This window comes from Struthio camelus, chromosome 9, assembly GCF_040807025.1.
Source record: "Struthio camelus isolate bStrCam1 chromosome 9, bStrCam1.hap1, whole genome shotgun sequence".
Classification (NCBI taxonomy): Eukaryota; Metazoa; Chordata; class Aves; order Struthioniformes; family Struthionidae; genus Struthio; species Struthio camelus.
Window position 1 is genome coordinate 17,805,646 of NC_090950.1, and position 144,179 is coordinate 17,949,824.

General features: G+C 39.5%; 5 protein-coding genes across 22 annotated transcripts in view; 1 reads left to right on the plus strand and 4 right to left on the minus strand.

Moving 5' to 3' along the window:
• Nucleotides 1-6,020: 6,020 nt before the first annotated feature.
• CPB1 (carboxypeptidase B1) lies at nucleotides 6,021-27,406 on the plus strand. Its single transcript, XM_068955165.1, has 11 exons — nucleotides 6,021-6,174; nucleotides 6,280-6,355; nucleotides 9,094-9,218; nucleotides 11,707-11,806; nucleotides 13,408-13,509; nucleotides 14,278-14,379; nucleotides 16,618-16,728; nucleotides 16,819-16,909; nucleotides 17,536-17,738; nucleotides 25,794-25,878; nucleotides 27,050-27,406. Exons 1-11 carry the CDS (start codon nucleotides 6,104-6,106, stop codon nucleotides 27,235-27,237), a joined length of 1,254 nt encoding a protein of 417 aa, XP_068811266.1. The 5' UTR covers nucleotides 6,021-6,103; the 3' UTR covers nucleotides 27,238-27,406.
• A 14,064-nt stretch (nucleotides 27,407-41,470) lies between these two features.
• NCBP2 (nuclear cap binding protein subunit 2) lies at nucleotides 41,471-45,375 on the minus strand. The gene is made up of 4 exons (XM_068955167.1): nucleotides 45,017-45,375; nucleotides 44,741-44,922; nucleotides 43,875-44,013; nucleotides 41,471-43,260 (listed from the first exon to the last, which is right to left on the minus strand). The coding sequence occupies exons 1-4, from the start codon at nucleotides 45,095-45,097 to the stop codon at nucleotides 43,189-43,191; spliced, it is 474 nt and encodes a 157-aa protein (XP_068811268.1). The 5' UTR covers nucleotides 45,098-45,375; the 3' UTR covers nucleotides 41,471-43,188.
• Nucleotides 45,376-46,836: 1,461 nt separating this feature from the next.
• PIGZ (phosphatidylinositol glycan anchor biosynthesis class Z) lies at nucleotides 46,837-52,436 on the minus strand. Its single transcript, XM_068955181.1, has 2 exons — nucleotides 52,294-52,436; nucleotides 46,837-50,905 (listed from the first exon to the last, which is right to left on the minus strand). Exons 1-2 carry the CDS (start codon nucleotides 52,409-52,411, stop codon nucleotides 49,344-49,346), a joined length of 1,680 nt encoding a protein of 559 aa, XP_068811282.1. The 5' UTR covers nucleotides 52,412-52,436; the 3' UTR covers nucleotides 46,837-49,343.
• A 1,051-nt stretch (nucleotides 52,437-53,487) lies between these two features.
• MELTF (melanotransferrin) lies at nucleotides 53,488-77,905 on the minus strand. Of its 3 annotated transcripts, XM_009688993.2 has the most exons (16): nucleotides 76,114-77,894; nucleotides 73,049-73,203; nucleotides 66,959-67,058; nucleotides 65,420-65,602; nucleotides 64,944-65,100; nucleotides 63,996-64,063; nucleotides 63,135-63,322; nucleotides 62,534-62,714; nucleotides 61,467-61,618; nucleotides 60,994-61,090; nucleotides 59,915-60,109; nucleotides 58,719-58,875; nucleotides 55,689-55,756; nucleotides 55,398-55,585; nucleotides 54,656-54,854; nucleotides 53,488-53,661 (listed from the first exon to the last, which is right to left on the minus strand). In XM_009688993.2, exons 1-16 carry the CDS (start codon nucleotides 76,157-76,159, stop codon nucleotides 53,591-53,593), a joined length of 2,205 nt encoding a protein of 734 aa, XP_009687288.2. In that variant the 5' UTR covers nucleotides 76,160-77,894; the 3' UTR covers nucleotides 53,488-53,590. The 3 variants fall into 3 exon arrangements, with proteins under 3 accessions (XP_009687288.2, XP_068811281.1, XP_068811280.1); XM_068955180.1 differs by having other exon boundaries at nucleotides 53,488-54,854; nucleotides 65,420-66,386; nucleotides 76,114-77,905; XM_068955179.1 differs by having other exon boundaries at nucleotides 53,488-54,854; nucleotides 76,114-77,900.
• Nucleotides 77,906-78,992: 1,087 nt separating this feature from the next.
• The window catches only part of DLG1 (discs large MAGUK scaffold protein 1), a 173,891-nt gene continuing 108,704 nt past the window's right edge, over nucleotides 78,993-144,179 (minus strand). For 6 of the 16 annotated variants that reach the window (XM_068955174.1, XM_068955168.1, XM_009689000.2 and 3 more), the window contains 17 exons: nucleotides 142,803-142,972; nucleotides 141,911-142,047; nucleotides 138,750-138,894; nucleotides 129,463-129,589; nucleotides 126,774-126,930; nucleotides 125,473-125,575; nucleotides 111,586-111,700; nucleotides 104,812-104,988; nucleotides 103,326-103,395; nucleotides 97,965-98,064; nucleotides 94,479-94,520; nucleotides 91,213-91,263; nucleotides 88,495-88,596; nucleotides 88,083-88,255; nucleotides 84,007-84,116; nucleotides 83,524-83,615; nucleotides 78,993-80,694 (listed from right to left, as the gene is read on the minus strand). In XM_068955174.1, coding sequence (XP_068811275.1) covers nucleotides 80,588-80,694; nucleotides 83,524-83,615; nucleotides 84,007-84,116; nucleotides 88,083-88,255; nucleotides 88,495-88,596; nucleotides 91,213-91,263; nucleotides 94,479-94,520; nucleotides 97,965-98,064; nucleotides 103,326-103,395; nucleotides 104,812-104,988; nucleotides 111,586-111,700; nucleotides 125,473-125,575; nucleotides 126,774-126,930; nucleotides 129,463-129,589; nucleotides 138,750-138,894; nucleotides 141,911-142,047; nucleotides 142,803-142,972 — 1,978 coding nt within the window. In that variant the 3' untranslated portion in view covers nucleotides 78,993-80,587. Of the gene's footprint in view, nucleotides 80,695-83,523; nucleotides 83,616-84,006; nucleotides 84,117-88,082; nucleotides 88,256-88,494; nucleotides 88,597-91,212; nucleotides 91,264-92,830; nucleotides 92,867-94,478; nucleotides 94,521-97,227; nucleotides 97,262-97,964; nucleotides 98,065-103,325; nucleotides 103,396-104,811; nucleotides 104,989-111,585; nucleotides 111,701-125,472; nucleotides 125,576-126,773; nucleotides 126,931-129,462; nucleotides 129,590-138,749; nucleotides 138,895-141,910; nucleotides 142,048-142,802; nucleotides 142,973-144,179 lie in introns of all 16 variants that reach the window. The other 10 variants (XM_068955177.1, XM_068955172.1, XM_009689002.2 and 7 more) reach the window with 6 other exon arrangements.

Sequence of the window (144,179 nt, forward strand, 5' to 3'; positions counted from 1 at the left end):
AGAATGTAGCTGTTTCACTTTCTGCTGATTGCTTCCTTTTTTTTCATTTTCAAGGTTTTACAGAAGTATGTGTCCAGCTGAATTAATTTTTAGATACATTCATGAAAATTTGATTGCAGAGAGTTTATTCATGAGATTAGAATATGGCTCCACGATGAAGTTGTTTGCACTGTTTGTTTTTTTTATTTGTTCTGTGAAGTCTACTGGTTACTGAAAAATAATAAACGAATTACTTCTTGAGAAGTCTAGTATTATTTTTAGTCACTGGATTATTTCTGTGAATAAAAGGAACTTTTCATCTGGACAAAAACCACTCCCTCGGTCAGATTGGGTTCCACAGACTTGAACAGCTTGAATTTGATTTCCTGTCATGTTTTCCTTGTGATTCCTCCCAAACAGCTAATACAATTGTTTAAGTCAGACAGGTTCTCCTCTGCATTTGATAGTGGTTTACTTACATATTCACAGAGGAAAAGAGTTCCAAGAGTAATTCACCCAGGTTAATTTGCTACCCCATATTCTTATGTGAACTCTCCCTACGAATTTGTAATTAGTCTTTTTAATAATGCTGCCTAAGTATACATTACTGGTCTAATTAATTGCTTTGGGAAGAGTTTTATGAATATTTGCAATCATTTAAGAACCGTGAGTCTTTTGAAAAGGATCATATTGTTACATTAACACATTAATGTGCAGAATGCCCAATTTATAATAATTGGTCTTTTTGGCTCGGTGTTTTTTACGTGATTTTTTGTTTTTGTTTTTTTTTTCTTTCTATAGTATGACATAGCAAACCTAACTCCAAACCCTGGTGGAAACTAAGAAGAAGGGATATTATTTTACTGATGTTTTAATGTATGTGCTTTGTTGGAGAGGAAGACAGGGAAATAGCTAAAGTTTCACTAATTCCAGTAGAGTTGTACTTTCTTCTGCAGCATGTGAATTTGGCTTATTTCAATAAATGCATAATGGGAAAGGTTTTTCAATTTGATATGGTCTTGTTATTTCTTTTTAAATGATCTCCTTGACCTTTGCCCAGGCCTAACAGCACTTGATCCAGCCTGCCTCTTAGCAAAGGTCACCAGATTTCAGAATCATTCAGAGTTGAAAGTAACTACCCAAATGTCGAGCTTCAAACCTTCGCAAGTCTATGGATCCCAAACAAGAGATACAGGAGAACGGTGATGATGTACATCATCCATGAAGGTCAATACATACAAAAAGCAAAACAGAACAGTACATTACCCAGCAATTTGGAAAAAGATTTTTTAGTTAGGCCAAAGTGAAATCAAGATGCCATGCTCAGTCCACTCCCTTCCTTGACTCATTCTTGCTGATGCTTTTTCATCCATCCTGGACTCGCCAGTTTTGTGTCTTTTGTCTTTACTCCCACTTGCAGTGACCATTCTGTGCTGTTACCTCCAATATAGCATCGCTATCTGGACCACATTTAGCTAGGTGAAATGGAAATTCATGTGTCTGTCTGAATCCTTCTGTTAAACCTGGAGGTGGGTGATTGCACACTGACAGCCCGATTTACCCTTCAACCCCCACAGAGCCCAGCATGGGAAGTGAGGGAGCACGGAGAATGACAATGTGCTAACAACTCCTATTAGATACCCTGGAGAGGCCTCCCGGTGGGCAGATACTCCTGTGCCTCTCTAAGGAATAATTCCAGCACCCGACCCGGCAGCGTCTCCTTCTGGCGTTGCTGGATCTGTTACACCGGTGTCAACAGAGTCCTGATCTACACCCAAACAGGAGTCCCTGCGCCTAACACATACGGGAAGGAGCCGAGCAAGTCGAGAGAACTGGCTGAGTTTAGTAAGAGTGCTGCGTGCTGACTCATAAGAGCGCTGAGTGCATTAGTTACCCTTGCATTTTTCAAATTATGAACTTTTTAGTGCAGGGACTACATCCCTCACTACATACCAAATGCTGATTTCAGTGCCGTAAAGCTTGGGAGGGGAGGGACCTCATGCGTTCTGTATCTTTGAGCTGTCACTGAGTCCTGCCTTGACCCTGCTGGCCTTACAGATGCCAGGGAACAGGCTGAGGTGTGGAAGACCCCCCTCCCCACACACATACATATTTCAGAGGTTTACAGGCTGCCAGTCAATCTTGTACAAAGCAGGAAGACCCATCCCAAAGATAAACTAATTAAGGCAGAAGATGTCCATAGCAAATGGGGTGAGACAAGGCTTTCTAACTGCTTCATTAAATGAACTTTTTCTGTTTGACACTAAACAGCCAGGTTCGCAGTGCTTGGTTTCTGGGAATTCTGGCACTGACAATACCTTTATTTGCTATTTCCATTTTAGCATTTTTAACACTTTTTTCAAGCAAGTAGGAATTTGAACGTACATGGTATATAGAACATCTTCTAGCTAAGAAGCTCAGATACTTTCTAAACGCTAAGCCCTCCATATATTGATCGCATTACGAAGCTGCAATATGTTCAATCTTATTCCTTCTTACCGCAGACCAGTTGTACAAAATATGATACCTACTTCTCAGGAGATGAAAATCCACTGGCTCTACAAAAGAATAGTCATACGTTTTGTGCATTCTCACCTGATGAGTCAATAACAAAAGCAGAAACAGATTCCAAAACCATGAGACCTATCTTTCGCTTTGTATCCTAGATCTCATCACTCCCACTCCTTCCCGTCCTCATCCAGTTCCTGTTCACACATTAAATTGCATCTGCAAATGTGAAAATAAAAGAAGATACCCACACATAGCTACCAAAACTGTAGGATATGGGCATGTCCCAAGGCACTAAGCCTGAAATAGCATTTGATGAATTAAAGGATGCAATATTAATAACACATAAATAGAGAGAAAGTACCAACAAAGCTTGGAGCACATGCTTGATAGCAGATTCTGCTGATCCTGACATCTTTAAAGTAGTCTCAAAGGTCTTCAGAATATATTCAATAGTATCACTCTTCAAAACTGAGATTAGCCAAAGTGCACATATCACTTTAACAAATAAATGATGATAAGAGAGTCCCCATAATTCAAAAACATGTCACTGGTCTAGGACATATGCCAGGGCTTTGCTACATCATGTACATAAGGCATGCTAAGATTTGGGCACTGAGGAGTTTCTCACTGATCTTTTGGAAAATAATAAACATCAAATATAATATTAAGAAGATAATAAATTTGTCAGTCAGTGATTATACGAACTAACAATATTTTGTGACTAAAAGATACTAGGTTTTTTTAAATATAGTTCAACAAACTGATTCAGGAAATCTGTATCTACCGAGAGCTCCTAGAAAAAGAGAAAATATTTACCCTGAGACTGTTGGACTCAGTTGGATAACAAATGGGATGAAAGACTTCATAAGATAAAGGATGCTTGTGAAATGCTAACATTGATATGTATTTTTTCCTTTTATCAGTCTGTGCTTAGCTTTCGTAAGTTTTTTCAAAGTGGAGTACCACAGTATTTCTATTCCTAAAACTGAAATAAGAAATTACTAGGAAAATGAATTTCAGCTAGAATACAGACAATTATTAGCATCAAAAGTTTCTTAGAGCTCATGTCACTAAACACAGGGAATACTCTTTGTGAGTGACAACATCACAGAAGGCTTGATTTTTAGATGATCAAAAAAAGAGAAAACCACAACAAAATTGCAATGGCTGATAGCCACTTTTTTTCAGTTGTGCTCACCACTATGTATTAGATAAAATACATGCCCTGATGGAAATTACTACATACTTTTCTTTTGGGAGTCAGCTGTTTCTTTTTTCTTTTTTGATTAAAAAAATTAAATCTTCATTCTGAATCTTTTAAAAGAGATAGCTAATACTAGTCTCTGCATTCAGTATTAAGTACTAAAGGCCAAGGTTTACTCAGCCGTGGCCAACTGATGTGTTGTTGGCTTGTATTCGGACAATAAAAGGAACAGACGGTTTAACCAAATTTAATTTGCTATTTTGTTTATCCTTATGCTGCCCTGTTATCATACAAATATTGAACATTTATATAATACAGCTGGAAAACAAGACAATATTTAGACCTAGTTTATGAGCTAATCTGACACATAACCATCAATCCTGGAAGCAAAATGAACCATTTTAGTAAGATTCCAGATCATTGTTTTTTCTGGCCTAGTCTGTGATGGAAACAGCAAAGACAGCCATCAGAAATTATAGTATTCTGTAAAACTTGCCAGCTCAGTAGTTGATGGCAGTAATGCTGTGTTAGTGGTTGTTTGGAACAAGGAAAACAAAATCTCCAACTGCATGAAAAGGCACAAGGAATTTCTTAAAAGTAAATTCGAGCATTGAAATCTGGCAGCCTTCTATTTCCGAGATACTTCTCAGTACTCAACAGGGAATGATGACATCTGCAATTTGTTTGATTACTTCTTCTGATCATTTATTCTTTGCAAGTTCTGGGCTTGATCACCTCCACATTATTGTCTCAGAATGTTCATAGGACCAGACCATTTTATCTAATATCATAGATCTCATCATCTTAAAATTAAAACTTCTGAAGACTTTGCAGTATTGCTTTGGCATTCTGTCAGCATAACTCCTGCTGTCGTTCTTCTTAGGAGACTTGACTCTAAATAAGGTTATTGCTGGGCAAGAGCCTGCAGTGCTACAAATTAGGTCATTAATTGTAAAGTAAGTTCAAACCCTATGATTTGGCAAACATAGCTTTTGAATAAATAGGCTCAGTGCAATTCTGGAATCTTCTTTTAGGAGTATATTCATCATAGGTTATACTGTTAAGCATAAACTCCTGCATTTCGGTGCATTTATTAAAAAAAAAAAAAGATTTATAGGATGTTCCGCATATAAGGTGGCTGTAGCTTTGCTGAGTTGATTCCAGAAAATCTCTGCTACCACATTTGTTCTTAAAACAGTCATCAACAATTCCATTTTCTGCACTTCGAAACTGTCGCTGTATCTTTTAATCTGAGATGAATATACTTAATTTTCTAATAATTTTTCACTTATTATATGGTATGCATATATGCAAATTTCTTGCAAAATAGCAGACAGCAGGGTCAAAGAATATTTTCAGGAATATCTGTGTCGGAACCCCTGGAATCTGCCTGGTCACTCAGGCATAGCAGAGGACAGAACTGAGCTCATAAATTTTGTTCTTTATATATCTAGACACTAATATATTTAGGAACTCCCTGTCAAAAATACAGATCACCTCATGAAAAAGCATCAGCTGATATTATATGTTACATTTAATGCCAAGAGCGTGTTAACGAAAAGTAAACAGATGCAAGTGCAGTGAGGCAAACACACTACTGTTTTTTAAATAGCTGAAGCACATGAGAGGCCAAGCTGAAAATATTTGTGCATGACTACGTTTCATTTAATCTTCTTTGCCTGCATATAATGTCCCAAGTAGCGCTTAATTTAAAGGGCATTTAGCTCTGAGCCTTATGTGATTAAATTGGACAATATGCAAGAATCAGTGCATGTACTGATTTATGTGGACTATATGTACAACCCCACTATGACAAGAAATCTCTGCACGCTCAGTTCTACAGAAATTTGGCTTACTCAGGAGTCTGAGTGAAGTGACTGAGCAAAGAACAAGTTCAGTGCCCTTCTTCTCTGTTGGGAGAAAAGTGATAATTCATACATACAAACTGCATTTCCTCTTACTTTGTGAGAGTTTGGCCTAGACCATTCAGGACCAGTGACAACATTGTGTCATTAAGAGGACCAGTCACACAGCAACAACACCTGACAGATATCTGCAACAATAAAGCATTATAAAGTAAAGCTTGTAATTCAGCAAATAAATGATTGCCAAATAAATCATTAAAATTGTTAATCAAAATTCACAAACAACAGAAAAGAACAAACTAAATTCACTTTTTGATATTAAGAGTTTATCCAGTTCAAGTCCAGTATTCCTTAACCACCCTTGAGACTTTCAACTGTTTTCACAGGTGTGGAGTAAAAACACATTATAAATAGCATGCAAATAAAAGAAGGTCATCAGTTGATCAGTGGGTTTTTCTGGTGTATAATCAATAAAGAGCAGTACAAAATACATTATAAAAGTGGCCTAGAAGAACTGAAAGTCCTGCATTTCTTTTAAAAGAAAATGTGGGCGCTTTTGGTTCTTGTAGGAACTGCAGCTGTTTCTGCTCAGCTTCAGGATCTTGCTTTTGATGGGTAAGAACAGACATCAAGTTTATATTTATAAATCTTCCTTTTCAAGAACAAAATCCTTTCAGTTGACCGACCTGTTTCAAATCCCGTCTTTCTCTCCACTTTCAGCCAGAAGGTGTTTCGCGTGATTCCACAGAATGAAGAGCAGGTGGAAATCATCACTGCCCTTGCCAGCAGCATGCAGGTAAAGAACTTGGTTGGGGAAGGGGCTACATTGCATTTGGAAGGAGTATATCTCCTTTTGTTTCACTAATGCCTATCTCAAAAAAAAAACCTGTCACGCTGCTGAATTAAAGCCCCAATCCTGATTCCACTGAAGTCAGTTGGAGTGTTTCTCCAGAAAGAACAGGACAGGGTGATAGAGCCAGAATCAAACAAATACATTCCTAGAAAGAGCAACTAACTCAGTCTGCGTGTCAAAGTGCCTACCGGTTTTTATTACTTGAAGAAATTAATCCCAAATGATACATTCAGTGTGGAGTACTTTCAAGAATGCATTAGGTGAAACATAGCCATTCCAAGTATCAGCACTTTTACCGTTATAGGCAAAACAGTTTTCTCATGTAAATAATCTAAAACTCCATGCTCCCAACAAACTGAACTTTTCTCTAGCCTTTAGTCTCTCTTCTCTCTGACTTTCCTTTAAAGCATTCTTTCTCCCCAGTCAAGCTGCATGTTCCTTAATGGCCTTGATGTAGATATATGATGACACAGTGACATGATAAAAAACAATAAAGACAGCAAATGTGTTTTCAATATTCTCTTAAGCTTTGATGTTGTAAAATAGCTGTTGGTGAAAAAGACACCATTATCTGTAGGATGAAAGGATGGTATTTTAAATGAAGTACAGATGTGGAGGACTATTATCAACAGGCTAGTATAGCATGCTGGAAGAGCATTCTATGGAAAAATATGTTATTGGCATGTTGCTGCCTCCTTATCCTAACTCAGAAAATTAATACACCATGCTTGCTTTTAAGTGTGTACTATAAAGGAATTCAACTGAAGGATTGTTTGTTTTCTTTTTCTTTTAAACAAAGAAAAGATCTCTGTACTACCACTGTTATACAGGGCAGTCAGTCAGGACTGACTTAGTAATATATCCTGGAACAGTCATCTCACTTGAAAAGACATAGTTTGTAGCTATGCCCACCAGCCTCACTTTCCTTTACGTTCATGAGATGAAAGGCTGAGAAGACATTAGGCTGGGAAATCAGCCTTACTTTCAGCCTGTAATACAGACTTTAAACACAGAGGATTAGAAGCCGACTTCAGCAAATATGTGGGAAATGCTAGCTGTACTGTCACTTGTCCACCCTGACCTGAACACCATCCTCTGAAGGCACAGTTTCTTCATACCAACATCAGTGTTCAGAGTTGGTGCAGAGTCCTAAAAGCACTTGTATAAGCAACAGTCTTTCCTAGTTGACTTATGTAAAGTATGTATGTAGTGTCCCTCCGTTACAGAGTTGGGAATCCAGTGCTGTTTAATGCCTGTATGCTAAAACCTCCAATGAAGTGTGTATACAGAATGAAAGAGGTTGTAAAAGATAGTTGTGATTTTTGCACATCATTCAAAAATCTGTAGCTGTTTGGTATGCCATAGTAAAAGAAAAAAATGTGCAGGCTTCGCAGAGCAGACCTGCTCATTAAGAAGTGGTAACACTGACTCTACAACGTTCAAAAACTGCAGTCATCTTTGCATCAAAAAGACTCTTTCACATGAACTTCAGAATATTTTTACTCAGAGCTACCTGCAGTTTGATTTAGGCTGATGCTTGTCTTTTTTTTTTTTTTTTTTTTCCTGTTTTGATTGTAAAATGAAAAGATAACCAACGGTATATCACAGCTGAGATGACAGATTATGATGAAACCACCCTATAAGCAGTATCCCATTTAAGGATGGTATGCTACTTACTATGATCAAGATGTAAAAAAAAGCATTAAAAGAAGGTAGTGAAAAAATGAAAAGGGTTAATTATCTCAATTATCAGGAAAGAAAATTCTGGTTGCTTAAACTGGGAATACCAATTATCATAGTGTATGTAGATAACTGTGCTCCCTGTCTATATTATTATAATCCTAAGGTAATAATTTTATGTTCAGTGCTTAGGTACCAAGGAGAAAGTACATGTAAATATCTTTACTCAGATTAGCAACCTACACATGCAAAGTACACCTTTGCAGATTCAGGCAAAACATATACTCTTTATACGTATATATTCTTGTTACTTAAGCCTGCTAGCAGCTGCTCAGAGGTGGATCTCAATAGCTGTGCAGCACAAGCAGTGCTCTACCCACGCTTATACTGGGCCTGCAACGAACTCAGATACCACATCTATCATCCTTATACACATAACCCTTGCAATGAAATCAAGGAAGTGGACTTTTATTTCTGAGAGTATCCCAAGTCTGGAACCCAAGCACCGATTTTGGCACTGTGCAAGATCAGTGTAGTCCTTATTAAGTAAACGAAAAACTCCAAATTGAAACAGTCCAAAAAACGAGTTAATACTTGGCATTTATACATTATTCCTTGAGTGGACTTACAAACTTTTTGGATCTTACCTTCAAGTCATTGTGTGCTGCTCCCACTTGATGCCTCAGTTAGTTCAAAGTTCATAAGCATGTGCTTCAATGCTTTGAATTGGGACCTCTGTGAAACTGTCACTGCCATCTCCAGAAATGTGCCAAGTAGGTTGCAGGGCCTAACAAAATCTTCTTGATCAATTATTTCCAGTGAAAACTTACGCTGATACTTCTGGCAAGCAAGATCAGGCCAGTCCAGGATGATGGGAATTAAATTTGGTACATTAATCACAATCAACATCACCATCACACATATGTCTGCCTAAAAAATCACAGCCACAGATATGTATATACTTACATATATATATATATATTCATTTGGCCTCCTTTCAGGTTGACTTTTGGCAGCCAGACTCTGTCACACTGGTAAAGCCAAAAATGCAGGTTGACTTCCGAGTTGAAGCTGACAAGTCTTTTGAGGTTGAAAATCTTTTGGCACAAAACAAAATGGAGTATAGGTAAGTGTGTTCTCACTGCTGTATTTTAAACAGAAGGAGATTAAATACTGGGGAAATGTGCTTAATCTTTTTATTGTTGATAGCTCATCTTTCTGTCACAAACTTCCTGCCTCCTGTGGATGCCTCTCCTGGGGTCAGCTTTCCTATGATAGTTCAAACGGAGTATAGCTCCTCTGGTTTCAGGGGGTGAGGTGAAATCTTGATGGTGAGAGGAAACAGGAAGCAAAGATATATTGCCAGGAATTTCCTCTAAGTGAAAGCCCACTGCAGTATGCTGGGGTGGGGTAAAGTGGGACAAGAAACATTTTCCAGTGAAGACAAAACGCAGCAGAGGACTAGAAAGAGCACCAGAATGGTTTGCATGGTAACATCAGGGAACCGAAGCTAGAAAATCACGAGTCTCAAGGGCCAGCATGAGGCTCTCCCCACTGAGTTCTCTAAGCTGGAGAACAATAGCTGGAGGGACAAAATAAACTGGTGACAAAGAGAAGCCAGCTCTCAGGTGAAGGGCCTAGGGAGTGGTGAGATCAGATTCCCAGGACAGCCTTGGGTTTAGATAATTCACATAGCAGATCTGTGGCAGGATTTTCTCCAAAGAGAGCGCTTTTAATTGGCTTAAATATTTCTTAAGTGTAGTATCCAGAAGTAAAAAAGCCCTGGGTTTCTATTACTGAATACAACCACAGCACAAGTGGAGGGACTGGACCACACTGCCACTGCCATTACACGTGCCTGAGAACAGAAGCACTGCAGTGAGCAGCACTGACGGGAGGGTAAGGAGAAGAGAGGAGGACCAGGCAACAGTTCACACTTCATATCTTCCAGTGACTGTGCAACCATTAACCAAGGATGAGGCATTGACTTTGGGCCAGTGTGGGGGAAGGAGCGCTGGCTGTCTTCATCCCTTTTTTAACCTCATCCGAGCATTACAAATTGGCTTGGCCCAGCCTGATTAGCAGACTCCTTCAATGTGTAATGGATATTCTTTCAACATCACCGTACGCAGATACTGAAAGTCAGCGTTACTTGGTCAGATTCTCACGACTTCATCTGACGGACAGAGGGGAGAGCTTTTGGCTCTCAGCCCCATGTTGTGGCCATTAGATCAAACTCCTTTGTCCTACATCACGCAGTTCTCATCAAACATAGCTTTTATGATCTTCTAAACCTAAGGATAATCCATCCCTAAAATTACTGGCCTGAACACAGTGTTAAATGTGTCTGATTTGGATACCACTATGGGGAGGAAGTCGAGAAACATTCTAAAAGAAATTGTTTTCAGTGCTTCCTAAGCCCACATACTGTGCAGGAGTCCAATTTCAGTGGAACTTCCTCTTTGGCAAAGGAGGAGTTACTCTACATGTGCTAATATTTCCTATAATATTCACAGACTCCCTCAGGTCCATGCACAAATCTTTCATTTGCAAAGGCCATAATGTCTATAAGGCGTCCCTGACAAACTTCAGAGGAACGTCCTTGTGACAGCCCAAGCAGTTACAGTTCTTTTGAAGTGCAGCTGCAGTGCCACGACATCATGTCAATGTAGCCATTTGCACTGTTTGTTCTGAAGGCTGGTAGTGCCTCACAGATTGGCCTCCTGCTCCAAATCACAAGTGATCAAGGACATGTCCTGAAATTACGAGTAACTTCTGCAGGAATGTTAAGACAAGCACTGGAAAAACAAGAGAAATTCTTTTTTTTTTTTTTTTTTATAGCCAAGGTTAAAATATAAGTAAAATGGCCTCAAGAACATGCCTGATGATGAGCTGTGTCTTTTGTTTCAGTCTCTGGGAAAGGTTCATGGGAGATTTTCAGACAACGGCATACAGGATGCTGGGGTTATCTTGCCATGGTGCTTTGCTACTTTAATAGCTGATATCATATGCTGTGGAGCAGCTTGGAGGATGGATCACCCCATCTGCAAAAGAGCTATCAAACCACTCCTAAAGTCTGAAAGTGTGTCTTGACGGAGAAGTTGCACCAGGCAAACATCTGTGTGTTGCTCCCCAAGGATGTTATGTTGCTGCAATACAATTGTCCTTCAGGGCCATCTGTTCAAGAGAGGGCTCTTTTCCTCTTGTAGGCAGAGAAGATCTGGCCACACGAGGTCATCGTGAGGAAAAACAGAGCTGATCTTGTATACAGACCTCTTTTTCTACACACACTGTATTTTGGCATTGCCATTCTTCCTAAACCAAATCGTCACCATCCTGAAGGTCTGTTAGTATCAGAGTAAGTAGGCAGATGCTAGTTAAGAGGAATCTATTGCTCCCTCATCATTCTGGCAGCAAGGATGAAGCAGGAAGTAGGTTGAAACTTGAACCTAATATATACTATTTTCAAATGCATAAGCCAAATCCCCCACATTTCACTTCACGATCCTTGTGACCTTAATTCAGGGCAGACCCTGAAATATCTTCCTGGTGCTTGGTCTCCTGCTAGCAAATTCTATGTTTCTCTTCACAATTTTTATGATGCCTTATTGTAGAGTTCTGATTGACAACCTGCAGACTGTGGTGGACGCTCAGTTTGACAGCAAAGTTCGTACTGCTGGTCACAGCTATGAGAAGTACAACAAGTGGGAAACGGTAAGGTCTACAAGTTTTTGACTCAATACTTTATCCTCTGTAGCCAAGATGGCTTCGGATATGCTTCCATCCTTCTTTCCTCTTCCTCTTCTGTTCCAGCCATTAATGTAACTCCTTCTCCAAACTCTTCTTTCTCCTCCATTAGTTTTATGGCTCTTTACAGGGACAATCTGGACAACCCATCCCCCCTACACCAATTTCCTCTTCTTCTGCTCACAGCACTGCAGAGAATCTCTGGTAGAAATTCAGTGACCAGGCTGATGTGCTTGGTTACCAATTTGCTCTCTCCTTTTCCCTCTTTTTCCTATATGTCCTCTGCTAAACAGCTTTTTCACAACTTGATTTTATTCCCTGCCCCAATCCTAACTCTTCTTCATCCACCACAAGCTCTCCCCTATTCTTTTTTCCACAGTCACGCTGATTTTTTCCAATGTGTAACCTTGACAATGTCACCCCACTGCACATCTTTGCAGTGGCTTCCCCTCATCCGTTGCATGACAGTTCTTGTACTTAGAAGTATGAGAATCTCCCTTTCATGTCTTTCCTTGCAAAAATCTTCCATTTTTGTGCTAGTCATTGCTCTACTGACCACCTGTTACATTTTCAAACAGGAACATTTGTATTTCCTCTCTAGGTGGTATTTATAGAAGGCCTACAAGAACTAATCAATTCTCCTCCTCCAGAACTCTCCTAAGAAAAGAAAAAAAAACCTCTCCTTTTCAAGGCTATTTAAAAATAAGAACAAAAGCTCCTTTGACTCTGCTTAGGTTATTGGTGTGCTAAAAACCACTAACACCAATAATGTCAACCACTATTTCTAGTATTCCCTTGCCAGTCTATCTGTATCCGTCTGCTGTCTCTTGCCTTTTTCTTAGATCACAGATCTTTGGGCAGGAAATGCTTTTTTGTGTGAATGTGACCACATTTTTGTGAGCTTCTGAAGGCACATGATGCAAAGGGAATTTGTTCCAATATCAAGATAGCAAATGCTGCTTATACTTCCCTTAACATAGTAACAGGGAAATAGTGAATAGATTGAAGGAGATTTTTCTCTTTTCTGCATTTGGCATTGGTTGCTGTTCCTACAAATTTCTTTCCAGTGCTTCTGTCAACAATTCAAGGATGAAGAGGAGCCATGAAACTGAAAAACATGACAGTATGTAGAAGATTTAAGGAGCTCAATCTACTTAGCTTAACAAGGAAAGCAGTCTTCTTTAAGGGCTGACAAGGTCATCATCTATAAGAACTAAACAGGATCAACATTCAATACTGGAAGGCTTTTTTAATCCAACAACCATACTGGCTAGAAGTTGGATTTAGACAAATTCATATTAGGAAAATCAGGCAATCAGTCACTGGAATAGCTTGATGAGGTCTGTAATGAACCACTATCACTGAAAAAAATTAATTAAGATTGGATATATTTCAAATAATATAGCTTTAGCACAAGCAGGAATTAACTCTTGGAGGTCTATAAACTGTATTAAATATTAGGTCAGGTCAGATGCTCAGAAGGACCTTCTGGCTTGAAGTCTGTGAATTAATTATTCTGAACCTTAGGACAGAGACATCAATAAATTTAACTTCCTTATTATAAACAGATTGCTGCTTGGACTGCTGATATTGCTGCTCAGAACCCAGAACTTGTCTCTCGCAGTGTAATTGGGGAAACATATGAAGGACGGCAAATGTACCTTCTCAAAGTAAGTGCTTTGATTTCTTTGTGCCAGACTGTTTTCTCCTATTAACCTCCATAAGATTACAATGTCTATTAAATCATCACTAACGCTAACATACTAATATAAATTTTGCAGGAAATCAAATATATTTTGTGCACTACTTCTCACCTTCTGATTTAAGATATAAATTAAAAAAGAAAGGCATAATGAATTATGTGGAAGTTCAGACACATAAATTTGACCACACTCCTGTGAGCAACATGAATCATCATCTACCTTTATGTTCTCTCCATATGTTACTTGTAAACCCATTTACTCTAAAAGGATCTATAAATATCAGACTTTCTAGCAATTGGCAACAAACTTGTTTGTATCTTCACCAGATAATTTTTGGCATAACTCTTGTGAATAAATAAGATACCAGGAATTAAATAAAGATGAAAGGATAAAGATTACTTGCCCAAAACTGCATAAGCATTTACTATAATCTAGCATCCTACAAAATGAGATCAATAATTAGAGCCACTCCTGGAAACATATCAACAGTGCAGAATAATCTGTGACCAAATAATCAAAATGCATTAATAAAACCAAAATTATTAGGATTGTGTGGTTTTAGCTGAAACATCAGGGTCAGCTACAGCTGAGAGCAGTCCACAGATTTCCATTTAATCAACAAATGCCATCCTTACCTTAAGTTTCACTTTTTAGGTCAACAATCTGACTGACTCGTTCTGCCGACAAATTATTTTGTTCAGGACCTTTTTTTGTTGTTGCTTTTTTTTTCCATAGGTGGGAAAAAGTGGGATGAATAAGAAGGCCATCTTTATGGATTGTGGTTTCCATGCGAGAGAGTGGATCTCGCCTGCTTTCTGCCAGCGGTTTGTGAAAGAAGTCAGTAAGCTTAATGATGAAAAAATATTTTACAAAATGCAACTATTTCTAAGAGAACCTTAAGTGAGGGTCAAGGGCTGAAGCACCTGCAGACTGACTTTTTTCCTCTAAATACATGCCTGCACGTCCCTTCTCTCACCTCAGATGGTTGGGGCACAACGATTTAAAACACGTCTTAATGGCTGGCCATTTAATCTGAAAAGTTTAAGACTTCTTCAGCCTGTGTAAGAGGTACTGACAACTAAAAGGGTTACTTACACAATGTACAGATTCCTCTTTGCACCTGTAGTCAGATAAAGGTGGTGACAAGCAAACAGATCTAGCAACATTATAAAGCAAGTCATACTCTTTACATAATCATAAGGAGTAAGGAATAAGGCAGCTGAGGGAAACTTCAGAAGGCAATAGATTGTGTGCCAGAAAGGCTCTCTTCCCACAGCTTCAGATCCTGTATTCACGGCAGTCAGACTTGCTCAGTGAGGCAACTGAGAGGATGGAAACCTACTGTCAGTGAAGCAAAGTCAGAGTGCACTAAGGAAACATTACCCAAGAGAGGAGAAAGACTACAGCTGCATCTCTTTGCATTCCACTCAGGAAATAACTGTCCATACACATCCCTTCGGGCTGTCACTTTAGGTCGGACAGAATGGTTTCTAAAGCGTGAAATGATATATTCTAAAAAGACTCACACGTGGTGAAATTAGCTTCACTTCAGGCTGGGACACTTCAGCCCTTGAATGAAACAGTTTTGCTTACTTTCTCTTTTCCTGCTCCTCGCCACCACTACTAAGCAGTTGGGAGTTATTAAATGCTGCAGAGTTGTCTCTACAGGAGAAGAGGTGTATTCCCCCTCAACTTGGCAGCGGGAATCAATCACCTGCACAGAACAGCTCACTGTCTGAGTCTAAAATTGTAAGAATTCCTGCTTAAAGTTTTTTAAAAAACAGAAGCAGCAGCTGGTATGTAAAACCTGAGTAAAGGAAAGCCAAAGTACTTCAGGGAGCCACGCTGGCACAAAAATTGGTGGCAAGCGTAAGCTCTGTCTTCTGAGACAGCCATGCGGTTTTCTGCAAGGGGCAGTGGAAATTGAAAATGACATCTCAGTGGAGTCAATGGGAATGTGATCTCATTATCTCCCAATAAGGCTACAGACAGTATGTGTTATCATTTTTCTCTTAGCAATTCACGTCACTACAGCTGTCATTTTCTCTGTCTGACTGCTTAATTCATGGATGCACCTGACACCAGTGGTGGCTTTGCACAGCGGTTCCAAGTGCAGCTAGGCAGAAGTGCTTTAAAAGCACTGTCCTCTGAGATTCATGTGAAGTTCATCTGAGGTGTCTTCTAGACATGAAAGGCAAAAACTAGAGGAATATGCAAACATTCCCCCCCCCCCCCCGCCCAATAAAACAGGAAGAAGCATCAGTTCTAGTGATCAAAAACCACTTCTGCAGATTCTACACCCAACTTTTCTACTTGTTAGCTAAAGGAGAATAGATACCATTTCTCCATTACATTGCACCCTGTTCTATCCTTTTCGTCTGTATAGGAGTAAAGGAAACACGGGTGCAACGTTCTTCTTAGAGCATATTTCTATAACTATTGAATGCTCACTCGGCCCTGAAAGAAATTTGTGGACAAGCGCACGAAGTGACAGGCCACAAAGAATCAGGACATACAGGTTTATGGCAGGAATTCTTATGGATATTATGCAATGCATGTGTCTAGAAAAGTGTGTAAAAGTGTGTAAGGATGTTCTTTGCAAGTGTTCCCTACAGTTTTGATTGCTGAAGAAACTCCTCTGCACAACAGATATCAGAAATAGGAACAATGATTTTTCTTTTCTCATAAATTAAACCCAAACCTTTAAGGTGACGGGATATAGAGAGAGTATATGTACTTTGCTGTCTCTAAACAAGCTCATAGGTAGAAATCTCTTTCCAGTGATTTATTGTTCTGTTCAAAATCAACACTACTTTACCAGGTAATTTATCTACCAGAATGAGATGGTTTTCTAGCAGCAGCATGGTTTGAATCCATGTAAATCTAGGATTTGTTATTCCTCTGGGTATATGTAATATCACAAGGCTTCCATCTCACATGGTGGAGTGACCAGGATCTCTTTGCACCACCATATTACTTACTTCTTGATCCAGACCCAGGCTGCTCAAAACATACAGGAGATATTTTGTTTTGATTCTATGACAGTGTCAGCTCTGTCGTTTTCTTTCCAACTAGGCTGTTGAGACCTATGGAAAAGACAGTGTCATGACCAAACTTCTCAACAGCTTGGACTTCTACATCCTGCCTGTTCTTAATATTGATGGTTACGTTTACACTTGGACAAATGTAAGTACTTTTTTTATTTCTCAAGAGTATTGCTGACCAAGTCAACTGTTAGAACTTTCTCTTGATATGCACTTAACCATTCTATTTCAGAACCGCATGTGGAGAAAGACACGCTCTAAAAACGCGGGCAGCAGCTGCCTTGGTACTGATCCCAACAGGAATTTTGATGCTGGGTGGTGCAGTAAGTGTCTCCTAACAATGGCTGCAAACTACCATTCAGAGGTACAACAGTCAAGATATTTACCTATGGATTTTCACTGCATGATGGTTCATCTCAAACTCCAGTGAAAACCATCAATATAGTGGTGTGGAGAAGCTTATGTTCAATTTCTTAGGGCAATTTTGGGCAAAAAATAGACTTTGGTTATGAGGGTCATTACTATGGCTACTTCTGTGAACAGTAGAGGTTTTTTTTTTTGATTGGTTTCACTAGGTGGGAGAGGGGTTTCTCTTGACTGGTTGCACTTGGCTGGTTCCTGGGAGCATCCTAGAAACGGGGAGGACATGCAAGGAAAGGATTGTTCAAGTACTGAAGTGAGTCATATGCCAAATGACTTGGATAATACAAGGATTTACATCAATAGTTATGTCCTTCCAAGTATGCCTGCTGTACAGGAAATATTTCCCGAATGCTACATCACACTACCCACTGTCTTAACTTCGCAATAAAATATTCTCTCCCCAGAAATGGCATGTGTGCCAGTAGGATTTCCAAGGCTTATCAATGAAAGTGATTTCACATTACCACCCTCCCACCTACCAATTCCTTTTTCATTAAACATTGATTAAATTTACCCTTCTTTCCAGCTGCTGGGGCCTCAAATAGACCTTGCGATTCCACTTACTGTGGCCGTGCACCTGAGTCTGAAAAGGAGACCAAGGCTTTGGCTGATTTCATTCGTAACCACCTTTCTACCATCAAGGCATACATCACTATTCACTCCTATTCCCAGATGCTTCTGTTTCCTTATTCGTATACTTACAAACACCCAGTGAATTATGAGGAACTGGTGAGTAGAAGCTCTTTGTCATTTTGAAATAATGAAAAGAACAAGTAAAAATCATCACGTGCTATTTAGGTCAGTTTAACCTGAGGCAGTTTCTTGCAAATCTGGAAAAAAATCTCTATTGCCAGTAACTGGAATTACTTTAGTCTTTCACAGCAAGTACAAGAGAATCCATTACAGCTTCAAGATAGTTCAAGCACCGGATAAACTCAAGAGCCTTTTTTAATTTCCACACATAGAATGAATTTGCCCTAAGGACAGGTCTGTCTTCTAGTTATGCTACGCAGAAATCCACTGCTATACTGCACTGCTCCTTCCCAACTCAAGAGGTTGCTGTGTACGGGCCTCCAATACCATACACAGAAACGCTATGGTCTGTAAGTCAAGATCACAGCTTGACAGATAAGTAACAACGATATAGGAGTGACTGAACTAGTATTATCAACAACAGATAGGAATCTCTGTCTAACACTTCCTCTTGAGCCTTAGTTCTCAGTGAAGTAAAATGGTGAAAATCCTACGGAACAGGATGATACAAGTTGAGGTCAATGAGGCAGCTTTTGTCAAAAGTAAAATGGAACCAGCTAGAGATACACAACAGGTGGAAGAAGCTTCAGTTCTGAGACCTTTCTAAACAGGCCTACACTTCAATATCTCTTTTTTTTTTTTATTTTTGGAAGAGGGGAGCATGAATCTGGTGTTTTAAATGACAGTTCTAATGTTTAAATGTTCTAATGCCATTTAAGTAAGATAAAGGCAGCATGGTATACGACTTTTTTTTTAATCCTTAAAAACAGAGGTTAAGTATTATTGAATGCGTTGTGTGTAAAAGTTGTAAACATTTCATAAGGCCAAAAATCAACAATCATAAATAATAAAATGACTTCAGTTCTCTGGCATACTAGCAATTAGAAGCTGTTGGCAGGGAAAACCACATAGCAAAACAAAACAAACAAATCTTGATTCTCTCTCTTTCCTGGATGCTGCCAGAAGTCCAAGGCAGCAACATTAAGTGTGCTGTGAAACCTTGACAGATTTACGAGTGCTCCCAAAAAATGTCATAATTCTGAAGAACAAATGCAAAGTGGGGCCAACAGTGAAGTTTCTTGTTAGATTTTTTTGCATCTTGAAAGAGAGAATGGAATTAAGATTTTGTTTTCTTAATTTATGTTCCAGAAAGTTTTAACTGTAATTATTTCAGGGAACTGTAGTAATTTCTTGCCTTCAGTGTTTAAAAAAGCTTCACATTTCACACAACTGCAGTTCAGTCTAAAGTAATAAATAACACAACCCTTGAGCAGCTTCATTGTCAAGATCACAAAGTTCCCCTGCGTTGGAAATCTGCATGACATTTTGCCCAGTTTTCTGAATCAAGAGCATATGCGATGAAACGTAACTAAAAGTACAGCATGTCTTTCACAGTATTAAATGGAAAAAAGTTTATATTGATAGTTTTTATATTAAAAGAATACAGTAAATGTGCTTTCATAGGTTTTCAATTTTTTTAATTAAAATTTTCCATTAGCACTTTTCCGTTCCAAAATATAATAAAATTTAAAGAATCATCCATATTAATGTTCTATAATTTTAACCAGTAACAAACTCTCCTTTTTTGGCAAGGAGAATAAGTATCCCATTACTCTTCAGGATAAAAAAAATTAATAGCTCAAGAATGCAAGCTATACACGACTCTTCAGCCATTTGATTTCACTTCATGTAAGTTAGTCTTTTCACTGTCACGTTATTCTGTATTTTAAATTGGGTACAATGATCCAAGAGGGAGTTCCATTATTTTCTACTACAAAGCAATCAAAGATCTCACCACTACTGAAAGGTGACCTGATGAGTGATACTCCTGTCCTAATTAAAGGAAAACATTCTCTCTAAACATTCCCTCTACTGGTGATCTCAACAAAAAGACAGCAGGATCCCAGAGATGCTCATCTTCTGCGGTACCTGATTTTAACAAGGGAAGAATTCTTGCCAAAAATTCTTCTTTTGGAGAGCGAGATCACAGTATCATCCAAACAATATTGCCTGTAGTTGGGATAATTAAAAAAAGAGCTCAATCCAAGCCCCAGTGAATTAAATAAAAAGACTGACTTCAATGGGCTCTGGGTCAGGTCCCAAAGTGTAGCTTTTCAGATCACTTCAAATAACTAAAACAAATTCATCTGAGCTGTGACTAAAGAAATTTAAGATTTTCAGTGATTTTCAGTGAGTATTTGAAATGAGACAGCTGCAACAAGAGGCATTATATTGTATGCCAATTACTGTGCTTCATGCTTAAAAGTTCTGTCTAGATTTAGAATTTAGAGAAATGCTGGAGAATTAGAACCTCAAGCACTAGAGAAATTGTTTTGTCAAATAAAAGGATCATAAATCATTCTCTAAATGAAGAAGCAAATTTATAGTGCCGTTATCTTAGATGTTATTTTCACTCTGACAGATCTAATAAATTAAAGGAAATATGGTTGCCACTTACTATCTCTTTCAGTGAGCAATTGGACATCTGGTTAAACAAAACTTCACATGTCTGCTTATCATTAACAACATATTATTCCACTGTATTTAATTAAAGGTAGCTTAATACCATAGGGCTAATGTTACATTCCAGTGTCTGAGACACAGAAGGGCGCAAAAATTGAGATGGAAAACATTAAGTTTGGGGGAAGAAGGAATCTAAAGAAGGCTTGCACCTTCCTTGCCTACAAGCCCAATGAACTGCTCCAAAAAGACTCTTTCTCCAAATAGCCTCAAAAAAAAAATCACCAGAAGGCATAAAATTGTTTCTCTTTCTGGTTTCTCAGGTAGAACAGGGTACTTTAGGAATCCCAGAGATCCTATAGGTATCCATTGCTATAGCAGACTAGAACAACCTCAAAGTTATCAGCATTTACTTTGGGTGGAGGATTAGAGCTATCCCTCAGCCCACCTCCAGGGCTGAGGTTTGAAAGAGATGGCAGAAGTCATGCATGTCCCTTCCTTCTCCTCAGATACAAGAGCAGCTTTGAGAATCTCCACCCTGCAGCACACAAGAATTTTCCCAAAACTTTTCTCCCTGTATACAGGGATTTTCTTTTTCTCTCCTGGGATTTTGTACACAGACTTTCACTGTTATCCAAATAATGCTTGAACAACAATAAAAACACCCAAGACAGAAAAATCTAGGTCAGGAATTTCTCAGAAGTTACACAATAGGCCTGTGATGACTCCCTGAAAGAAATATGTGATCCACTAAAAAAAAAAAAATTACATTTTGCCTGCTTCATAACCTTATGATTTTTTTTTTTTTTTTTTTTTTTTTACACTATACCCTCGAGTGTTACCCTGCACAGAGAATACATACTTGAATCCATCTCCTACAGAGAACAGAAGCATAAGCTCTTCACAAACAAACATTCTTGGCAAGACCAGTATCTCTACACGCCCCAGGAAAATTCTTTTCACCTTTATTTTACTATTCACATTTTCCTCCTCTTGGAATAGAGTCTCTTGTATTTAATAACACTTTTCATAAACAGTGAAGCCCATATTTTTAATTAGGTAATATTTTGGCCTTAGCTTCCTGTGAGGTCACCCTATGTTTTCCTAATTTTCTGCCAAAATAAATCTAGTTTTCTCAGTTCTTGTTTGTATTGTAATTGGCTCTGAACTATGATTTGATAGAGGAAAGTCCATCATGCTGTTCCCTCCTTTCCAGGTTCAATTCATTCTCTCAGTTAAACAATAAACTCAGTGCCAAATATGTTCCTGCAGCCACTTCATTCTCATTGTTAGATTAGCATATTTGTATTATGACTGTTTGACAAGTTACAGAATATTATTAATTCACAACCCAAAATAATTTTCTAGATACAGGATTTCAGTCTGTATTCCCTGAAGGCATACTGCCCACACTGGTTACTATTTAAGATCACTAAAACTCACCTTCCGTACTGGGTTGGTCTATCATTTCATTTCCTCTTCAGCCTTTAAAACAGGACATGAGATAAAGCAGAGACATGCCCAGAGCCTGCGCAGCCTGCAGGGAGAGCAAATTTCAGACATATTGCACAACTGACTACTAGTCTGATTATTTAACCCAATACCTAGGAGCAAAGTCCTTTTGTTCTTGATTTTATTCTTTAAAATGTTGAAGATGTGAGTACCTACAGTAAGGAACTTTTGAACAGCAAAAATTCTATCATCTAAGAGACTCAGACAAGCCAATGCGGAGTTATGGTTGTATCCGTGCTGTTTTCAACTCCTTCCTGATTGTATTACTTGCTACAAGTAAATACTGGTAAAGTCAGCTGGGAAGCACAACAAATTGAAGCAGACAGAAAGACGGTATTTAGAAGTCGCTTCATAACTCCTCCATTGAGTTTGCTGCAACAGATGCCCCACAAGAGTATTGCTCCGTATTGGCAGTCTTACAGTGGTGAAAGGGATGTTTTTAGTAGTAGCTTCTTCCAGACGAAGTTCAAATATGAGCTTAGTCCTGGCTCAAAGACAAGCTCAAGTAGTTGCAAGGCACATTCACCTTAACACCCTCTCATCAGGGATCCACTTCTTAAACAGTCTGTGAGACTGTCGCAGAGAAAGAGGCTTGCAAAAAAGCAGTATTGCTGTTTAGAAGCAGTTATCCTGTTGGCTGGATTCTCTAGACTCTTGGGAGACATACTTAACTATGAGCAACAATAGAATAGGAAACTAAATTACACATCAGTCATGGCCTTTTTTGAGAGGAGTCTGTCTTCACTGGCAACACAAGGAGCCTCAGAAATTTAGCTTCACTAAAGGTGAAGGAAGGTAAATACAGTTTTCAGCCTCAGGCAAATTAGTTTGCAATCCAGAGAGAGAAGAGAGGAAGAGCATGACAGGTCCAGCCAGTGAGTGACCAGGCTTCCCCCGATGCCTGTCAGAGTATCATGGCAAAGGGAGTTGCCTGCACGGGGCAGATGCATAATCAAGGTCCCTGGAGTGTTTCTAAACAGCTGCAATTTGCTGAGACAAATCTAGGCTGATGCCACAAGAACAATGAGGAAGCTGCTCCCAAAAACTCTCTCTTAACAGTCAGAAGATGCTTAGCTGGATAAATTATCTTCCTAGTTCAAACCTCCAGATGTGATGAGAAAGAAGAGGCCAGTAACATGTATATTTTATTAACAGCTAATAACTGAAAATATATGCTTAAAGGGTGCGAATTATGTAAAATAATGGCACCTGAGAACGTGACTGTTGTTTCACTGGCTAGCACACTATGTACACAAGATTAAGCCAAATATTAGTAATTGCCGTGTAAACACAAATGGATTATCAGCACAGGGAATACTACACCTTCTGCAGAAATTACCAGCTCTGTGAGTTCAGCTGCAAGTCAGAAGCTGAAAAGCCATTTCTGCTGCCAGTTACAAGGTACTAATTTGGAGTTACTTCTAGGACTTCAGGATGCCAGTTGGCTCTCTGCTAGTATAACTCTATGCAGAGTTTTCCTCACAAAAGAAGGATTTCTTGACAGTCAAAAACTCCCAAACTATAGACCTAAGGCAGTTACGCACACAGATTTCGAAAATCAGTCAAGAGCAAAGAATATCCTCATGGGTCAAAAAGATAGACATGACCCTCCTTGCAGCTGTATTCCAAATAATATACAGGCATAAGAGTTCAAACTATTTTTCAAAGGGTAAATATCACTTTTTGGAAAAAAATGTTGAGCATTATTTATGTACCTCTACATAAGTCTCCATGTAATTTCTTCTTTAAGGATAGCTTTGGGCTATTTTTTTTTTTAATTTTTATTTTTTTACATTATTCCCCTCATATTTTGCATTTACACTTAGAAGTATTTACTTCCTTTTTATTATTCCTGCTGTTTTATATTGTGAGGAACAGTGACTTTAGTTCCTACAAAGTTGAATTTTGTTTTGGCCTGTAGGTTTTGGACTATAAATATATTCAGAAAGTATTTGGGAGAGAGTCTACAATAAAAGAAGAAATCTGATCTCAAAACTCAGGCCTATTTCATAATGAAGACATAAACAGTCACGCTTTTCACTTTTTGGCGGGGGTCATTTAAGATACCATCTCAGTCCCCAACCTGGAGAGCTTGAGGAAGCTGTTCATTTGGATTCCAGGCCCTTAGCAGCTGGAAATTTCAACTGTTCTCTCCACAAATCTCTTTTTACAACTTCCTGGCCAATAATAAAAATCCCTCAGGTAAAAAGATTTCCTGACATGCACTTTCTGGGATCTGTTCTTCTAAATTTGGCAGAGAAAAGTAACAAATGATTTAAAGCTGTCCTTTGGCATACCCCATTTTCCCCTAAAAGCAACTCTGCTGTTCTGCTGTCCCCAAGATGCAGTTTACTAAACAGAGAACAAATACTAATTATCAGCAGGTCCCGACATGGTATAATAGTATTTTAAGTTTAATTTCCACTTCGCATATATTTGAAAAGAAGCAGCAGCGGTTTGTACATTTAAAAGGGGATTTGCTATTGAGAGCAGATTTTACTCTTAATCTCAGCAACTGATTAAGTATATACATAAACAGATAAAAGATGACTCTGAGGAAAACATGGCATCACTAGCAGATACTAGTCTGCAACCTCTACAATTCCCTCACGATGTGTTAAAAGCTATTATGGATTAAAAAAGAATCAGCTAGTTAGGATTTTTTTTTTTCCAAACGGTGGAGAGAGCTCACTCTCCTCATTGCTATGAGCCCAAGACTGTGAAATGCAGAGTAACCCAACATTCTTCTTACAACCACTCGTATTTGGAAAATAGAGAGGCCAAAAACACAACCCAGCATTCAGCTACAGCCAGTTTTATAGATGTAAGGATGAGCTTCAAATACACTCTGGCCTGCCTTGTTTAAATACTCTTCATATGATAAAATGTGCCCAAATTTCTAGAACCAGCTCCCAGAATTCTGGGCTGTTCAAAATCCAACAGGAATCCTGTATGCATGCATTATTTGGGAATGGGGAATCACGTGCAATCCTGTGATAAACCAGGCTGCCAGCGTTAATGCAAACATATTTCTGTTTGTTTAGAAGCTGAAAAAATATTATCACTAAATTAAGATTTTCTAAACGCATTGCCCAATATACCTTTTTGAGTAATTTGCTAGAACACTTCAAGCTTAAAGACAAATAGGGAATATTTTACAATATCTCAGCTACCGGGAAGTAAGCCAGCACACACCTACAGTGAAAGAAGAGGCTTGAGGAAATTCCTGGAATAGTAAGCCATTCAACTGTAAGCTGTAAAGAAAGATATGACAATCCATTGCTTATTCCTATACTGAACATCTGTTTTCAAAAACCATTCATATTTATCATCTGTTAGTAATAGTTCTTATGTTTTATTACCAACATGCTGTATTACGAAGAACTGGAAAAGCCACATGTTCCAAAGAAAAGTCTGTAATTTTCCTTAATGCAAGCATACAAAGCTTCATAGCACTATTCGTGGGTCTGATCCAACCCTCACTGAAATCAGTGGGAGTAGAATGAGTCCCTCCGTGCACAGGAAATGAGTTGAAATTAATGAGACTACATATGGTTCCAAGGTAATTTATGCTTTTCTGGCTGTTAATATTTCTAAGACCTTAATCTGCTTCCACTGGTATCAATGTTCAGCTTCGCTGACTAAACTGACTCTGCTCTGAATTTATAGCTGCATGCATAGGAGGAAAAGAAAGCCTGTTGTGCATTCACAGTTTAATGTATTAAGTTATCACTATTTTCATAGATTTCTTATTTAGTCTTAGTCTTGCACAAGCTTCTTAAGTGCAGAAACTCCTGTTATTCCTCCCCCTTAACTTTCCAGATTCTACCTCACCAATAAAAGTTGGAGATCATGCTCTTTAGTGACAAACTGTTTTCACAGCAACAGAACAAGCTGTGCATTGTTAGCTACTGACAACCAGATAATTCTGAGATGGACAACAGTTTAAAACTAAAAACTTTTCAAATATGGTTCTTCAACTTATTCGACAATGCATTTGCTTTAATTCACCCATAAAGCTTCTGCAAAGCTGCATTTATCATTTTTCTTTCCCTACAGAATTCCATTGCTCGTGCTGCATCCCAACAGCTGGCTAGTTTGCATAATACCAAATATACATATGGCCCAGGTGCTGAAACAATCTGTAAGTACTGGCCTAAATATACTGACAAACGCTACTAAATGCAATTTTCTAGTGACTGTTGTTACTCTAGCTAAGCAGTCGGCTTCTTTCTTCTGAAGCACTCCCAGAGGTATATATGCAATCTCTTAGTTCTGAAATATGGAATGGTATATACGCCTTAGGGAGCCTAGGGAATGGGTGACCCCCTATAAGGTAAAGGGATGAGCAAAGATTAAACTCTTAAAATATACACAGTTTAAAAATCTTGAGCCTGTTCAACCTGAGATTTTCTACGTTGCCAGAGTCTCCAAGTCAAAGCAACAACACGATGTGAAGTCTAAAGACTGGCTTCAGCTACCCTACCAACACAGCTAATTATTTCTTTGATTTTGCACTATAATCTGAGCAATGTACTGATTACAAGTCAATTCTTGTGCTGTTCTTGGAACTCAGCTGTCATGTTATAGCCTTTGCAATGGTAGCTGCTGAGCTGAGGTTCCCAAATCTAGTTTTCTAGAACTTTTATCTCTCCTATATTTAGGATTTCTTAATTTCCTTAAGCACTCTCTCTACCTCATTCCTCTTTCCTTAAATATATTTTTTAAAACCTTAAAAAACAGCTTATGCCATTTTTTACTGGATTTTTAGCATCACTAAATGTTTTGGTGATGCTTAGCAATTCTGCAGAATCTCTGCTTAGCAAAGGAGACTACTTTCACTGTATCAAAATGCTGGAAAGGGAGTGGACAGTTCTCCCAGAAGAAAAAGATGGAGCTGATATCCCAGGTCTATGGTTCTTCCAGATCTCTATGAATGTCAAAGAGCTAGCCAGCAAGACAGTGTTTGCTTCTGTTACCAACGCTTTCTGAATGAGCGCATGCAAGCATGCCATTTTTCCATTCTCTCTCTGGTACCAGGCTTTTCTCCCATGGTCTCCCCACAATAGTGGCACAAGGGAGTAGTTTATCTTGTTTATATTTGCGTGCATGCATCATCAGCTGGAATAGAGTTCACAAGCGGCCTAAATCACAGAAGCCTTTCCACGAGTAGCAGAAATCAACAATTCATTAAATATTCCTTTTTATCTGTCCTTTCTGTATTTCTCGCTATGTGACTTGACTCTTAAGTGTATCACATTTATGTGATAGCTATACTTTTCCAATTAAGCTTTATTTTCTTTCTTTATCTGCAGATCTTGCTGCAGGGGGCTCTGACGACTGGGCTTACGATCAAGGCATCAAGTACTCTTTCACTTTTGAGCTCAGAGATACTGGTGCATATGGTTTTCTTCTCCCTGAATCTCAGATAAAGCCAACCTGTGAAGAGACTTTACTTGCTATTAAATATATCGCCAATTATGTCCTTGGGCACTTGTATTAGAATGCAGTTCTAAAAACTATTAAAGTTTTATCAAAGATGCCATCCTCTTTTTTCTTGCCTAACAATGGCTTTTTATTTCTGCTTTACTTGGTGCTCTTAGCGATATCCTTAGTTATCATATATAATAATAATAAAAAATAAAACTCAATAAAACTGCTCAATAACACTGTTTGTTGAGAGAAATTATATCATTCATTAAAGCAACTGATATAGTCAAGGGGAAGAAAAGCCAGACAAACCTTGCTGGAAAAGTATGCCTGCTAACACACTTGCCTACTTTTTCAAGATCTGGGTCCTGAAATGCGAGTTTTAAATTACTTCTCTCTACAAAACTTGCCTGAATATTTATTCTTTACATGGAATTGTCTGGGTATTTCATTGCTAATGACTCAAGACATGTTTGAAAAATTACTCCAGTGACTGGATTAAATAGATAAATAAACCTACACTGTTTTGACTGTTTAAAATACATTTTTAAGGGAATAGGTTTCTCACTCCATGAAATTCTGCCATTAGACATTGACTTCACTGCAATTGCATAGATATAGCAAAGAATGTATATTATTTCTGTTACTAAATTAGTATCAGTAAGAAACAAAAATGGTTCTTGACCAACAGGTTAAGCCAGCAAATATACAGTCAGCAAGAAACATCAGAGGATAAGTTCCAAAAAGTGCATGTAGGACCGGCCTTCAGACAACTTGATCTGTTGACTGGATCATCAGCATGGCATTGACAAAAAACAGAGGCTAAAGAAGTAGTGTCGTCTTGTCTACAGAAGTGGTGAGACTAAGTACAGGATTTAATGCTCTCAGTCTTTCCATGGAACTGATTGCCTAAACAGTCAAAACCTACACATTTTAACACTGTTAATATTTGTTGGCATAAAAACCAAATGCATAACATTGCTTCAATATGTGCAGTTTGAAAATTTGAAAGGAAGGTGAATACAGTTACAAGTTAGCATAGAGAATCAGCAAATATATTTTCTACTGTGTAATCAACCATGACGAAATTTAAATTCCAATTAAAAGAAGCTGTATGAAAAGATCAGTGTTTTTAGAAAGCATCCTGTGGGCCAGATTCTTCCCTGCTGCACCTCATTTAGGTCAATGTGATCGTATCTTTGATCCAGGAGATTAATTTACCTTTCAAGTGTGGTGATGTGTTTAAAACTTGCAGTATGAAGACTTTACCTTCCCTTATGAAAAAAAAAAAAACCCGAAGATCTACCGGAAGAGAGAGATTAAATCCCTTTGTTAAGTGGTTATCTCAGTAACGAACACGGAACAGAAGACTAACGTTAAATGAAGCATTTAATTGTAAAGATGAATCTGGGAGATAGAATTGGGGGGGAGGGACACAACCAGTTTCATCTCTAGATTCTAGTAATCTACACAAGAAGCTTAATCAACTTAAGGCTAAGGTTGCTTTAATGATAAAAAATGATCCTTACACAGAGTACCTAGGCAGAGCATTAGCACTTACACAGCCTGAATGCTAAACAGAATCACCCAGCAGTTCGTTGCCTTAATGACAACGGTAAAAAGGAAAAGTTCACATATTTCCGAAATGACTTCAGTTGACATATGTTCGTGTGAACTTTTTCAAAACACACATTGCCAATTCCTTGATCTACTCTTTACTGAAAATTCCTACTTTGGAGGCAAGGTCACCACTAGTCCTATCCAAACTCATTATTTAAGCTGGATATTTATATCTGCTGAATACTGAAGACCAAGTTCTCGTAAAACAAATGAAGTGCTATAAAATATCCTCTGTCTAAGGCCATCTCACTCACCACAGTAGCATCTCTCAAAATATTCTCAGAGTCCTGGTACTTCCTGGAGCCCCACATTTTCCTACTGTCATCAAGAGATGCATAGCAAACAGCCATAAAGACCAAGTTAAGTGATAAATGATTAAATACTTCTTTTGTAAGAAGCTGTGCGGAATTATCCCCTTGTGACCAATTTGCTGTACAGGTAACGTGGGTCTGATTGGGTCACACTGAGTGAGAGTGATAAATAGCCACTCTACACAGCTTTCTCAAGCAGCTGCAGAAAATGTGCTTGACATTTATTAACGCTGTTTAGAGTTTGGCAAATATGGGACATAGTCTGCAGAAAGATGGGAAAAAACCTTGTGTCAACACAGAACCTGGCTGATTGCCCTGCTGTTGCTGGAAGCTCTGACTAGAGACTTCCTCTGGCCATTGGCACTCCTGGAATTAGCACTATATCCAACAGGTCCCTAACTGAGGCACTCAAAACAAGAGGCATCTTGCAGAGGAAAGGCTTCTCCAAGAACCTCACTAAATTCAAAACCATCAGAGGCTCTGAGCCAAGCATTCTCCTCTTTTGCCTCTTCTCCATAGAGGGGGAGTAGAACGATACTCTTGGCACACATAGTACCTTAACATCGCTTCTCTTCAGTCAAAATCCCCCAGGCTTACCCACACTGGTACACTGTGAGATACAAGCCTGAAAAAAAGGAAGGAGCCAAAAGGCATGTGCTTTAGCAACTTACTTGCCTCTGTAAATTGATTCTGAAAAGAAATCACATTTTCTGTGTTCAAAAATAATTTAACATACTTGTTTCCTTTCCCAGGAGGGAATATAGTGTCACCTCTGATGTTCACAGTAAGCTGGGCACCGCCTTCCCTCTCTGTGAATAAGGGTGTTGTTATATCTTTCTGCTTTTAAAAACTCTCCTATGATTTTATTTCTCAGACAAGCACATGCCAAACAGCAGCATATTCCTTTAATTGTTTGAGGAGAAAATGGAAAAATAAAAGTACACAAATTGCAGAAAATAAAACTACTTCCTGTTTAGCCTTAGGCACTCAGATACCTCAGTAACGAGCTCAGTATAAGACTGAGCAGAACACATTAAAACCATACACTGTTGGTTAAAGACGCAGGGATGAGTTTGGCCCAGAATTAACAACTTTTAGTAGAGGTGACAAGGTCCAATTTAAAACTTTTGTATTTCTTAAAGAAAAGAAAGGAACATATCCACTAGCCCACTCCAATTAGCCCAGCAGCAGTCAGATTAAACTAGACCTCAAAGACATGTGACTAATCCAATCTGTTCTTGATCACTGGTGAAACAGAGCCCATGTGTGAAAGTAGCACGTACCAGTAAAAAGAAATGTCATTCTATTTTGAAACCTAAGTGGGGGGAAGGATAATCAACATTACTAATAATAGAACAGGATGCAAACAGAACATACTGGCCAGAGCCAAACATGTCACAAGGGACAGGAAAATAAATCGCTCAGAACATAAAATCTTTTGGCTAGTTTTAACCAAGTACTAACAACAACCTAGAAGTTCTCCTGACTAAAACAATTGCCTAATACTGGAAAATATCGGAGGCCTTAGCTGACTGCAAGGTGAATTGCTAATGCTCAACACCATTCATTTTTAAGAAGATTCTATGCAAGGCTCCGCACAACCAAAAAAACAATTACAAATACAATTTAGGGGCAAGTCTACACTGCAGTCACGGCACCCAGAAAGTCCAGCAACGTTAGGGTTCCCCCAGATAACTTAACACTGTGACCTAATGAGGCAGGCTGTGGCAGTTATTTGTCAATTCCTATATTAACAAAGCCAAATTCCAGTAAGCCAGTGACAAGTAACTTTTCTGTGCCTCTTCTATAGAAGGCACTAGCACTGCTGGCCAAATTACACAGATGCCGAAAAGAACAGCAATTAAAGGTAGTATATAATCTGTGCGACTTGGAACATAGAACAAAGAATACATGGGGAGAATTTTATGTATGAAAGGACATTGTGTTAGCAGGTAAGCTGTTAGGACACAGAAAGAAAACATCCACTGAGCAGAAGCAAAGGTTCAGCCACAAGTCACAGTGCTTCATATTTCAGCATTGTTTTCAGAAACGTAGAAAACCCAACATGCAAAACTGATTGATAACATATTTTCAGAGATATCATTTCAGTTACTTACCTTGAACCAATTCCTCAGTTCTGAAATAGTGCTTACAGAGAAAGAGAAGAGAGGCGGGGAAAGAAATAAAAACCCCATTATACGGGTGACAGAGGTACATTTTGACATTTTTGAAAGGTGGACTTTAACGACTTGAAAGAAAAGTTTCCAGTGTTCTCCTAACTGAATCTCTTGCTTTCTAAAACCAGATAGATACATAAAGGCACAGTAAATATTTTACCAATGTAAAAATGTGAACAGAACCAACCTTACAGAAAATCTGCGGTTTTGATTTTTCTTTAATTGCATAGCATAAACTGAATCTTTATTCTGAACACTATAAGACTATACCACATTTGTATAGCATATAAGCATATTTTTAATCATAACCACAGTTGTGGAGGAAAAAAAATGAAGGAAAAAAAAAAAAAAAAGCTCTGCAGCCCGGACACTCTCCTTTCTAATGCAGAGGGAATGCGAGTTTTCTTAAGAAAGGAAGAATCCATCTAAAGATGGATTATAATCCTTTTTTCCCCTCCCTGCCCAATTCAGGTAAATCAAGGACTGAGATTAATATCTTTAGCTTTTCCTGTTTGATTTCTGCTGGTCCTTTAAATGAGATGACTTGGAATACAGGAGGCTCCTTTGTTAGTTAAGAAGCACATCAAGAAGTTGCCATCTCTCTCATTAAGCTAAATATATTCAAACAGTCAATTCATTTCAGTGCTCCAAAACTCAAAAAGGATTAAGAGCCATTGAAACTGTAAAGACAATGTACTGTCCATATGCAAGGACTCAAAGCAGAGATATCAAATCATTTATAGAGGAGATATCCCATGAACACGGATTACAGTTACAGAGGCCTGACACAGGCAGCACTATGCAAATTCTAGACTCTTTAACACAAAAAACAGGTAAGCGCATACACGAAAACAAATTACAGTGCAGTCCCAACAACTGAGTGAGAGTTAAATACCTGCTTCTGGGATAGATATTTCAGTTTGCTCAACGTTATCAAACAGCTACTGACACATAGTGGTAAGTCAGAAAACTAAACTTCTGTTCTTCGTGATCCACACTCAGCTGTCCAAAAACATATGCTCAAAACTAAACCTATCCTTACTGTTCTGAACTCTGTTTGCTAATTTACTTAAGGCCTCAATACGCTTGTCACTGCATTGGTCCAAAGATAGCTGTGAATTGTGTAGCGAAGCTGACTGACTCTATTCCTCACTGCACTCAGAACAGGTGCAGAACACGGAGTCCTTTACAGCAAAAGGAGAAGAATCAGATAAATGCTGCTTTGGAGAACAGAATTGTACCCCTGTTCCTTACAGGAACGATGCTAGGCTCTTGCATTAAACTTTTCCCTGCAAATCCACAGAAAATAGGGCATTTGCTATAAATAAAGAAATACAAAATATATGCAGCTCAGTCAAGAAAAAGGGAAAAATTCCAAAGATATCTAAGAGTTTTTCTTCAAATCATTTTAAACAAAGCACCCCAGCTTCTGTAGCATACATTGCAACGTTCCCATTCTGCATTTAATCAAACAGACCACAGATACTTAACTTTGGAGTTCCTCAATGAAAGTAGGGATCACATTGCTTTAACATAAAATTAACTCTCAATTACCTGATTTCATGGAGAAAAAAACAAATCAAATATTCATCTTTCTCTGCAATACACTGATAAATTAGGCCATATGAACCAGGAGTGATGGCTGTGGTCCCTACAGTCCCCTGTGCTACTGCTGACATGAGACAGAGAGGCCAGAGTACAGCTCCGTGGCATAATGATCAACCAGGTCAGGTCCGGAAGTGACAGAGCTCACAGCATCTTTGTGTTCCTACCACAATTAGTCCATAACCTAATCAGGCGGCTACAGAAATCAGCATGTGCTTGTAAGTTTTAAAAAATGACACACACAACTGCAAACAAAAAAAATGCTGTGATGCAGCATTAACATCATTGTCAACACAGACATTTTATCACCATCACTTACTAGCATGCTCCCTCTTCTGCCATTGTAAATGCATGACATACTCAAATTATGACACCACAGATACAGCAGTAGATGCTAAAAGGCTGTTGACTTGATTTGATCATGACTTTGTTCATAGGATATATGTGCATAAGAACAATAACCTCACACAGTCAACTTTTAGAAGTGCAAGTGTTCAATGAACTTCGTAGAAATAGTCTAATTGTCAGGCTTACAGTACGTTTAAATTCAGAATGTGGGATGTTTTTTCTACTGTTTTCCTCTTTACAATATTACATGCCTCACATATGACAGCAAATATTCTATTCACCTAATCTCTTACTAGTTTTATGCACAGTAACACCACCAAGGCCTGTGAAGTTACTCTTCAGCCACCCTGGAGTAAATTAATGGAGGAACAGGTCCTTCAGGCAGTATATTCAGCTAATGAGGTCCAGCTTGTTGAAAACGACTGTTACGCCTTTCAGAAACTAAACTATGAACACTGGAAATAACAGTGGAATTTCATCACTTTGCTTTTATTTTTCACATAGCTTTTTTAATTCTTCAATGATTTTTTTTTAATGTGATCAGTAATTGAGCAAATAAATGGTTCAAAATAGAATGCTCTTTCTATATCGTCTTTTAGACGAGTATTCTCACATTTCTTCTCCTATGAATGGAAATACTGTTCATGACATGAAGGCTTCAAGGAACGTGAACAGAACATTTCCTATTCAAACGGAACTAGAATTTCTAATGACACAGAGAAGTTTTACGCTTTCCCTCTTTCAATATGTATCTTAGAATCATGTCTGAAAAAGCAACATATAATCCTTCCAAATGAGGAATACCTTTCCTTCACTTAAAAGAAAGACTGAATAGAAAATGGTGTTTTATTTCTGGCTTTTGTCACTACTATTCCTCTGCAGTTTCAGTCTCTCACATCTCTACTGTAAGTTACGCTGTCACAGACAGCAGTGGTGCCTAAAACATTCAGCAGTAAGAACGTTTAGTCATAACAAATATTTTAAAAGGTATCTGCATATATCTTTTAAAAGGTATATCTGTATACCTATGAAACATATTAAATTCTCCTAGACTGAAACACCTGTAATGAAACCCTCTTCAGGGCTCGAGGTGCCAATCACGCCCACTGGAAAAGGAAAATTGTGAGCTTTGGTATAGCGTCATGGTGCACAGAGAAAAGCATCTTAACCCTCAGGCATTGAAGACAGTCACAATACAGCTGTCTGTATGCTCTGAAGCCTTTACCAGAAATAACACTGATCGTCATTCCAAGGGTGGGATATACATGTCTGTTGTTCTCCTGCACCACACTACGGGACAGACAGAGGCATAAGGAAGCAGATAATGCCTTCTCCAAATACCCAGTAAAAAACAGGCTCTCTCCAGCACTGCTCATCAAACCCAGCAGTCTGAGAATCCGTCACACTTCTGAGCACCCTGAGTCTTTGGTAGGCTTCAAGCATACAAATTTATGTGATGCACCTTCTGTCCTCTCAGAATAGCTCTGGGATCTGGGAATAGTTAATTACCTTCTAAATTTGCCTGAAGTTGCAGCTCTGGTGGATTCTTTCCTAGAAAGACATTAAAATTATCTAGTCATGTCAGTTCTATTCATCTCCATATTGACAGCAACAAATACATTATTTCTTCTGAGGTATGCACTGCTCCTACAGTACTTCAGCCTGTGAAGTACTCAGCTCAACAGGAAAGACAAGTCACAGCATAATGAGAAACAGAATGACTAGTTCATATACATCAAACTGATTTTGTTTCCTAATAAGGAATGAACCAACCATAAATTCATTCCCAGAGCAGCTTCTATCCCCAAAAAAGATCTTAAAACGTTTCTCAAACTTGCAAAGGTGTAAAGGAGAGCAAAATTTGCCTTAGCGTGTGCACTATACAGCTAAAAACGTCCAGACATGAGTGAAAGAACACAAGCAAGAATTTGTACACAGGTGAGCAGACTTCTCGAAAAGGACCTAAAAAAGGAATTGGCTAGATAATAATTGCATTACAAAGGGCCTGCGCTGACCAAGTACTAGGTCTAGATAAGGGATAACTTATCCATATGCAAGAAGAAAATAAGGAGGTAAAGATTTCTTAAACAGCTTTTATATTAGCTAATGGCAGCCAAGGTTCTAAAAGGCAGCTAAAACCTGTACAATGCTTACCAAAGGAACAGCTATCAGAGACAGGCAAGTGATACAAACACTGTTACAAATCAACACCAAACTTCCACTCCCTTCAGAAACCTAGAAACTGAACCATACCTACTAAAACACGTAAGGTAGAAACAGATGAGTTACTTAAATAGACAAATTAAACTCAGCAAAATTAAACGTGCCTCTACTGCCCCATATGTTGGCAGACAGGAGAACAAGTGGGGAACATCTTCCCAAAAAAGAAAAAATGTGTCCTGTTTAATCCATCTGTTCCTTATAGTCCTTTTGCACATAGCTTCTTAGACTTCAGTATCAAGCAGGAGCGCTTTGCAGCGCTTTAAACTCATATTCATATGGACAAATGTTTTGTATTGCAATTTGCAGTTACGTTGACCTTATTCAGTTAATTCTCCCACCTAAATCAATGAAGCTTCCTGGGATGCCAGTACTTTTATCCACAATGATGTCTGTGTTGATTACCTAGATACTAAACGCAAAAGAGGTTACAAAGTAAATATACCGCTCTTTACCCAGACATTCTGGAACCATTAACAGAAATCTTTCCATTTTTAAATATTAATTTCAGCAAAGCGCAACCCTCCCTCGCAACCCAAAACTCCATCATCTGTTAAAACTCTGAAAAGACATCAAGTGCTCAGAGAGCACCATCAAAAGGTGTCAGCATTTCTTCTGCGGAAGCACGATCCTTATGGTGCCTTTAGGCTTCATTGTAGCTACTTGTGCTCTTACTTCTGCCAGCAATTTTGACAGGTAAGATACCCTTTCCTTAACTGAACCTAGATAAAATTGTTCTGATGCTGAGATGTATTAATCATTCCCTCTCTGGGTATTCTGAAGTGCAAAGGTATTTTGTGTAAAGCCTTGAAATAAAAAGCAAGTGAATATCATCAAGTACCTGGTCAGCATTAGAGGTAACAAATTTTACTGAGGAGGGTGCTGCACACGTACCTCTGGATTTAGGATCTGTGTATGCCTTGTTTTTGTCCAATCCAGTGAGATTACTCTAAAGTTATATTGGGTAGAATGAAAGATTTCTTTTTACTGAGGGCTGACAACATGCTCAAGACCAAGCAGTTAGTCCTTTATTCCCAGTGGGTTTGCAGTCCAATTTATAGAGAAATAAGTTTGAGAATGAGCCACGTTCTGTACTTTAGTATTATCCATATAGTTCTCACTCAAGGGGAGAGGCAATTAAGTTCCTGACTTCAGTTCCTGACTTGACTGTGCTCTATAAAATACTGCATCAAAAAAATCCCCCATCACTCAAGTTGGGGTGAGGGGGGGAGGAAGGGTTGGTAAAGCAAAGAAAGTAACTTAAACATTCCCTGTTGAGTTTCCCTATAGCAAGTTTAGACAACACCAAATACCTTGTTAAAGCTGTGAGGGAGGGAACACTGCAGGAAGGAGAGGATGCTGCTTGAAAGTGGTTTTTGACATAATACACAGGTTTCTGAGATGGAATTCAGCTGGAAGTTTAAAAGTAGAAGCTAAAGTGAAGAGCCTTTGGGACCATCCTGGATTTAATGTGCAAAAGCCCCTTCCAGTCCCTGGGGAAACATTTCTCCTCTTTCTGGAATAAATGAATCAGAGGAAAAACAAAATAAAACAAGTCTTCAACCTCCCCCCCCCCCCCCCCAAAAAAAAAAAAACCTTTGCAGTATACAAAATCATGGTTACTACACACAGAACTTTTTGGTTCTACAGTGCGTAGTATGATGAGGAATGCTACATCAAAGCAACCTCAGGGCTATTTTACCTCTTTCTCTTTAGGGTATGTTAGAAGACTTAAATCAATCACTTGTATTCTCAGCAGACTCTTAATACAAGATGGAGTTTCTTCAAGAAATTGAGACGTTGCATTAGCTATATGGTAAAATGACATGCTTTCAGAACACCTTTCTAGAATAACCACTTGGCTTAGCTGATTGCCAAAGATTCACAGAGCACACACATCTTGAAGTGAGACACGGCTTCTCATGACATCTTGTGGTAGTGTGACAAGCTGACAGGGTTTCTGTTCTGTTTTCACAAAAAACAATCAAAGTTCTTGCAAAACGGTGATATTATAGAGAATCAAACACGCACTGAAAAGCACAAGTTTGTAATCAAATTGCAGTGAACAGACTAGCAACTTTTTTCTACTTAAAGCAGAAACATTGTCCATCAAGAAAATATATAAGCATATAAGTATACATATACTGACACAAAGCATAAAGCAATTGGAGCATTATTTTAGACTAATCAAAGCCAGAAAACTGACACAAGTTCATCTTGTTGCAGTTCAAACTGCAAGTGAACTACACCTTTAAGATAGCATGAACTTGTAGTACCTAACACACTCTTACCTACACGGATAAAAGTGAAACAGCGTCTGCTAAAATCGTCTCCTCCTGCAGCTTCTTCCATGTAAGTCAATGGAAAAGTTCACCTTGGAGAGAGGAATTTTAGCTACTGAATACTAAAAAAATTTTGCAAAAAAAGAGATTCAAGGAATTTAAAAATGGAGCATTATATTTTGAAAAGAACAAAAGATGGATTTTAGACCCACACACCCCTCTATAAATTAAAGTCCTGCTCCTACTCCCAACTAGAAAATCAGTATCTCCTTAGATTGGTGCTGCAGGGAAAGATGGAGGGAAAGACGTCATTGTCCAGAAACTTTATTACAAGCAGACTCAATTAGGCTAATTTATGTTGAGAATTATGATGCATGTAATCAGAGAAATACCAAAATAGTAGATTTTATTCCCCATTTGTTTTCAAATGAACTCTTCTGAGAAAGAAAAAAGTCTTTTAATCATAGCTGAAATAACACAAACTGTGGTTCAATATCAACCTTATTTAAAAAAAAAAAAAAAAGAAAAAGAAAAACTCCACCACCACCAATGCAAAACAGAGATGGCACTAATTAAAATAGATACAACTAAAAAGACTAAAGATCTGGTCTTATATATGGACTCATACTCATCCTCGAGACTATGAAGAAAGGTGGTTTTCCCAGTCATTCACTCAGTAATGCTTACCCCAAACACAGTCTGTTTTTGACTGAAAATATTTCAATTTCTCTCTGTGCAGCTTGGCTTCTGACATCCTGACTCAACCCCATACACAACCTCCGGGACAGAGTTAGATTTTCATACCAGAGTAGAAGCAACTGACTTTGTCTAGACCTTCTTGGAGGAGAACAGAATAAAATGCATTCAGTAAAGAGCACTGGAGAGCAAAGAGAAAGCTGTTGGGAGGCCATGAAACTTTCAGCCAGAACTAATGCTCTTAAACACTCAAGAAAGGTTTTTCAAAAGCATCTGTGTCTGTTGTAGGACCCTGAAAGCAAAAAATCCTAAAGCAGAAATAACTCATATTTGACCTTTAAATGTGCAAACATCTACATGTCATTCAGGCTGTGTGCTCTTAGGTTACTGTTTCGGCCAAATTTAGCCACAGCATAAAGGAGTGATAAACAACCAAGACCCTTCAATCTGCAGAGGGATTCACGTGAGAAGCCATTCTAGGGAGTGCTGCTTCGTTAGACCCTCTACACAGCAGGTCTGGGATGACCTTGCCACAAAAATATGAGCAAGCTTAATGTATCCTGATTAAATCCTGGACAGCCCGGAACTCCAAGCTGCTTGCCTTCTCGCCACTCCCATAGCCCTCTTTGAAGGCTGATGCTGCATCCAGTTTCCCGCTCCAGCACCCTTCTAGCCCTTCCTCCCGTCTGAAAGGCATCTGTCCAGAGAACCTGCACTCTCCCACGCACTCTGACTTAACTCTGGAGCACAAGTCATCCCCTGTGTCCTGACCACCATCAAGGCTCTCCCTCCACGTAGGCCACCTATGAGATCTATTCCAACCTGCCAAAAGCACATGACATTCACCCACGTGGATGGCAATATGACATGAGGAAAAAACAATGGTTTTCACATTATTTCTCTGAATGGACTTGGTCCTCCTTCCTCCTGTTGCAGGATGGAAAAGCAGGAAAGCACCTCAGCACAGTCTCAGCAGTGATGGATACACAACACATTCCGTCAGCTCAGAAGACGGTTATTACTCCTCTGGGGATTTGAATAGCAACCCTTCACCTCAGCCCTCTTCCCCCAAAACTAAACTAGTCTCAAATTCACAAGGATACTGAAAGTTTAGAAGATCCTTTTCAGCCTTGAGATAGCTGCCAACCCTTCAAAAAAATGCTAGTCCATTCCTGCTGTTCCAACACCCAGAAAAAAGAGAAAGCACTTCCTGCCTCTTTGGTAAGCAGGAACCAGTACACCCTCATACCCCTGTTCCTTTCCCAGATTGTCACCCCAATCTGATGCTGTCTGATGCACTCACATTTTGACCTCAGCTCTGGTCTTCAATCCCCGATGCTTCCTTCCTCTTAACACACCAAGTCATGACTGCTCTACATACCTGCACGGCAACGTAATTCCTTGCATGTCTTCCTTGGGAAAGGCTCATAGTATTGCTCAGTCTCTGCTGAGCCCCAAAAGATCCACCATGAGCCAGGACTGAGTCTGGGAAGGCAAAAATCCTTAACCAGGCAGCATCACAAACACATGCTGCAGCAGGAAAGAGCTAGGATGCAAACGTAACAGGTACAAACATAGCGGAAGCCACCTTCCACAGTTTTAAGAGGCTGGAAATAAATCAGAAGGGAATCCAAAGACACCTCAATCCATCTAACAGCTGGCTTCTGTAAGAAAGGCAGTTACTCAGTCCTATCCATTCTTCTCCTTTGCATTCCAGGCAGCATGGACCAGCTGTCGTTTGGGGGTATTAGATGATATACAGAGATTAAGGAGGAAGGAGACCTCAGAGCATCTACCTCTTTCCAGATGTAGTGCCTCTGACTTTATGAAACAGTCATTATACATTTTTCCATCTATATTATATAGAGCACCCATGTGGTAGGCTAAGAGATGTCAGACTCTTAGCTAGTTCAGAGGTTGCTTGTCAAGCATACTATTTGAATTTTCTGCTAACAATTACTGAATATATCTAACAGTAATCTTTAATTATATAATTACATACCAGTACCTATCCTGCTGGGGCAATCTCCAGGAACTTCCCCCCTTAGGTTAATCTGTCTCAGATACCGTTACAGAATAATAAACGCGAAGAGGAACGCGGCTTTTTGATGCCTACAGAGGTTTCCTTCGAGACTTACCCCTGGTGTCTGGTTTGCTAGTCTGCAAATTTATACTGAGCTTATTGTTACAATACTAACAGATGAGAGCATTCTTCTCAAGGGACTTACCTCACATTGCTAGTCACCACATTTAACGTTTATTTACCACTAATGATAGCATCACCCAGAACCGAACTGATGTGTATCAGCTCCTGCCTGACCATCTGCTTTATTCAACAAAGGTCACATATTTTAAAAGGAGGTCATTTCGCAAAGGTAATATTGCTCTTTTGCACTGTCTACGGTGCTTGGCTAATCACTCAGGAGGAAGGTTCATTTTCTGTTGTCCTTTAAGCTAGTTCCATGACTTGATCTCAAAAGAGTGTGGCACCAGTAAGTCACCTAATTTCGACAATTCTAGGGATGTGCACATAAATAGAATTTCCTTACTGTTAAAATCAGTTCTAATGACAGTCAGCTTGTCTTTGCTAAGTATGCTATGGGCAAGCAACAAAAAAACGAGTGACCTGTGTGGCTGCTCTTCAGGGGAAACCTTACTATCAACTCCATTACTTGCAAGACATTATTTAATTTGAGGATGACTCCCTTGAAGCACTTACAATGAAAAATAACTTTAAAATTCATTTTCATAACGAAGCACACCTTGAAAACTACTTGTCACACACCAAGGACTTTTACATCCACTTAAATACTAGTAACTAATTTAACTTCTGTTCTGTAATCCAAGAGTAACAGAAGGAAGAGCATTACGCAAACACCTTTCAGCATCTGGTCAAGAACTGAACAACGCTGAATACCTGGTCAAAGCAAAGGAATATTCACTCTTTCCATCTTAAAAGACAATAGAGTAAGGGATGCAGTCAAGAGTCTGAATACAGCTCACTTTTCTCACCAGTTCTCTTAAAAAACAAAACCAAAACCAACCCATTTTACTGTTGTAGCTTTATTTGAAAATGACTTAGGAGTTTTGGTAACAGGCAAGTTTGCATACAAAATCCGATACAGTGGAAATAAACTTCACAGGTTTCCTAGAGCAGATTACGGGCTGTAAACTCATCATCAAATACACTATGTAGAGAAGGGGGAAAAAAAAAAAAAAAAAAAATTTCCTGAAAGTCTTGTCTGCAAACTAAGTGATCCTGAAAATCTAGTTTTACTGTATGTCTATGTGCCAAACAAGCTTGCTAAGTAAGCGAAGTCTTATAGCAAATGTCTTACCTCATGGCATTTCCAACTTCAAGTAACAGTTGTGACAAACGGTATGCAAGAAATATCAAGATTTTCAACAATATCTTCAATGAGGAAAGATCAAGTTTTATATACCTGATATTTTAGAGGTTTTTAAAAAGTCACAGACAATAAAATATGTGGAAAAACTTAATGAATTGCAGTTTCCAAAGAACTCAGAATTCCATTAAAAAAAAAAAAAATCCCCAAAAAACTACAGCAGCTCCATTCAAACTCTATCATTTCAGCAGGCCAATTTCACAGATGATGTGAGCGCAGATTATTTTTCTTATGTCTGCAGTACAATAGAATCTCATCACATGAACTGACAGTGTTAATATGAACCAGAGAAAAAACTATGAAGTCCTGTGATTATTTTACCATTCTACCATTATGTGCTCAGTAGAAAGTAAGGCTCTCAAAAGTCTTTTTTTTTTTTTTTTAATTTTTACCTTTATCTGCAATCAGGTTTCTTAAATAGAAAAGTTTATTTTCAGAACAAACTTTCCCTCTATTTTATATACCTAGTTCCTCAAACATTCCATTCTTGGGGTAACTGTAGAAATCGACTCGATGCCACCTTCATAGGTACAGGGAAGATACCATTCCTCAAACATCAGGGCTGTAGAGAGCTACCAGACAGAAGCAAACTAGTACTATCCAAACTGAGCAAATAACTGGTACTATAACTTATAAACTTGCTGTTCTCTGCATCCCACAAAGCCAAGTGGATAAACAAATGTCATGCAATCCCATTTCACTTTATAGAAGACTTTGAGCGTCTGCTTTCTACTGTGTGCTATGGTTGCTTCTCACTTTATGGTTTCTGAACTCAATCTCTCCTGCAGCTTGCTTTGTTGCGACTTTCACGTATATGCGCTAGTTCCACAAAGGAACTACACCAGTTTACAGGCTGCTAATCCAGTAACCCCAGGAAAATCTGCAACTTCAAGTTTTCCCTAGAAATTGCTCTCCTTCAGGCTTCTTGCCTTTTCCTTTCATCTCTGAAACATATACAAGCCCTCCTCTCTATCCTGTGATACTAACGTAAACAAAATTCAATGACAGTATAATCAAGTTTTCGCCAGTGGAAGAAAGCACCGTAGTGTTAAATCTTTTTTCTGTTTTGAAGAGTTACAGCAGCAGTTAGAGACTAAAGTCTCGTGCATACCAGTGCTTAAAACCCTGCTTCCAAGTCCTCTGTATTAAAGCACTCTCCAATGCTGTGGAGCCTGGTATTGTAACTAGACTTTAAAATGAAAGAGAGATTGAACGCACTAAGTGACCGCAGGAACGCTGATAGTAGTTTCTGTGAATTTCTAGTTACTTAAATTTGCGTGCAACAGACCTACTTCATGGCTCACGACATTTACAGTGCAGCTTTAGTTTTCCTGCGAGGTTGATGAGTCATTCGCTATTCACTGGCACTGAACAGTTTTGCCATAGCCGCCTCTTCCAGCATCATAGTCTTGCCGATATTCATCTCGGACCTTACAAAGGGGGGAAAAAAGGAAAGTCCAGTAAAGACATCAAGAAGAACAATTCCACAAGCACTGTTACACCATCAGAACACATCAGACTACAACCACAGTATGTAAGTGGCTGCAAGTAGCTCACTGACAAAACAGAAGGTGAAGTGCATCATGCAAAATCCTAGAATACAACACAAAGCTAACTTGTGTTTTAATCCGGCCCAGAGGGACTTTTTAAGACAGACAATAGAGGGTGGACACCCCATACTGTAGCAGTAAAAGCAACTGCTATCTGCTCAACTTTAGGCAAGTTAAGCGTTAGCCTTGCGTTCATGACAGCCTTGTATTTTCTGTGACTATTTACAAGCATTATCTCCCTGAGCAGCAAACAAGTTTCTGAAAGTAGATTGAGTTTGGTGGAGGGAAGAAAGAGAAGGAAAACTAAGATTAGCTCTTACTCTTAGTGCATAACATTATCATCGATGAGATCTCTTAGAGATTAATTTATACTGCTGTATGTAACAATAATTCTTAAGTTGCTATTTCCTAAGCTGTTTTAAGTTTGTTCATTCAAAAGCAGAGATTTGGCAAAGTCAGCAGCGTCTTAAGAACCAGACTTTTCAACAACCTACCTGGCCCCCTGATCTTCCACGACCATACTGTCTACCCTCCTTAAATCCTGCATCCCAGTCTGTCCTTATGATCCTGTCATCAAGTCTGGTTCCATTGATGTATCGCATTGCATTCTCAGCATCTCCTCTGGCATAGTACCTTAGAAATATGTTAATGAAAAGAACTGGGCTTCTAATTTCAATACATGAAAAGAATACTTATATCCAACACGCTCCAAAAACAAGTAATTGCTCAAAGCAAGCTCTCACTCAGTCACTTTTCAGAGCAATTGCTTTTACGAAGATACAGGGACTGCAGTAGTGAACAGTTACTGACTGTTAGTGAAAGTGAGTGAACTGCAGGCATCTAAGCATATCAAAAATACATGTCTTTCATCAATTCCTTGTATCATGCTGATGTTTAATAGCGTGAAGATCTATTATCAAAGAAGGAATGGGGAGTCCTATGCTTGCTCTAGTCATGGGGCCAACTTTTGCCATTGCAGTAAGCTCACTGAAATCAACAGCAAAACAGCTTTCAAAGAGACTTACATGTAATGAAGTCAATACTTCACAGGTTTGCAGAATTACCAACAGAAACTTTTCTCGTGTGCCTCCACAGAAACAAAAAAAACACCCTGTTCACTCAAGCCCTGGGAATACGCTTATGCTGTGGGCACAACCATCCAGAAGAGCGTCTGGTTTAGAGGGTCAGAGCAAAAGCAACCTTCTAGAAGGAGCCCCTCTTCCTGGCAGCAGGTGTTTGCCCTCTCTCTCCCAGGACTCCCACAGACGTTTTAGCGACTGAACCGTTTTCTCCCTCCCCGTGGAGGAGGCTGCCCTGACCCCGAGCCCGCACTCCCGCCCGCCAGGCCGCGCAAGGATACTCCACGAAGCAGAAGCCGCAGGCGGTCTTCTTCACTTTGTCCAGCCCCATGATGATCTTCTTCACGTCGCCGCTCTTGCCGAAGAGCTCGTGGATCTGCTCCTCCGTGGTGTAGAAGGACAGGTTCCCCACGTACAGCGTGCAGCTCTTCCTCAGCAGCCGCTCCTGCTCGTACCGCGTGCCCTGCGCGGCAACCCCAACGGCTCCCCAACGGCTCCCCCAACGGCGCCGCCGCCCGCGCACCCCGCGCACCCGCCGCCCGCCCCGCCCCGCTCACCCGGAAGTGCTGGTCCCGGTACTGGCTGAGGTCCGCGTACGAGTCGCTGCGGAGCACGCTCAGCGTCCCCCCCGAGCACATCTTCTCTCCCCGCCGCTTCTCCTTCCTCCCCGCCCTGGTCCGCGGCGGCGCCCGCCCGGTGACGCGCGGCGCCGCGAGGGCAGCCAATAGCGGCGCGGGCGGCTCTCGCGAGAGGTGGGCGGCGCGGCGGGAGCGAGCGAGGGAGGCGGGCGGGCGGGCAGGATGGTGCTGCGGCGGGTGCTGTGGGCGCTGCTCAACGACGCGCGCCTGGTGGAGAAGCTCTCCGAGTCGCGGCCCGTGCGCGCCGCCGCCCGCCTCACCGCCGCCGCCCTCACCCGCGCCCAGCTGGGCAGCCGCCGGGCGGCGCGGGACCTGCTGCGCGGAGAGGGCCTGGCCCGCCGCCTGGCCCGCCTGCGCGACACCTTCCGCCGCGAGCTGGAGGACGGCGCCCGCCAGCGCGGCTGGCCGCGGCCCCCCGGGCGCGGGACGGGCCGCGGGGGCCGCCCCGGCGCCGCCCCCTGAGGCCGGCGCGGCGGCGGCGGCGGCAGCAGCAGCAGCAGCAGCAGCAGCAGGAGGAAGAGGAGCCGGCGCCGCGCAGCCCGCCAGCGAGGAAGGAGGTGAACTGGGCCCGGAGCAGCGTGCGAGCCCGCGGCCAGGAGCCCCGCCGCGCTGCTGTCTTCACGGCCGCACCCCCAGGGGCTGGTTTCCCCGTCCGCGCATGGAAATGTGAAGCGCGCTGCTTTCCGACATGACGGATTTTCATTTCAAAACCGGTTTACGCTTTCCACGCCGCTCGGTAACAGGCCGAAGGTACACTTACACGCCGCTCAGGACACTGGCACGATTGACACTTTCAGTGCGTGATAAAATAACTGAAAATAAAAACGAAATTTCTCGCTGGCGTCCCCTTAAGACTCGCTGGCTGTACAACAGTTATGTTCTACGTTTATGTTGCAACTTTTCATACAAAAAGAGCTCTAAGAACTGTGATGGTGATGGTGCTGGTGGTGGATGGGATAACAGCCCATTTGACAGGTAGGAAAAGAAAAAGCAGAGACTTAGTAGCTATCCTAATGGCACACCTTAAGACAGTGGTAGCAAGAGAGGTTTGCAAAGATACTTTGGTGGTAAAATAGGCCTAAGAATTTGCTTTTGGGGGGAAAAACACCCAAACAGCCATCCTGACTATAAATATGGAAAAAGATGCATCCATCTTATGTGATGCACTAGGCTGGTTTAATTAAGCTGCTGTAGCCAACAACATACCTGAGACTAAAATACTTAGTATCTCCTCTTAGCGTGTTTCACTTTTTAGCCTAGAGGCCTAGGTGCTTAGATAACTGGGGAGGATGGTTTCCACTCTCTGTGTGACATAAGAGGAAAAGCACATCACAGATTATTGCATGTACAGTCTCCAGAACTCCTTGTGTAAGTAAAATTCCCACGAACAATGACTTGAGTGTGCAAGAAATGAAAAAATGGATGTATGGTATAAGCGATAACGAACGAGCTGGTGAGTCAAAAGTGGTGTATTTTAGGTCTTAATTGGCCTTTGAAGTCTAGGTTCTCTTATTGGATCTATCAACAGATTGCCTGTGCAACGGTGTAGAAGCCATCATGCCGTGGGAATGATGCTCCACCATGTTCCTGAAGTTTCAAAAGCTACATTGTGAGGTTCATGAAAACAATTTTCAGATTTTAAAGCTGTTTAAGCACAGCTGAAAACAGTAAAGGACATGGAATACCAGCGGTGACACCAGACTATTGTTCCAACACAGAAGAACACAGAAAAGGAAATTAACTTGAAAATACACTTAGTAAGTATCATAATGTTTTCATAACTTCCACTACTGCATAAGTCATCAATGCAAACATACATGTACTCCTCCTTCCCCTACCCCCTCCAAAAAGCACATACCTGCAACTTGCAGGCCTTTCAACAGTGAGAGATGATTTGGGGTGGACATGTAGGGGAAACTTTTAACATAAAATGCTTTACAAGAGAACAAGAGCTATGTTCATTAAGAGTCTAGATCATATATGTGATTTGGAATATACAGGGACTTCACACAGGGACTTTTCCTGGCTTCCTTTTAGAGCCTGCCATCAAACCGTGGTGTTCTTTGCTCTGCTGAAAAAACTGGCTTGTAAGACCTCACAGTTGTGTGCACGAAGAACTGCAAAAAGCATTACTGCCACTATAAACAGAAAGAATCTGAATATCAGATTCATTTCAAACGGAGAGGCTTGGCCTACAGCGCACATACTGAATTAATGTATGATTCTGTAACATCTCTCTCTATGTCAGGAAATTTTTGAATCCAGAAGTTCATGAAAACTGAACACAAATTGTTAGTTGTGATATACTATTTAGCAGATACAGCACGCTGAACCGTAGCTCAGGGTTTTTTTTGTATCGCAGTTTAAATTCAGACTCCTCTCTACTAGCCAGGATCTGATTTCTCATTCTAACTCGGTTGATTTAATGGTGAGCCCTTACTGAAGAGGGGAGTGTGTTACTCCTCTTAACCGCACTCACTGCCTGCAACATAACCGGTGCGCATCTAACCCCCTAGTAAGCCAGTTCAGTGATTCATCCAGGGCCTCAACAGGCTGGAGAAACGGGCAGACAGGTACCTTCTGAAGTTCAACAAAGGGAAGTGCCAAGTCCTGCACCTAGGGAGGAAGAACCCCATGCACCAGGACAGGACGGGGGCTGAGCTGCTGGAAGAGAGGAACCTGGGGTCCCGGTGGACAGAAGGTTGACTATGAGCCAGCTATGTGCCCTTGTGTCAAAGAAGGCCAACGGTCTCCTGGGGTGCATTAGGGGAGAGTGTTGCCAGCTGGTTGAGGGAGGTGATCCTCCCCCTCTACTCAGCTCAGATGAGGCCGCATCTGGAGTACTGTGTCCATTTCTGGGCTCCCCAGTACAAGAGAGGCACGGCACTGCTGGAGCAAGCCCAGCAAAGGGCAGCTAAGATGACTACGGGGCTGGAACTTCCATCATATGAGGAAAGGCTGAGAGAGCTGGGATTGTTTAGCCTATGAAGAGAGAAGGCTCAGGGAGGGATCTTATTGCTATTTATAAATATCTGAAGGCAGGGTATAAAGAAGGTGGCCCAGACTCTTTTCAGTGGTGCCTAGTGACAGGGTGAGAGACACCGACACCGGGCACAAACTGAAACACAGGAAGTTCTGCCTGAATCTAAGAACAACTTTTTTACTGGGAGGGTGACAGAGCAGTGGAACAGGTTGCCCAGAGAGGTTGCAGACTCTCCATCCTTGGAGATATTCAGAAGTCATCTGGAGACTAGATGATCCGCAGAGGTCCCTTCCAACCTGAACCATTCTGTGATTCTGTGGTCAAAAACACAAAAAGGATCACATCCCCCTAAGTTTTCTGTCTGCTTAGCTCCTTAAACCAGCTCCCTGCAAGGCCAGATGTGCACCACTGATGCTGGTAGGGCCATGAAAAGCAATGAAAACAGTGAGAGGGCAAAATGGAGCGTGACAGGGAAGGACTGCTCCATTTGCAGCAGCTAAGCAATAGGCTTAATACTATCAAACAGCATTCTCCACTTGCTATGTGTAATACAGATGTAATATGTCCACAAGAACGGAACTGTGGCAAGAAACACTCCCTAGGCAAAATAGCACTTGGATGTTAGGATTTATCACAAGTGCCTATGCTGAAGTTTCTTCCATGTTCCAAATCAGAATCTGTTAGATCAACACCAGGGACTTTTCAAGAGAGGGCCACCCAAAAGCCTCATCAGAGAATATTACAATGCTGGTACCTACATTATGATTGCAGTCTGGTCTAATGGCTGAGAGGAGGCTCTGACATTTTAAAAGCCTAAAAGTACAACCACTTGGGGTCAGAGAAACTTTCATCTAGTCCAGTGTCCTCTCTCCAGCAGCTGAGTCAATGCAAATTAACAACAACTACGAAAACACAGCTCACAAACCCTTTAGCAAAGGTTATAAGAAATTCAAAAATATAGCTGCACGGAGAGAACTAAGCTTGAAACAAAATTTTGCTGAGTTCTGACTTCATCATCTTTTATTAGGAAAGTTACACAAGTTCATAAGACTTCACAAGAACTGAATGACCCTCAAATTTTAAACAGGTTCTACCTAGAATTGACTAGACTGACAAATACAAGAGCAAGAAGAAAAAGAATAAAGGGAATAAGGGAAGCTCACAATGCCACTGCCTGTGCTGAATGTGGGTCTGTGAAGAGAAAGGTCTCACAGCACTTTTGGGCAGAGCCAAAGTGAAGGGAATAACTAAAACGTAGTTCTCCTAAAGACTCTGTTGATATCTGTCTAGTTGGAGGATGTATAGTCCTAACTGACTTCTCCAATTTTCACTAAATAGAGAGGATATTTGTGGTGGATCCTCCATTGATAAGTGTGGAAATATTAAAGTCTCATTCTTGAACGACACACCACATTTTGTAATTGTGGCTCTGACTGTACCAGGGACTATAACAAAAAAATGGCAATCATTGCAGGTAAAATTGTTTGTTCGCTGTCCTACTGTTTGGCAGAGGGTTTCTTCTTCAGATCCAGCCATATCAATTACTTCTATATGCGTGTCTCCTTTCTTGATATTGAGCAGAGACCTAGGAGGCATGTAGGTATGAGCAAAGAGTAGAACATAGTGTCCTGGATGGTTTGACAACTCTGGAGAATGCATGACTTGCTCCAAGTGAAACAAGCATGGTATCAGTCCTCCCTGGTGTAAGCATCCAAATAACAAAGCTCCAAGAACATTGAAAATAATAATGACAGGTTTCCATTTCATAGTTCTATTCTGTGAGGCGCTGAACAGGACTAATGGTAAGATGAGAGGAATGAGAAACCGAGGTTCTTGGTGACTGAACAGGGAGAGAAATGCCAAAGGAACCAAGTAAAACAACAATAATATTGGGTTGCCCTCAGAATGCACTAATATCCTAGATGACCCACGGTAATATGACTTGACCTGTGGTAATTGATAGATACATTTCTTTAACATCTTAAAACCATTACTGATGGCCAGAACATGTAGGATCCCGAAGAGCATTATCCCATTGACCAGAAAATGTGTAATTCGTGGGTGACTTCCATGCTGTGCAAGATTATGGGGATTAAGATTATAGCGGAGAAAATTTAAAGGGGTTACTATTATTTTCTGATTTATTTGAGCTATTATATCAAATAGACTGTTCTTTTTAACGCTGTAGAGGTTGTCTAATCCCACGGAGGTAAAATATAAGGTGTCGACCGTTATGAAAAAAATAGCAGTAAAGCATGCATATGGGATAAGCTTCAAAAAGTGGTTTATGACAGTTTTGATGCTCTTTTGAGAGTTAATGTTTAAACCCATCCAATAAAGCAGTGGCATTAGAGCAAACGCCAGAAAAGTTGGCCTGTTGAAAAACCCAGCAACTGTTATAATTCCTATAAGATGGCTTTTTGTAGGCTCCGCTAAGCTGCCATCAGACCTCCCAGAGGAAACCAGTACCATGAGAAGAGCAAACAGAAGTCCTTCAAGTGTATTGGTAAATGTTCTTGTATAAAACACCAGAGTGACATAGGATCCAGCAAGAAGTATCAGCGCTTTCCATGGATCTGCTTCCCAGAAAGGAGCTAACAGGTATACGCTATAGTCAAGTATGAAAGAAAAAATTGTAAAGAGAAGGCGAGGTGATACAAGAAGGGTGTAGCTGTTGATGCAACTTGACCATATGTCCAGCTGCTGCAAACACTTGATCACCCAGTAGGTAAATCCAGATGTCATTAGTGGGAAAACAACTGTTCTGCAAGGAGAGCTGGAACGGAACTCCCAGGGATAATAGACCTGTAGGTTTAAAACATCTCCTATAGAGAGAAGGAGGAAAAAAAGAAAAAAAAAACATACATAATATATTTTATTCGATGACCAATCACATATATTAGGACACAGTTCAGATGAGATGAGAGGCATCATGATGCAGAGCAATCGCTAAACTTCTGAGACTAAGTCAGTCTAAGTCGGACTAAGTCCTGAAATTTTTAGGAGTATATCATTAATCTTTATGAAGCTTCAAGGAAAAAAAAAAAAAAATTCCAGGCACCACTTACTACAGGCTACATGCAACAGAAAGGTAACCATCTAGAATTGCAGATCAGCTACTACATTGTTCACAAGAATCTCTTTTTAATTAACAGGGAGTATAAATGAGACTAGTCAGTTCTTTGAGTTGCTGACTTTCTAAGCAAATCTCTACTTGAAATTTGCAGTGTAGGACTACAGGTATATCTAAAAATGATGTTACGTGGTAGCTATATGGCTACATAGTACAAAGTATGGCTTTACAGTCTTCCTGGAATTTACATTATAAAGGTTGCAAGTGGAAACTGAAGCCCCCAGAACATGTCTGTTGACCCTAGATCTTGGTGTACGTGTACCAGGCAAGCATGCTGGCTACACGTACTGGACAAGTGTGCCAGCTACACGTGGCAGGTAAGCATACTGGGCAATCATACTGGCTATACGTACCAGGGAAGCATACTAGACAAACATACTGGCTGTGTATGCTGGCTATGCATACCGGGAAACATCCCAGCTATGCATGCTGGCTATGCGTCCTGGACAAGCATACTAGCTGTGCATACTAGGTAAGCAAAATGGCTACGTGTACTGGTTTTATGTGCCAGGTAATCATACTGGCTATGCACACCAGCTATGTGCACGAGCTATGTGTACTGACTATACATACCAGGTAAGCAGACCAGGTAAGCAGACCACACAAGTGTACCGGCCATGCATAGCAGGTAAATGTACCAGACAAGCATACTGACTGTACGTACCAGCTATGCATACCAGCCATGTTATTAACTCTGTGTACCAGCTAGGCACACTGGCTGGGGGTGCTGGCTATGCGTACCAGGTAAGCGTACTGGGTAAGAGCTCAGGCTACGTGCATCAGCTATGCATACCCCATAAGTGTACTAGCTATATGTGCCAGCTCCATGCATCAGCTAAGCCTCGCAGACAAGCATACCGACTGTTCACACTGGCTATACGTGCTGGCCAGCTGTTTGTACCAGACAAGCGCGCCGGCTGTACGCGGCGGCTGTAGGCAGCAGACAAGCGCGCCGGCTGTACGCGGCGGCCCCGCCGGCTGTACGGGGCGCAGCGGCCGCCGCTCGGCAGCGCTCCGGCCGCCGCTGGGCCAGGACCCCCCCGACGGCGCCCCGGCCGCCCCGCGCCCGCCCCGCGGTACCTGCCATGACCTCGGGCGCCTGGAAGAACTCGTCGGGGTGGAGGTAGCCGGCCTGCGGCAGCAGGCACCAGCCCACCCGCAGCGCCGCCAGCAGCGCCCACAGCCCCGCCGCCGCCATGGCCGCCGCTGCCCCGCGCCAGGGGGCGCCCGCCGCGCAGCCGCGGCTCCGCGTCCTCCACAGCCACCGAGGCGGCGGCCTAGAGCGGCCCCGCGGGCAGCGGCCTGCGCGGCGCGGCGCGGCGCGGCCCGGCCCGGCAGGGAGCGGCGGCGGCTGGAGAGCCGGCGGGAGGGCGCGGGACGGCGGCGGCCGCGGCCTGGCCGGAGCGGGGCACGGCCACAACCGAGACATTGCGGGGGGGGGGAGGCGGCGGCAGCGCTGCTGCTTCTTCAGCGGTCAGAGTTAGCGCGAGAACGGTTTCCTGCTCTGGCGCTGCGTTACCGCAGCGTTACGTTTACAAAGCGCATTCGCCGTAGAAGGAAAACACAAACGCGAAATTGCTGTTATTCCTGCACGCAGACAGCGTCGCTCCCTGGAAGAAGATAGCTGACGAACGCAGGCACCCAGGAAAGGGACAAGGAAGCCGCAAGCGACGCCGGGGGCCCTCCAAGGCCGCGGTATCGCTCGATGACGGCGGGGGACAGCGACAGGAACAGCCTCCCCTGTCTCGCACAGCCCGAGGCCTGGAGGCGCGTCAGGTCCACCCTGATGCAGACGTGTTTGGCTTATATGGAAAGTAACCTTGCAAGCTAGAAAGGATGCAGATGTGGCAGAAATGCATACACACACACACACACACACACAGGGAGCGGGCAGGTATATCAGCTATGACTCTGCTCAGTAAAATTTAACACAGTTTGTCCTAACGTATACAGGAACTCACTGTACAGGCTTCCACTAACCGCCCAGAGGTGTCATGGAGATGATCTCAGAACCACCAAGCACTACAATTTCTGTATACCGTTGTGGTTATTTGGGCCGTTGCATTGTTGTCACTAGACACACAGCTTTAAAATCTAAAGCTGAAATAGGAGGAGGGCACACGTTTTCTCTTTGCTTTAAAACCCAGGTAACGTTAGAGTAAAGGAAATGAGAAAGGCTGAAAGGTATCGGCAGAGAAGTGAGGGGAGTGTTAACTTCTTGGAAAATTGTGAAAAAAAAAAGAAGTTTAGCTATCAAGCCAGAGTCTGAATAAATCATCTTTTCTTCTCTGTTTATTTGTTATGTTTCATTTATTTACATTATTACTATTTGCTTTTACCAGCTTTTTATTGCATTGAATATCTCTTCATCCCAGGATCATGTGGTGGTAGCCGTAGTCAGGAGGACACTGCCTGTGAGCAGCACGGCAACATTTGTTGTAATTGCAGCTATGGATAAAAATAAAAACTGAATACTACAAGCCAATGGAATGAGAAACAATCAGAAATTAACTACTGTGCTTCACTAATACCAAATGCAAGTTTCATGCACATGCACCCAGATAATCCTATGTAGAAGGAGGACAACCAAATGTTTCTCAATGAAGATTGCATCCAATAAAAAAAATCACAAGGGTAGATGACCTCTCTGAAGCAACCCACAACACTGAAGAGTTAAGTGTGCTGCTTGGAAAGGTCAGCAAGCTCAGTGGATGCACACGTTTGCCTCAGCTCTTTCCTCTGCCAACAGACAGTCCCTCCAAATCTCCTTGGCCTTCCTTTTCCTCCAGTGACTTTAGATATTCCCCCTACTTTCTTCTGCTGGAAGGTGGAGGAGCTTGCTCATGGCAGGAGCTGTATCTTGGACTGCAGGTATTATCTCTTGGTCCACAGCCTGTCCATCCTCTGCACACTTACCTCTGCTGACAGCTGAGCTGAGGGAGAAACTTGCCCACAGCAAGGGAGATAAGCAGGGATGGAAGCAGAGAGAGTCAGAATGTTACCAGCAAGGAGGCCAGACTGGATTCACTAGACAAGATTTCTGATGCAGAAGTTCTTCCACATATCAGAAAGCCAGTATGCACCTAACAGCACCTGGGAATCATCCAGCCCAGGATGAGGTTCCAGTTTTGGAACCATGCTGACACTCTTTTGCTAGCTTCTGCCTCAAGTTCCACCCCATCCACATGAACAGGGAGCTTCCAGCCCCACCGCGCTCCCCTAATGAGCCGATGCTGCAAGCACCTTGCCCTGCAAAGAGGGAGGAAGAGGCGTTCAAATGTGAGCACAGCCCATGTTGTCCCAAACAGCAGCTCATCTGAAGAAAAGGTGGCAGGCTAGAGCTGGCCTGGAAGTTGCCATTTGGACCATGATAGTCCAAGCTTTGTAACTGACATAATAGAAGAGAGATGACAGTAACTACTAATAGGTATCGTCTTACTACCTGCTTGAGAGCACGGTGGTGTTTGCATCCCTTCAAGGGACTCAATATATTCACTCCCCAGCCATTCTGCATATGTCCTTCTCTCTTTTACTGGCACAATCTCAACAGCAGAATCCTTGAAGATCAAGTCTTTTCCTTGAAAAGCTGAAGAATCAAACATTTTGAATCCATTTTCATTGCTGCTATTTCCAAACAAGTCCTGAAAATAATGCAAAACTTTCAGTATTTTGCACGGTTAAGTGCTACATCCCTCTAATACAACATATAAACAATGGAAACTGTTTCGCAGAGGAGTTCATGCACAATTGCAGAATTTGTTCTGTGTTTGATTTTAGAAACTCCAGTGGATTATATACAGAATCCTGTCACTGGCAATTACAAGAACAGCATTTGGGTCTGTGGTCCTTGTTACTCTATAGAAGGAGCTGTACTTTTAAACATGTTAGCGTACTTTATTTTAGATTTTCAGTGCATGCAACTTGGGAAATTAGCTTAGATTCCAGGAAGGTTACAGCTGAAACCAGTGGCTAGGCAAAAACTTTAGGTGGTTTTAATAGGGGAACTACAGGGGTTGTATTTCACCTGTTCCTTTCCACTCCAACAACAGAACTCTGCAGAGTGCACGTGCTGCCAGTCCCATGATGCAGGAGAGACAGTATGGCTGTATGGCTCTGCTGTCTTGATCCTTGGTCTGCATTAGACCATAGTTAACTACCCCATAGGATAAATAGATTATTAATACCTGAGCTTTGTCCAATAGTCCATATACAGCAAAAACGTTGGTATCCGGGTGTACCATAATGGCCTGTGCTGGCACCCGACCCAGGTGACACTCAGCAAACTGAGTGACTTCAGCACGGGCACCATTTAGACACAGTAACTGGAAATCACTGGACTTCAAGTTATGGGCCCAGCTATCGGTATTCTTACCTGAAAGAAGAAACTAGTTACCGTGACTCACTACATGCTTTACAGAAAAACAGTTCAAGAAAAATAACTTGAGTATAATAAAGAGACATGTAAAACTGAATACCATCTGTGTTCTCAAACACTGTCGAGTGCTTCACAAAGGCCACATCCCCAGAGTCCTGTGCCAAGCACCTTTAGGAAATGAGAGAGAGAGTGCAATTCAAAGCATCTTTATTTCAACCACATCTTTGCTAATAACTGATAGGTTTAGAATTCAATTTTTCGTATGTACACTCCTGCAAACAAATGCACTGGACCCTAAGGTAATGGAGTGAAACCAGAAAGAGAAATGAAGCATACTGAAAGGAGAGAAAAACAAATTATTTGCAAGCTATACTGAATTAAGAATTTTAAGACAGCAATAAAGCAGGAAGTTGTGATTAAAAACTCTGAGAAAAGGTAGAAAAGGCCAGTATTTGGTAAGCAAAGAAACAGAACACACACTACGTGATGCTCCATGCGGCTTACCCCTTCTGCTAACAGCAGCTTTTACACTTGCCTTTCAAACCATGTATGGAGACAATATCACTGAGACAATTTTTGTTGAATGAAATTCTTTGAGTGCATAACCCAAGAGCTTATCCAATTCTGTGCATGTACATGCATGCACATACACAGTTACACATCTCTTTTTTCAAATTAGTGACCTTAGTGCTTGCACAGACGCTGCACTGGCAGCTCTGTAAACTGAAAATATCTAGTTAACTTAACTGCAGTTCCTAATGGTACCGCTCCAGAATTAAGTTCAGTCTCATGAATCTCAGGGAAGAATTCCCCTAATTTTCTGAAGCAGAAGAGGCCCAACATGCCAAAGGCGCCCTAAACTCTCTTCCTCTCCCACCAGTGTGGCATCACGTTCCAGAGAGTTTCAGGGTGGATGTGTAGAACCACCAGCCTTTACAAGCATTTGCTATTTCTCATGTTACATTGTGGTGTTGTCTAGCACCTGATATACCAGTCATTGTAGACTACTAGGAGAGATTTGCACTGGGCATGAGTTAATAAGTCAGCAGACATAAACAAACACATGGTGCTTTCTTCAAAATGCAAATAATACATACATAATTTCAACCTCAAATCAGTGAGCTGGGTGAGCTAGTAAAAAGATCCAACTTCCCACATATTTTGGGTAGTGTGTGCTAGCAAGGGGATGGCTGGGTAAGAAAGGTAGGATAGTGGTGGTAGCTTGTAGTTTATTCTACACGTGTTTTTCAAGAAACATTTTCTGAAACAAGATCATTAAACCCAGCAATCAAGAAGACTTAATGCACTAACCAAAGGAGGATTATCTAATACAAAATGTGAGAAAGAGTTATTATTGCTAACAATTACTAAAAATAATATATTAACGTGTACCTGGTTGGCATGAACAGTTACAATCAAACGTGTTATCAACATGTGGCTGACTGTCTTATAGAGAAAACAAGGTGCTGTTCAGTACATTCCCCATCAGCAAAAGGCTGTCCCCAAAAGCAGATTTTCCAGTACTCTGTGCAGTTTTAACTTGTCCCAAGCAGTGGAATATACACAAACTGAATGACCTCTCATACTTTTAGTCAGGTTGTTCTGGAGATGTCCAACAGAACTGAAAGAATCTGGAAATCCGAGCCCAAATTTTAAGTTCATGTGAGTCACCTGCTATAACTCACTCTTCTTTCAGAGAGGATCACCTAAGCATCATATCCAGACCCATCCCTTCCTCGTGGGAGATTATTTTTCCCCCACATCCTAACTAACCTTTTAAATACTTAAAGCTTTCCACCTCACATGAAAACTAAACATCGTCTTTTTTCTGTATTTAAAATTACCTTCATATAAAGTTTGTACCATAAGGACACTATGAACAGGCAGGGCTCATTCAGCCTACAATAACATTTGCTGCTTATCGCTTTGGTGATTGGTATCCAGCTCCGCTAACCTTGAAGGATAGCAGAGGATCTGGAGTTTGCCTGTAAGGCATGTGCACAACAGCTGGACACAAGACAACTGCCTTTCACAAATCTATTCAAGTCTAGCACTTGAATATTTACCAGGCGGCTCTTGTTAGAGTCTCCTCCCCTGAAGGAGAAAAACCACTCTGCCAGCTCTGTTACACGCATCATTACCTTCAAAAGTGAAGGTCAGGAAAAGGAATTGCTACTTACACACCTAAGAGTTTCTAAGTCCCAAGTCTTTTGGTATGGCTCCATTAGTAGATAGCGGCTGTTACAGAAAGTATTTATTCCATTTTATACTCATTCGCTCTGCACCTTTAACAAATCTTGCTTTGAAGAGGCCTTTTACATTTGAGCATTGGCCATAGTTTGTACTGCTCAGAAACCGGCCATCACGTACAGCCACAAATGGGTAAGGACAGCGAGGACCCAACCCCAGCTCCCCGTTACCAGCCTGCCACTCACAGCCCAAACTCATGGGCAGCAAGATACTAGGTATAGATTGATTGCCTGTTTCCCTGCCTAAGCTCCTTACGGAGGAGGAGGTGGCCCTTCAGAGTGGTGGACAGTCACACTAGATTAAAGCAAGACTGGAGCCCAATGACAATCCACTTGTCCCTTGCTAGGTGGATGGCTCTGTAAACAGATGTATGGATTTGGCTGTAGGTCATCCTCTGTTGGCTCTGGGCCAGGAAGCTGGCAAAAGGCTTTGACATATAACAGTGCTTTGCTGCTGAGAGCGGTGTCAGAATTAACTCTTGTCTTTTCAAGGGCTTTGGGGTTTATTTATGATCAGAGGAAAAGGCCGCAGGGTGGCTCCAAGCAGCTGGTTGTGCATGAGGAAACCTCCAGCTCCCAGGTAGGCTTTAGGCCCAGCAGCCATGTGCTCACATGCTCTTTACCAACACAGCACGGCAGAGGTGTCCTCTTGCAGGGAAACGGGCAGCACAAGCTAATGGCACGCTCATGATACAACATAAAGCCTTTTGATATAGCTATATTGCTGAAACCCATCTGGGGACACACGTCCTGTTCCATTTATGGCACGTGACATTTAACTGTAGCAACAACGACCACTTTCTGCTGACTTGATGGAGAATACTTTGTCCTTGCTTTTGGACAAACTGACAGACTAAACAACCACCACATATATTAATTACCTGAAGGCTCCGCTGTAGCTATAATAACGTTCTTGGCTACTTGCACTGCATTTATTGTTTCCATTATCATCTCCAATACACAGCTTACAGAGTTTTGATGGGTAACTGTCCTGCTTAGCAGAAGGCACACAGCTAGCAGAGAAAAACTCACTCACAGCTGGAGAAAGACAGATAAAGCAATATAATGAGCAAAAAGCACGAGTTCTCCACAGAAAGGGGTAATTATACTATCATGAAGTTACAAAGCAATACAGGTTTCAGTAGAATGTTAGAAACATGAGTTATATCCACCTTACTGGAATTCATAACTTTTAAAATATTTTCAAAGTATTCTGTAGCTGATCAGGTAGTGAAACCAAAGAGCACTCTGGGGAGACAGGAAATAGGCAAACAAAATTAGACTCAGTAGTCGCATGTCCCTAGACCCGTTGCTTGTTCTGGTCCACTGCTCTACTGCTAAATGCAGTTTGAAAATATGTAAAACGAAGTTCAGGACAGGGATACATCATTTACTGCAATGCCATCCCAAAGCCGTAAGTACCTCCAAGAGGGGATACATCTGAATAGACAGCATGAGATACAGTGACTCCTCGGTCACTGACCCTGAGCTGAGTCAGTATCTTAAAAGCTCAGCAAGAGTTGAGACACGCTGGAACGAAAAGCAGATTTTTCAAGATGGTATGTAAATTTAAAGTTCGTTAAATCTATACAAAGAACAAAAGATAGCTGCACTTCTGAAAATTGGTATAGACTTTTTGCTAGCTAATACACTGGAGGGCAGGGGTGCTATTCAGATGGATCTGGACAGCTGGAGAAACAGGCCGACAGGAACCTCATGGAGTTCAACACAGGCAAATGCAGAATCCTGCATCTGAGATGGATTAACCCCATGAAAGGCTGGGGCTGACTGCCTGAAAAGCAGCTTTGCAAAAAAGGACCTGGGGGTCCTGGTGGATAGCAAATCGATCAAGAGTCAGCAGCGTGCCCCTGTGTCAAAAAAGGCTAATGGCATACCCAGGCGCTAAAAAACCTAAAATTTCAAGGCATTATATTAAAAACGCAGCACATTTTTACAAATATAAACAGACTAGATATAACTAAATATAGAGCTATGATATATCAGAATTTTACTTCTCTAATTAAAGCGTATAATCAGAATGTTACTGTACTGTTGATATGCCATGTTGCCATCTTACCTTGAGGAATATTACAGTCTCTGGGCCTAATAATGCCCCTTTTAATTAGCACGCCAATGGGGATATTCCATCCAGCGGTTCTCCCCAGTCCTGTGTGACAGGACTTCTTCCCTTTCAGGTCACTGATGGTGAAAGCATTGGAAGGATTCCGTTTCACTAATGCCACAGCATAGTACGCATTGCTGTTGTCATCAGCTTGCAGAAACAAACAAAAAGCATTACAGCTTTCCTTAAGCATTCCTGCTGCTTAATGGTAATCTACACTACACTTATCCAGTGCCAACTTCCTAGCTCACACTGTATGAAGGAAACAGCACCAGCCAGCCAGCTATGAAGTATGAGCGCACGTGGAATTCTTCTGTACCTCTAGTACTCCACAATGTTGCATTCACATACAGCCTGTGTACTGGTACTGCTGTGTGCTAAATAATCTACAGACGAACACAAACACTTTAAATGTCAAGAGTAACTTTTTATTAACACTAACTCTTATGAATACCTCCCTCTCAAAAACAATATTTGGGTCATTAGTGACACGGCAAAACTGCTTTAAGAAGTATTTTATGTAACTCGTACCTGCATTAAAATCTCCATGAATTTTGCAGAGTATTGAAAATCTTAGTGTCGTAACAGTCATGAGCCCTCTTCACCACTGATTCTGAGACAGCCACATTGAGGGAAGAATTTGTTCCTAACTGGAAGCTATGTTAACTTCCGTATTTTTGCTTCTGTTAAAATCTTGTGCTTTTGTGAATACTCCTTTTTCCACTGTAAGTACTTTTTGTGGAATTGAAAAGACAAATAAAGAGGTGAAAAGATTCATCAGCTGCCAAAGATTCCAGCTGGCCAGTGTCAGGGGAGATAAGAGTTGCTACAAACTCACTGTAGAAACCCAGTCCATACTTATTTTCCTCCTCTAGCCACGATGTGAGGATAATATTGATGTCCTTTGAAAACAACTTTCCACTCAGGGCCAGAGAACAGCGGTAGTGCTTTTAGAGCTTTTTTTTTTTTTTTTTTTTTTAAAAAAAACAACATCCTGGAAAAATAAGGTCTACGTATATGTTTCCTGACCTTACCAGAGTAGTTTTCTCCAGCAGCCGGAACAAGGCCGTATGTCTTCCCAGCTGTGTAAATATCAGCTCCACCCAGAGCTACAGCATCACTTTCCTTTTTCTGAAAAATCAAATAAAATTTGGGGCTTCTGTGAAAACACAACAACTACCTCCCTGCTACAATGACGACACCTCCAGCATCATACTTGTCACATCTCGGAGGTCAAGTTTAGTAGCAAAAGAGTTATCCTCCGCTGAAGAAAACAAAAACCTGCATAAAGCATCATCAGATTTCAGACACAGTTTTGAGCCAGATGGGCAAGAGTGCCCTTAACACAACTGAAGAACGTCAGGGCTCAGACCCATCCGTATCATGAGAGTTGCGCATTGCCTCCTGAACACCCAATATTAGCTACTGCTTGCCTAAATAAACACATCTCTACCTACCCAGCAGCTTGTGTTAATCAGTTTATCGCGCAAGGCTGGTAGCAGCTTACCTGGATCAGCTCAATGCACTGTTCTTTTGTCTTGGCTGAAATACACTGGATTGCTGGTTTCAAATTCTTTTTCTGAAAGGCAACACCCATTTCACCACATTTCCAGATCTCCTCAGTGGATACAACACACCAGTTCAGGCTTTCTGGCAATGCTGCACAAGATTGGAAAGCAAATACTAAAGTTCACTTTCTTTGCAATAGACAAGAAGGCATCCCTCGGCCCACTCTGTTTCTCTCCACTTCTTTAGCTCAGACTTGCACCTTCTTCGGGAACCACAGAGGTCTCCAAGTTAGTGATGCTTCTATACTGCAAACCTATCCAGAATGAAGGAACAAGAACTCCTACTATTGCCGAACGTTAAGTGCAGCCACAAGGCGTTAGTTGTTTGCAGTCTACTCCCTCAAGAGTGCAGTCACTCTGAACACATTCTTCCTCAGACCCAACAGCCCTGAGCAACCTCAGAAGAGACAAGCCCTGGAGAGGTAGTGGCTTTGCCACAGCACAGAGCAGGTCTGGCAGGCTCAGTTGCCATAATTATGAAGCTTCTTAAGATAGAGATTCCTACAACCTGTGTTTCCGAGTCTGTCAGAACTTGCACCAAGTTATCTCTACGTTCTTCCGACAGTATAAAAGACTAAAACACTTCAAAGGGCAACTGAGGGTCTCTCCAGCTTAGGAAATTCTCTGTTAGGATCCTCGTCATCCTTTCTTTTATATACGCTACCTGAAGATTTACACAGCAACTAATTACTATATCCCCTCTTTAATAGGTAAGAAATAGAGTACATCAGGCAGCAGCAGCTTGCCAGATTTAAATCTTGTGTACACACGAAAGGGCAGAATATGCATGCATCTTACGATGCTGGATGTGGGCCAATTTGCAGAGGAAAGTTTTCTACAATGTGACACCGTTTCTGGGCAACAGAGTGCCCTTCCTCTAAGCTCTGAGATTGGGACAGCATCTCACCATAAACGCCTCCAAGAGGCGGAAGAAAATAAAGCAGAATAAAGATGGTCTCTAGCATCAGTTATCTTTGTTCATTGTTACGATCCAAAGACAACTTACTGCTGGGGTCGCAGCTCAGGGCTTGCATAGCGTGAAGATACTCATCACCCAGCCATGCCTGGTAACTCTGAGCTGTGATCGCAATGAGCTTGGTGGTGGAGTCTCGGAACAGAAGATTCTGGGCACCGTAGGCTGCTGAGTCAAACATCTGAAACTTGGCACCTGTACCACTAAATCTTTCCTGTTATGTTAAAGAAATGAAAAATACCTGTCAGGTATACGTCCCTGTATTCTGCTGTCACATGGGAACTCTGTGATAACATTGGTTATGGGCAGGGGAAACCATCTCCTTCCTACAGAAGGGACAAACAACTAGGTTTTTCTTTATGGAAGGCCAACAGGCTAAAAATTAATGAAAAAAAAAAAAACCCTCTGCTGCCTCCCCCCCCCCGCCCCCCCCCCCCCAAGTCTTTTTCAACGTCCTCTCAGCCCCACCGCATGTAACCACCCTCAGGGCCCTACGCTTGGAGGCTGAGTGCTTCCCATTCCCTTTCAAACCCCCCATAGAGCTGAGGATGCCCATCATCTCTTCAGTTCAACCCAGGTGGGTGGGACAATCCATCTAAAATGCAATGCACTGATGAAAAAAATGGTATCCTACTTGTCCCTGGTTCAGGAGCTGGAAGATAACTGTCCCATCTGTGTCAGGCCGTACAACCACGGCACGAGCCGGGATTCGGGCCAAGTGGCAGGTTCTCCACTCTGTCACATCAGCTGTGCTGCCATTGCGGCACAGAAGCCGAAAATCACTGGAACGAAGCTGCTGGGCCCACAAAGAAAGAGTTTTTCCTGAAATCAAACAGAACATACTTATGAAATAGATATCAAGCTGGTGTTGATGACTCTGGCTCCAAGTCTGCACTACCCTTTGCACATACACGAGCAGCAGAACATAGCTCTCCTGACCATCCTTGAACTATTCCTGACTGCCCAATATACCCTAGGCATCTATGTAGTCCCATAGTGCATATCCAATAAGATATGCAGCTGAATGCTTATCAGATGCACAGAACTATACTGGGGTCCACAGCAGTATCAAAAAGGTTCCCAAGTCTAGGACCACATAGAACATTTTTGTTTTTTCCTGCTGTGAATGACAGTCAGATAGGTCCGTGATATTTAAGTGATGTTATGTTCAAGGTAAGTTTCACAAAGTGCCTGATAGGCAGTTTAATAAAACATGGCCTGCTCTTTCTGCTAGTCTCTGCAGAAATCTCTGGGTAGGAATGAAGCAACATTTATACTCAGAGTAGCCCAGGCTTGTATAAAACCAGGAGTCTAGTGCTAGTAAATCTCCACATATCTATTCATATTATTATAGCATTTTTGCTCACTCCTCAATTCAAAATAAGTTAAACATTCAACCCTATATTGTCTTTACAGCCACTGTACTGCAATGGTAGTTGTCACTGTACTCCAGACCTCACAGGCAGACCGCTAAAAAGACTTCTGGACTACTTACCATCAGTATTTTCAGGCACTGTGCTGTGCTTCACGAAAGCAACTTCTCCAGCACCTTCAGCCAAACACCTAACGAAGGGTAAATCCAACCACAGTTACGCACTGCAAAGCACTGCTCCCATGCATTGGACGTTGCCTGCTGACAGCCAGAGGGCTGTGCGATACGCTCCACCAGCCAGCAGACAGTGACCTATTTCCTATCCTTGTGCTGTGAGTTTAGCTCAAGCTAGAGGCTAGTGGCTGTTAGAGCATGAAGTAAACTATCACTGTCATTTGTTGAACACGGACAATGTGTTCAGGGCTGCCTAAGGTGGACACCATGACCTTCTTCATCCAGGAGGTTTCACTAAGGCTGTCACATGACCCTTTGGGGAAATCACAGACGGGAGTAAGAGTTTCACGGGAACAAATTCCACCCCTGCTCAGTCAGTGCTATTACTCAGGGACTGGGAACTGGACTACAGCACACAGAGGGAGAAGAAAAATGAGGAAAGGCAGTTGTGCAAAAATGTACGGGAGAAGGACTTGATAAGAGAACTCATTGCAACGGAGACGGGATCACTGTGAAATAGCTGAATAGTGTGGCACTTCACCGGCCAAACTCTTAAGGGTCATCCGGTTTTACTAGGAGAGATATAGCCTGCTGAAACAAACAGCCAGACCTGTGTCAACAGCTGCTGGACAAAGCAAACAGCAGTGGGACTCCCTGCCCAGCACAAGCATTAAGCACCCAGTTAGATTTAATATTCAGATATTAATTCCTGAAATAATGGGTTCAGGATTATTTTTGTTCAGTCTCTAGACTTAAATGATTGTCCTAACATGCTAGCAGATTATCTACTGGCATCAACTGCAAGTTCTCTGGCTTTGCTTTCCTGTCAGTGAGGCCCGGACACTATGACAATGGATATAGCATAGAGGTAAAAAGTTACAGTGCTCTGAGTTTTACCTGAAAGCCCCACTGTAGTCATAGTATTGCTCTTGTGAATTTGCTTCGCATTTGTTCTGCCCAGATGAATCTCCTTTACAGAGCTGACAGAGGGATTTGGGATAATTTACACTATTTGCTCCAGGAACACAGCTTGCACTGAAAAAGTCACTAACAGCTAGAAGTGAAAGTAGAGTGAAACATTTTTAGCAACGAGTAAACCAGATCCTACAATCACGTTTTAACACATTTATACAGTACATCTCTAATTAAAAATGGAGTCATTTTGTTTTTTAAAGATGATTTCAAAGTAAAAAAAAAAAACCCAGTTTGCACTCTTCATTGGATCCATACTGGGTCTATTCCATCTTACGAGCTGCATCAGATTCAAGAACAAAATAGCAGCTAGTGCCACACGTTCCTGCCCATGCGCAGCAGTCCCAAGAACATAAACAAAGGCATTGCTGAAGAACAGCTCTTGGCACTGCAACTCTCACCTTCTGGAAGGTCACATCCCATTGCTGCCAGGCGCCCACTGTCAATGAGATAACCCACAGGCACGTTCCAGCCTGCAGTTCTGTTGACGCCTGTGTGGCATGAACGGGCACCTCTCAAACTGTTGATGGTGATGTTGGAGCTCTTCCTTACAACAGCCACAGCATAGTATGAAGTTCCAATCTCTGCAGCACAGGAAGAAATAGGAGCAAAGTAGTCTAGCAGCTGCATTACAGTGAGATGCACTGACTTGTGATATCTCTTGGCTCCTCTGCCCACAGAGAAGACGCATTGTTCACGTCCTGAACAATGTGAGCATCTGCTGACCTTGCTGTGTCACCTATCGTCTTTGCTGTGTGAAATGTCCTTTTTAAACGTCACAAGCAAACTGCTCTAACTTTGATGTTCACCCTGTGAATTGATACCAAGTAGAATTAATGGTAAAAAGAATTCCCACAGCTGTCTGTAAATTTGATCTTCGACAGAGCATAGCACATTGATGTCACTCCAGCATCACAGATAATTTCATTTTCTTTGTCTTACTACATGACACAATTCACAGAGTCAAGAGTTTATAGTTGCAAGTGACCTTATGGTCATTTAATCTGACACAAGCCATTAAATTTCATTCAGTTGTCTCTGATTTGAGCTCAGAACCTGACTAATAAAGGTAGCAAACCTCTGCGTCATGAGACCCACACGGTTCTGCGAAATCAACACATAGTCCCCTCACCAGGGTCATGACATGTGATTGACAGTGATGCTGGGCTGCTGCAGGTGATCCAAGTTTCTGAGGTCAGAGGAAGTGAGCCAGCAGGTACTTCTGAGGCTGACTTGGCCAGATCATGCTGAGACCAAGCTGCAAACTCTATCCAGCGCCCTCTCACAAGGGAGCATCGGGGCATCAGGAGACCTAGTGTCATCTTCTGTCTGCAGACTGCTTCCAGAGCTGTTCTTCCTCTTGGCTCTCTGAAATTTATGGGACATACTTATCTTCTGGCTCTGAACTACACAAGCGTGTCGATCCTGAGCCCTTAGTCAGGATGATAAGGCACCACTGAATTGCAGTCTCTGTCTTGAAAGGCACCCAAGGCTTGAGGACATCCAGATAAGGAGGAGAATCTATCATTTCCTTACTTCCAGCAGGTAATCATATGCACTATTAAAAATTGAGCCTAATTATTTACTGTAATTTATGGGATTGCAGGATAGCCCTAATAACAATTTAACTGCATCTTTTGCAATTCATTGATTTATCTGCAAAGTTTGGAACAGAGAAGACAGTAAGCAATAAGACAGTAAAAAGGTATTACAGGAAGAGCTGTTTTGACCTAAGCATTTCAGGGACAGACTCTACCACAGCCCTTGGTCTCCTGTTTCCCCATAGGTTCTGCTATGGCAAGAACTTCTAAGAGGGAATGTGACTAAAACCTAGTGTTTAGGGTCTTCAAAAGGACCCTAAAATAAAATGGAAACAGTAAAAATGCATAGAAAAAAGCTCATATTAGACAAATCCAAAAAAATATTCTGTCGGAATATACCTTGATCATACACTTCCCCAACCACAGGTTTCAGCCCATGCTCCTTTCCAGCTTGGTAAATTGAACGACCACCCAGCGTCACTGCATCTGCCAAATCATCCTGTGCAAACACAAGGTGGAAGATATATGTTGAAACATAGTTATTAATATTTGTCAACAGCCAGAGGCATTGTATTCAAGAATTTGAGAGGAGCAGCTCATATGATGCAGTCAATCTTTATTTGTGAGCTTTCTTGTTTCCAAGAAGTCCTTTCTAGGGTGCTCAAGTTACTAAAGAACAATTACTGAGATGAATTCAGAACATCAAAACTCTCTCCCTTTCAAATATAATGTAGAGACCAGCCCTAGACTGTAGTCACCTCACTGCACTTCACGGTCCAAAGGAATCCTCCAGCTCTGTGACAAATCTGGAGGCTCATCAATTAGGAGTTTTTTTCCTCTCTAGCTAGTGCCCCAAAGCTTGAGGATTTAAACAAAGTAAACAAATGTTTGAGTTTGCACACAGACATTTTGAAGTGATGTCTCCTGGAGCTGCAAAATATGGATGCTAAAGTGTGCACTCAAGAGAGCACTAAACATGCCAGCTTGTACCCCAGGAGATAAGCAATCATATATCTTGTGGGGGAGGGAGAAAGGGGACTTCGACATTTCCCAGTAATTCGTTGTCTGAATGAGTTTATACTAACACTGAATAAGTATCTCTAATGGAGCTCTAAAACCATCATTCTGCCCTCCTCTGATATTTTTCTCCTTTCTGTACAGTTTCTATTACAAGCAACACTTACTCAGCTGAATTGCTCATTCCTAAAAAGCACAGACAATTTTATTCTGCACAGGAGAAAGTGTTTTTGTGTTATAAGAGAAGTAAAATAACACTGAAGAGGAGCCAAGACACACATTCCTGCAATGGGATTTACAAATTCCTTGATGCAAGAAAGCAGCTAACCCAGGCAGCAATGAAGGACCATCTGCAAGTGATAAAAGTGAATGACATGGAACAGGAGGAACTCAAATAAGGAAAGAACGGGCTCAAAATAACTGGATTACCAGGGTAAAGTAGGGGAGACCTAGAGCCCAATAAAGGCCTGGTACCCGGTGCACAGGAGCCACTCTGACCTGGACGGTTGGGTGAGGACTCTGCAGGATGGGGATGCTCTCAAGGAAGTAACCCACTTTCACCACAGTTGGGGTCCACAGGCTGAACCACTTGCCCCAATCTATCTGCAGCCAAGCGTTGAGGAGATGGAGCAGAACCAGGCCAGTATCTTAGAGCAACAGGGTCACACAAGCCCAGCAAGCTGCCCCAGTGTAGCAGCAATGCTTTGTGAGGAAGAGATGAGCATGTGAGCAGGAGAAAGAACTGCGACTCCTTGTTCAAAGCCTATGGAGAAGTTAAGAATGGACATTAGTTTAAGACCCACAATAGCTGGATCAGTGATGGGAGTTTTAGGAATTTTTCATAAACCTTCTGAAAGATCAAAAGGGACAATCCAGTCCAAATAGTGGGAGGGCTGCTTCTCAGTATGGCTATGGCACGTCAGCCACAAGCACAGCTGTCAGGATATTTAGGTAAAGGGCCAATTCAGCTACAGGAGCCCATGACCTCTGGAAGACCATGGCCCCATTCTCAAACTCCTTGAAGGCTACAGTTTCAGTACCCCAAAGAAACAAGGAGAGAACAGAGCAGATAAAATCCTACTGCTGACTAACGCAGCAAAGTAGCACTGGCAGTACCTTTCAGAAAAGAAGGGAAGCATCTGAAAAGATTGTCCAAAGAGAAAGAGAGCGCAATCTGGGGCATTCAGTGCTGGGAAGGTGTCCAACAATAACTTATCTTCTCAGCTGACTTTAACACTGAGCTGGCTAGAATCCTGCTACAGATGTAGGATTACACTGGATTTTAACTAGCACAGGACAGGACTGCCCACAGCAACAAGAGCTAGGGAACTGCTTACACACCTCTGATCAGCTGAACCTGGCTTTCACTGTGTACCGAGCCTAGCAGAAGCCAGGAGAGGGCATCTGGAAGAGAGACAAGTTACTGTTGAAAAAGAGTACAGCAAGTTGGTGTTTTGCATTTCTAGGTGACACTGACTTTCTTATCAGTTTGCTTAACCTCTAGAGTTCAGGATTGGAGGGGGGTAATTTAGCTCACCTTCCTTGGCAGTTTGCTGAGCACTGGGTTAGCGTGGGGTTAGGACTACGCTCCCTAAGTATCCTGAAGCAATTCCCTACAGGCAGAGTCACACAAAATGCTTGAAAAGTTTTTAAGGGATCATCTGAGAGGGTAGATTGTAGGGATTACAGGGATTGAGATTATCTAGGGATAGGGATGCACATGTAAGCGTGCGTGCACACACACAGCAGGCATGTGCAAACCCTCAATGGCGCAGTCAAAGGAGCAGCTGAAATTGGGACCAGCAGCTAAAACGCAAGACAGAGTCCAAGCAGGTTATGAGAATGCAGAAAGAATCTGATTTTCAGAGAAAATAAAATGACTCTCTAGAATTGGTGGTAGACAGGAGGTAGGCCAGATAAAATGAAAAGGGCTGGCCACAGATGATAAGGACTATATTACGTGGACGTATTTCCACGTGAGACAATACATTGCTGATCAGAAAGCTGAGCCATTAAGTTCCCTTTAGCAGAAAAGCTTCCTATCGATAGCCTGGGGCTACGTTCATGTGTATGCATCACAGCATAATGCCTATGCACACAGAAAAAAATATATATTACTGCATTTAATTGGAAGCTGAAACTTCTCTGCCTAAGAATAGTTTACAGGCTACAGACCACAGCCCCTTTAAATCATACGATCATGGCTGAGGTGGTATATCAGCAACAGTGGGGGTATTTTTTGTTGCAAGCTTTTGCCAACACAACTAGCAAAAGCACAGGCTCCACATATGATTTCTGATAAACATACATGCAATGGTAATACTCTGCATTAACCATTTTCAGGATGACTCCATTTCTGTGTGTCACATTTGTGAATTGCATGCGAAAGACTCTAAAGACCTGCTGAAGAATAGCTCCGGTCAAATTAAATATTGTCAGGTTTTCTAGGTTAAATTTTACAGCATTTCTCAATTTTTAAACATCTTGAAAGACATCATGGTGTACTTTACCCATGCGCAAACACGTTCACAGAACTAAGTCCAAGTTATGTGGGGTTATAAAATGGCGTATCTCTGCCTCCTCAGCCATTGTGTCCCATCCCTTTTTTGTCCTCACGGAGCAGAGGAGCAGAGTTCAGTGCAGACGCGGACTCAGGGGTTCTGTGCAGTCCACACAGAGTAGGCCAGCTTCGAGCATTTAGCAAATCATTAGCACAGGTAAAAGAGGTCTCAAGGACAGAACCTTGCCTGAAGCGTTACCGATAAGTTTTATTTTATCGGAGAGCTATTGATTCATGCTTTCCATCTGCAGCATTCTGAGTTCAGCTAACCAAGTTTTATAACAATCCAGAGTTTTAGAAATTTGTGTGCTGGTTGCAAGGGAAAACAAGTGCGATTCGGTGCACACTGTGTTTTGGATGCAGTCGCTCATCAGCTCGTTCAATAACTTCTTTTGCAGAGTCTAACAGATCTTTTTCTGTGGAATGCAGCAATCAGCCAAATGATTTTAGGAAAGATACGACACTAAAGAGAATTTCCTGTCCAAGCCACGTATATTGATATCTACTCCCAGTGTTCTTTAATACAATCCTGACTCACTTAGTCAAAAATGGTATTTATCAAATATTTATTAAGTAATGGACAAACCTTCTGTTTCTGCTGACAAAACATTACAGCATATTAATTTCTGGAATTCATCTTCTTTTCTAGCCACACCACTACCTGCCTAATCTTCCTTCAAACTACTCTGCCAGGCCTGTTATCCTGGCTCTGATCCTTTTGCCCTTGACAGGCTGCATCTCCCTCACAAATTCCTGACCTTTGACTCTGCCAGTGTTGCTGGCCTTGATTATCTGCCTCTTTGCATTTCTTCTAATATCTACCTGTTGCTTCCAACCCCCTCCCCTAAGGACGGAATTATTTTCCCATCACCATTTGCAAAGGCAAAGGTTTACAGTCTTTAAAACCTTCCCCAAAGCCCTGCTCCTCTCCCAGACGGAGCATGCTGGAACTAATCCAGTCGGTTTTGTGTGCCTTCTGCTCACTCTGCTTGATGCTTTATGCATCTCTCACAACGCTGGCTGAGACTGGACTTTACATTCCTCTCATCTCTATATACAGCAATTTGCACTGTGACCCTGAAACAGGAGTACGATACTGAGTTTGCTGAAAGACAATCTACCTACAGGTTTTTTTCTCCGCAAAAACATTCCCTGCCCTCCAGATACTTTTGAAACATCTGCCAGAGTTTTGCTTTTGCAGGGACAGCTGAAGAGGCAGTGACACTCCAGGCAAAGAAGCAGTCTTGACTGGGGCTGTCTGCACTCGAGAGAACTTGGTCAGTAACACAGTTTGGGCTTCAGAAACAAAAGAGAAGCAGCTAAAGCAGCAGATATTGACAGGATTATGATGTGGGGAACTGAGACAGGAGAGGATAAGCCAGGCGGAGATGGTGGGTAGGGAACAGGTAAAAGCTCTGGGTCACACCTGGGGTGGGGGCTCAGATGAGAAGAGTTTGGGTAAGGGAAGAAAGAAGCATCGAGAGAAGTGCAGGAGCTCTGTCTGGATAGGCCGACAGAAAGAGGGGTGAGACAATTACACCTATGGGCTGCAAGAGGTACTGGGCCCAAGTCTCAATGGGAAGCTCTCAGGATAGTTATAAGTCACTACGCTACTTTAGGGGTGTGTGAAGGTCAGACATGCAGGTCTGTAATTACTTGCGCTTCGTCTTACAGGACTACTGCACGGGCATCCACTGAAGCCCTGCATAAGATTACCAGAGCACTGAGTCTTGACATTGCTGCTGCACAGGCGACCAGGTGGGACTCTGCAACCACCCCGCTCTGTACAGATCAGCGCTCCAGTAAAACAGAGCCACTTCAATAGCAGGGTTTCCTTTTAGCTAGTTGCCATGAAAACTTCTACATTTCCTTTTGCGGTCTGACATACAGGAACACGCTGGTCACTGCTGAGTTATTGTGCGCTAATCAGTGACTATTGCTAGTAGCTTCCTCCCCTTGCGCTATACAGACAATTGCATTTTACTGCTGCTGAAAGTATGTCTGACGTTTGCATCACGATATCCTAAAATTCTTTACCCAATTTCACTCAGAACAGATGAGAGACAGGCTGTGTTCGTTATGGAGGCTGAGGTGAGCGGAGAGTCAGCAGGGCCTTAAAAGGGAATGACATGAGAAGTGAAGAAAAAAGCAGGATGAGCTCAGAGGAAAGACAACACTATTCGTTCTGCATAAGCAACACCAGCTGTGACTCCTTGAAGAGCAGGGGCGCACCTGCATTGGGGAGGAGAGAGACAAGGAAGTGCAGAGGTCTGAGCATGGGAATGAGAACAGAAGAGTCACAGGTTTCAGGAAGTTCCTGAAATAAGTGCGACTGGTACGTGAGCCACACAAATCTGAAGGGAGGGGAAAGAAATCTCTCCCTGCAGAGATTTGCTGAGAAGAGTCAAGAAGCTCCTCAGTCTTACAGCACACACATTCACCCACAGCCTGGGAGCGCACTGCAAGAAAGCTGCGTACCCTACATGGACAAGCTTCGCATTGCTGCTGAAGGCACCGCTGTGCACAGCAGCATGGCTTCAACTACCCACTTCTCCTTAACACCCGCTAAAGAAACCTGACACAATTCCCAAATGAAAGATTAGTATTTAAAAGAGATTACTTAAACCCTTTGCTTGTGTTCCTAATGACTGGCCATATTTGACTAGCCCAAGAGAAGATGCAGGGCCATTTTGCTTTTCAGGTTCAACCTGTCTTAAAACAAACCACCGTGCAGTGCCCCCTGCCAAAATGCGTTTTGCTTTTTCAAAGACAGGAATGCCAAGAAGCACAAAGCCTGCTGCCCAGTTCTATCAGACACACATTGCAGAGCTGTCTACGTTGCCAAGCGGAGAGATCATTATCAGGTACACGAAGAAATTAAAAGAATGCTACTGCTATCACTTACAACTCACCTTGATCATCTGCACACAGTCAGCAGCTGACCCCACCTCTATACACTCCACCAGGGGAAGGAGGCCAGCCCCAACAAAGGCTGTACTCATGTCAGTACACTTGGAAAGTTCTTGCTCAGAGACAGTGCACCACCGGATACGTTCCAGGCTGAGAGCTGAAAACAAAGCATCAAGAGAAGAAATCATTTTAAAAAAAAAAAAAAAAAAATTGAAGCCTTTTTAACAAAGCTTATCATTTAAAATTACTGAAGATCTAGACTTTCACTCCCTTCCTCCATCTAAAACAAAAGAAATCAGGGCTCGTTCGACACTGAGGCTTTGGAGACGGTTTCTGCTTTCATTCAGATTAACAGCAGTACTGAAGCTGATTGGAGTAGAAACAGGATAGGTTCCAACTCAGCTATCAAAACATGATGGATTTGTTACTAGCCTAAGTATGGGTGCCACAGAAAAAGTCAGGGCAGCCAGACCATTTTTAAAACCTGGTGAAATATGACACCTTTGTATGCGTCCTTGGGGGCTGTGGATGCGTCCGAGATCCATGGAACCGGTCCGTGACGCACCAGGCACAGCCCTGGCTTCAAGCAGCTTCTCAGGTTTGTTTTCTGCAGCGGCCCTGCGGAGGTACAGTACCAGCTGCACACACACTACCATTACTTCTCACTTTACAGCTGTGAAGAATCCTCCTGACTAGATTCTAGGGTCAGATTTATTGTGCAGACAGATGGGGACATACCTAAGCAATAGACTTTGCAACAGAAGAATCCTTATAGAGCATCATTCAGCATGAGAATTATTGCCTCCAGCTGTCTGCTCAGGCCATGTGTCCTGGGACACACGCAGAATGCTTTCTACTGAGTAAAAAGTGTTTAAAATGAAAACAATGTGCTACAAAAGCAAAAGGATCATCCAGAAAACAACTCTGTCTCGGGCAGTACCATCTCCTACCTGGAGCCATGCCCCATCCCTTGCTGGTCTGAATAAAAAGCAATCTTAAGTGCTTAAGAACCTCGTCACTGGGCTTATTACGAAAACTAGGAAAGTAAACTTGTCCTTTCAAAACACTTACATAAGAGGCCCTTTCCATAGTCACTAAAAGGAGCATGCAGCTCCATGAATTAACAGATTCAGATTAAGTAGGAGGGACTCCATTAATCAATGAAGAAAGGTGTTTTTCAGGAAGCCAAAACAGTATTCTAAGTGCCAAAGTTACACCTTGCTTGTGTAAACATATATCATCACGTACAAACGGTGCAGCTGTACAGAGAATGTGGGTGCAAGATGCTTTATGCTGATGAGTAAGTACAGATTATTTTTATAATCAGTTGGCAATAAATTCCAGAGCTTTGTTTACATTTTTTTTGTCTACTATGTTGGATTCTTATCATGTTGTGTTTTTTTCCTAACTCTAACTGGCCCTCTGCTTCCCCATCATGTTTATGCGGCCAAGATACAAAATCTAATTTCACTAGCTAAGATCACTCCACTAGCGTCGTAATGTAGTGTAGTAAGTAGTAGCTATGTTCATGTTCTGACTTGAAACACTTGGTGGCTGCGGGCTAAACATCATCATTGATGCATAAACAGTGTTTTGCACCAGATACTGAAACAGAGAGCTTGCCTGGCTGTTCCACCGCAATTCAGAGCCAGCTCTGCTGCTATCAACAAAATACAAGTCTTAGAGAGCTTGCAGCAAGTTTTCAAAGCAGAATGTGTTCACAAAGGGAAAAAAACCTTCTCACCTCTTTTCTGTGGTGCAGCAATGCCAAAACGCATTGCAGGGTCATGATAAACAGGCAACTCACGGAAACTTAACATCTACCTCATCTTTCTGGATGAAATCTTCTTCATCATTAATTTCTCGGGGGCAGGAGGAAGAAGCTAGCTTTTCAGAGATAAAGGTTTAATTTTTTTTTCTCCTCAACACAAGCAATTGGAAATTATATTGCTTTCTCAGCACCTTAGTTTGCATGGCAAAGCATCATTCTTCAGGCTCAGCACTCTAGTGTTACATGTAGGCACACAGCAGATAATGCAGGAACTGTATGAAGGAATCATGAGCCACGTAAATCTGAAACAGGAAACAAAGCGCTCATTTGGCTCCCTGTTTTCCAGTTTAGTGAAATGGCATGAATCTGTTGCCTTTTTCCTCTATGAAAGGCAATTAACTTGTCCCTTTCCAAACTGCTGGACTTTGCCCAGCATCTGGCCAGATGCTTTCGGAAAAATTTACAGAAAATTACCTTCTCTTTCCTTGTCAGTTAACCCATTTGAAATGGGCCTCAGAGCACAGAAATAGTCTGTAGTTAGCCTCTCTTCCTACTGCCAATGAAGAACATACTAAAATAGCAAGGGAGTCTCTGAACCCAAGTTTATTCAGAATTTTGGTCCTTCTGTAGATATACACGAAGCATGAAGTGGCGGGAGATATGGCTTCTATTTGAAACATGCTCAAGGTCCTAAACACACACATAATTTTACCGTTGGCTCACTTTCAATTAACTCCTCTGCTAAAAATAACATTACTGGGTTGTGTAACATCTTGTCAAGGGCTGTTAATACAATGAGAAGGGCTTTCAACAGAAACTATTAAAAAAATACAAAAACAAACTTCATTTCAGACCCAGCATCTTTCTTTTCAAAGAACTGCAAAGTCCTTCAGCATGTACACCTCTGGTAAAATTAAAGCATCCATTCATAAAGCTTGGAAGGGAGGAGAGAAAGTCACCATGTCACACAGAGCATGAAGAGTGCAATAATGCAATCATTTGTTTGTTTGTTTTTTAACAAATTAAACATCATAGAACTGCTCATACTCATGAGAAACAAACACCATAGAACCAAGAGCAGTAGCTAGTGCCAAGGAAACGTAACACGACACCAATGAGTCAAGATAGAAAAGGCTGTATTGAACATAATCTATCCTTCTTCCCAACCACGTCCCTCTTTCCCCTGTACACATTGGTTCTGAACTGGTTCCAAATTCTCTGTGCTCTCTCACATCACAAACTGGCCAGTTGCAAAGACAGCAAGCCATAGCAAATTATCGTTCAGAGGGCACTTACCAGCATGAAAGAAGAGAAGGCAGAAGACACTCCTGAGGTCCTTCATGGTGAAAGCTGTGGGATTTATGCTTTTTCCAGCCTTCAGAGTACCCAAAGACCAGTGCTCTGCACGTCTGCTCTCCCCAGTCTGCTCCGTGGTGGAAGTCAGCAGCAGCCAAGGGGCAAGTGCACTTTGTTCAACAGTTTATCTTGCTTACTTTGGCACATGTTACCTCCACCACTAGGGGGGTGGGGGGACTACCTCTCTTCACACCAACTCTAAACTTACAAAAAAAACCATTAGACTTGGATATGACAAAACATCTGAGTCACAAATCAGGTTGTTATTGCTTTGGCACCACCTACAGACTTAGATAAACAGCTACACAGCAACTCAGAGGGGCAAGGTAGGGTTGAGTAACGAAATCCTCATCTTAAGTAAGAGTTGCGTATATTTTCTCTGTGTTGGGAGTTCAGGAAGTAAGACCAGATTTGGGCTAAGAACTTGGTCACTTTTTTTTGCCACATTCTCAGTGTTGTGATGAATCACAAAGTCTTAACAAGAAACACAAGCTTTTACAATAACAAAAGCTACGCACTCTGCAGATGCTAGGCCCGCATCTCCTGAAATTTAATAGCAAATGCTATGAAATAGCTGAAGTAGCTTGACTTTTTTTATAAGGTTTTAGAGAAGAATCAGGAAGATTTAATTATCCCAGGAAGAGTAAAATCCCTGCTGACAATACCTCTTTTCAAAGCTGTTCCGGCTTTTAGAGTAGCTTCAATAGAGCAACGCTCATTTGTGCAGCCCATTTCCTTACTGTTCATTAGTCAACGAACTGGAGCTACCTGTAATACTTTGTTTAGGTAAAAGCCATTCAGTGCTGCTTTCCTATGCTCTCTGCAATTCCTCAGAACAGCATCCAGCCACCAGAAAAAAAAAAAAATGGCTATACACCACCACAAATCCCCGTGCACACATCATCTCTACTGTCTCCTACCAAGGAAGTGCACGAACAGCCCAACTGCACACATTCTTCAGGCCTTCTATGCAGCCTGTAAAGTTACTTGGCTGCTTTCAGGACTTGGTCACTTGGCTAGTGTCTGGAATTTAGCCAGACTACTGGATTTAATATCTAGCACGTGTAAGACAACAGCTGAATCTAATTCAATTAATTGCTATTTCAAATCCACAACTTAGTAAAATAGATCTATAGCATGACCCTTCCAGACTTGCTTCCTGACTAAAACCCCATGGCTGAACTCCAATTCTGGCTACCCAGACCACCTGGAAGTAAATTCATCCCCTTCTTGTGTAGTGCTGAAGAACAGCCTGACACCACTGAAGCCCTTCCAAATTTCTGGAACGATGAATTATTTGGAGAGCCATTCCCGCCTGTACCCTTCCCACTGACCCACTGGTCAGCTTAACCTCTCAAGCACTCTGATGCACATATACATGTGCAGGACAAGAGCGATGCACAGTCCCAGCACCAGTTGCTTAAGACTGCAAGGGCAAGATTAATAAGAAAAGAATTTGGGTCCAGGCCTCTCCTGTGGTGGTTCTTATCTTCCACTGAAAGGCTTCAGGAGATGGAAGCGTCTGCAAAGGAATTAATTCATATAGCGTAACTTACAATACTAAGAGAGAGCAGCAGATGAAGGCTTCATGAAGCTGCTGATCTTTAGCAATTATAAATAGTCAGTTTAGCAGGTGGACAAGAAAACCCACGGTGCCTTCACCGGGCCAGCTGAAATAAGGTTATAATGCAGCAGTATGAATCCATTTGGATTTCCCACTTACTCTACCGAAGCATCAAGAGAAATATACATATATTCTAGAATATAAATTTTAAAATAAATAATATAGAATACACTCAAAAATCAAAGACCTATCAGCGCATGGTACGGGAAAAAATCAGGTCCAAAGAAACAGCGATTAATGCAGTCCTAAAAATCACAAAATAAAACAAGTCAACCAGGTACATCAGGGCTGTCAGAATCAATTTTTCTGCCAGGGCCAAAGGGAAAAATGTAAACAAATGAACAAAAGTAGAGAAGATGCCCCAGAGTCCTTTGGGTTTTCTTGGTCTTGCATCTGGGACTAGTTTTCACTCCAGCTTGATAAGCGTGCAGGTTAAGTACCGTGGACTTTAGCCTGAGTGTAAAGCAGAATTTGGTGACACCTAGCTAATACTTGAGAAATGCTTGGAAGAAAAGCTCTATGGAAATTATTCAGATATTCTTATATGTGAAAGAGTAATTCCTCACAAATCTTTTCGGCGAAACAGGAAATAAAACACTTTATGATGGGTTAGAAGAAGAGGTGGAGAAAATAAAAATGTATAGGATGTAGAAATCTCAAATGTTATTACGGGTTTGCAGATTTCTCCATAGATATCTCGGCTGAGTTTAAAAAAAACGGATCTAATAACTGCTCTGTCTTAAGGTGGCTCGTTGTACACCTCAAATGACTGGTCTTCTTCTGAAGAAGCAGACTACAGAATACCTCCAGAAATTTAGAAAATTTACAGTTTACACTTAGAAATTTACAATGTTATTTGTCAAAACTTATTCAGTCCTACACACTTTGCAACTCCAGAGGTAGAAGGATCCTCAGAAAGACAGTACAGACCACCTTTACTAATCTAGAGAAACAAAAATGATTTGGGGCCATACACTGGCAGCTTATAGCTACTATAAGGATTATAAGGATTCCACAAGAACTCCAACAGTATTTTGTCCCAAGTTGAAACCTGCATTGAATGTAACAACTTCACTAGCCCCATGTGGTCAGTGCTCTTCTACCACATTATTTTCTTTTACAGTCTTGGCTAATTTTTAAAAAAATCCTATATCAACTGTATTTCCTTCAATTAAAAACACATTTGACAAACACATTGTACAATAAAGTTTATTAGCTGTTCTCCTCTTTCTAACAAATGGAATGGATAGCGTGGATAATTCTTTACAAACCAAAGCTAATTTGGTTGAGTGACAGCACCGTGACACCCCTCTTACAAACAATCAGTTTGAAATAAGCAATGGCAGGTACCAAAAAAGATGGGATTAAGAGAGTTTTCTTACTGAAGTTAGTTCCACATTTTGCTACAATGTATTTATAACATTCAGCACAGAGGTCTGTGCTTTGCAAATGGAAGATCTTGTACCCTATGCAATCCATGAACAAACACAGAAAAACAAAATGTACTCTTGACTCTGATTTCTCCCTTTGGTTAAAACATGCATATTAAAAGAAAAAAAGTACAAACATCTGAAATTTTGTAGAAAAGAGGAGAACTTGCACATATTTTTTCTTTTAACTAATATTCCCTGGACTTTTTGCCCAGCCACCTTAGCCCACTTAATTTCATGTGATTAAGGAAGGTAAATTCTAATCTGCATTTTTATTCAAAACAAAAAGCTAGGAGTAGGTGGTAAAAGAAAAATATATATTTTTTATATATATATATATTTATACGTGTGTGCAACTATGTAAAGAAAATAATTCCCATAGTTACAGAGTTTAGTTAAAGAAAGTTTAATATATATATATATTTATTATAACAAAATAGGCAGTTATTGTGGGTAAAATATTCATTAAAATCTGACCCCTAAGAACACACGCATTTTTAGGCTACGAATCACACACACTCATTGCCCTAAAGACCATCTCTGCAGCTGTTTTCTGTATTACTGCCAATGGAAACTTGGCATTCCTTTGAAAAATATAAGGTATCCTAGCACCTAAACATATTTTAGCCTCAAAAAGTGTGATGACCATTATCTATAAACAATTTCTGTAAGACACCATAAAGTGTTGCACGAGGAAGATTAAAAACATTACACATCTTTGTCCCTAGCAATTTTATTGGCAAAAAATGAAAAAATAGATTGTAAGAATATTCACATGAAATTATGAAAATGAATATCCCTTGAGAAGTAGTAATGGGAGTTAATGAAAATGCTAACTCAAAATTTAAAAGTTTCTCTTTAATTGCCTGGAAAGAAAAAATTTTGTGACAAAAGAATTTAACTCTGAAAATAAAACCTGAAACTGATTGCCCTGACCAAACCACGCTATTAAACGTGCAAAGTTGCTCATGATTTACAGCTTTCGTGAATACAACTTTTCTTTCAATTGTTACGAAATTTTAAAAGAACATCTATAAAGCTTTTTTGAAAAATCTTTGAAAGTTTCTTTCCCTTAAACATTAAGGAATTTTACCAAGTAATCTCCCCCCCCCCCCCAAACTAATAGCTGGTCAGGCCATTCCACTTGTCATGTTTGAAAAATGGCAAACCAACAACACACAATACAAATTATTTAAACTAAGAGACACCAGATGTATAGCATTATGAGAACTGCAGAATGTGATGGTTAGGACATGAACCACGCTGGAAAGAACTAGAGGCAGGCTCCACTGGAAGGGCTTAAGAGTTGTCAGATGTAGTAGGGGACGTCAGTTAGAAAACGAAAAATAAAAACCTATTTTCATAATTTTTCCTTTGCTGGAACCCAGATGTAAGGCCCCGACTGTTCTTCTATGATCTGTTTCACTTGGTTGTAGATTTCTTCCAGTGTGTCTCCTTGGACAATAGCTGCAAAACATAATACGGCAATCAGCAATCATCTTTTCTAGCTCTGTAAAGAAACTAAGATGTTTTAAGCTCTTCTCCTTCGAGAGCAACGAAAGGATTTTAGATTGCTGAAGGAATGGACACCCACTGAGATCTCTGGTTTCTGCTGGGACTGAAGCAAATTGCTGATGGGATTACAGGACACCCAAAGCACTGTCCGTCCTGCTCAGAGGCCTGGGGTTAGGAAGTGGTTTTCCCTGTACTGCAAATGTGCACACATAATAAGGGGGTTTTTGCCCTTCCTAACTTCATGTCAGAGTTGGTGTAAGTCAATTCATGTCTTCCAGCATTCTTTTTGGTCCAACTTTCACGTATGTTTCCAACATAAGCAGACAAGACAGTACAGAGCTGTGTCCTCATGCAGTCAGTCAGTTTGAGGCTGGCTTGATGTAACGGAGATGGGTGAACTCCTCAGTTGCATTCTGAAACCCCACAGAGAGGCCGGCAGACCTTTCCGTTTCTACCTGCTGGCACTAGCTTTGATCTTGGCCAGAAAGAGGAAGAACTCATTGAGTTTGTTTTCCAGTCAATAGACTGCACTTTCACAGGCAATAGGCCTTCCTTACGCAGTTAAAGTAGAATTCATATTCAGATTGTGTAAGTTTTATGCATTTTCTCCAAGGCTAGAAAATAGAAATGAGCCAATATGGAAATGTTCTGACATATCACAGTAAAGTATGGTCTGGTGAGAACGAGAAAGAAGTTTGAGCTGTTCATACCACACTTCAGTCTGAAATAGCAATCATCATGAGATAGCAACTTGTTTTTAATTATAATTGCCACCTCAGTGGTGATAATCCAAGAAATAAAGTTTAGCAGGAAAGATAATTTTGGAAGCAGACCAGAGGCACTCTTTTTTTGCATTAATACATTACTGATGCTTCCGAGCTCTGCCTTCATGCAAATTACTTCCTTTTTATTCCTAACTCATCCTTCTCATCTCTTAAAAACTTCCTCCCCGTCTGCAGCCCAGTGTCACAGTGCCTGTGGGAGGCGGCGGCTGTTCAATTATTACAGCTCAAGTGCAGTGTTCACAGCACAATAGCGCACTAGGAGGATTCAGAAATGCATTTGCAGTAAAAAAGGCCATAAGCTTCAGAATCTTACTTCTCTCTAGCTACATTTAACTATTTTTCCTCTAAAGCCTAATAAGAAGATGGACGTGCTCTTCATATGCTTCAGGGCAAAGTCTAAACCTGTTTAAGCTTAACCTGCTCAGGAAGTGGCTTTCAGTTATCCCACACAATGCGGTATTTTTAACAGATTAGAGAATGCTCACACATTCTCTTTTACCAGTGGAGTCATATGGGTAGGAGCCTCCACATGCTCCACGATTGTAATATCTTCAAGTACCTCAAACATTCGGAAAAGGACTTTTTCTCTAAACTGGATTATCAAGGACAGGAACCTAACCACAGGATGTTGCTATCTGCTTTTGTCAACAAAGCCTTATGCTTCTGAGAAACAAGAAGCATGGTCCTGAGCACAAGACCTCATAGAAAGGCCCATAACTTTTTGAAACATCTTGAATTTTGTCCCTTCATTTCCTGAAGAATTGCTAGACATGATGTCGCCGAGACAACCTGGCAGAACACCAGCTACTAACTACTAAATATTTAATTAATGTCTATTTAAATGAGCTCATTAGATAGGAAGCAGACATGACAACATATCAGTTTCCCGAAAACAAATCTGACATACTGGGAACTCATTTGGGAAGGAACTCTGTAATAGGAAGAATTTGCAATACGTGTTGAGAATCTCATAAATTTTTTGGTGCACGCAGATGAAGAGCTGTGGGAAGAGTGGGAAAGTTAGCAGCAGTCGTGGGAGAGAGTGACAGCTGGGGGTGCAGCAGCAAAGAGGGAGGCGGACAGAAAAGGATGGACTCAAGTTGTTCAATGGGTGGTGCACGAGGCAGAGAACAAGAAGACTGAGACAGGGAGTCTCCTGGCTCCTCCATCTTCCTCCCATAAGGAGCTGCCATCTTCTCCTGTGTCTCTGCCCAGGTTGAGCAGATGGTTCAGAGAGAAGCTCTGAATTCACAGCTCTGCCACCATAAGAAGTGGAAGAAGAAACTGGGCAATGGAGACGTGTCACAAAAAGGAGGTAAATGGAGCAGCAAATAGTGAAACACTACCAGACAGAGTGCAATAGGAGGGAAAGGAGCCAGTGTCTAGGACAGGAATAGACAAGGCTCTTTCCTGTCCTCCCCAAGATCAATTTCTACCCTCCTCAGCTTATCAGGCTCCTCCTATTGCAAGTGACAATGCAAAAAAAAATTAGCACAGCTTGAGTGCTTGCAGCTGATCCCTTGTTGTTACAGTTAGGTTCACGGCATGCATTCATTTGATTTGCTAGAGTACCATAATGCTGTACTGTCTAATTTCCAGAAGTTTAATTACTAAAATTCTTTACTTCCTGATTTCAAAAAATTAGAAAGTAATCACATTCTACAGAGAGTTTTGCTGGGGCAATCTTAGCTCTGCAATAAAAAGTTTTAAGCTTTCAATATATCAACAAAGCAAACATTTACATGTCAATAACTAGAAAAATAGTAAAGTTCTCATGATTTTAGGACCTAAATTAAGCTCCAGATAAGGTTTTGCATTTACTGAATTCATCAAACTGGTACCAATGTAGGAGTACTGCGACTGCTCTATGCCTCAAAGCAATCGCAGACAGCCTGCAAACAAGATTCAGCCTTATCTTAACAGTGTGGCAATTACTTTGCAGCAAGCAATAAAATTCCAACTTGCAGAAGAGAACAGTCCCCCCAAAAAACCAAACCTGTGAAATGTTCAGTAAATTCTTGCTCCAGTTTCATGGCTCTCTCAAATGTCTTCCTGGCTTGCTCTTCTGTTAAGCGTTTATTCATTTCCCTGAGATTAAAAATATAATACATAAAAAACAACTATCAAATACTTAGGATCTTTTGAAACAAGATTTTAAATTGCTGTCTGAGCATTAACCCTAGCAAAAAGCTGAGACACCTAAGTAGAGACTATAGTGGGAATGAGCTGTTCTGATGCTAGGTTGCCTGGAATTCTGCATAGACAGCAGGATTCATTCTCAAGCACTCTTGATTTGGATTTGAAACCCCGTTTAAAAGTCCCCAGAAATTCAACTCAGGAAGTTGCATGAACAAAACAAATAATTAAATGTTGTTTAAAATACAAATATTATAATTTTCTTCACACGACCTGCAAGCTGGCTTTGAAATACACTGACAATCTCAAACAACTTAGCCTGGGGTACTTTGCTTTTACTCACATGATGTTTTCCACCGTTTTGGGTTTAATAAAAATGGAGATTGGGTACAGCTGGGCAATCTGCAACCTTTTGATCGCATTACCAGAAACATCAAGAATGCAATGTTTACCCTAAAAAGTAAGAGAGAGAAGGGAAAATGGTATTACGCAGAGTTCAACTCACAGCCATGTATAAGAATTTAGAAGCGAAAACGTGGCTCCACTGACGCCAGTGAAATTGAAGTATCCACATTAATAGTATCATGATTTCACCAAGCTGGCCTGGGGTTCCACAATATTTTTGTGTTGAGGTCATCTGTCGTTTGAGATGTTCCTGACCCTTCATCCTTCCTTTCTCCACCAGAGGTTGCAGGCCAACCAACAATGCTGATTCATCCGAAGGAATAGCTGTACTTCAAACTACATCAGTAAAATGATAATTTCTTCCCCCCCCCACCTCCTTTGAGGATCTTTTAAGAACGTGGCCATCTCGCAGATCCAGTTTAGGGCAAAGCCAGATGACTTAACTGGCATATCTGAGTGAATAACCAACGCTGGTGGCATGGGAATTGGCCACCATCAGAACAGTCAGAGAGAACTGAACACAATCCCTTTCCTCCCCCTAGGTATCACACTGCATAACATCAGATTTGAGATAGTGAACGCAACTTGTTTGGGCTGATTATCTTTTCAGAAACAAGTATACCTTAATCCTTCCTTGGGCAGCTGGAAGAGAATGCAGCTGCTTTTCTCTTTCCCTCTGTTCTCCCACTACAGGCAACTCTCCAGCTCTCAGGGTTTCTCATGCCACAGCCTCTCCTGTTCCTCAGCTCCTCCCGTCTCTAACACCATTACTTCCTTTTCCTTCAAACATTTTTATTTCTTTTCTCTCTGGGCAGCATACGAGTAATTTGGGATCCAACATTTTAGAAAGGAATAGGGAGGAGGGGAAGGAAGAGAAGAGGAGGAAACAGCTCTTGGATGACTAAAATGAGAAAAGCCTTTTCTGTAGTAGGAGACCTGATAAGAATGACAGAATTCTGAGCCAGGATATAAACCCACAAGCATCATAAAACCAAAGGTTACTTATATCATGAAACACTTCCTGAACCTGTGCGAGACCAATCCTTGGAAGACACAGTAAAGAGCAAGGAAGCAACTGTAATTTGAAATGACTGAAACGTTTCTGCTTCACAGCAGAAGGGATCACTAGAATAATTTAGGCTTGACCTCCTGCACAACAAAGACCACACAATGTATTCCAGGAATTCTTACAGAGAAGTGAAACATTCTTCCAGCATAAACAGTACACATCTGCTTGTTTTCAGCTGGGGATTAACTGCTTCCCACCTCTTTGGGAATCACGTCCATGGATCAGGAGATTAACTGACACCATCTAATGTGTTTGTATGTTGTAGCAGTGTTTTACTACATGCGCTGACCTGTCCGCACCTTCTATACAGTATCTCTTTCAGAGTGGCATACGCTCTGGGAAATGAAGAACCAAAAAAACGTTATCTGGTCCATTTGCCATTCTGGGATAAGGCACTTAGTATTTTTGCAGAAATTGCTGTTTGGACCAACAACAAATGCCTGGATAACCGGTGCCAAAGCCTTTCTGGGCATAGGGTGGAGGACTAGACTGCTAGCATAGTACATGGGCTGGGCTTTATGAGATACGACTGTGTCCATTTATGCTAAATTAGTAATGAATGTGCATTAAGAACAACCTCACATGCACAGAGGTTAATAGTTCCAAAGAAAAGAATATATGAAAATTCCTTTCAGATGAAGATGTGGAAGACAAGGAAAATAAATGCAAGTAGCTTATGATATAATTATCATGCTTTTGTCACAGGAAGACATTATGCTCTTTGTTTACAGTAAATTTAAGTAGAAATTTTTTTTAGTTCCACATTTGTACTACATCTGCTTGAGAAACATAGAAGAGTACTCAGTGCCTACTCCAATAACTAAACAATGGTATCAAAAAGCATCATTAGCAGTTGCTGTTACAGGTGAGGGAGTTAAGAAGGATACGGATCAGCTGAAAGCATGGGTGAATGAACACAAATTAATGTGCATTGGTGTGCATAATGTTTTTAATTGCAAATCTGTTGCAAAAAAACTATTTCTGGTACTTTTTGGGTGGTAGCAGCCACTTATGCCAGGGTGCTGCCTGCATTCCTCATATAAAATACAGAAATGGCCTTTTGTATCCCCTCAGTAAGATTCAGTGAAGAGACTCATCTTCACAAGGGAGAAGGAGAAGTAGTCAAGGAAGGCACAGCCACTGAGCAAGGAGGTTGCACCACTGCCAAACCTCTGAAGTTAAGTCCTGAAGGACAGGCAACCACTCCCCCAAGAAAATAAAGTAAAGAGAGAAACTGCTGCAGCTACCTAAAGTCTAAAGGTGTCGGTGCAAAAGATTTAATAGCACAGAGGCAGCTGGCAGTACTTTGTTTTCATGGCAGTTTACAAAAGATTCGTCATCATTCTGTCCCTTACTAAGCTACATCCCACTTGATGGGCAAAAAGGACATTGCCAATTTCAAGTTTAGGATGGACCCAAAGGAGTGTATCTGCGCTACCAGGTAAAGAGACGCTGACAGGTTTACGTTCAATAAATAGTTTCAACACTTAACCATATATGATTGTGGTCATCATTTAACCACATACTTTATTCAGCTTCCCATGCAGAGGACTGTTCATTTACTTTACCAATTCTGTAATTAAATTCCTTTTCTCTATTTCCTTCCTTATATACCAGTGGGCCAGGGTCTACTTCATACAGTTAGAAAGACAGCAGAATAAAACTTCATCGTATGAGCCGCAGAATGTCACCATGTTCTCCTCCGTTTTTCAGCTCAATAAATTACACTTTCCTGGAGACAACACCACTCAGCAACTTGGACAGAACGGGCTACGCTGCTTTCCAGAGGACTAGCTACACTCTCATTTCACACAGGTAAATTGCACTTACCCTCTGTGTCCCAATTGAAAGTGCCTACAAATATGAGTTCCCACACAGAAAACAGCTAGCTTTTCTTTCATACAGATCAGGTAATGGAAGGTGGAATTTATAGCAACCTTTGTTAAGAATTCTCACAAAGGAATTCTCTTTAAAATAAGCGTCTTAATATAAGAAATATGCTTTCTCCCTCCCACTTTTTTTCAGAGAGCTCGGTTAAAATTCAGTTTAAATTTAGAAATACTTTGATTTTGCAAAACGTGGTTAATGGAAATTTTTTCAAAATAAACAACAATTAGTAAAGTCAATCTTCAAAATTTAATGCTAATTATGTGAAAGGTCTTTCTAAAATCAAGTTTATTACATTCATTCTTTTCCTTTTGTCAACCAAATCTGTTAAGAGTAGGAGAGAACAACACTTTGGCAAATTTTCTTCTACACACATCCATACCAAGTGTTAATCATATTAAACAACAACATCATCAACACTATTCTTCATTGATGAACTGTGCATGCAACCTAGGCTAATTAGCCTGTGATTCTAACGATATCTGCTCTGCTCTCTGTCCATAACAAAGCATGAACCATGGTTGCTCTTTTCCAGTCTTACGGACCCTTACTTATTCTGTGTGAATTCTTCAAAATAATCACCACGGAATCAAAAACTGCTCCAAGTAGTTCCCTTAGATATTTCAATGTAAATTTAATCAGATCCTGCTATCTTTATTCTAAATTAGATTAAATTAGAAAAAAAATTGTTGTTCTGCTCAGGTTCATTCTCCTTGACCACAGTCAGCCTCTGTGTTTCAAGAGCAAAAAAAACCCATAAAGCAAAAGCAATACTGATCACTCCCACCTTCTCTCATCATTTCTTTCTCTGGAAGACTCACTAAATAACAGGCTGACACTGTATTTCTTTTTGTGCTTAATCCTGTTCTGATTGCCTTTCAAAGCTTTCCTATTTCGACAGATGCGCTGGGGACGACGTGCTTTGTTACTGGTTTTGTAGAAATTCCTTTTCAGATCAGAGGGTTCCTAACGGCTTCTCGTCATTCATCTCTTTTCCCCTGTCAGCACAGTCAGAAAATCACTTGAAAAAAATGAAAGTAAAATTGGTACTGATTTACCTTTTCTGCTACTTCTCGCACTGACTGGACACTTGTGCCATAAAGATGATTATTGTACTGGCCAGCTTCAATGAATTTGTGATCCTGAATATCCTTCTCCATTTGCTCTCGAGAAGTGACAAAATGGTAATCACGTCCATCCACCTCATAATCTCGTTTTGGTCTAGTAGTATCTAAAGATAAATCAGTAATTTTTACAGCCAAACAGAAAAGTGACTTTTTCCCCTGCAATATGCAAAAGCAGTCTTCCATTTATACTGCCAAACTGTTCTTAACTGAGAGACGACTACCCATTAAAATAGTCCTAAAAAGCTTAGACAGTACAATGTTAACATGTTTTAACTCAACACAGAGAGGATAAACAACAGAAATAATCCATTCAGCATTACTCTGAGTATTTGCTGAGACTTACGTGGAACACAGGAGCCAAATTTGTCTGGAAATTCTGAGATCAGATCATCATTTATCCTGTCTTTCATGGGTCCCAACACAATCACAGGTCGAGTATAATTGACTATTAAAAATAAAGCAATAACATCAGTTATATTACAGTATGATTGCTAAGCTTTAAATTTCAGCAAAAGAAGCTTTATCAAATGGGAATGGTTTTAATATCTAAAAGTACGTACGTACGTACACCTAGGGAGAGAAAAAAAATATACTGAAGAATATACATTAATAAATACTGAAGTCAAAATGAGATGTTAGATCTTCACCCTCAAATCACTACTTCTGGTGACTGAAGATCAGTTTTGGATTATGAGGTCTTTGAAAAAAATCTTCTTAAAGTAACAGGCTTCATTCTAATGAAAATAGCATAAGGGGGAAGTCTGAAACCTTTACGCTTCAAGGAAGTACCAAAGCAGAAGCAGAGTTATTGAAATTCTAGTTCTCTGCTGGGAAAGCCTCTTTTTTTCTTCTAAAACCACAGCTTAAACATCTACATGTGAAAATACAACTGCAATGCCTCTAACTGCTAACACCTTTATAAAATGAAGTAAAAGAAGCTTAAGTCATTACAAAGTTATAAATGGCTTTTGGTTGCAATTTAAGGACAAGTAGAAGATACCTAATTATACTGGAAGTTCCATAGGAGGCAATAATGTCTAAGTAACTAAGCATTAGCATATAATTTCAGTTGTACGTATTTGGCTTTTCCGGTTGAATGTGTCATTACTGCAGGAAAAAAAAGCCCAAATTAAACAAAGTTTGGCCTATAAAATATATTTCAATTTGACTTCTGGAACTAGTTCATTTCAGTGGTATTATTAGATTGACAAAAGGCATGTCTTGGATCCAGCAACTGTTGATTTGTTAATTCAACAACAAACATCTTTGCTTAAAGACTTAAGGCCCACTAGTGCCTCAAGTCCTACTAATGCCTCAAATTCAAGCATCTTTAAATCTATTTTGGTCACTAGTTCTTTATTTCTCCGGGCTCTTTAAAAATATACAGATTTATTGTGAAAGTCAATTAGCGGACAGCTGTGGTTAACACGTGCAGAGAACGCATTCATGCAGGAAAAGGAAGGAGGTGCTGATTCTTTTATGGCCTTCCCTATACACTATGCTGAAGTTTTAAAGGGAATTACAGTCATGTATTTAAATGTTTGAGTACATAGTTATTTAAAGGATTAAGCACATGGCTCTCCTAAAAATCCTGACAGTTTTACAATACTGCAGTTACAAAACATCAGCTTGTGCAAACAGTGATCCATATCTTTCTTCTTCAGTCTTGATACATGATTCGTCTGAAATTACTTTCATTTTCACTAAACCTTTTTCCATTAAGCCATCGGGATCTGAGAAGGCGATACCAGCTAAAAAGTTGCCTCTCATTTTGGAAGACTCTGGCTTGCAAGCATGCACAGGACCAGCAGCAGCTTATTTGAAGGTGATAAACCTCCAGTTCACTAGCCTACGGGTAGCTTACCCAACACACTGAAGAAGGCCAATCATTTCTAAACATTTCTCCATTTCTAACATGGCCTTGTTCGTGCATTTCTCATCCATGACTTTATCAAGAGCCTGTCAAAATCATGATTTATACGATCTAAATAATTTAGTTTGTATTAATCTTGTGTAATACCTTTTATTTCTTTCTGAAGCTTATTGGGGAAGTGGAACCCAGGTGATAAGCTTAGTAAGCTGGAGCAGAAAGTCTGTACGTGCATGTTCCATAATGCTACTTAAAAGCAACTGGGCCATGCCACTCATTGCACGAAACCAAAATGAAACCTTAACCATCAAAATACATGTAGATACGTGATATGCATTTACTTAAATCGTCACCGGATTTTATATGGAATAGATATCAATTATTCTCAAAAGGCATCCCTTCTACAGATTAATTACAAATATATATCAAATGATGAAACTTAACTGTTAGCATCCCTGAAGGGGAATGGGAATAGTAAAAATTTTACAGCCATTATACATGCTGAAGCAAAATCAGGACCAAGATGAAAAAGAAAGTGACAGGATCCCATTAGAAATCTCTGCAAAGCATTTTATTTAAAATGTGTGATAAAATAAATCATTTTTTCCTAGCAATTTCCATTTTGATTTTACCGCATTAAATAGCCATGTTTGAAAGCATGCATTCTTATTTTCAAAACATTTTCTTTTCCTGAAAAAATTTCAGTAGGCAATTGCTGACCAGATTAGCCACGTAAGAAGCACATAGAGAAATGGGAGAAGAGACTACCATCTTATACAGACACTTCAGTTAAAGCTTACTGAAACAGACAGACAATCCATTGACTGCCTTTTTTGCTGTGCCAGAAAAAAAATGGAACAGCAGAGAAAATTCTAAAGCAATATGAAACAAGAAAGCAAAGCAGGATTTTGGGTGGTTCAATTTGATGAAACCATTAAACACAGCATACTTTACTTATGCAGTGTAAGCAGCATACAGATAATGATAAGAAGTTATCTTAATGAGCACACATTCAGATCACATGCCAAATCAATTTAGCAATTGCATTTTAGGCCTTTATGCTTTATTCACTTGAATAACACTAACAGTTCAAAAACAGTAAGTTTATCATGGTGTGCAGTATATAAAGCCACCTGAAACATTCTGATAATTCAGACAGTATTTATTTTATATTAAATGAGATCTACAAACCTTCTTGCTGATTGACCGGTTCATATGACAAGACATATTCCTCCTGGCCGCCTAAAAATGTAAACACAAAGAAATATCTATGTGTTATTTTCTAAACCAATATATTTAAACTGACTCCTTTAATGAACCATAATGAGATACAGACACTGCTCTGTAAAATATACATTACAACGATATTGATGCAGGACATTTTCCAAGAGTGATGAATTATAAAAATCACAAAGATAAGCCAAACAAAAAATTTTGAAGCATAAGACATATACAGTTTAAATAATTTCTTTGCATATGTTAGCGTGACAAACTGACGTCAAGCACAAGAACTCTGAAGCATTATTCAAATGCTGTTATAAATGTCTTCCTGAACAAATGCATGCATACTATCATTCACTGCTAGAGGCAAAGACACCTTCATCACGAGCATTTTCCAAACTATGAAGTCAGGTTTTAAAAGAACATTTTTCTATTTTTACATAGAGCTGAAAATCATGTTTTGTCAAGGTATGCATCTGTTTCATGACTTTTTTTCCATGAACTGGCACAAATACAAACACCTTCAACCCTTCTAATTCTACAAATAATAAATATTATGATTGTGTATACTGAGTAACTATTATTTGATTCTTGACTTTTTAAAGATGTACTTGGAAACAAAGAGTGCTTTGTATTATTCTCAGCTTCAGGAAGCACATCAGCAGTGAATGAAACTAAAATAAGTAAAAGTTGACCCTTTGACAGCTGCAGGCTTTTTAAAAGTTAGTGAAAGCATCTGAAATATACCTCAGTTGCCATCTCTCTTAAAAACATTTTTAGTTCAACAAAATGTCTCAAAGTAAGATTTCTTGCAGCAGAACTCTAAAAGTAAATTGCATGATAGCAAAGAATTTAGAATTCTGAAGATGCAAGCTCCTTATTATATGACATCACTGTGAAGTTTAACTAAAATAATGTCCCAATAACTCACTTGGGGAATTTTAGAATCTTCTTTGGAATTCGTGAGCCATGCTCATAACAGGCAAAGAAACATACCAATGCTATACCACGGCTGCATAGAAATGGATGGTGGATGAAGACTTTTACAAATTCATCAATTGCTTACATATGTTTTCCCTATTCCAAAGCAAAGACTATGGATATTGCAATTCTAAATTTTACAGTCTCATTAAGAATAATTAGATTTATCTTATTTGCAATAAATCTGTGTTCAAATTGTATCACAGCAATACATTAATGAACACAATTTTGATTTTTTTTTCCCCTGGTTATTGCAAGTGAGGAATATGTTAAGACAAACATGAAAACATGCAACCAGTATATTTTAATATCTCAAAAAGTTGCTCATGCAAATGAATTTCAGAAAGACAGTATATACTTTCAGAACCTCTTTTAGGCTAGGGAGAGGAATAGTGAATCACTCAACCACCAACTCATCAACAAAAGATCCAGCTCACATGTAATTAGATACTTTTGCAGAGAAGTCACATTACTACAACATCAGAAATTAGGTAAGCAAAATGTTAAAGAGATAACAAATACAAAGTATCCCCTGATTGAGGGCAAAAAGTATATATTGTCACTGCTTTTCGATACTTTGGAAAAAACGAAGATTAATAGCATGAACCTTTTGAACAACCGTACTCATCTGTAATCAAGATAACTTTCATATTAGACAGCAGTAAGAAGAAATTAAAAAAATATCATTTTAATAAAAAGTGCTTAGAATTACACATTCAGATAAGAAAATGTACGACATTCATAATGAAATCACTAGGCTTCTCAAGTAATAACAGTAAAAAACTGCCTAGTACTACCAACAATGAGCTTTAAACGTAACTATAACAAGCTCTGACAAAAACCTTAAAAAAAAAACTAGGAAAGCTACAAATTTAAGGAGAAAGTGGCACGGTGAGACAATTTGACCAGTACGTCTTTACATAAGTGACTAACTCAGGAATTTTGACAAAAGCGTGTGTGCGACTGCATGGGTGTGTACGTGTGTGTGTGTGTATGTATATGTACAGACCCATACACACACAGATTTTTTATGTAATCGGTTTCTTGTCAATTACAACACTATTAGTATTGTAACCGCTGGGGAACTTTTGTACCTACATAAATTCTCTGGAGTGTATTCATCAGTAAGAAAAATTGTTAAGCAGCTCGTTGTCTCTGAGCAGATTGAGAGCTTCCAAGCAAATATACCTGTTAGAGAAGCACTCTCCTTATTACCCCCCCAAAACGATATCTGTTTCTGAAGCATCCACTTATGTGGTTAGTGGGCAACGAGGAGCTGATCAGCAAGCCAGACAGCGTCATGCTGCGTGTATTTTACTGTTCCTTCACTCTTCGTCTCCACACCTTTTTCATCGTCCTGCTCTGCTCTGTCCTGGCTGCCAGGTCTGGGCTCAGCTACCTTACTGAAGAGCTGCTGGCTGGCACTCACTAGCACAATCGCAATTCAGACTCTGGTCTAAGACAATACTTCCCCCTCCCCTCCCCTCCCCTTTTTTTAAGGCATTGCAGAGCAGCATCGTACAGCACATTACCCAGTGTGAACACGTAGCACTACTGCAGTTTGGGTAATAAAATAGCCAATTCAGTCTAGCCTTTAAAAGATACTAGGCCTTCAAAATGAGCTAGAGAGCTTGTCATGCTAATTTATCATAACTGACTCTAGCACTGAAAGCGCGTCACGTTCTTTGAAGATAATTCAAAGCAAGCACCCACACTTCACAAAATTGGTGACAGCTGAAAAGCAAGGGTACATACATGTTTGCTCATCTTCACTTTTATTAAAAGTATCCACATATTAAATGTATCAGTTGTGAAAAACTATACATGCAGTTACTACATTACTTAACAGGTTACGCAGTTTAGTAAAGCTCCCGGTATTAACTCAACTAAATATAATTCTATTTGTCAAAATTAAATTTGGTTTCTAATGGATCTAGCTAAACTGACATCATTTATAAAAATTAGGAATTGATTCAAATTATCCTGAGTTAATTTCAGGTCAAAATAAAAATATCCATAAAGGATGATAAACATCAAGGTTCTCAGCGAATCTCCCTAGTTATTTAAAAAAAATAGAATCAAAATATAGGCAGAGCAACCTTGCAATACACCAAACACACATACAGATTTCACCTGAAGCTACCTGGGAAGTTTTGTTCAACATATAAACATCAAGAAAAGACAGACAAACAAAACCAAAGAAAGAGGTATTAAACAAAGGTTCTAAATAAACAAAGAACTTAAAAACAACTTACGGTAACTACTTTCACTATCGCTGGCATTAGAGGTTACATGCTCTGAAATTGCAACACAACGGAAAAATAAGGAACGCACACTAATGGCATGAGTACAAAAGAAAACAATTTGACAAAAATAATCCAGATGAAAGACAATACTGAGCCCATCAAAATGCTGAAATCAATACACGCTGCATATAAAAGTTTTAAGGTACTTCTCATAGCTCTCAGGATCAAGCTTAATTTCATACAAAAGGAATGGATGTTAATAGAAGGAAAAACATTAAATAGCACATCAAAATAAGATTATGAAAAGTACACTAATTCATATGTCATATGCAAGCCTGTAATTCTGGTGCTCCCACTTCAAGATGAATTCGGTTGGGTAAAAACCATGGGATTATATATTTCAACTATATTATTAATGTAGGCAATTTACTAATTATATGAAGACTCTAGGAGCAGAAAATACTGGAATATATTCCAGGAATATAAGTTCAATAATAGACACTATTCTATAGTATATTAAATAATTTACCTAAAACGCAGTGCAAAATTAAGGTTTGGTTTTTTGTTTTTGTTTCTTTTTTCCCCCCTTCCAATCATGCTTTAGTTTTCAAAAGTTGTTAACTTCTACACTGGAGCATAAATATAAATCCCACATCTCTTGCATAATAATCAAAACATTTTACTAGCTATAGGGTGCTTATATTTACTTTTTTGAGCTATGGTTATAACAGAAAATGCTAAATGAAAGTTTCACATGTTTATGACAATAAAAATTAACGCAACTGAAGTATTTACTGGTATGAATCTATTCTGTCATCTGAAAATTGTACAAGCCTAGTGCATAAATACAAAATTTGACATTCCTGAACTTTATTGTAAAGAATCAATTTTCAAGCCACGAAATAAGTCCATTTCTAATGATAATCACTGGTGTTCGCAGCTTGTGACTGCATAACATAAACTTATGTTTGACGTATACAAATTAAATACAATTAATTTTGAAAATAGAAGGCTAGCTCTGTGCATATGATACTAGAGACTGTTGTCACAGAAAATCCTCATAATAGCTTCATTTCAGTGTGTTTCCTCCACTACAAAATTGAAGAGAAGGAAGCAAAGGGACCCTGAAGGAAGGAATACAGGCACGAAACCAGAATGCCTGTAGCGATTAATAAACGTAATAAAACCGTTACAGACGTTGTAAGTAAACTGATTAACCTGTTAAAATGTTTTTGGAAAAAGTGAACCAATATGCTTAAAATGCAAATCTCTGACTTGACTGAACTCTTTTACTGTTTCAGTGTAGGAAAGGCAGAGAGATATTTTCTAACATTGGTGAGCATCGGCAGCTTGGTCCTGCTGCCATTCCATCCTCTGGTCTCGGACAAAGAACGCCCACATTGGTGTGCAAGATGCAAACAACGATGTTTAAAAGCTGATGGCAGAATATGAAAGAATTGTCTTCCAAGGGAGACATTCCACTAGTCAATTAAGAATAACTAAGTGCGGTGATAATCAGATAACGGGCACAATTTATGAAGATGCAAGACTGAACTTCAGTTTGGCCTGAACGCCAAAAACAGCATTGGTCTTGCAGAGCTCAAGCAGTAGAGCTTGCATTAAGCACAGTAAGGTAGCGTCAAGAAGTCTGACTGTGCTGAAAACAAAGGCTAGCAGCAGCCATTTGTTTTTATAACAGAATCATCTGGTGAAATTTCTGGATCATGTTACAAAGGAGTCCAAACCAGACATGATCATAAGGCCATAAAAGTTGGTTATGGTTGGTGGTTTGCTCTAGGCCAGGAAATCTCCTTACAACTAGTTTCAGAAAAGTAATTTTATAACTATCAGTATATCTGTTTAGTGATTGAGGTCAAGTATAGAAATGCACCACCTTTTCCAAGCAACTTCAGGAACACTGTGCCTAATGCAGGGGTCAAGGGAGGAGTTATACTCCGGGAAGAAATGTTATCTTTACTGACAGCTTTACTGTCCCAGAAATGCATGATAACCTACATATTTAACATCCGTGATCAAAGCAAGATCTTAACATTTTTACTTGACCTATTGCTTTAGTACAGTAGTGGTGTCCGTGTACACAAATTAGATCTGCTAGAGTAACCAGCAGCTTTCAATCTTACTACCCTCAACTGAACAGAAGCATGCAGTTCTGCAGGCAATGCAACCAATGCTTACTGCAAGTCTCCTATTAGCCACCTCCCTACATGATCAACAGTGATTTAAGAGCATCGTAAGAGTTCAGATAAGTCAGATGGAAAAGCCCTCATGTCATCTGTTAAATAAGTCTTTTTTTAATAGCTGTAAACAACAGTCACCTAGAGAGAAAGTTGAAAACTGCAACTAGTTAAAATATTATGGCAGTGTTTGTACCATTATTGCAAAAAGACACAGGTTATTTTTAAAAATAAACACAAAACCAATGTAAGAATGACATCAGAAGTATATCAACAAATTTACAATCACAGTCATTATCAAGGACAAACAAATAAGCATAAGTAAGCTTCTGAACAAAAAAAAAAAAAAACAAACTGTGATAATCACATGAACTTAAAAGAAAGACGTTCTCGAAAGCAAAAAACCCCAGAACATTTCAAACTAGAAAAAGCTTATGAAACATTTTTAGAGTTAACCTCCTTATGCCAGTAGAGCACCAGTCTCAAAGAGATCTGCTAAAAAAAAAAAAAAAAAAAATTTCAGATGGAGGTTAAAATAATTTGGGAGTATTTTGATCACTTACTCAGGCCTTTTGATCCCATGTCGTCAGGGACCTCCTGCAGAGTAGTCCCCAGAGGGCAAGCAATAAAAAGACAATCACAAAGAAAATAATTGTCAGTAATATATAAAATCGGCGCTACGACAGGAGACAGTTCCCAGAACATCACAGGGGAAGAAAAGTCTATCGGATTTAAATAGATCGGCCCGTGAAGTGTAATCGCTGAGGCAAACGGCAGAGCGTGCAGCTTAGAGCAGACCTGGTCTGCATTACCCAACTAAGGCAACTGCAGTTGGAAAAGATACATTTTTTTAGTCCTGGCAACAGCAAATCAAAATAGCCTCTGTTCATTTTAAGCAAACCGAATCAGAATGGAATGACTTTTGCACAATCGATCTAAAGGGCCGGCTTCGCGAACGCTGTAAGCCTAGCAGCACTTTCGTTGCTGCTGTGAGTCCTCCTCAGAGTCACACGGGAGGAACCGCTACTGACAGCGCTGGACAGTGGCCACCTCCGCCAGTTTTATCTGTGCTGTTATTCCACGCTGTTATCCAGTTCATTTCAAACTGGGGTACTCCTGGGTTGCAAACTACTTTAACAGCAGAGAAATAACTTCATTGCGCTGACAGATTGGTTTGTCATTTGCACTGAAGGTTCGTTAGCCTGCTGCAGCTCGTGAAACTGTCTCCACGGTAACACCCTCCTGCGCCTAGCCGGCCCTGCTACGTGCCGGTGCTGTCCGTCCAGTTCCACGTACTTACGGTCAATATCACTGGTTTCCTGCTCACTCTGGTCCTTGTTCTTGTAGAAGGGAAATTTTCGGGAAAAGAGGTTCTTTTTACGCTTGTCATTGAATGACTGCTGAAGAAGAGAAGGAGGGGCAAAACAAAGGATGTCTAATGTCCGTGTGAACAAAGGCCCAGACCAGCAGCTCGGTGGAAGCTGACTCCTACAACCACCTTATGCAGTGCGTATTTCAATTTAACAGTAGCTTCCCAGCTCGTTAGAACTAGAGATCGGGGTCACAGGTTTGCCCGCTCCCTCTGTTTCACATGTTCACTACCCCGAGAACCGGCAAGCTGGTTTAACCTATACGGTCTGACCTGTATTTCACAAATTTAGGCTTCTGCTGAGTGCCGAGAGAGATGCGAACAAGTAGGCTGCTAAAAGACAGCCAAAGCGTAATGAGCTCAAACAAAACCAACTCAATCATTGATATTATCTGATGGAAGGGTTACAACAATTTAAAAAAAAAAAACGCCAAGGCTTTACACATGCTTTTGCAAACAGCTGACATCCTAATAGCACAACAAAAGTATTTCCCAGTGTTACCCGTAAGCAAAGGCAAAACTGTAAATACTTTGGCGATAACTACTAAATAACATAGTAACCATATCGTAAAGAAAAAGAAAGTTAAAGCTGGCATTGCACTGAATTATCTTAGGGTAAAACTAAGGAAAGTAACAGCGAAATAGGAAAAAAAAGAAAAAGAAGTGTGTCTAGTTAAAATATCCAGCAAGCAATTAAAAAAAATATACGTATTTGTTTCAGTCTCTCATAATTGCAATTCATTAGAAATTTATTGGAAGAAATGACTTTGCTCTAGGAAAGTCTGCATACCAATACCAAGATTCATTTTCAAAAGACACGAACTTATTTCACTCATTCACTGTGGCAATTATTTTTCAGGAGTTCATTTACAGAGAATTAGCACAGAAAAAAAACTGTATGCCCAAGGATCACATTTAGCAACATCTAAAATATGACACTGATTGTTACTGCTGCTGAAGAATTTCTGTATCTAAGTTGATATGAAAATTTCTTGAGTTTTTTATATATATATATCTATAGATATATAGAGATATAGCTATACACCCAGCCATTTGAATTTGAACTATTATCATGCCTCTTGCCTAAGCGATGGAGAATATGAATGTATTTCCATATGCATACATATATATACATATATATGTATATAGGTGTCAGTAACCTAGATTTTAGTAATATCTGTTTTGTCTTCTCCTGAGAACGTTATGCGACATATATTATATACGAATCACCTTTAGCTTGCAGGTTTATGAAAGGCAAATAAAAAAAGAACTTTAACACAAAAATAAATCAGTAACACGTTTTTATTGCAACGAGGCACAGAGTTAACACAGCTAACTTGAAGCTAGCTGAAATCTGTTTTATATCTAGGCATAAGTGAACTATCCAATCAGTTTTGCCAAGACATGAAATCTGCCATATTTGTGGCATCTGGCTTGCAGAAATTGTGTTACTGGGGAGGACAGCAAAAGTGAGAAAGCGCCCAGCTTGGTTTTGAGACCCTGTGTTGCACAGAGAATATTTATTTCTAAGCCAAACGCATCTGACATGCAGCAGTAAGTAATAAAACTTCCACAGAACCTTTTTTTAAACAGCTGCTTTTTAAAAGAAGCAAGATACTTTCAAATCATAAACATTCTATTAACAGTTATTTCTAAAATATTAAGCATGATACTTCTCAAAAAATTGGCTAATTTAGTCCAGTGTGAGCTCCCCTTCCCCTACTATATGCAATATGGTGGCAAGAGTTGCACTTACTGCCTTTTCTGTCAGCGGGTAGTATGGAATGACATATAGTAACAATTAGGAGTGGAATGGGACTAAACTTTTTCAAACGGTTGGTGACTTTTTTAGTGGAAGTACCAAGCTAGCATTTGGCCTTCCTAAAGAGAATGCCTACAGCGCAACACACAGGCTGCGTCCTACTGCAGCGCTAACATCCTTCTGGCCATCTGTTCTAATAAAAGACTTGCTTGGAAACATCAGATCCTGAAAAAATCCAGTAATGTTTTCACTACCACCGTTTAAGAAAAGTGTATTTAAAATTACCAGGTGTTAAAGAGGCACATGGCACAATGGGAGCACAATGGGTGACGATGCTATTGAGCTTTGGAAATAGCAGTCCTGTGTTAAACAGGAAATCCATAAAACCCTTAATCGCTTGGCATCTGTGTTTAACCAAACTTGGCACTCTACTGTAAGAACTGGAAAATTATAAACCTGACATACGGACAAAAAAACTGGTTTCAAGCCAGTCATATGCTCACAGGAGCTATGGCTGGCACGGGCAAGTTTTGGGTTACAGTCCTCTTGAGCCTTTTTATCTGAAATCAGCATGTCATTGCAATTGATTTCTCAAAACCACAAACATGACAGTAATCTACAGAATAAAGGCAACAAGAAAGTATGCCTAAAGGAGAAGATTTTTGCTGAGCATATTGAAAAACCCTAATTTGATTTTCAGTAGGCGAATGCCTTGCATCTATATAATTGTCCCATATGGACAAGTACCTCAGTTTGGGCAGAAGAATAGAGGAGACAAGTGCAACAAAGCTGAAACGGTGCAGCTTAACCGAGGTGGTAAGGTTCTGTGATTTGGAGAATTAAAATAAAAGGAATGGCCAATTTATTGTACCTCATAAAACATATACAGATTCTTCATCTTAGCTTTGAAAATATTTCATAACACTAGTAACTTTTTCTATAGTGAAACTTACTGAACTAAAATTTCGTTTTATATACTGCATGTATAATGGTCAGAGTCAGTTCCATTGCAAAAAAAAAAAAAAAAGAGAGAGAGAGAGAGAGAGAGAGAAGTTAGAAGGAATATTGTACTGATTTTGAATAAAAGATCAGCCAAAAGATTATTTTTAAAAGATACTAAGATGATAAAAAAGCTAGAGAGAATTGCTTATTAGTTGTAAATGCATATTAATTGTACTAAATTTTTCACTAGCCCACTGCAAACCATGAACAGGCACCATAAGCAAGAATACCTTAAAACAGAAGCAGTGCAGAAGTGAGATAAAATGTGTATATGAAAGAAAAAAGCAAAAAAGCAAAAAAAAAAAAAAAAAAAGAGATAACCATTCCTGCTCCAGTTCCTCAGTATTCTTTAAAATGAAAAGAACATAGATTTTAATATTTGCCATCATTAGCGTTATTTTTTAAGGTTTTAATGTAGAAATTTTGAAGCACTGTTCAAAGTTGGTATTTTATACTGTCCTTGGAGTATAATCACATACAGACACAGGAACGCACAGAGTTTATGAATGCTGTAGATAGCTTACAGGGAAAAATACCAACATGACAAAACAGGAGGAAAGAATACTTTAAAGAGGAAATCATAATGTTAAAACATTTACAGCTGAAGCAAAAGACTGTGAACAGCATAAGCGTGTTTGTAAAATGAAATGTTACTGGAGAAAAAGAACCGCAGTTGTATATCAATGGCAAGCGTAGTTGCTTTTCCACTCAGTATTCCATGCATTTTTGGGGTGCTGTTAGTACACAGCAACCGTGTACTAACGCTGCTATCATCAGTAGGCTACTCCAAATAAATAGTTAACTCTTTACAGTTCATCGGTAGACAAGGTACAAAACCATGCATTTATCCTTCAAAGAACATCAAAACATTTGAAAAATTATTTAGCGTAGCTGAAATAATCTAATGCATTTAAAGCATTTTTCTTTATGTGACTTTCACCTACTGGGCATGGCAGTTAACATGCAAGTTTACCACTGTAAAAAAAGTAATTTACAAACTGCAAAAAGGTTACATCCTATAAAATTAAACAGTGAATTGAAAATATATACAAAATCAGCTTAAAAATTATCACATCAGTTGATAAATGTATTTTATTGAAGTATGAAAATATAAATGTACTAATGCATAAAAAACAAAAAGCAAGCGATCCAAAGGAATCCTCAAGGCAATATTGCCATTGTTCATCAGAAAAATCACTAAAGGTATTGGTTTCCTTTTAAATAAATAATTTTGTATTAAAAAAATTAAAATTTTATTAATTTAATGTATTAAACTGAAACCTTTACCATGTAAAAGAGGGATGCAAATATGAATCTGAGTGTCTTTTAAAGTCCTACACTATCATGATTAAGTATAGAAGCTTTAATACTTTATCTGTATAAGACTGATTTTTAAATTTATGAAAACATTGTAACTGAAATAAATGACAAAAGGAATCTCTAGCATCCACAGTAGTGACTGACTAATGTTACAGCATCAGTGCTATTGAAAAAAAAATCTATTTAAGAAATAGCTTCCCTCAAGAGGTTGAAGTATATTTCAAATTTAAAAAATGACAGTAATATTACTTTAGAAGGCTCTTACGTTTAAAATATACATATCTAAGTCTTGAAATAACTGGTTGCATATTATTGGTAGAAATTATTAGGTTGTCATTTTTTTCCTGAAATTTCAAAATGACCAAATCATTGAGAAAAATTCTCATTCTCTTAAAAAACAAAAAATGTGGCTGCTTTACCATTATGAAATTATTATAATTTAGGGTACAGACATTCCTATTGCCACTTAAGTTGTTACCTCGCACTCTTATCACTCTTATCCACTGCCTCATTGCATGTACTGGGACAGAGTTTGTGTATCATGCAGTGAACTGGACTACAGAATTAAAATTAAAACTCAAATTTCCTTTGGGCTAGGTTATTTTTCCATCTGAAATGGTTACTTTATATGATTTGGGCACAGCCACATCAGTATTTGTGTGAACTAGGAGCAGGGGTGAAGAAGGTTTAAAAAAAATATGCCCACACAACTAGCCCTTCTTCCCCCCTGGAAAAAAGCAAAAAAGCTTTGAGGTGGAGTCTTTTTGGTTGGCAGTGGAGTTAGCTTAGACCTATGGCCTTACCTGAAATTCTTTAACACTTTTGCATCCGTAATTGTAACAGAACTTACTTGATACTGTCTGGCTTGTTACTGTACATCCTAAAACCTCATTTTATCATAGGGACCGCAACAAGCTCATTGCTTCTGGCAACAGCACTATTCAATATTTGATTAATATCTATAGTTCCTACTACATTACATTATTAATGATAATATATATTCCTAACCTAGTTTTTCAAACAATTTGCAGTGTTATGGGAATGGTTTATTGTTTAAGTTATTTTAGTTTTCATAATTATTTTATTTCTATTTGATAGGATTTAATCCTTTCACTTAAAAAAAAAAAAGAGAACTGAGCCTGCATATATAAACCATAAAAATATTACCATTCACAACATCAGGTATAAGGAGCACTTCGCAAACTTACCCCTTTATCTCCTCTTGTTTTGGAGTTGAATTTCACTGTCTTTAAACGGGCTCGTTCTTTTTTCTCAACTCTACCAGGAAAGGACAAAAGAAAGTTCAATCAGTAAAATTCCAGCAAAAATCTCAGATTGCTACTTGTGACAACCTAAGCATAGAGTTTACCTTTTGTAGTACAGGTTTTTGTTACTAATGACACCTTTAGAAAATGGCAATCTGCTAACAGTAGACTATTGAAAAAGTAGGTTTTTATTTATCAAGGGATGAACTGTAAAGGTACTGGAGTATTTTCTGATTGATGGAATCAATAAATCCATGTACAAAAGAAAAAAGGTCGTAAGTGAACTGCCTCAATTATGAGTCAAAAGCAGATACTAAGATTCAGGCCACCCACTCTCTTATTTGGGTTTTTGGAATGTCATACAAACATCTACCCTCCGTTTGCTCTGGCCAAAGAAAGGCTTGTCACAGTTTTCCAGGTTTTGGGTACACAGAATTCATGATAGTGTCATGATTTGAGCCTGCTTAAAAGTCTCCTTAAGAAGGATCTTGGACTAATGGAAGACAACAGGAGCTGGCCAGTAACTTCAACAAGAAAGGAATTTTTGCTTTATGTTCCACTATTAACTATTCTTACTGCTACCTCAAGCAACTTCTGGGTCAGCAAACTTGTAACATCAGCTGTGAACTAATGCATTCCTGCCATCTATGATTGTGGATTATGACCTTGGTCAGTAATTCTGGTGTAGGGCACGTATGTAAAACAAAAAGTCAGTAAGATAGCTTGCATCTGTGGGCTTTGTTTTCCAACTAGAAACGCAGATTAGACATGTTTGAGAGTGAGCTTGTACTCCTTTTCTAAGTGGATATGCTGCACTATTGCAGGAAGGGAGAAAACCTCATATTCTTGAGGCTGGACTCAGGCAACAAGATCACACTAGCAGGAACTTTATAGCACTCTTTCAAACCAGTCTTTATCAAGCCATCAGGATAAATGGAAAGACTATTTCCAACACTGCACTTCTAAAAATTGTTCTGGTGGTATGTTTGGGTTAAGTTCTTCTTCAAGCTCTTCCTGAACTGAAAAATTCCGATACAAGTCTCATGCCCAACCACCAAGTTACAACCAGCAACATCGTATTAGACAAAATTTACTTTGCACCTTTCATACACACATAGCGTAACAGTGTGAAACCCCTATTACATTTCCACTATCAGCAGTAACTTGCTTACAGAAAGTATGGGAAAACAGACTCAGACTGCCTTTATCCACTACAGCACAGTTTCAGAGGTTAGAAATGATTTTAACGTGCCGCTAGTCAGAATCCCACTACGGATTACCATATTGTCCACTTGTTTAAAAAGAAAAAAAAAAAAGAGAGAGAGAGAGAGAGAATAAAGCTGTATGTTTATACATGCAATACATGTATTAATACAATCAGAACTTTAATAGCAAACATCTCAAAGTCATTAAAAATATCATTACATACCTGCGTTTGCTTGGGATAACTCCAATTTCATCACTTTCTCCATCTGGAGTTACCTGCCGTGCCTGCCACCATTCATCATCAGAAGCATTAATGACATGGAGAATATCGCCAAATTTAAAGTTCAGTCCTTGACTTGGAAGGCCACTGTCTTTAGTCTTGTCATAATCAAAGAGAGCTCTACATCGACAAGAAAAAAAATTAAACATTAAAAAAGCAGGAACAAAATAGGAGAGTATCAATTACACAAAATTTGAAATAAGCTGTGTTGTTTAAATGTGGCTGCATCATTTGGACAGTTGCTTAAGACACAAATGTTGAATACTCCCTCTATCTAATATACAAACAGAGAATACAAATATAAACATACAGTATCTTCCAGTGTGTGGGTATATATACACATACACACACAATGTATGTTTTAATAAATGAGAAGAACAAATCTGGCCCAGAGCAGAAGTCTAGTACTTTGCAGAAAGTCAACAGAAATAGATGCCTTCTGCAATTTAAATGTGTACTTTGCCTAGAGAAAGTTACATGTGAGCCTGGGGTGGGAGGGTGGTGGGCAGGGGGGGTGGAAGGGAACTAAAATATTTGAAGCTTTTTGACACTATTGTCAAAAGTTCCATAGTATTTGTTGATTTACATCGAATCATAAGTCAGAATTATTTTAGTAAATTTAAAAAAAAAATCAATTCAAAACAAAGTCATTCTCTTGCGCAAAGAGCTGCAGGAAAAAAGCACAGAAATACGACCGAGCACAGCATAGCCACTGCCGTACCAGAAGGCAACTGCAGATAACCTTAGGTGCATTCTTTTGGAAAACTCCCTACCATTTCTCGGAGAACCTCATGATTTTCTGGGCACTAGCAATGGGCTAGCACTGGGCACTAGCAATACCTGAGCACCAGCTGCATGGCTATGCTTTTATTAACTTTCCTTTTGCAAGCAAGGTTGGTTTCTGCAGGTTCACTGTTAGCCATATCCCCATTCATTCAAGCCTTCTACTGCTTCCTTTTTAGTTACGATAGCACAACTGCCAGGAAAGGCACAGGGTAAGGCATACTGGGGAACAAATCTGGGTTAAAACTGTTTTCTCCCTAGTGGGTTATTTTAAATCTTGATCAGGTCCTGAAGGGTCTACAGCACATTTGCCCCAGCACAACAGAGAGTTTAGTGAGGATGTGGAAACGAACAATGCCAGGAACTTTTTTTTTTTTTTTTTTTTAAATTAAACCCTGCAACCATAAGGGATGCTCCAAAAATTATACCTTATAAGGGAGTCTTACTTTATTTTTGAAACAGGTATATGAAAAGATTTTAAAGTGAGAAGTTTCTATACGACACAGGCCAAAAAATCCTTAACTCATTACTTCATCTGCAAGCTTTGTCAGCGACACACTTTCTAAATGATATCCTATCTGGATTTAGAGACTTGATACCAAGCCCACCACAGTCTTAGGAAAGTTGTGTCAGTAGATCACTATTATGCTATGATTAAAATGCTAAAAAAGCTGTCTGTCTTGTCCAAATTTGGTTAATTTCTTCTTCCTTAATACTATTCTAATGTACCTTTTCCTCCTAGACTTTCAAACTCGCAGAATTTTCTTTTACGTATGCAAGTATCTGTCAGTCATGACTATGTTTGCTCTAATCTACATTTTAGTTTTGTGAATTTTGCCTTTCTAAAGCACTGAGTGTATTACTTTGATTGAGACTGTATTTGTTCATAACTAACAAAAATTATATGCTTACAATGAGGCAACTGAACATTTTCAGTCAGATAATTCATCTTTACATATTAGCATACAGTCTACTGCAGCCTCAGAGACGGTTGCGATACCCGTCTTTTGCGGGTCACAAGAAGTGTCAGAAGTTTTTCATTGATTTCAGTTAATCTTTTTAATGCATCATGAAAACTAATTATTTCATGAGGGTGTTTTTGTTAGCATTTAAGCAACGATTTCCCCCCAGCACTGCTTTTAAGATTAGTTTCAATATAAACTTATAAGAGAACTGCTCTGGGCCAGAAAGCATTACTCCTTGTGTTTATTGCATGGGAAGATAAGAAAATTATACAAGAGTGAAATCTCAAAAGGACACAAAAGGATAAAAAGCACTTAATATTAGAAACATATACCCTTCCGACTACATAAACAGCCACACAGTTAGGCTTTGCATAATGAAAAGCAGTTTCATCACATACATTTGCTCTGTCAAGGTCACTGCAGGAAAAGCAATTTTACTGGGGAAAAAAGTAAACGTAGATAAACATATATTAGGATGTCACACAGCAGTGACAAAATTACGCAGCTAAAAATTACAGAAACATCAGAAACTGGTAATAACCAGATAAATCAGCCAAATGACAAATAATTAACAAAAAACTTTTTTTGTTCCAACTGTTTATATATAGATGGCTTTTTCCATATGCCTGGAAAGTGGAATGGGAACTAATTTCACACCTAGGACTACGTATTTATCTACGTTACAAAAGTATTTAAAATATCTGCTCTTGATCAACTCCCATATGGAGACTTATTACAGAAGAGCAATACTACATACGCCTTTATTTCATGCAAGTTACAAATGCAAACACAAATATATTTAAAAATAAATTTGGCATTCCTGATCAACATTGCTTTGGTTGCTCTTCCACAATATTCACCCTATCATTAAGTTTAAATGAGAAGTCCTAAAAATTACTTTAGGCAAAGCATTAAGTCCTCTCCGGTTATAACTCTACAGAAATTGAAGCTAAGTTAAATCAACAAGTTTCATGAATGCTTATGTTTTAAAATCAAGGATTCAATGGCTGTGTTAACATTGCCAAATTTTCCAGAATATATTTTTTTAATCTCGTCGTGTTCACTACTTTCAATATCATCAATTTTTGATTAAGTTTTCCTGAAGCATTACTAACTTTAGGGTATTCTTGCTGAACAAAGGAACTAGTGAAACCCTGCAACAGCAGAAGTATCCCTATGACATATTTTGTGAAACACGAACTAATCTTACCGTTTTAGAAAAGAGCAGATCAACTTATAAAGGAATTTCTCTTTTTCTCCCTGATTATTTTGGGAAAGTGGTTTGAAACTAGATGTTTGAAGTATCAGAACTATGTAGAGATGTGCAATTGTACACTTCCTGTAGGTGAGCACACATTCCAGGCACGCTGGTAATACGAGGCCTTATTTTTCAATGGATTTAGTTAAAATTTCGTAACGATTTCATTAAGAACTTCATTGTGAAGTTTCTTCCACTTGGAGATGTAATCACCTTCTATCCTCATTCAAGCAGAAATCGGCATCATTGTTTGAATTTGTAATGTGTCATGCTGGTTACAAAAATGCACAGATGAACATAACTTTCATATTTGAATACTAAATACATCGCACAGGCTGAGATTTGATATAGAAGATGAGATAAAATATGGAAAAAATTTCCTCTCTGACAACATACTATCAAAAAACTTGACATACAATGACTGAACCTCACTTTTGCACACGCGCTTTATGAATTTGCAGCTGAAGGAGGTGAGCATATAGAGTGAACTCAGATGCAAGAATGGAAACATTCAATGAGAAAATGTCTCTCCTCTTAGAATAAAGATCAAAAGAATTACTAAAAAACAATCAGAAGGACATTAACTTAGTGTATCTTAATTAGTCAATGGAGAAACAGAATTAGAAGTGCAAATTAAGAGTTGCTGCTGAGTTGCCATATTTGTATTGTCCTCCAAGGACTGTTATAGTGCTATCATATATTGAGATCTATGCAATTAAGAAGAAAAATCCGCCACTTCAAATTGTGTCTTCAGTGAAACACAACTGTCTTTTCCCTAACGTTACATAACACCCCCAAAACACAGTCTACAAGCAGGCTACTTCATAAAGGTATCACATTTCAGTTATGGAGAATCAACGATGTATCTGATTTTGCTTGCTGTTGTTATGATAATTTTGAGAAATCACCACACATTATTACACAGAGTATTTGATTTAAGTGGTTTTCTACACCTGCAGTTGTAGAAATACAAACACTTTACAGTTGGATTTACCACTCAAAATTCAATTCAGCATTATGTTTTATAACTCAAATCCTTTGAGGTACATCCAAAAACAAATATTACAGAAAAAAGTTACTAAAACTGGCTAAATTAAAAATAAGGAATAATCATACTAAAGTGGCTTAAGGATAGGAATAACTGAGGTAACTATTATGTTCTCACACTATCTACCAATATGCGCAAAGCCTCATAAAAACCTCTTATTTCAGTGAGGTCAAAATCGGATAGAATAGACGTGAACCCATCTTGCGTCTACCAACTTGCCTACCAGTCTCTGGCAGTCCTTCTAGTGGTAAGGTGACAAGAGCAGAGCTCAAAACACCTAGCAGCACTCTCTGAAAAGGGATGTGTGGAAAAGTCCTTTTCATAGGGAATTCCTGCATTTTAGATTTTCATTCAGACTTCTAACAAAACTGATTTCCAAATCTCAAAACCTATCTTAAAAATGGAATCACCAATTCCCACAAGGCTTCTGTCAGAGTTTGGAGAAGTTTGTATTTCCTGCAACTGGCAAAGTCAAAAGCCTATCCTCAATCACTTACAGATAACGATTAGTGGAATGAAAACTCCATAAACACAAGAAGGCTTGTCAGTGGCTTAAAATACCATATCAATGTGTAAACCTAAATGTAAGCAGTTTAGAAGCTAATCAAGTTTAACCAGAGTACCTTTGCTTAGCAGATTCAGAGAAGCTGATCAGGACTAAAAGATTCAAGGCAAAACACCCCAGCTGCCTAAATCAATCTAAATCTGAGCTGCTGTGTTACCATCCTCCCTTCCACCCACAAGATGCATTTGCCGGTACCAGCAGCAGAGTTTGCGTGGCTGCACAGCGTACCAGTGGGAGGTGATTTCTGTGAAACACCCCACTTTCTTGTGGTTGATATCAGTTTTCTAGATTGGCTTAATTCTGGGCCTGCACAAACCCAGAAGCAGAGCAAGAATGTGCGTTTTGGAGGTAAGCTGGGAAATGGGAAGCGTAATGGTGAAATCACAGCACTTCACAGCACTTAGATTAAGAGAAGTTACTGTGTTAAGTACATTCTTAAAAATTTTCCTTCGACGTTCAAATCTCTCTTTTGGCTTCTAAAAAATCAACTCCGCTTAACAAACTGTTGCACTGAATATTTATATTATAGAAGTAAAAATTAAACATTTTAAACAAATTGAATTTGACTTGTAAAAATTTTTTTCCTAGAAGTCTGTAATCATCTGAAAAGCGGGAAACTAAGACTTACACAACGGAAGAACTGACTGAAAAAACAGTCAATGCTTCAAGCAGCTTCCCATTATTCACAGTAAGACTTAAGTTTTCACCAGCATTTCTTTTGGTGGCAAAACCAGTAAAAGCAGCTCCCCTTCATACCCCGGGCTGCCCCCTCTTGTGGAAGGCACCTTGCTTGCACAACGATCAGTGATAGGTTACATGCATTTCCTCTGGCTCAGTTTTCTGACTTGTTTCACCGCACGGCCCCGTAAACAGTTTTCAGAGCACACCGGGAAACGGAAACTGTTTGAGGCAGCTCTCTCAATGGAAAAAGTCAATAACACCTCAGCCCAAGATTTTAGCAAGTACGCCAAACAGCGAGGTCCTACACATTTTTAAACCAGCCCAACACCAGCACTGCTGAGGTCTTACCTCTGCTGTTCGTATGGCCTAGCCTCTTCCATGAGCAGGTTCGGGGAGCTGAACTAGGAGTAAATGGCTCACCTTTTTTGTGTTACATGAGGTGACTAGCTGGTAGTTTGCTCACTTTACATTTTGTTAATGATAGTTTAAAAAAAAAAAAACAAAAACCTGTCATTTTAAACCCTTTTAAAAGATAATTACTCAAAAGAAATGTGTTACTGAAGAACAAGAACATATATTGTTAATATATTCATATATTAGCACATAACTCAAATAAAACCTGTTTTTAAAAAAGGCAATCCTTTTTCCCACATTCCATACTTCAGATGTTACGCATTATTAGTACACAGTAACTGATATAGGAGTCAGGTTGCATATTAAGGAGCTGCATCGTGCCACACATTTCTAGGGAAACTATTTCTTAATTGTTTCATGCTCTTGTATAGTTCCATTTCCTTCTAGCCTCCTTTACGCTCAATTCTGTATGAATAAATGAATGAGGAATATATTCACATTAGATTAAAGGGTTTTTCAATGCATTTGCTCTCTTGGTTGTCATGGAAATTTTGCCATAACAAAATGCTACCGGTTATAGAAATAATATTTCTTAATACAAGCTGGAAATACAACTAAACCAAATTGAAGGAAATAAACTGGAAACTGAAAGTGTAAGTAAAGGGAGATTATAAATGTGAACTGATGAACTGAACAAAGGGTAGAATATGAAGACAACCCAAGACGCAAACCAAATTAAGCAAATTGTTAAAAATTCATTTACTCTGACTTAAAAAAAAAATAAAATAAAATAAATACTATTTTGTTCAAGTGTTGTTATTACCGAGAGATAGGACAAAAAGCAAGCAATAGCACAGCTCTTCAAAGTTCATACACGGCTCGCAGGGCTACTACTTCTTTTTCAGCTATGTTACACTAATCATAAACCCAATTAAGCTTAATTTTCAGTATATCGGCATCATATTGATATAAGTTTGTTAAGTTCAATAAGTGCTTAAAAACTCTAATACAGAAACGTCCAGTCTATCAGAAAGCAGACAAATATGGCGAAAAAGATGACTACCTGACATATAGGGATCTCTTCTGGCTGGTTCGCAAAGATCCTGATCCTGAACTAATGCTACTGTTCATCATCTGTTCCCGTAAATCATGTATTTTAGCTTCAAAACGACTGTATTCTGTAAGAAAGGGAAGCACTGTGATTAATTTTCCCTGAATTTCAGCAATTATATTATTCACACAAACGTCGAAAATCTAAGAAATTAAACATGTTTAATGTAAGGAAAAAAATCTGAAAACCCAGTACTTTTATTAAGCACCACCTTTTGTGATTAAAAAAATCTATTTCAGCTTTTTACATTTGTCAACATAAACTGAAATAGAATTTGAACGAACTATGACGAGATATAAAGCAAAAACACAGCAAAATATCCATTAAAGATTTCATGTTTTTCAATTTATAGTTTACATTAACTAATTTTTTTCTAATTAAGACAATTTAGCTTACAATTATCATTTTCATAGTAATAAAAAGACTGATATATTTTATCTCATGACAAAAGAAAACAACAGAACATATATTTGAAACACATATGTTTATCAAGAACAACAATGTATTTTAAATGTAAAAAGTGGCGGTTAAGAATCTGAAAAAACAGCACTGAATAGATACTTTGGACTTTAATCAGATAAAGAATTCAGTACCACAAGGTGGGAAATATGCAAAACATTTTCTGAATAAGACAATGTTCCCATGGGATCTTAAGAAAGGATAAAAATGCAGAATTCTGGCACGAGTCTCGATCCATCTGTAAACGGCATTAGACATTCAAACTCCTTTCACATTATTATGTACAGTGCTAATCCTAGAAAAACGGATTGTGTTCTTAAGCAGCACTGTGTACTAATAAAACTAAGCTAAATGCATTTGATTTTAGATATAAAAACAGGCAAATAATAAAATAGTAAGAGCTTCTTCAGGAAAAAGATTTCCCGAAGGGAGGTACTTACATGCTGTCAGCATAAAATATGAACTCAAAACACGTAAATTTTTCTTTCAGTTGAACAGTTCAGGATCAAGAGATCTACTTCTAAAAGCTTTCTAGTTAAAGAAACGCTCTACAGCCACCACCTTCTCCAGGAGACCACGTGATGCAAGATTATAACAAGTCAACATTGGGAGAGCCCGGGTGTGTGCAACAAGCAGCTGCTCAACTGGATCAGTTTTTGCTGTTCTTCCTAGCTGCACCCTCATTCCCTGTGGGCATCAAATTTACGCTGGAAATGGAAGACTGAAAGAGGGCTTTAAAGTGCAAAAATCTCAAGAAAATCTCTAAACTCAGGTTCTTTTAACAGTCACGTTAAACACCATGAATGACTGATCATATCACATGCTGGAGTCCTTTCTACCCATAGACTCGTGAGACAGCAACGACAAACACTTGTAGATTAATCGGAGAGAAAGAAAAAAAATTACTTGAGTAGTAAGAGTATGCCATGGACTAGTTTCTGATGTATCATCATTTTATTCATCAACTTAACTATAAATCTGATGTCCTAGCAATAACAGTTAATAATTAACCCTATCCAGATTATGACAATACGAATGGTTTCTTCAGTTGTCCTGACTTTGGTCCTTCAAAGCCACAAGCTAGTAGTTTTTAACATAGCATCTTAGTTTTTAAAATATCATCAAGTGCCTTTGTACAAATAAAGTCCAGGTGAAATAATTTATACCAGCACTAATCCAGACTGATGAAGTTGTTTGAGAAGAAAAATAAAAACATCATTTCCACCACTACTGACACTATCGCTAATAGAGAAAGCATTCAAGATGACAGGACGGTACTCTAACAGGTAAACGAGACACTTTTTAGAACATAAAATCTTAGAGGAAGGGCCCAGACGCAGACAGAACAGATTCTATTCCTGCTTTGCTACTGCTGCACTCTGTGGCCTTGGTCACTTCATTTTACTGTACTTCTCACCTTCCTCACAGCAGCTGGTCCTAATTATTTAGACTGTAAACCCTCAGAGAGGGACACCTTTTATGAAGGATAATCTGAATAGGATTTCAGACAGTGCTTGCATAACTGCAGTTAATTTATACACATGTGTATGCTCATATTATAACCCTGCTTAACAGCTGTTGCCTCCTTTTCACAGCTGAAAGTTGTATAACAATGACTAAACGGAAAGCAATTTCATCTTAAAATGACAACAAAGCAAGCTATCTGCTTATCAGGAAACAGATTCCAAAATATCATCTTCATACAGGACCAAGTTAGACATACAAAAAATTTCCATGCAGTTTCCTGAGATACTGCAGGTAGGGCAGGCGAAGCAAAAAACCACTTCTCCTCTTTTCCCTAGTTTCTCTTCCCAAACAAGGTGCACCCACATTCCGAACAGCTGGAAGCCTGATACCTAAAAGCAAGGGAGAACGTAGCGCTAGTCCTTACGACTAGAGTGAAGGCTGCCTAGAACTAGGTTTTCTAACATCCTAAGAATGGTCAATTGTGAATATTGTGGAGAGGATGCTTATTAATTTTTAACCTATAAATTCACTGAAAGTAATTCGAACCAGTGCTTCACAAGCAAAACCTTTACTTTTTAATGTACTGATGTTTTCTGACTAAAAGATAGCTTGCCCCCCAATTCTTAACCTGCTCGAATTAAAACAACAAATAAGTTAGTAAACAAGGCAGAATGTTAAGAGCTTCCCACTCCCAGTGCAGCTTGCTTCACAGGAAAAAAAAAATTTCTGTTGATTCTGCAACAGGTATTATCTTTAATTTCTCACATGCACACATAAAAAACAAGTGCAAAAACGTGTGTGTCTTAATTTCATTCTTCTTACCAACCACAAAAACCAGAAAACCAACACAAAACATGAAACTATCATGGAGAAATCTGCTCATTTTGGAGCGCAGCTAGACAGATGGTTTGGGTTTTACTCTGGGACTCAGAAGACCAGAATTTAATTCCCTGCAGTAATTTTTTTTTCCTGTGATACTGGCCACGCTTCATTTTCCTTCTGGCCTTGCCAGATTCCTGTTAGCAAAACCATAGTAATTCTATTCTATAAAAGCTCTTAAGCAGCACGTATCATTGCAGTTCTGAATTTTTTGCAGTAGGTAGTAAACTGTATCGGTCACATCATCGCAGGTAACACTCACCTTTCTTCGCCCACTATCTCTCAGGAGAATGATACAGACAAACTTGTATTTGTGAAGACCTTTGTTGCTTGTTTTACATGAATACACTACTCTGGTCACTAAAAAAGTTACTATCAAAGCAATATATCTTTCATTGGGAGCTGGAGGTGGTTGGGTCTACAAACATTATTTGGTTCCTGGGGAAGTTTTCAGACTGGCTGCCAGGAAAGCTCTGTTATGTAAATGTGAACTTAGCTATCATGGTAAAGAGTTGCATTTCACCTGAGGAATGATCTTTTAAGTCTTTTACATCTTTTTCTTTTTCTTTTTTCTTTTTTTTTTTTTTTTTTTTTAAGATTAAAGTGCTAAGCTCTAGACAAACTAAATGAATTGGATAGCTTGGATTTCTAACATAAGAGACTTTTTCTACGCGAAAGTTAGCATGGAAAGCTTTAGACACTTTCTTGTGCTACAGCCTGTTCAATATATTTTAAAACACCTGCATTTTTTTGCACCATCAGAAAAGACTACCAATTTCTGTTAAGAAAAAGTCATGTCTCATCTATTGGAAGAATCAGATTTCCTCTGATGTAGTGGATAAGACAGCATTTACATGGGAAGCTATTCCTTACTACTGCCCAATTCTATTTCATCCTCCATATTATCTTCAGGTTGCTGTTGCTTTCCAGAGTAATTCAGTTTCTGTCAGACCTCCCGGGAAATCTGCAGCAGTAAGGAGGAGAATAATTTCTACAGAGGGGCTCCTGGCATACCAGTAAAGCAAACAAGGAAACTAATGGGCTGTGACTCAGAGGTTCTAATGTTTGAAAAGAAGGGGTACCAAGAAATGCCATATTTAGGAGAAGCTTAAAGCAACTCTGTGCAGATGGAATCTGGTGAGTCCCTTTAAAGTTTGTTGATGTAGAACAAGCTGAGCTATCAAGCTGAGATACTCCTGTTAGATGAGTTCTTGGGGAAGAACAGGATGGACAGATAGCTCAAGCAATCACTGAGTTTGGAGCCAAAAACTAGGCAGGATTTTCCTCTTTAAAGTCCTGGGGACTTGGATATTAAATACAGTGGTACTGAAACTAATGCTGGAATTGGAAAATTAGACAACAGCAAGACAAGATAGCATCAGAAAATCAGTATCAGGGTGGTACCCAGAGGATCAGTGCCCATCCCTGTTGTCAAATGGATGCACTGCATATAATTAGACATGGTTCAGCTTGGGCGTGATGAAGCAAAGGGTGAGCTCTGCTAATCTGTCTAGGAGAGGTCGTATCTACCTCTGTGACTGAGAAGAGTTGGATATCAGTTGTCTTCAGCACCTTCAATTGAATAAAAGAACACTGACATCATCTGGTAGTTTATCAAATGTAGAAAAGTAATTGCAGGAGAGCAGGCAGAAGAGTGGCCACAGCTGCTCTGCCTAATGTGCGCTAGAGAAGGGGAACACTGACAGCAAGCCGCTGGTGGCAAGACTGGAATCTTACACCTGAGACTTGTACCATATGGATCCGTATCCACTTGTACCAATGTGATTCATATAAAATACAACTTTATTTCATTTTACAAACACATCCAAAATCCCTACACCTGTATGTTTTTAATCAATCTCTTAGGAATACCTTACTGCTTATTAAATACGAAAAAGATGGCAAGAAATTGCAGGGAAGTAGTATCAAATTTATACTAATGAAAGACTTAACATAATGGCTATACCAGGCATAAACGACTTAGTAAGAAACCCCCCAGCTAACATGACATAAAAGCAGAAGTACTGGTAAAATCAAAAGGGCCAATCTTAGCTCAGTGCTTGTGTCTCACACTAACCAATTAGTAAGTATTTACAGAAAATTATGATGACTAGGCAAGCACTGAGGGATACCGCTCCCTCAAGTACTCTCTTAACCTGCAGTACTTTAAATATTTCCAGTATGTCATTCACTGTGTGTTTAAATTACATATTTCACTTGCTTTATCATCACTAAATTCCCCCCGAACACTAGAAAATTCTTTTTTCTTTATAATTCTTTCCTATGTGGTATGCATAACATTAAATATCTAGTGCGTGACAAAATTAATCATATTTTTCCCCTAGATCACAATGAATTGCACAATAAACTTGCATATGACTGCATGTGGCAAAAATCACACTCTGCACAAATGTATTTGTAACTTAAAAAGTTATGCCTATTTTTCCACTTTAACCAGCATTCCAGAAATTTGGAGCCGGAATAGGCACAGTGAACAAGATGACCAAGAAAGTGCAGAGTCTTTTTAAAAGGAAACGAAGAACTTTGCTGAACAGGAATATGACTGGCAGCTGTAACATATGTGACTGAGGTAATCACTGAGAAAGGAGATAAGCTATTTAAATAAAAAAGTAAAACTGGCATTGACCCAAATGGAGTAACCTGTTCATGAAATCTCAAGCTACAAATATTCTTTTAATTTCCATAGCCATCAAAACACTGAGATGCTGAAATAGTGTTTTAATATAAACAGTGGTGGCATAAAAGAAAAAATAATCCTCAAAGCATTTTAGAAGAGAATTTGCAAAGAATCTGATTAGGTTTCTGAAACCTGAATGCATCCTGAAACAGCAGTGAATGGGATGCAGCTCAGGAGTTCTTTTAATGTTCTGAATTGTAGGAAAGCCGTTAATGCTCTACCTCAGAAAAGGAGTAATAAGCAATAACAATAAACATGAAACTCTCAATAAAGTAAGACCATATGAACAACGACATCTCTTACTGACTCAAATTCTTCCAAAGCTTCCAACAAGTTTACTGGTGGGAGGGCACAGGGGGAGAGTACCTGCTGTCATAACACAGAGCTTGAGCAAGCAGAAGCATGTGCTGCTTCAGTTAATGGCTTTTACACAGCAGCACCACCTCCCCCTATTGCCCCAAGTAAAAATACCAAACCTGACCCTGACTTACACCTATGTGATTGTTAGGAATATTGGCTGCTTACATCTGGGCTGAAGTATAAACCTTAAAATAACAGTGGTATTAGTAGACGGTGCAGCACTAGAATAAACCTGCTCCGTTTCATGTCTGCAGATATGCTCAGCAGCAACAAAAAAAGGGGAGGGGAGGGACAGATTAGAAAATCTTGGAAGGTTCCTCTACTCCACAGTCCCTAAAGTGATTCTGCCTAGAAAACTGCAACGCTTCCATGTCAACTCTTACTTTAACAGAATTCAAACTTCTCAGAGAAAGGGTCTGAGCAGTGAAATTCTCATGGACTGCCTACCTGGTAAGCAAAAAGGGGACAGCGCTGAATAGACAGGGAAGGAGGAAAAAGGGTTGCAATGACAATTAATTTGGCCTGGAACACACATCCTAGCAAAGAGGGGCAAAAGAGTAGCAGACTACCACAAGGGATAGAAAATTCAACAGGCTGAGAGCACAGAAGGAAAAGCAAGTCACAGAAAGAGGGTGGTGTGCACAGGGAACAGATGGCAGCACAACACGTAGAAGCAGAGATTCTTATATGTACTGAGGCCATGAAGAGCTGAAAACGTTCACTTCAATTAAAAAAAAGTATGCTCCTTGCTTCCTTCTTCCCATCTGTTTGTTTGTGGAAAGTCCTCCTTCAGCAGGGCCCCGTTAGATCTATCAAAGCAAGACTCCTTTGCTGAGAATTTTGTCTACTGTTTTCTTTCTACTCTCAATATACTCATAATTTTCTTCCGCCATGCTGCCTACAGACAAACTGAGAAATGGAGCCTGGCAGTAAGTTTTAACGACCACCATTACATTGATCTAGTATTAATCTTCCATTTGTTTTCAGGTCTAAGCTTATGAACCAGGACTGGCTCATTTGGTGTCTAGCACAGCCTGTAGCAGAGTGAGGTTGTATTTATGAGCTCCAGCTGCGCACCTCTTGATTATTTACGCTGGTATGTGACAAATTCATAGGTACCATTCATGTTTTGCATACCTTTTCTCATCCCAAAGAACCACAGGAATCTTAGTTGGTGCAGAAGGCTGTGGAGTATATCATGCTTAATACAGTAACACAAGGAAAGAGGTTATCTCTTAAAACGTATGGACCAAAATAAAAACATCACAAAACATTGCTGAGGAGCGATTACTTTGCTTCATTGCTAGTCTCTTTTATATTAACATGAGCTAAGAGAGACCATACCACATTCCACATGCTATTGGTGGCTTTCACACATCCTGCTGTGTAATGGGCTTTTACTCCATTCGCCACTTGAAAGACTAGGCCACAGAATTTCTAAACAGCTAGAAAAATGGCATTTGTATTTAGCTACGAACTCCTTCCACAAAACTTGGGAAATTCACAGTGAGAACAGGTCTAGTCACTGCAAAGTGAAGACTCCTCCCCCAAGAGCTGAAGTGAAGTTTTAAAGGATTAAAACATGTCTAAGTCGCCTTATAGCACTGTCTGGTAACACTATTTATAACAGAACTCTTCTTCTAATCTTAGTGGGACAGATTTTAAAGGTACTTTAATTGGCTCATCTGGATTACTCTCGAATTAGTCGAACCAAGTGCAAAACAAGGAGGGAAAAAGAACTGAAACATTAGGGACTGAATTCCCCAAAATAGGGTAAACCATGACATTTCTACAATTTTTCATTTTGTGAAATTGGGGTGTGCTGATGATCTCAACCACTTCCGGTTATGACAATCCATGTCCTCAGCTAAAAGCAAGTGACGCTCATCCATTTGATAGGAAACAAATATTGAAATCTTACTTTTGTGAAGGCATTATCGGCTGCTCTAGCCGGACTTTTACAAAAGGAGGATTTCGAAGACGGTTCAGGAAAAATGCTCAGAAAATCATCTTAGCTTGTGTGCATGAAAGTGGTACCAGTTTCTAGAGCTTAAGTTATTCCAACTATTTGAAATGTCACTGGAAAGCAGTGCAGAGATGAAATGATACAAACAGAAAAACTGGCCCATTGTTGGCCAATGAAAGATAGGTCCTAACACAGCATTACTTTTATGAGCCATTTCTTTTAAAGACATAAGAATGAAAAATACAAAGTTGTTATACTTGAATCTTTTTTTCAGTAGATAAACACATTCCCCCAAAAGAAAAATACATGAAAATCTGGCTAACAGAGCATCGAGAGTTTTGACTAAACTACTGTACTGAATACATTTTCCACAGAGAATTAGTTACGTTTCCTTTAGTAAATCTAAAAGGAAAATGTGCGAGTTAGCTAGCTACACAAACAATACAATTTCAGAAGCAGCACTTTTACAAAAAATACCTTAAAATCTTCTCTTGAGGACTTGGCTCCACCTTTTCCTAATTTCACACTGATCCGCCCAGTCACCTAAGAACACTGAGCTAATCTGATCACTTAACCGTCTTACTTCTCTTGCAGAAAAGAGTAGCTGTATAGAGATGGACTCGATCAGCCGAATTACAAAAGGAAGATGAATGTAGATTTTAAATTCCAAACAACAGGCCCCTGATAAAACTTACATTAGGAAAGACTGTAGTGTTAGTTACAATTATCTTTTAGTTTTGGTACATCAAGTGGATCCTTGGGAAAAGGAAAGTGCTGCTATCCCTTCCTGTCATATGACAAGCTTATCTGAACTTTGCCCCTATTTTGGGAGAAGGGTCAGGTGATCTATGAACGCACGCTGATGACGCACTCTGCCTGTTCTCTGGTGTGCTCTCTTCCAAGGCTGCCCAATTCATGTGCATGTAATTATAGTTAAAGTAAAATGGATAGTTAACTGCCCATTTCTGATCTAGAATAACTAAGGAAAAATGTTTAACCTGCAAAATGATGCTCTATTCAATTTCAACCACAGGCGCACTATTTCTATATTTTCAATGTATTTATTCAGATTTTTATTTTTAAAGGGTTAAATGCACCCAACCTATAATACAGTTATGGTTACCTAGTGGCACCTGGAGCCTTTTCAGAATGGCAAAATCTTGGACCTTCCAAAAACTGAATTTTGAGGTAGCCTTATATTATTATGCCATCCTTAAAACACAGAACAGGAATGTTACAGAAGACATTTAAATTTGAATGGTTATAACAATGGGGGAAGAGGAAACCGAGCCCTCCAGCACTTCTGGACATCCCTATACTTTCTCTTTGCTGCTTCTCTCCCCACTACGTTCCCTTCAAGCACAGGCTCCTCTGTTCCTGTGTTACTACTGTGTAGCATGATCGTAATTCTGACCATCTCTTAATTCCCTCTCCCAGGAGACGCACATATATTCAAATCGCTTAGAGCTTCCTCTCATTTTCCACACACATATCGCAATTTTCCTGGCGATACCTACATCTCTGGAAAACCCAAAGAGGGTATAAAAAGGAAGAGGGCAGTGTGATACTGTGGTACCTCTACAGAGCCAGGGAGCAACAGGGAAAGGAAAGGGTGCAGAAACATCTACAAATGAAAATGGCCAATCAAATGCTCTTATATACTGGAATAGTGTCACTTTCTTTGAAGCTGCTGCAGGTCACGGTGCGTTTTTTCCACTGGAACTCTCCACTGTAAAGCAAAGTCCCCTTTTGTTCATGAATGATGTCCTGAAAAGAGAAAGAAATGCCTGGCCCAAGCAGGAGGATCAGCTTCAAAAGGAAGAGAAAAATGAGAGAACAACAGTTCAAAAGTCCCTACCCAGGGAACCTGCAGGGTATTCCCTTCTCCCAGTCTCCTGCTCTTCTCCCAGCACGGACACCAACCTGCAGCACCCAGCACTAGCAGGTCCGTCAAACCCAGTGGTCTCTGCTACTACAGAGAGTTTTTTAAATAGAGATATATATATATACCTATATATTATATTTTTAACTGTATATAACTATAGATACAGATTTTATATATATATATATTTATTTATTTATATATGCACACACATGTATGTACCACAAAAGTATGTACAAGTATAATCCAGTCTATAACTCAACATTTTACAGCATCAGATCTTAGGTCTGTTGCAGATAAAGCATAAAACGTACAAGGAGAAAGTCATCAAATGGCTATAGAAGTGGTGTCTGTTATTAGAGGCTCTTCTGTAAACAGGAAAATGCCTTCACATTTCCTATTTGACATTTAGCTATCCCCAAAGAGTGCTGGTAAGTTGCTGAAGTTTCATTTACTGTAACAGAAGAATTTTGTAAGGTATCTCACAAACATAATGGGAACACTCTGGTGAAAATTAAACACATGTCCAGAAGGATAATCTTAGAAATATGAGTACATCTGTTCTAAATTCTTTCTATAACTAAGAAACACTTCTGACATTTAAGGGAAAATGAGATCAGCTGTTATGTGATTTGAACCCTGGTATAATGAAAGTAGCATCATTCAATCATATTAGTCTACTCTGAGTCCAGTAACTAGTATTTGGTAAAGCACGTTGTCTCTCTGGATGTGAGGAGACTGAGATATAGAAAACTCAATCCTTTCCACTGTAGGGTTTTTTTCCCCCCTCACATTTTTCCAGGTTACTCGAGCTTTTCTGCGAGAGAACTGTTTGCAAGATCCTCTTTTTCCCAGAAACCAAAGGTGAAAGAAAAGCAGGGAATTTCTGACAGAATTGATGTGGTAGGATGTTACAGCATAAATCACCGTTCCCCACTAAATCTATGAACATACAATCTGTCATGTACAATTACAGGGAGTGATGTGAGCTGGTCCCAAATGTCTTCCAAATGCTCTTATCATACTGAATCTATTTACTCAGTTATAATGAACACTGATGGATGTCTAGAATCTCCTTGATCTGCCCTAGCTGTTAGCATCGCTTACTAAATAAAATCCTGCTGGAACCATGAATATAAGTAACACACATGTACAGTACAAGTACTTACAACTGATGCTTAAACAAACGGATGCGCTTCCTCTTTCGGAAGATATCTGAGGAACACTGAAGACTAACAATAATTTTATGAACTGTCACTTTAATAGTTTTACCTTTTTTGCATGGCAGAATTAAAAATTAGATATATGCAGATCATTTCCCAAATTAACTGAATCAAGTGAGGGGGAAACCATGAGCAGCTATAACTTAGGAAATCTGAAGATCAAAGAACACGTGCACTTTTGTTAAATACATCTGACATTAAGATTAGCAGGATCATATTTTCTATTTTGAAAGTCAAATCTCAACTAGACTGCTTCCCTCTGATAATAAATGGATACAAATCTTTAAGAAAATAGGCTTTCCTTACTGCTCTCTAATCTATGAATAGTAAACACCCGATCCAAGTTACTTTCCACACTGGCTCTGAAAGAAGCTGATAGCTGGAGTTCCATTCAACCTCTGTTCTTACGCCGAGTAAGAAAAGACAAGCAGAGATGTCCAACTGAAAATCACACATTAGTAACTAGAGCTCTTTGAGGTATGTTGTCCATGTGTCGATTCACACTCTTCCTCCAAACTGCAATGGATCTCAATATAACAAGATCCTCCTAGATATACTTCTCCTCAGTGGCATCCTTCAAAAGGGTAGAGTAAGCTCAAACACGCTTCTTAAAACCTCTCCACTCCAAATGGAGAGTTTAAGCACTATGTTAGAGAGAAAGGTGGGAATATGGCCCTCACATCTTAAAGAAATTTTACTTTTTTAAATAATGTGTCACATGTCTGGCTACAATACTTCAAGATACTCCAGGAAACATCCACTCTCTAAAATGGGCTTAAAATTCTTTGAGAACCTCACTGCCAATATAGCTCAACTGCATGCAGGCTCATTCCCAAATGCTTCAGTAAACACGTAGGAATGAGTATAGCTCCAGGTCTGAAGTCTGGAAATGACCGTTGTCAAGAAATTTGTAGGAAAAATAGCATATACTGGGCAAACCTCTGTTCAATGACTCAAAATACCACTATTCGAGCACCTCAGGATAAGTTTCAAGAAAACCTGTTACCTACCTGGACCAGCGGTAATGAAGAAAGTTGTTTCTCTAATGCAGAAAGATCAGGAACCATCTGAAATGCTTAGTTCTGTGATTATAAAAAGGACTTCTGACTTTCAGAAGAGATGAAGAGATCCTTTACTTTTAAAAGCATGAGTCCCAGGAAAGAGAACTGAAAAACTGCTTCATCCAAACAAAGTTTGGACATATTTGGATGAAAGTAAGTGTTTGCGACCTGGGATATATTCTACCAGAAAAAAATTCATTCTGCTACTAGAGCCACATCTCATCCTATTTCCCTCAAAGAAAACCAGTGACCAGGAATGCCTTTTTTATATAAATACTTGGCCAGATGCTCAAAAAGACAACTCACGGGCAAATACAAGCATAAAATCTCTTACTGAACAGGGAGAAAGAAGAGAAAGGTTTAACAACTTGACACACTTGTGAGAACACTGAAGCACTTGCAGAGGACAGGCCAAACGCATATCAATATTTGCCAATTCTGATACAAAGACAAAGTAAATACTCCAGAACCAATGCTGACCTGACTATCCTTTCTGAAAGGAAACCTCAGCACAATCACTCCCAGGAAGCGATGCTGAAACTCAAAGAGCACGTAAACAGGCTGCACACCCTCTCAAGAGAATACAGGCATTGACAACACGGGTTGGCTGCAGGGATTCGCATCACCAACCAGACACAAACAAATCTGTCGGTGTCATTATTGACAGAGTTCCTGTGTCAGTGGAGGTACAACGATGTTGCTGATGGGAAAGATGGCGGGGGAAGACAAGGACATGGTGGAAGGGGCAGTGCATGTGAAAGCCAACAGTTCAAAGCCTCAGGGAGCATGATATAAGATAAACAGGACAAAAGAGATGAAACAAGGAAGGAAGGAAGGAAAAGGTGTACTGACATCAGGTGTCTAACAGCATCAGATACAGGCAGTAGTCCTGCTAAGAACCCGCATTTATCCCTTGCTGGTACAGCTAAGGGGAAGGTTCAAGCGGACAGCTCACTGCAGGCAAAATTTACTGTTGAATGACACTGATGTGTCATTCAAGTAATACTGTAAAATTACTTGTAAAATACTGTAAAATTACTGTAAAACAGTAATCCTGTAAAAAGCTGTTCATCATCACAGTTCATATCAATACATCAATAATGTATTATTACTATACACTATTATATATGTAATAACATATGGCTCTACAGGTTCAAGGAACACATACCATTTTAGACTACTGAACTGCCCAAGTCTCAAAAGGCAACCACATTTCAAATGTGCTATGAAAATACAAGAGGACAAACGTGTATTGTGATGAGGTAATGTTATTTGGCTTCTGCAGAACTCAAAGATCAGGATTCTCGCATTCACTGCAGTCTAATCTGGATCAGACGAAATTGCTGGATAAATACCAGCTCAGTATGAAACAGAGGAATGAAATCCTGAAGGTTTCCTTACGTCAACTGAATCAGCACAACAGAGAAGGAATTAATCTTTTATCCTCCTACCACTAAGGAAAATAAAACACACAGATATTAAAGGATGAAGACAATAGTGGCATATAAGTAAAAACGTGGTATTTCTACTATGTTCTAGATTTTCTGGCATAGTTTTCATTTTATGATGGTGTTGACATTTACTGAAAAAGTCAAAACTTCTGAATATGATCAAAGCAAGAAACAAACCAAGCTGTGGCACCAATGCTTTCAGATATGCCTGTCTGGTCACTTGTAATTAGGCTAATAGAAGCATGAGTCTATCCATCTATTGCATGATTTGTTTCTTTTCTCCTCAAAACAGGGCTTAGGTCCTCCCTGCCCGAGGAAGGACACTGTGGCTTATCCTTCTCTGAGTTTCAAATCCTAAAAGTGAAACTTGAATGCGTACAGCAACTATCTTACCTTCTGGACGATACTGAGCAACAATAGTTACTGCTTGGCCTGCGTTCTTCAGGGCTGCCGCCGCTTGTTCATGAGTTGCTGCTTTGAGGTCTACCCCGTTTACCTATGAATAATACAAAAAAACTTTATTAAAATAATTTGTGTTTATCATTATTATCATGGAATTTAGAGTCACATTAACAAAATATAACTGGATACAAACTAGTTTCCATGCCATATGAGATTTTCCTGTTTCCTGCACTGCAATCCAGTTACCACAAACAAGGACTACTGATCTTTACTGAAGTCCAAAGTCAATGAGTTCAGCCTCATATAAATCCAAATGTTAAAAAATATTGTAGAAGGCCTAGCATATCACTTCATGAATTTGTATTTGCTATGCCTAATCTTCTTCTTGCTTAAGACCTTGTTCACTCTTTTTAAGGATGTACACAGAAAATATTCCATGGTTATCATCTCATCTTTCTTCAACAGGCATTTAGGGACTTCCTGAGCCAAAGATTACCTACAGACCGCTACGTTCAAAAGCCAGTGACGAACCTCACCTTCCATGAAATTATCTAGTCTTTTTTTTTAAAGCATCAGACATAAAAATGTCAGAAAAAAAACTGTTTGAAGCAAAAATTTGTGTCACACTGTAGACCAATAGCTTTTGTCATAGTAGTTATAAATACAGATGAACTTCAGTATCAGCATTTTAATACTAGCAGAGCTAAAATCATTTTTTCCCTCTTAAATAACTATCAATTCGCATTTTAATTGCCCTAAGAAATTATCCTTCATAGACTAAGTCATTTTAAGAAAAAAAAAAAATACAAAATCTTTAAATGACCTTCAGTACTAGGAAACAGAACAGGCTCTCAGACAGGTCTGAGATGGGTCTTAGTATGCCTAACAGGAAGTTCAACAGATACTCCAGAAAGTAAAGCACCAACTTTCAGACACTACTGCCAAATGCCTCCATCTTGTTAAAAGGTTTGTTTCCGAAGACTGCAATCTTTCAGTTCAGGCATATGCACCCTGGCGATCAGACTAAGAGAAGTTAATGGCCGACAATCTTTAAGTTCGAACAAACATCTCTGAGGTGGAAAAGTGCTATTTCATCAACTTACAGATGAGAAACTGAGGCAGACAAAAACTTCAAAGATATTTTGAAATATATGGATTACTATTCCATTGTCTCAAATTTATCATAGTTAATGAGATTCTTCTGTATATAAACCATATATATAAACTAAATTCAGGAAGAGAAAGATTTAAATAAATAAATAAGAAAAAAAAACAGCAGCAAGGAATCCTACCGAAATTATACGATCTCCTTTCCTAAGCTCTCCACTCAGGTCAGCAGGCCCTCCTGCAAGGATGAAAGAGATGAAAATTCCTTCTCCATCTTCTCCTCCAACAATGTTGAAACCAAGACCTGTTGATCCTCGATGCAGGACAACTTTTCTAGGCTCCCTGAAGGAGAAAAAAAAAAAAAAAAAAAAAAAAAGAAAGAACAGGGTCTTGGTCACCAGTCATGAATAAAAGTAGAATAAACAATTCAAGAGCCTTAATAAAGCTCAATCTTACTCTTCCAGGCACTGCTCATCATCTCTCTCCGCTTCAAAACAAACATTCTAAGACTCAAACTAAGGGACAGAGCAGTAACAATGGTTATGGCACAACAGAGAACGTATGGCCTTGTGCCTGCTGCACAGCTGTAGAAAATCCCAGACCTGCATTCTTTCCCATAATATCACAAAAAGTTTGACCTAAATGTCTTTACATCTCAATCTCCTCCCTTGTACAATGTGGATCGAGATACAATGAAATTCTAACCTTGTTATTTATACGGTATTTTAGAAATCCAGTGGAAGAATATAACAGTCTAAAATTAACATGACATACATCATATTTGTTAAGTGTTCACCAACACAAACTTCTTACATAACTCATATACATAGAATAATCTTAAACAGATTTAAAAACTTAATGTGAAATTACTCCTATCATTTGATATCGATTATAGAAGCAAAGCACTTCATACAATTTTAATGGCATTCTCAGTTCACTGCATATGCGTATCTCATTGCCACATGAAATGATGCATTATTTCTCAGTTCATTAAAGTACACTAAACCTTTACAGAATTCATTGTGAAGTGAATGATACATCTAACCGTAATAACAAATACAACAAGATATTATTTTCCTTTCTAAAACATAAAAAGAATTGTAATGGAAAAGCTAACAACAAAAAAATATATCCTTGCTGGTTTAATTTCACTACAGTTGATCAAGTAATAAGTACAGGAAAGAAAAGTTCAAGAATTATGCATAAACCCTTTCCAAAATAAGAATTTACTGCGTTCTCAAATACATTTGCAATTTATTTGCAGCAACTGCAGCTGAAAAAAAAAATCGTAAACCAAGTGGTTTCGTTAATTTTATAAAAATCCCTTGCTGGCTTGGATGACGATAAGAAAGAAGAAATACTGGTCAAGCTAAGAGGTTGAATCGTTAGATAAGCCCACTTTTAGAGAAGAAATAAAAAAAAGATCTAACCTGCTACTCTAACCAATGGAAGAAAAGCACGGATAATTTCAGAAACTGATGAACAATTTCTAATATTAAAGCACAGTAACTGTGTACTGCAATTAAAAAGCACTAGAGAGCACTAAAGAACAATTAGTGAACATTCTTAAGCATTTGGAGACTTTAATTATTAATTTTTAGAATAAACTAAGCTGAAAAACAAAAAAAACAGAACTTCAGTTTGATCTTTAAAATCACCATTTTTGCATTGCCTCTTGGATCAGCTCACCATTTTTGCATTGCCAAATTTCACTTGCATCAACCATCAGATTCATCTTTTCAGAGTATGGTTTTATTACAAATATATGGCATTGTGAAAACATAGGTTTATTGCTCTAGCTTACACTAATACATTTAAAAAATTTCTCAGCGAATACAAATATATGGTATTTCAAAAAGATTATTCAAAATATCTAAACTGTTTTGGGAAGGAGGGCAGGTAATTTCAGGAAAAATACCCAAAGCCTTCTCTGGGTAGCCTTAGATTTCAGAAGAAACCTAAAAGCCTTTCTTTGCAGTAATTTTAGAAGAAAGATAAAAAACTCATAAGATCACTAATGCTGTCAGCAGGATAGAGTCACCTTGGCTAACGTGATCACCTAACCGCCAAGCGTAAGATAACTGCAAAAGACACATATCTGAAGCTTTCCCATCTTCCAAATAATTCTCCAATTTATTATGCCACGTATGTTCCAAGTCTGGGTAGACCTTGCCTCAGAAACTGAACGTTATTCGTACCAGATGACAGTATGACACAGAATTTAGTAACAACTTCCTGAAAACACAGCTTAACATATCTCTATACTTGCAGAATAGGAGAGCAATAAAATTAGAAAAGCTTCACTTTATCAGTGATGGTGAACAAAAGATTAATTCAATCTCCTACTGAATCAGAGAAGGAATAGCCTGTTAATAGAAAAGGATTAAGAGCTTTCTAGCCTTTCTGGGTTTACTAATCCATCAAAACAAACCTTCTTCTGTAACAAAAAAAGATCACTTGCTTTAAAGTAAGCAGTAATCTTTGATCCATGATAAATTCAAAATACAAATGCCTCACTTCTGGTCTGAACCACAAACTACTTAAACTATGCCTTCCTACACTCCGCTAGGAGCTATCCCGAATTATCCCACAATCACTACAGTATCTGAAATTACAGGAACAATCTCTGCTCTGGTCACCTTAAAAAGCTCATTCACCTCATGAAGCACTTCAGCAGGGCATTCTGATTTTAATCCTATTCCTGGACTCATATATCATGCATTAAAAAAAATGTTTTTCTCTTTATATGAACTTTTGTAAGTGTTAAGAAACTACAGATTTCCATGTATCTCTTCTTTACCATTTTGCCCACAAACTCATATTGTGAGCTTTCCTGGCTAACTAATGGGACATGTAATTCTGTTTGCTCCTTACCTGGTAATCTCATCATCTCCAAGCATTCCCTTGGGAACCGGCGAATACCGTCCTGGCGATGCTGGGGGCAGAGACTGTCCCAGGTAAGCAGGCGGAGTGATATGGTTGTCCACTGGCTGAGAATAGGCTTCAGAAACAGGGGGGAAAAATGCGTTCAGACAATTAACCAAAAAAACTCAAGAAATTGTAAAACAGTAGCAAGTGGCATTATCTCCTCTACAGACAGCATGTAAAAATTTAAATGATACATTAAAAATACCATACTTTTAAGACACTGTATCACATTGCACATCCCTGCCTCCTCGCGCTTTGAATCAGCAAGTAAATTTTGAAGTCTGACTGTGTCTTGTACAGAACTTCTTTTCGACGTAACAGACACTGTTAATATTTGAAGCCCATCAGGACAACAACTGGAGAGTTGATCTGTTTGTAAATGATCTCTAACTTAACTGAATTTAATTAAGAATTTTATTTTCTTAAAAGCGCTATGTTGCAGCAACAGTTTAAAAAAAAAAAGTGATATTTTAAAGTTATGCTTCTCCTAAACCGGCAAGATGCCTACCTCTTTCTTTTCAAGGTTTTGGTGCAGAGCATCAGAGCATTTCTAGGAGACTTCAGGCCATTTTGACTGTCAGGCCTGAAGAGGGAGGGATGTAACACTTCTCAGACACTGAGCAAAGCAATCCATCCTTAGGGAGAAGTATAGGTGCTGGGGGTTATATTCAGCCAACAGCACACGTCAAGAAACGAAGGGGAGATTATTCCACCTCCTATAGTTCTAGGTAAGAAGCATCAGTTTACTAGGAGGAAGGAATAAACAAACCAGTGCCAACTGTACTTCAAGGATCAGTTGCCTTATTCACAGGTTTATTGATTTATGCGTAAAATGCATGTCTTTTAGCTGAACCACAACAGACATAGTAGTTTAGCAACTTAAATGCTTCAGTTGATGGAACACATACTACAATTCCAGGAAAAACATCCCTGTAAATAGTTAAGAGGGTGCATTATATTTTTATGTTGGACACGTTAAATTTTTGTATCCGTTCAGACCTAGTCATACCCACTGTCTCCTATTACAAAGTGTACTCTACAGCTGAAAAATGGTTTAGGTGCTTCAGGCTAAGATTGCATTAGACTAAAATAGAACAGAACATTAGATTAGAACTAGAACAGTGCAGCATAGTAAGAGCAAGTCTGTGGGATTAAACAGTTGGTGTTGACAACCCAGTAATTAACCCACTATTGGGAAGCGGGGAGGAAGAGGTTACCCTGGATTAGCTCTACTCTGGTTCCCTGAACTGAACGCTCATTAGGGATTGCAGTGCTCCTGGACTGCGTTTCCCAGTTTAGTTTCATTTAAAAGTAATTCAGCATGTGTCTTCTGCAATGCAAAGGCTCATGCAGAATGCAATTCTGCAACGCAAGAATTAAGAATTCCTGCTCACGAGAAAGGGTAAACTGAGAATTTCTTATTATTCTAGTGCTTGACAATGTAATTTAGATTATGCAACTACAACTTTTGGAGGATAATCGTCTGCATTTTTTCAAGGGAACGCTAAAAGTATTCTAAGATATACAAATTGTTTAAATATATATACATATATATAACTCCACGCAAACCCAACTTCATCTCTGCACAGGTAGATTCTGGCATGCCAGCTCCTCAGCACTGCAGAACAAACTGAGCATCCGGGCTGCCAGCTGGCAAGAGAGAATGCAAGGGGAACTACTGCAGGGAACAAAAGAGCTACATCTCATTAAGCACCAAGGTCAGCCCCCAAAATGCTTTTTGAATTAGGAAAATTCTGAAATTTTCCTTCAATTTCACATTTTTCATGTTCAATTCACCATTAAGGCTACCCGTTGAGCTTGAAGGAGAGCTAAAACAACCTGACCACTGTTTTCTGTGTTTACAACAATCTCTGTAATTTAAAGGTGCTTTTATCAGGCACCCCATCAGAAAAAACAGAGAATGGGCTCAGGTGTTACAGCAGAAGTAAAGGGAAACCCTAACCTGGTCCTCCTCACCTCATCAAGAAATGCTCATAACTGAAAAATGAGCTGGGGACACATATACAAACATCGGATTGAGGGCACCTCATAGATTCAAAATTACTGAATTGCCAGATTCTCTTCACTCTTATTCCCTTGCTATGCCTGATGTGGTACCTGACCTTTGAGGATCTGCACTAAAACCAAAACGTTCTAACTGAATAAACATTATTGCACTACAGAAGTGACCTGTAATTTTTTTTTTTTTAAACCACTGCCTGAACAATTGGGCCATACACGACTTCATCAAGAGCATTTTTAAGTGAGAAATTTGCTCAATACTACAAGCAGAGAAAAGTGCTTTTGCTAAAACCAAACGATCAAAGTCAAAAAAGCATTCAGCGTGGAGAATTCCACAGTACTTAGGAGTTTTTCAAGATGCAGGATCCATGCTGACCTCACATTCATAGAGCCATTTGTTGCTTCTAGCAACTGGTGTAATGCATGTACAATCCCCTCTTCATCCCTATGCTCCCCGCAAGGATTTGAAGACTGCAGATTCTACTCCTTAGTTCTTTTTGTCCGTCTCTGGGACAAGATGCAGCTTCTGTGCAGAGGTAACAGGTTTTGACAGTTCAGTCAGCTTCAGAACTTGCTCTTTTTTAGCCCCAGTGGAGTTTCTGTTAGCACTGATGTTCTGAATTACTAAATTACCGATTACTAAAGAGTACCGCAATATGTACGGCAATATAGATTTGTGTCGCAAAGATTTATAATCGGAAAAATACGCGTGTTCTTACATACCAAAGTGATAACTTCCATGTCAGTGTACATGTTTTGTTAAAGCAAAGTCGTTTAAAGAAAATACTATTGCATGTAAAAATAATTACTGTAGCTTTATTGGAAAATTATACAATTAAAGCACAAAAAACGTGATGCGTACTTTATGAACTCTTCGCTAATTAGTGAAAAATGGGTTTGGATTAAAAAAATAAGGAAACGCAGCACAGTATAGCAACTCTATACATACTGCTCATGAACTAAATCTTCCCATCTCAGAAAATAAATTTACAGTTGCTTTTAATAAGCTACTGACAGCTATTATGAGTCATACTTTACAGGAAGTAACTGGATTTTTAAGACAAATTTTATGTTAATTGAATTACAATGCTTCTTTTAAAGATACTCGAAGCTTTTAACTGTACTATGTTCAGAAACACATGCACCATCCAATACTATCATACACTCTTACATTTAAATTTTGTATCTTTTCACCATATAACTAAATTTAGCTATCAAGCAATATAACAAATTATTATTTTGGACCAGTTAACTGTTCCACATCAGCACCGGCTACGTCCTTTAACAAAGCTCTACAAAGGCTAAGCGCTTCACAAAGTTGAGTCATTTTCCAGAGTTGGCAATCTTCAGCACTGTGGAAGCTAACACGCAAGAAACTGTTTTGGATGAGCACGAGATTACAAACATAAAATTAACTTGCCAATTTGAATCACATCTGAAATAGTACACAGGAAAGGCAGACTCTTAAGGAGAACTTCCACTTCCAAATCTACCCCTCTTGACATAACAATTCTATACAGAAAGATGAAGATTTCTCGCTATTATCTGTAAACTGAAGACACCAATCTTGCGTACAATCTCTAAAGTGGAAAATAAATTAAGAATTGTACTGTAATTTACTGTTATTACATGCTCTTCTCTTTCCATATTTATTCATTTAAGCAAAAAGGCATTTACGTCTCCAGTCAGAAAACCGATTATTACCTCCCCTGCAGCATTCTACTTCTGACCACACCGTGGAAATATTTTACCAACGCACACACAGACAGAGCACAAACAACGTAATAATTCAACACTGCCTAGTAGTCAAAATGTATCATTAATACTGCCTTCAAGGGAGGTTTGTATAGGGAATAAGTCCTCTTTGTCCCTCAAGAAGGTGCAGATGCTTTTCCAAGTCTGACATTCTACAATATGTACTGTGCAGTTAAAGTGTGTTTTTTTAAATAGTAAGTTCTGGACCTTCTTAGTAATAGTTAAACTGAGTAACTTCAAAAGCATTTAGACCAGTAAGTTCCTTGACGTTTATTCCTAGACTGATTTTTAATGATCAATGTTTATAGACAGATTACTGAAGTAATTTACTTTCCCTACTGATGACTTGCGACAGAAGACTAGTAGTTATGATTATCAACCACACAAAGCTTAGCTCTCAACAGACAGCCGGAATAACAGAAAGCAGGATAACATCAATCCACAGGTCCATCCACCTAGAGCGCTGCTCTTTCACAGATATGCAGCGTAGCTTTTGTTGAATGTACATGTTTCCCCATATTAGAAGATCTCATTTCTCAGTCTATCAGAGACTGAATGCCACAGAAGAGAACAGCACTCAGATGGAAACGTGCCTAGAAATAACAATCTTTCATTAACTGCGTTCTACATGAGACAGAAAATGGAGATTTCTGTAAAGCAACTGTATAAACTAGCAATCCACGCTTCAGGGATTAAAACAAATCCCACTGAGATGACTACTGGAAACAGGCCTAGCAATCAACTGTTCCAGCCTGTCAAGAGCTAGGGTCAAGCTTTCATCACCCACGCGTAGTAGTCTTTAGAGCTATGGCACATAAGCACGAGCCATGTGCACTGCAATTGGGATTCTATCTGCTGAACGCTCAGACATCAGACAGCCCCCACTCTGCTTTAATGTCTTAACATTAGTTTACCCCAAAGACAGCTGGAAGCTGTTCCTTAACTGTGATAAATACGAAGTGATTGAGGTCAGCCTTCAGCCCCAGGTACACACAATGAAATACACTGGCAGGATCTGTAACCTTCTTGATAAACACTGCCATAAATCAGAATCTCAAGAACTTCTTGACCAACCGTCCCTGGATTTGAGGTCACTAACCTCACTAAAAAAAACCAGCACATTTCAAATGATGTTAACTAACTTTGTGCCATCTTTTGTGCCATCAGAACATCTGACAAAACTGTACTCTTGTATGGCTGATGCCCTTACTATAGGAGCTGTAAAAGAAAACTGATTTTATAGAAAGTCGAGCTACTGGAATTTGTGGACCTGGTGCTCAAGAAGTTCTGTCTTCATCGCTCTTAACGCTCCCTTTTAAATACAGAGTTCACCCATAAACAGAGAAAGTGAGGCAGCCCTACAATTAAACTTGGGCCAGTCCTGGGAGAAAGCGTTAAAGACAACGAAATCCTGAATTTGAGGTTTTGTGGAGTCTTGAATGAGCTATCATGTTCGCACAAGTCACGATGCAATCTGGAGCATGTTCTACAGTACAGACTCCAACCTGGCAGGTACTGTGCACTCTGCTTGTTAGATGTTTCTGAATTAGAAAAGTTGTTAAAGTTGTTTTTTAAACAAGCAGCAGTCTGGGCAGTGAGCAGTCTAGGCACATACTGAGGCAGCATACAGGGTTTTCCATCTCAGCAGTATTTGTAATGGGCATGTCCGTAGGTGACCTCTGTGCATGTTTAGGAGATACAGTAGTGAAAGGAATAGTAGGTACTATCCCTTTAGGAGAGGGACTGAACTCCTAAGAAACTGGATAAGACACGATTCCGAAAGACAAAAATATGAAGAAACATTGCAAATACACCTCTCAGATCTGAACGCTAAAACCCATGCTAAGAGAACCATAACCAGAAAAAGCACTTAGAGGTACAGAGCGCACTTTAGTCCATGCACCTTGTCAAAGACCACTGACGGAGAGAAGGCAGAAAGACTTCTAGAAGCCTCAAGAAATCTCTTCTGTATGATCTTCTGATGCCTAAGCAGTTTGCGAGAAAGGTCTCAAGCAGATGCTGTTAGAGGTTGAGTTGCATGACCGCTCAGGAGCGTCTTTCCGTTTCTCGGTGAACAGAAATCCCTTATCATAAAAGGGCATGATGTTAGGCTGCACAAAATGCCACAGTCTCAAGTCTGACTTAGGGGAAGAGCAGCCAAAGGGAGGGAAAGTTGGGAGGGAAGACAGTAATGGGACCAAAAAAGGTCTACACATATCTCTGGATCATCTACCTCCAGAAAACAGATGTGAGACTAACTCATGGATACTGGGATATCAAGCACTTGCGGCAAGCTGACAGAACATGACCTCAAGGCAATAGATTATTCTTTCCTTGACAGAACTTTACCAAAGAGCCCATGGACATAGTAAGAAGGTATTCTTGAAGATACCACCGTCTCCTCTTGGCTCCGACATGATGCAACTAAATTTAATGAAGTGAATGGCCAACTAATTTACTAGTTACTCTCTGCATGAAAAAGAGGGCTTACAGCATGCCCTGCTGTATAATACTGAAGTATTTCTTCAGTAGTATTTATTTATACATATACTTTGTATATATACATATAAATATATATACACACACATATATATGAACAAAATCATGCACCTATTTCCACTTATTAAATAGTTTTAAAATCATGCCCGGCTCAAGACAACTTTAAGCCTTTAGGAAATGTATATTACTTCTTGTAACAGTGAACTAAGAGCCTCCTGGGCTCCCTGAATTAATGGTCATGGGAACTGAACTTGTGCCTCTCTCTCTGCAGGAATATTGCAATTCTCGGTCTTATATCAGTGCCTGAACTACTACTTATATCAGTGCCTGATGAGAATCAGCTGAGCTGAGTTTGATGTCTCGATTCTTAACCTCTGCAGTCTATAGTGAGATAGTCTTTTAAAAAGGTCCAAGTATAATTTAACTAACAGTAACAAAGCACATCAAGGAATGGACGGATATAAGTGTAGATCTCGTTTTAAGTTTTTGTGGTAGCCTAAGAGTACATTTGTCAAATCCCATTAAAGGTTTTTCTCCTTTCTCCCCTCACACTCATACTGAACAGCTATCTCCTCCCAGAACGAGCTTTCCAAATTACTACAGTGCCTTGCTCTTGATCATTTTTAGCCTTTTAATAAGTTGATGTTTAATAAACCAGGACCATTTAGCTGTAATCAGTAAGTATGACTTTTGCAAATTTCACAGCCGGCCATTGGGTTACTAGGATATAGGCAAATTATCAGGGAGCCAGTTCCTTCTCTACCTTCCTCTCCCTAAACTTCTTTGAGGCTTCCCCCTTGTCCCCACAAAAGTAAATAAAGTAAATATCCCAATGACCAAGTCAACATACAGTAGTAATAGATTAACAAGATATTTTTATTTCTCTCACATCATCCACAGTAATGTAATCACACCAGTGCAATACCACCACAAACTCTATGTACAAGTCAGGTTACTTCTGTCCCAGATAAATCTGAATCCAAGGTGAAATGCATGAAAAAGTTCAGTTGCAATGAAAAGAGAAAGGAAAACTTGTCTTCCAAGCAAGTAGCAAGAAGGTGGACTCAAGGGACAAACTAGATACCATAAGGTTAAATGGTTGCTCTCTAAGCATATGTAAGAGTAGCCCCACATCAACTAAGTATAAAACTGGGGATGAAAAAAACGCAGGTTGAAAATTAAGGTTTACATCAAAGAGCGGAGCCTTCAAGAATAATCGTGTAATAAGAGTGAGGGTATAAAACCTAATTAGTTCCAAAGTGCCATTTAATATGTTTATGAATAAGACAGTGTAGTTATCTCCAACAGATGATGGGTTTCGAAGACACTTCAGTCCTTTAACTTGTTCAATTTTTGTCGTCGTCCTTTTCATACTGTTGTAGATTGCATCAGTGCTTTAGTCCAAAAATACTCTTTTTCTCTTATGGAGTAGTATCTAAATAGATCAGTGTGGCATATTTTTGACATCATTTAGTCTTGTCTAACAGCAGAAAACAAAAAATCATGAAATAACTCAGAGAAGGAAACATTTATATTGTATTGCTCTCTCCTCCAGAACCAATTTATGTGAAGAGATGCGTAAAACTGGTCCTCAAGAAAGCTCCACCTATTTTTCATTTTATTATCAGATAACACTATGATCAGATTAAATAGTCCACAAGCAGGTATTTGAAAACTCTTTATATTCCTCAGTAAGGAAAAGGTTTCCTCAAGCCTACTTTTGAATCTCTGGTTATAGACAAAAAGTGTCCTAGAAAGAATGAATTAAAAATGGAAAAAATAAGAGATCCATTAAGATAATGAGAAATAGCAAGCCCATTTTCCAGTGTAACAGTAAAACGTATTCAAATTACTCAATCTCATTTATTATTGGCATTTTAAGAGTGAATCTTTTTGATGTTTTAAACATTTTAACTGTAGAACTAGAATTTGTATCAACAAAGAGCAACTTCTTTGGTTGAGATGAGCTGCTTCTGCAGTTGCTGCCACAGTTGCTTCTGTTTCCATTTAGAAGACTTAGGAGAAAAATCCTTTCAGTACCTAAGCTGAAAGTTCACAGAACACTGTTTTAACTAGTTAGTAGTCGTTTACCTCTAAGACTGCCTTTCAGGATGTGGCAGTTGAGATCTGACAAACAGCACCAAAAACCTTTAGCAGTTTCCCAACCTAAGCCATCAGAGCCCTTAGCCCCATCACTGTTTGTCAGAGCACAGATCTGAACTCTTAGTCCCAGCATACAGCATGTGCTCACTCAAAAAGATCAGCCCGCTCAGGGCTCTACCCAGTCAGGTCTTGGAAAGATACAGTTCTATTTCTCATTTCTTTCTCCAAATTACAGAATGGTAATACTCCTCTTGAAGAAACAGGGGAGAAAGTACATAAAGTTTAAATTTTTCTTCAAATTACATTTCAACTCTGAACTTTGTGTTTGAATACTTAACTCCAAAAAATACTCCTATAAGTTCTATCTTTATGTCGCCAAGATATTCTTGTAACAATTTTCAATATAACATTCACCGTTTTTTCATCTGAATTTTCAACAATTATGTCAAAACTGAAATAAAATTTCCAGTACGTTAACGTGGGATTTAGCAATAGATTTCCAGGGAGACATTACAGGACAAGAGCCCTTCCTCCTCTCAGGATAGTTCATTCAAATACATGTGCATCTCATGAAAAACTCAGAACATCACTAACTTCTACCTGAAACAGTATTTTGTCTTTTCCTCAGTTCACAGGACACGGAGGATCTACCTACAGAGTGCTGTACCTGTTACTCTTACAGTATTATAATTTTTCTAATTAATCAACTTTCTCATACTAATAACAGATTTTCACATCAGCTGGCTATAATTTTAAAAAGCTTGAACAAGTTAAAATAGTAAGATAGCATACGTTAAAGCTTTAAAGGGAAATAAATCTGCAGAAGAGCTAACTCTAAGATAAGCTGAACTTACAGTTTGTGATGTCAGGTGGGGCATAACTATCATTCATGAACATGCTGGTGGGTTTTGCAACTTTCAGATAAACAAAGTCAGATGTGTTTTTTAAGGCAGTCACTGCTTCTTCATGAGTAACTTCTTCTAAGCAAACACTGTTCACCTAGAGATTAAAAAAGAAAAACAAATTCTCAATGCAAAAAAACATTCGCTTTGACAGCACATTCGCTGGAGCACCGGAGCATTCTAACAGGAGGAGTCTGCACTATGACTCTGGTGCCACAGACATAACTAGCCCAATTATATCAAAGATGCTTTGTAGTGCCGTGACAAATGAAAAAGAGAAGTCTTTCCTTAAAAGGTGACAATAAACTGTATCGCCTGTAACACAATAAGGCAGGCAACAGGACTTTAGAAAATCAAAGGGACAAAATAACGCACTCAAAATGCTATGAACTTGCACCAAGTTGTATCAATTTTCCCTCCTTTTTTATAATCCTTTCTCATAATCAGTCTCAAAAACTAAAAATAAAACAAAAACACACCCCCATCCCTTTCCAATCAACCCAAATCAAAGGCATGCAGATACTACTGCTAATCACAGTGACCAATACTGTCTTGTTACTTTATGCTACCTCAACCATTTGCCTAAATCTACACTCTCCTTTCTAACTAGGCTGTCAATTCACAGGGACAACAGCATATTCTTTGATACATGTTTTATTATGAGGAGACAAACAGGTCTAGTTATGATCAAAGCACTAACACAGTATGTTCTTTCAAGTAGTAAACGGATGAAATTCTATATTTTGTCATGATATAAGTTTTAGATATATAAATGGGACAACACCCTTGTGCAAGAGGTCTGAAGTAGAGGCCAACACTGGAAAGGATTCAAACCAAAAGAGACTGAGTAGTTGCAAAATATACAGCTAACTACAAAAATCACCTGATTTAAATCTAAATAACTAGTTTAACTTTACAGCCAAGAGATTTTTAAATTGTTGGTATCACTGAAAGCACTACTAGCACTAGCCTTTTAATTTAAAGAAAACTTTAACAATAAGTATTTCACTTTGGAGTGCATCAGTAATTGCAGTACAGCTTAAAAACACAGACGGAAAGTTATAATCTGCAAAATATGGCAGCTAATCTCCACATCAGCAACTACAGCTTTGAATAAGCAAAGCTGAACTAATCAGAAGACATTATAGATGACGTTTTAGTCACCTTTGCTAACTTACCTGAATTGGGGGAATGATTACACCTATGATAAACCAGGAGTTTGTTTTTTTTTTACTATATACAACAACATACTGCATACGCTCCCCTTGCATCCCAGTAACAGTATCTGATATTAACTCAAAGCTACTTCTTTCAATTTGGTCAGGTAAAATACTGGACAAAGCAGTCTGTCTTAGAAGTCTGACTAATTAACGTTTTAAAATTGTTATTTCTAATATAAACTCCTTAAAGCCTTTCATATATATTTTATGATACGAGTAAGTTAGCATGGTGTTTTCTTCTATAGGTGATGAACTATAATTGGGGAAAGAAGCCTCCTAACAAGAGGGAGTTTTCCAGAGTGAGAGTCCTGTAATCAGAACTTTTATTTTTAAAAAAGAGGAAGCTTTAAAAAAAAAAAAAAGAAACAAGACTTTTGTCTGTTTTTGTTTTACTCCTCACTCCTCATGTTAGGATTTCATCATATCTTGAGCTGGTTTCACAGAACTATCCATTATAACACCAAGATGTCATTCCTGAGTGCCAGCAGTCAATCCAGAGCCCACCAACATATATGCGAAATTAGAATTACCACTGAAAATGCTCCTGGAAGAGTTTTCCATTTTTGTACTCTGGTTTACACAAAGGCATGTTAGCATCATTACCTTTGTCCTCCACCTGCTTCCTAATACCTGCCATGTCTGGCAGCTACCATCTTTATTTCAATTAGAGATCTTTTTCTGCGTTTGTCCCTTGTTCTATGCCAGTACCTGTCCAACCACAAAGGAAGAGCTGTGACATGCTAGGACACAAAAATAACACATGCAATTTTCATAATTATAACTGTTGCTTAGCGCATATAATAAATTGATCTTATAAAACATCTAAAACACAACTTAAAGGCATCAGACATGAAATTCTGATCTTCCAGTGCAGATAAGCAAAAGAACAGTTCCGTGCAGCAAGGCATTTGAAATGCCATGCATCTTATCTGCAAGATGCAGTCTCTCTTCATAGGTGCTGAATTTCTTCACACCTTATACAGAGAACAAAAGTAATGTTATTGATAATAATGAAAGGAACCCGGAGTGTAGAACACAGCACTCAGCTGCAGAGACCAGTTATTCCCCGCTGCAAACACTCCTTAATCTTCTTCACAAATACCCAAACTTGTTCCTGATGCTTGTAAGGTGACCTCAAAAACGCAAGACATGCCCAGAATTCCTCATCTTTAAGTAGCTTCAATTTTCCCAGATGGGTATTTGTAAATCACAAACCTATCTAAAAAGTCTTTGTACAGCTACAAAACCCTACGCTAAACATCTAGAGTCAGATTCTTGTTGTTCTAAGAGCAACAGACCAACACGTTCTCTTGCCGGGCGTTTGCTGAACACCTTCACTGCTTGGGCAGAATCGGTTCCTGCCTGGAGCAGGGAGGAGGGGTTATGACTTAGAAGAGATGGGTTCACAACTCAAATTCCTGGCTCTGGCTCTCCTTTTTGGACAACTGGATTTGCTGGTGGAATTTAGGGAAGCTGAAAGCCATGCTACCTTCTCGCACAGAAAATTCAGCTTTGAAGTATCGAAAAATAAACTGTTCAAGAGTACTAAAATAAACATTGAAATCCAATCCAAGCAGTAGTTTCACTGTAGGCTGGCCAGCTACCAGCACGTGGAGTTCCTCTCAACTCTGGGATTTTACTTATTTTTTAAAGAAAAGAAAAATAATCCTATTGTACATACTTCGGATTTCCTGAAGTGACTGTGTAGACCATAGGGCAGATGTAATTTTATCAACAACTTTCTGGAAGAACAACATTTTACTGATTTCAAAGAAATAATAGTACAACACAATCCCTCAACTCCGGTGATAGGCAGCTTAACTACAGAGTGCCTCACGTTCTTACGGGACCTAAAAGTGAACGCTCATAAAAGAAACTGCAGCTCTTACTTACAGCTAAAAGTTTGTCTCCAATCTGAAGTTTGCCATCTTTATGGGCCGCCCCTCCTTCTATGATTTTGGTTACATAGATGCTGTTGTCTCCAGGTATATGCTGATTTCCTACACCACCAGCAATACTGAAACCAAGACCTGCTTGAAAATGAAGCGAGTGCTCAAGAAACCTTTTAGCATTCATTAGATTGTATCATATATACATATACACCTAATATATACACATATATACATACAGGCACACAGGTTTTTATTTTTATATATATGCACACACACATATATATATATTTATATAAAAGGATGTAGTTGAAGCAATATTGGATTTTCCAAGTGAAAAGTGGATTTTCCAAGCCTTTCCAAGTGAATACCTTGATTTTCCAGACAGTTTTGGGAAAGCAGTAACATTTAATGAAGTTCCGAATATAAAAAGCTAAACTATTTACTTCATGCCTTGTGAAAACCATACACAGCACAGCTGCATTATTCATATTCAGAAAAGTATCTTCCAACATCTCCACTTACAGAAGCAAACGAATACCTTTTCCAATATGTTTTTAAACCTCCAACCATTTTTCTAGGTAATCCACATGAAATATTTTACTCCCATTTATAAGGAATAATGTAGTCACTTAAAAATTATGAAATACTATCAAGAACATAATTTAGCTACTCATTCTTACTATTTGAAAGAAAAACATACATTTCACAAGAACAGTTTTATGACACACATGTACAAGAATTCAGAGGTATTTAAAGGTGCCACTGTCTTAACTTGCATTATTCTGCATTTCATATAGAGTTTCATATGCAAGGTAATGTTTTATTTTGCCAAATAAATGCTAAAATCAATTCTATCCTTTTTGTGAAACAGAAGCTTCGTACTTCTTACGTACCTTTAGGGCCTTTTACGAGTTTTATCTCTACTATTTTTTCTGTGACTGGTTTTCTTCTTTTGACATACAACCGTACAATTGATCCTGCTTCTTTCAGTGCTTCAACTGCTTTGCTGTGTGTCACATCACGAACATCCACCTCATTTACTCGTAGAATACAGTCATTTACCCTAGGGACAGCAACGTTCACATTCAGCTGTTGTGTTATAGCCCACTGGACACAGTAGAAGACAGAGTATTTATCTAAAGTACACTAACACATAATAATACAACAAGACGCACAGATTTTGCTTTGAAAATATATAGAATCAAAAGATAGTTTTAAAACTATTAGTGCAGTTTTTAGTGCTTAAAAAAAGTAACTAGAAAATAGTTACATTAACCATTTTGTTCACAATTGAAGAGGACAGTACGTGTGTTTTAATTTAAAGAGTACTTAGACCAGAGCTTTGTACAAACTACCTTTGTTTAGAGGTGTAAGAAATAAAAGTTTAATTCAGAAACTAAGAGGTATATAATCAGAAGGCACTGGTTTTAAACCAAGGTATTAACAAATCAGCTTCTTATGTTGCTTTCCTGCTTTTCAAAAGTCGTTCTTGTAAAGTGCTGGCTCCCTACTCCATTTAATGTGTTGCCGTAGCACCACTGAGCTTTCATTATACAGAGTAGAATGCCTGACCCGCCTGTTGCTAAGTTCTGCCGGATAAACCTTCTGACAACGGCCAATAAGCCGACGTGAAGCCTTGAAATAAGTTTAAGGCTAAAAACCATAAGTCAGCAGGCATCTGCATGAAAAATCATAGTGCAAGTTCTTTGCAATACATGAGAAAAAAATTCAGATTTTGTTTCACGCACTGAAATGGGGTACACTTAAAGAGTGCTCTGGTTAATAACAAGTTTTATTAATGAATTATTTTTCTAAACACCTTTAGCAGCGCTCTTGGAACAAAGCTGCAAGTATCACTTGTTATCATCTAATACGCAAAATTTCCTCACTAGGAGTTATGAAGGAGTATCATCCCACAATTAAATAAGAAGAGAGAGGATAACAGAGAAAGTAAACTGCTGATTTGAACAAAACTTATGGCTTTTGAAGATGTGCTATATCTTTGAAAACTTAAGACACAGACTGATGATATCAAGTATAGGCTGGCTGTAATTAAGAGCAATTAGGTGCCTAATAAGTGCTTAAACTTACATGTGCCCATGGATAACCAAGAGTTACCCACATGTTTAGCATTTCCCTTATTAATCACCTATAGTGGAAATTTTTCCATTTTGAGATTTATCACAGAAATTAACTGTTTGTATAGATCTGGCTCTACAAACAAATTTTTAAAGACAACATGATTTTTATTTTGGAATACATGCTAAATT

Bases quoted from the DNA above. Each gene is read 5' to 3' on its own strand.
- PIGZ (XM_068955181.1), bottom strand. From the start codon at position 52,411: ATGGCGGCGGCGGGGCTGTGGGCGCTGCTGGCGGCGCTGCGGGTGGGC. The intron at 50,906-52,293 runs GTACCGCGGGGC...TTCTCTCTATAG, and splicing joins GGCGCCCGAGGTCATGGCAG to GAGATGTTTTAAACCTACAG.
- MELTF (XM_068955179.1), bottom strand. From the start codon at position 76,159: ATGAAGGACCTCAGGAGTGTCTTCTGCCTTCTCTTCTTTCATGCTG. The intron at 64,064-64,943 runs GTAAAACTCAGA...ACCCTTCGTTAG, and splicing joins GACTACAGTGGGGCTTTCAG to GTGTTTGGCTGAAGGTGCTG. The intron at 62,715-63,134 runs GTAGGATACCAT...TTAACATAACAG, and splicing joins AGCTCCTGAACCAGGGACAA to GAAAGATTTAGTGGTACAGG.
- NCBP2 (XM_068955167.1), bottom strand. From the start codon at position 45,097: ATGTGCTCGGGGGGGACGCTGAGCGTGCTCCGCAGCGACTCGTACGCG. The intron at 44,923-45,016 runs GTGAGCGGGGCG...GTTGCCGCGCAG, and splicing joins ACCGGGACCAGCACTTCCGG to GGCACGCGGTACGAGCAGGA. The intron at 43,261-43,874 runs GTAGGTTGTTGA...CCCCTTTGTAAG, and splicing joins GTGGAAGATCAGGGGGCCAG to GTCCGAGATGAATATCGGCA.
- CPB1 (XM_068955165.1), top strand. From the start codon at position 6,104: ATGTGGGCGCTTTTGGTTCTTGTAGGAACTGCAGCTGTTTCTGCTCAG. The intron at 17,739-25,793 runs GTGAGTAGAAGC...CTTTCCCTACAG, and splicing joins CAGTGAATTATGAGGAACTG to AATTCCATTGCTCGTGCTGC. The intron at 25,879-27,049 runs GTAAGTACTGGC...CTTTATCTGCAG, and splicing joins CCCAGGTGCTGAAACAATCT to ATCTTGCTGCAGGGGGCTCT.